Genomic DNA, 144179 nt, shown 5'->3' with positions numbered 1-144179 from the left:
GCCGTTGTCATGGGGGATGCTGGTGTAGAGTGCCGAGACATCCATTGTGACGAGGAATGTTCCTGGTTCAACTGGTCCATGGGTGCTGAGTTTCTGTAGGAAGCCCGTCGTGTCACGACAGAAGCTGGATGTACCTTTACGATGGGTTTCAAGATGCCCTCGATCTGGCTAGAGAGGTTCTCACACAGGGTCCCATTGCCTGAAACAATAGGACGGCCTGGTGTGTTGGCCTTGTGTATTTTCGTACAAGAAAATATTTGTGTATTTTCTCCACATCTTGCCTAACAAGAATCTATCTACCTCTGCCTGAATAATATTCAATGGCCAGCCCTGGAGGCTGTCAGCTGCCATTCGCTGTGCCTGGGCGCAGGTGGCAGAGGCCATGAGCGCCATGGCAACACCATCCGGACCGGCCAACAGTGCTCCTCAGGATGGCTAAGGTTTGTAGGCAGCACTGTGCCCCTGGGACTAAATCCGTGCCACACAGCCGTAACCCTACCCTCCAACCAGGGTGATGGCATAACCCCACCCTTCACCACATGCGGGTATGCATACCAGCTGCCATGGCCGGTTGCCTTGGCCACTGAGGCCAGCACCTATCCTTGTCTAACACTGTCATTTTATGTGACCCCCCCCCCGATGAGGTCTGCGCACAACCTCCAGGAGCAGGAGAAGACAGGAGGGGGCTGTCGGACCTGTGGCCCCTCACCATGGCCAAGTAAAGGGCCCTGGATGTGGTTGGCAGCCTGGAGGAAAGGGAGGTCACCAAGGTGGAGCTCGGCCATGGGCAAGGAAGTGACACCCTGCTGAGTTGCGTTTCCCCGTGACACTTGTGTCAACACCACTCCCAACACCATCCCCACCTCCACACCATTCTCACCCCCAACACCATTCTCAACCCCACCCCATTCTCACCCCCACACCACCATCATACCAACACCACCTCACCCCCACCCACACCACCCCCACACCACTATCCTGACCCACACACCCCTCCAGAATGTGGTCTAATCATGTGTCTAGTCTTGTGTCCTGCTGGAGATTGTGCGGGTCCATCTGGCATGCCCCGCTCCCACCCAGTGCCACAGCCAGAGCCCCCCCCCAATGAGCCAACGAGTGCTGTTGAGAGCTACTCGGACACAAGCCCTCCCCCCAAGACTCAGGACACCTCGGAACTCGAGTCCGGGGATGACACTTAGTATTTTCTTTTCTTTTCTTTTCTTTTCATGTACTTAATGATCTGTTGAGCTGCTCGCAGAAAAATACTTTTCACTCTACTTCGGTACACGTGACAATAAACAAACCCAAATCTCTCAGTTACAGCACTGAGCCCCGCTGAGTGACATTTAAGCACTAGTTAATTAATTTAAAATAAATACTTAAATTATTGTTAAATTATGTTCCAATTAACTATATGGCCCTGGTGCTAGATTTTTACTGTAAAGTTAAATGCTAAATTCTAATCTCTGCCCTCAAGTTTAGTTATTCCTCTTCCTAGTTAATTAATAAGTTTTAATTAGTTTTTTTCAATGTTTTCTTTCCCAAATTAACATTTTTATAAACACACAGCAAGCATTTTTATCAACTATAAACATAAATACCACAGACAGTTACAGTAATCTATGTACAAGCCTTAATTAATCCCCCTTAACTGTTCCAATTTAATAACAAGATTCATGTAAAAAACAGAACCCCCTTTTCAAAGGTGTGGCCCAGCACACGGCACTCTTACTGATATAAGACTTGGTATTGATACTCTTCTTTCTTGTCCAAACAGCAGGTTAGAATTTTTTCCAGAAAGCAATTATCTCTTTAAGTTATCAAGCAGTCTGGAAACAGCTTTTAAAATAAAGATAGAGAAACCCTCTATTTCTTTTCAACCTGTGCAGTACAAAACCAATTCAAACTCAAAGCGAAAGTAAAACTCAGAGTCACAGCTAGCTCCCAACCCAAGGCGAAAGTTAAATCTCACAAAATCACAGCCCAGCTCCACCTACACAATAACATGACTGAAGCCATGTGATAAGACAAAAACATTTCTTAATGGGACAGTCCCATGACAGTCTGTATTAATACAGATAGCATTTTAACTTATCACGTCTGACAAAGTTGACACACTGACTGAGCCGTTTTTAGTGATGGGCTCTATAGAACTGGCGAAGACATCCGAGGATGTAGACGAGCCTGATACTCCAAATGAGTGGGTGAATGCCCTCGGGAGGCAAACTACTACTTTCGCTCCACAGCCCAGAGAGCTGAGAAAACTGAAGCAGGGTCGTTAAATGTGGGGATAATCATACTTTAACCTGATCTAGAAATGTGCCATTAGCTTTTTGAATAAAGGCAGGATACAGACAAATGTGTATTTCACTTATTGTTCCGTTTACCAGATAGAGTTTATTTATTTTTTAATGTAGCTGGTGCTAGGTGATTACATTGCAATCAGCAGAGAATGGTCTTGAATAGCAAACTAGAAACCATTTAAATTGAGATTCCTGGGAATACAGAGCAACACAGAGGCCTGTTCAACCTGGCTGAAGGGAATTTAATCCAAACGACTGCGGCTTGTCAGGTGGCTTGATGAAAGTGTGTGTGCGGGTGAGTGCCGACGGCCATGACGCACTTGCACCCTTCTCACGGATCACCAGTGTGCTGAGGCACAGCGGTTGGAAACCACTGCCCTGGAGCACTGCCACTTCTAACGGCCCTTTCTGCCACATGCTATACAGCGATTTCCTTGGTGCTTGCAGAAGTTCCCACCTTCTACATGTCTTGCTATGTTTGGATATTCCATTCCATGCATCAAGAATTGAAGTTGCACTTTGGACATGTAAGCTTTGTCCTATAAGGAGTGCATTGTACTATAGGGACAAAAGAGTCCCTTTGGAGTCTCAATTAGGCTTGCAGCCATACTCAGAGTGATAATGCCAAATAAAGTGTCAAATCAATAATTTTATTGAATAATAATACTTATAATACGATGATAATTATAATTTATAATATAAAAAGAGAAAGAAGCAATTGAAAGGAGAAAGAAGGAAGACATTATTTTTTAAGCACCTCAGCTCCCCAAATTAGATAACCCCAACCTAGTCTGTTCCATGACAAGACTCTGGGCGGAATTCTCCATTTTGCCGGAGCCTGGCGGTTTCCCTACGGTGTGGGGCTGCCCCACAATGGGAAATCCCATTGACGGGCCGGCGTAAGGGAGAATCCCGCCGTCGGGTTGGGGCAGAAATGTGGCGTGGCGGGGTGGGGAATCCAGCGCCCTAAGTTGGCAAAATATCCCCTTGAAGGATATTGTACAAAGTCTCTGAGTGGTCATATACAGGGACGGACTCTTCAGTCAGTCACTCTTATTGTCCCATCCCCTTCACGGATTGATTATTGCACTGAGGCGGCAGCCCCAAATCCTGCAAGCAGTATCCCTTTCAACCAAATGTCTGGCTCCATTCCAGCCTTTTGAGTCCCTGTTTAGACATTCACAAAACAATTCTGTAAACACACGGGTCCTTATCAATTCACCTCATTGGCACTACAAAGCTTTGCAAACTTTCACAATATTCAAGTTGTTTACGTACGTTTCGATGGTGACTCCTATCTGCCATCAGTTGGGTTGTAAAAACATCAATTAAATTCCATCTCCCGATTCCACACCTTAGTTGACCATCCCACATGTAATGCTACTCATTGCCATAGCTTGTAGTTCAACAAACAGACCCAATACAGTTCCTCTTTTTAAACCTCAGAAAAACAACGCAGATTTTTAGTAACACATCTAGAAAACAAACGTTCAGTCAAAAGAGCAGCTGCGAATACGATGCACAAGAAAAATTATTGGGAAAAAGACCAAGGGCATGTTCTACCGGCTGCATCGTACCCGAACGATCCTCCCATAATGGCCTGTGAGAGGCCAGCCCTGTCCTGAGCCTCGGCCACCACCTGCACAGAATGCCCCAGGCCTTGGGCACGCTAAGCCATAGCCGAAACCGTCGCCACCAATGCCTGCACCTCAGACGCCACCCGTGTAGGGGGACTGGATGTTGCAGAAATCTGAGAGCCACCTGTACGGCAGCCGGTCCCTGGGGCTGGCCTGCCCTCTGACTGTCCGGCCCCTCGGCTGCTCCTACCACCACCTGCTGTACCGGATGCCATGTGTGGAGAGCCACCTGATAGTGTCCCAGGAGCCGCTTCACTAATGTGCCCAACTGAGGTGATAGTCTCTGGGACGGTGGAGGGTGTTGGAGACATCTGGGATGGAAATTCAGTGTCATTCTCCAACCCGAGCTCCATAGTGTCCCGAGTCTCGGTCAGAGGGCTGGTGTCTAGGCTGCTCTCCCCGTCAGTGCTCGGCTATCTGGGAGGGGCACCGGCTCAGAGTCTCGGTCAGAGGGCTGGTGTCCAGGCTGCTCTCCCCGTCAGTGCTCGGCTATCTGGGAGGGGCACCGGCTCCGAGTCTCGGTCAGATGGCTGGTGTCCAGGCTGCTCTCCCCGTCAGTGCTCGGCTATCTGGGAGGGGCACCGGCTCCGAGACCCGGGCAGAGGGCTGGTGTTCTGGCTGCTCTCCCCGTCAGTGCTCGGCTATCTGGGAGGGGCACCGGCTCAGAGTCTTGGGCAGAGGGCTGGTGTTCTGGCTGCTCTCCCTGTCAGTGCTCAGCTATCTGGGGGGGGGGGGGGGGGGGGGGGGGACCGGCTCTGGCACTGGCTCCATGTGGGGGACTCCGGATGGACCGGCCCCATCTCCGGCAGGTTCTGTAAGACACAAGACGGCATGTATAATTAGACCGCAGAGGAGTGGGGGGCGGGGGGGGGGGGCGAGAGGATGAGGAGGGGGTGGGGGAAGTGCCCACATATGTGTCATGGGCAACCGCTACTCAGTGGGGTCTCACATGCTCGCCCGTGACCGCACTCCACCCTGGCAACATCCCTTTCCTCTGAGCCACCGGCAATGTTCAGGGACCTCTGCTTGGGCACGGTGAGGGGCTGGGGGCTAAGGCACCCGGCCACGGGGGATGGCATGGGTGCTGGCATGTGGGACAGGATGGGGGTTCAGTTGTTCCCTGTGCGGGAGGGGCCAGGTTACGGGTGTGTGGAGGGGCGGGGTTAGTGCCAGGGACACGGAGCAACCAACTCACCCTGGCCACCCTGAGAAGGTCGTGAGGTTTCTTCCGGCACTGCATGCCAGTCAGGCGATGTTGCCCACGGCGCTGACCACCTCTCCCACCTGTGCCTTCCTCCCACGCCGGGTACAGGGACATCCTTCTCTCTTCCACGGCGTCCAGGAGGCTGTGCAGCTCAGCGTCTCTGAACCGTGGCGCTGCTCTTCTTCCAGCCATCTTGTTGGCTGGGACGGTGTGTGTGTGTGTGGGGGGGGGGGGGGGGGGGGGAGGGTTGTGTAAGTGCGGCTGCAACGTGTGAGCCTCATGAGTGCCAACCACGGACCTGGCAATTCTGGCAGCGTTTTACATGGAATTGATTGTTGTCTTGTTATGCTCTTGGCCTAGCATAAGCGGCTTCCATGATGTGCACTCTGACAAAGGAAGGTTCAGACATAGAGATAACTTCACGCTTATTACACTGTTTGCAATTCTCCTACTCGGATTCGCCATGACTGTTAATCCTGTTATAGCTACTCAGACTAACGAACCAGCCTGCTACAATCCACGTGGTGGGTGTGATATTGAATCAACCCTGTATCTCTACTCACTGACTGTCTCCACTGGAAAAAGGAAGATCATGTGTGTTGTGTCCTTTATATATGGGTTGGTGTAATGCCCTCCTGTGGTGGTGTCACCTCTGTGTATATCATGAATGCCCATTGGGCGTGTCCTATCTAACTGATCTATTGGTTGAGTGTCTGTGTGTCATGTCTCTGGTGCTCCCTCTAGTGTCTAGCTAGTCTGCATGTATCTGCATTAACTCCTTGTGTATTTACAGTGATGCATATCACCACAATTGTGTCCCACGTAGCGACTGTGCTAGCCCATTTAAAGTAGCTGAATCGGTGCAGCTGTTGCGTCACTTACTCTGTCGTAAAAATGCCACACTGCCTCCGCTGGCGTCAACACTTCTCCTCAGAAACAGAGAACCCAGCACTAGTCTCCCAAATGGAGAACCTTGCCCATTGAGGAAACTTGATGGCGTGGATGCTGGGAAGGTGCTTCCTTGTGTGGGGAAGACACGGGGCGGGATTGTCTGTCCGCACCCACCCAGCGACAGGAAATTCCCACCTGTTGTCAATCAACCTTTATATGGTCTGGGTCCCGACGGTGGCGATCTAGCGGCAGTTGCGGCGGAAGAATCCTGCGCTAGAACTAGATTACACAATTTAAGATGGAGATGAGGAGAATGTTTTTCTCTGAAAGGGTCCTTGGTATGTGGAATTCAGTACCCTGGAAACTAGTCAAGGCTGGAGACATTGGGCGGGTTTCTCCCTGGCACGAAAATCGCGTTTGGCAATCGGCCGGCAAATCCCCGTTTGCGCCTAAATCGGGGGAGGCACCGATGTTGTGACGCTCCGCCCCCTCCATAATGGCATACACGGCCACAGACCCAGCAATTCTCCGGCTGTATCTACAACTTTACTTTGCGTGCCTGCTGGGCCCCCACCAGACGATGTGCCGCTTTTGCAACGTTTTTTCGATGGTAAAACGCCACTGTTCCCACGTCGGTGTCAGCACTTAGTCTTCAAATCGGAGAATCCAGCCCATTGAATTTATTCGAGGCAGTGTTTGATCGGTTTTAGCGAGTCAAGGGTTATGTTGTGCGGGCAGGAAAGTGGAGTTGAGACCATAAGCAAGACCTTAGAGCAGGTTCGAAGAGCTGAATGGCGCATTGCTGATCCTGAATCCACTGTTCCTATGATGCTGGAGATAGTTGGAATACTTGGCAGTGTGCGGTCCTTCGTTGTGTGAGGGAGGTCACTGTGGTAGTCACCATTGTTTGTATAATACTTGTATTAGAGGTAATACAGTAAGGCTCCTCTACTACAGGTATGGGGGTAGATCCCTGCCTGCTGGCTCCGCCCAGTAGGCGGAATATAAATGTGTGTGCACGCCGAGCTGCTCCCATTTCTGGGAGCAGCTGCAGGAGGCAGCACATCTCTGCTTAATAAAGCCTCAATTACTCTCTACTCTCGTCTCGTCGTAATTGATAGTGCATCAATTTATTAACCAGAGATGTTACAGCAATGGAACAACGCTAACCTTTTCAAATTTCTCCACACTGCCAAACCCCTGAACCTCACATACAATAAGGAGAAGTGCTTGTTCCACACCAACCGCTCAGCCACCCTTGGCTATGTTGTGGAAAATGGTGTTCCAGGGCCCGACCCCGACCGCATGCGCCCCTCATGGAACTCCCACTCCCCCACTGCCCCAAGGTCCGGAAATGATGCCTGGGGTTTTTCTCCTATTATGCCCAGTGCATTCCGAACTATGCGGACAAGGCCCGCCCACTCATCAACCACTCCGCAGTTTTCCCCCTGATGGCTGAGGCTCACCAGGCCTTCAACCACATCAAGGCAGACATCGCCAAGGCCACGATGCACGTGGTCGACGAGACCCTCCCCTTTCAGGTCGAGAGCGATGCATCAGACATCGCTCTGGCCGCCACCATCAACCAGGCAGGCAGACCTGTGGCATTTTTTTCACGCACCCTCCATGCCTCCGCAATTCGGCACTCCTCTGTCGAAAAGGAGGCCCAAGTCATCGTAGAAGCTGTGCGGCATTGGAGGCATTACCTGGCCAGCAGGAGATTCACTCTCCTCACTGACCAACGGTCGGTTGCCTTTATGTTTAATAATACACAGCGGGGCAAGATCAAAAATGATAAAATTTTGATGTGGAGGATCGAGCTCTCCACCTACAATTACGAGATTTTGTATCGCCCTGGGAAGCTCAATTCTCACAAACCCCTGTAAATAGTTTTCCACCACCCCCGCTGGACTCCTTTTTTAACAGGGGGGTGAATGTGGTAGACACCACTGTTTGTATAATACTTGCATTAGAGGTAATACGGTAAGGCTCCTGTACTACAGGTACGGGGGTAGATCCCTGCCTGCTGGCTCCGCCCAGTAGACAGAGTATAAATGTGTGTGCTCACCGAGCTGCTCCCATTTCTGGCAGCAGCTCCAGGAGGCAACATATCTCTGCTTAATAAAGCCTCGATTACTCTCCACACTCGTCTTGTCGTGATTGATAGTGCATCAGTCACTGACATCCTCTACTCAAATGGAGATGGCTACATTTAATTCCCCCTTGACAAAGACTAACAGGAGGAGCAGGCACAAGCATTTTCACAGCTCGTTGGCTTTCCCATGGTGCAGCAGCCCACTGTGCCAGCTGTACTTTGTCCATCACAGCAAAATAAACTGATGAGACAAGGTCTACTGGTGAACACACGGCTGATTACTCCAGTTTACAACCCACATTCTCCTCCAGGTTAGGCACCACGTCGGACGTGGAATTATATCGCCATTCCTTCACTATCTGTGGGTCAAAATGCTGGAACTGCCTTCCAAACAGCACTATGGGTGTAACTACACCATATGGACCATCAGATCCGGAAGACAGCTCCCCACCACCTTCTCAAGAGCATTTAGGGATGGGCAACAAATGTTCAGTTTGCTGATGCCACTCACATCACGATGGACCTCAGAGGATGGGGCAGCACAGTAGCATTGTGAATAGCACAATTGCTTCACAGGTCCAGGGTCCCAGGTTCGATTCCCGGCTTGGGTCACTGTCTGTGCGGAGTCTGCACATTCTCCCCGTGTGTGTGTGGGTTTCCTCCAGGTGCTCCGGTTTCCTCCCACAGTCCAAAGATGTGCGGGTTAGGTGGATTGGCCATGCTAAATTGCCCACAGTGTCCAAAATTGCCCTTAGTGTTGGGTGGGGTTACTGGGCTATGGGGATAGGGTGGAGGTGTGGACCTTGGGTAAGGTGCTCTTTTCAAGAGCCGGTGCAGACTCGATGGGCCGAATGGCCTCCTTCTGCACTGTAAATTCTATGAATCTATGATTGTATGATAACCTCTAGACGTTTTGGGCCTAAAAGATCAGGCTTCAGACTGCACCACCTCAGCACAGGGGTGGCAATCTGGACTGGTTAGCTGACACGTAAGAGCAAGGGCATAGTGGCATTGATGTGAGCTTGAATGTTGTCATCTTGTTCCAACTCCACGGAACAACTGTCTCATCTCAGTATGTTGTTGCAAGACAGATTACTTGGCTGCTGTGATGACCTGTTCAACACTGGTACACCCAAGCATGATGGCAACAGATCACTGCCACTGCAGCACTCAGACTTTTGATGGGAGCTGCTGGTGCTACAATGGAAGCTGAGATTTTAGCCATTGGGTGTGGCATCATGCATCATTCTTTCCAGCCCAACTTTGGGCTAGAGAGAATGAGCTCCAAGACCTGCACAAAGCCCTGTGCTAAGTTGGTGCTGAACCGCTCCGCACTGCTTAATATTGAGTGCAGGGGCTTTCTGGCAGGCTTCCCAAAACACCAAGCATTTTACAGCATTTAACACTTAACAGCATTCTCATGTAACCTACTCCATCAAAGTGCTCATCTCAGTCCTCTTCAGAGTTGCATTCTTATACCAATTACTTCATTTTTAATGAATTCAGCCCCAGTTCTGGCGAAGGCTTCAGCAATGATTTTTTAAATAATGAGCACCACTGTCTTCAGCCTGAGCTGGGGGTTGGAGTATGTAGGTGCTCCTCCCCCTCTAGCCTGCACCTTGTAAAAGGGAAGGAAGTGTGCCAGTGACAGTCATTGAATACGTTTGGGTGATGTTGCTGTCATGGCTGAGTAGCTGGTTATGTGTGCAGCTTATGACATGTGGGTATGAGGTTGGCAACAGTGTCAAGTGTGTGAGGATAATGTAAACCATATGAATCTTAGGGATGAGACCTGGAGGTGTGGCAACTTGAGGCTGGTGGTGCAGTTGGGAAGATTGGGCAGGATTCTCCGTCCGCTGACTCCAAAATGGAGAAAGGCAATTGGGCAGAGAATCAGTTTTGACACCAAAATGGTGGCGGACGCCAGGTTCATGCCAAATTGCAATTCTCCTGTGCCTCGAGAGCGGTGTCAATATGTGCCATTCCGCATATACAGTAAATGCCATTTGCATATCATTAGTGGGCCTGACCTGGTATTCTCCGGGGCCAGCGTGATCCTCCACCTCCACCGAGGGGGAATTCCTGACAGCGAGGTTCACTTGTGCTTTCAAAACTCGTGAAACAAGCGCCGTGGCTGCTGAGAGGGGACAGATGGGGTATGGAAAGTGTCCACCATTGCCATAGTGTGCTGACAGTTGTGCCGCTGGCTGGGGAGCTTCTGCCAGGGCCAGGGGTGGGGGGTAGCAGGGGGTGGCCAGGAAGTGGCTGTGATGTTGGTGGACAGGCACAGAACACCATTTCCACAGCCTGCAAAGCAGCCATGCAGTTGCGCACGCCGCTGACTCCACTGTGAACTTAGTGCCGTGGGTCATATGGGGACTCCCAGGCCACCCATCCTAGGTATCCTCATACCCCAGCCGACCCATAACGGGATAGGCGTGCTACAGCGCAACAAACACCATCTTGTTGGCTAGGATGAGTGTGCATGGGGAGTGGAGCGTTAATATGCAGCTGCAGCCTAAGAACCTCTCGAGTATCAATCCCGACCCCGGCGAATCCAACATCATTTTCCATTGGAATCGATTGGGTTCCATGGGTGCTGAATCGGTCCAGGAGCTGCACCAGTTTTGCTGTTGTAAAACTCCATGAATCCTGCCCCAGTGTCAACACTTAGTCTCAGGAACAGAGAATCCAGCCGAGAGCATTTGAAGATGCATTCACTGACCTTGACCACTCATGTGAGGTCGTTGAAGTTTGTATGACACTGCATCCAGGCCATTTGACTATCTGCTCTTACTGCGTCCTGATCAAGGCCTCTGGTGACGTGTCTAAAATATTGGAGTCTGCGCTCCCCATGATCAACCATTCTATCTTTCCCAGGAATTCTAGCCATGACTCAAGCCACAGTGCATGCCCTCTTTAATAGATGCTGCTTAGCTTTAAGTTGAGCAGGCTGGTTTTAAATAATGTCAGCAAATTATGATTTTTGGCCCCCTGCTAATGCGTGTAGCCAATTAACAGTGAGGCTATCACTGGCTGCACGCAGAAATCATGATAATGAACAGGCAGCACGAAGATGCCATATTTCCTGTATTAAATTGAATGGACACAGGCAATCATGCATTGGGATCTCTACAACCATCTTCTGGGGGGCTATTCAATTTAGTCCCCACGTCTTGTTCAGCAGTTCTTATGTTGGATGAAGTGAGATGGTAAATTAAATCCATACTAAAATTATAAGTATTCACAATTCTGTATGTTTTTGTCACAGAACCAAAGTGGCTATTCTGTCAAATCTTCAACATTAATCCCTTAAGCAGTGTATAACCCTTATAACTATCATAAAGTGCACTTGTTTTCGATTAGTTGGCATCTGCAAATGCTTTTTTAAAAAAGTCCACTGCTTTCTAAAGTTAAATAGTTTTTAGTTCTGCTAATTGACATCAGCAGGCTCCAGTCTTATTCGAGTGTCAGGAACAAGCAACACAACAAACATCATTGTCCCTTGGCAGGGATTATTGCTTGGCAAGCAAATGAAGGCTTCCCTTGGTTCTTTAGTTAATTCATCCCAAATGGATAATGAAACAAATATTTACTTCAATTTTCAGACTTTAATTGTTAAATTATTACCCTAAGGTTATAGACATGATTTTCATCTTTCAGTCGGGAAGAAGCAACTCATTCAGATGTTACTTGACTGTTGGTGGGGAAAATTGACAATCAATAATTTGTCCATTCTTACTGTATTCAGTGACTGGTTATTTGCCTTTGCTTATTATAAACTGAATTACATTTGTCCTAATTTTCTTTGAGATAGGACCTTAAAGCACAAAATGACTCTCAATCCTTCGAGCTGAGCTGAACTTCAACCCAGTTTTTTTAGGTGAAAGGGCAAAAGTGTCAAAGTAGCTCTCTTTTCTTTTGTTACCTACATTTTTATTCTCTACTATTGAGTTCACAGAAGCAGCCACAAGGGTAGCGTTAGTACCAAAATGATTATATACAGAGGTACAAAAAGACTATGTACCACAGGTTCCGGATGGGACTACCGCGCTGGCTCACACTCGGGCCGTGTTTATATGCTCTGATATCATATCCGACTGATGAGGGGACTCCGCCCCTTGGTGGGGAAGCTCATACTCCACAAGACTCACAAGGGGCCTAATTGGCCTGGTCCTCTGGCGCCTGTGTGGGTTACAACATTCCTACACCCCCGAAAAGCTCCAAAAACTCGTCCGACAAAGGATGAGGAGGTCTCCACCTGTTAGTCCGCGGCTGTCTCTCGGGCATTAGTAGAGCAGGGCCACAAGGCGTACAGCGAGTTTGCGACCAACACTGCCTTGACAGAAGCACCATCGTCGGCGGTTGGTTGTCGGGAGATGCCCCATCAGAACGCATCAGGGCTGCACGGTAGCGCAGTTGCTTCATAGCTCTAGGGTTCCAGGTTCAATTCCCGGCTTGGATCACTGTCTGTGCGGAGTCTGCATGTTCTCCCCATGTCTTTGTGGGTTTCCTCCGGGTGCTCCGGTTTCCTTCCACAGTCCAAAGATGTTCAGGTTAGGTGGATTGACCATGCTCAATTGCCCTTAGTGTCTAAAAAGGTTGTGTGGGGTTACTGGGTTGCTGGGATGGGGTGGAGGTGTGGGCTTAAGTAGGGTGCTCTTTCCAAGGGCCGGTGCAGACTCAATGGGCCGAATGACCTCCTCCTGCACTGTAAATTCTATGATCTACGAACTGACCCGCAATGTCCATTGCAGAGTCGGAATCTTCAGCATCCTGCAGCTCGGCGTCAAGTCCCCCGTGCGGAGCCGGCACTGCCGCGGCGGCCTGTGGTTGTACCGGTTCCTCCAAAAGGTGATCGTACATCACCGGGCTTCGACCACGGAGATGATCACAGTGCCTCTTCGAATTCCATTCCTGCGCATGAACCCGGTACAACACAAGCCTGTTCTGATGAATGGTAGTGCAAGTAACTCATTTGGCACCGTCTCCGAAGTTGCGTACGTGAACCGTGTCACTAGGTATGAATTGTCCAGGTAGGGCACGCAAGACAGGGCAACGCCCACCTGCTCCTGTCCACAGCGCCTGTCCACCAAGGCAACATCAAGTTGAGGTGAGGTCAAAGTTGACATCCCATGAGAAGTTCCGCCGGTGTCACAGAGTCCGTGCCGTGGAGTTGTAACAGAAAAGGAAGCATGTCAAATGTCTGTCAAGGGACCCCGAGCTCTGCTTCTTCATGCCACGCTCAAACATCTGGATCTCTCTTTTGGCCAACCAATTCAAACTGGTGCGATATGGACCACACCGTATGTGCCGCACTCAGTTCTTCCGAATTAAATTCCCGAACTACGCACGAGTAAATGGTGTTCTGTTGTCAGAGACCATTACTTCCGGTATGGCATGTGTGGTAAAAGAGAGCCTGAGCTTTTCGATCGTCGCTCTCAAAGTCGTTGATGACATCCTCTGCACATCCAACTATTTGGAGTGAACATCGATGCAGAGGAGGAACATAGACCCTGAACAGGGCCAGCAAAATCCTGTGATGTATCTATGATCGAGTCAATGCAGATAGTGCACCTATCTGCAAATGAGCAAAAGCATACTGGAGATGCCTTAGAATGTCTCAGATTGTGGTTGCTTACATCTGGCAATTTCCCCATGGCTACCAACAGCCACATGGAGGCAATCCCAGGCCAGAAACATGAAGGTCACTGCTGGCTTAAACTTCTTTTCCAGTGGCTCCTTCCAGGTCCTCTGGGGACCTGTGTGGCAACTCACAGTCAATGACATACAAGTACAGAAGAGAGTTGTCTGGCAACAGCCAGTCACAAACTTCACTCTTTGAACATGCAGCTGATATGTGATCACAGCAGATAGATCTTGGATGTTTGTGTTTTGTCCCCTGCTGTTTGCACAGTATTCACATTCTGAACCACTTCCAGCTGCAATTAGTTTTTGAGGGACCTTGGCAATTGCAGGGCTGAATCCTTGGGGAAAAGGGATACACCAAAAATACCTTTCTAATGTTCCCAGTTCATTATGTACAAGATGCTCCTAGTTCTTATGTTCTTATGATGCTGAGGAGAGGAATAACAATCCACATGCCTCCAGCAGGTCCCAGATTGAGCAGGTGATAGGCCTCCTGTAGCTGAGGTTCAAATGTTTGGGCTCTTCAGGCAGGCATCTCCAATACTCCCAACAAAGCGTTCTGAATTACTGTCTACTGCATCTTTTTACTGAATTCAAATCATGCCATCTGCAGTGGCGGGATTTGAACCTGGGTCCCCAGAGCATTTCCCTGGGTCTCTGGTTTACTAGTCCAGCGACAATCCCACTATGCCACCGCCTCAGAGAGACATACAGAGGCCATTGCAAGGGTATGACATGGCAGAGAAGCATGTGACAAACTGATAGCTAACAGATTCCAGCCAGAGTAAGCTGCCAAGACATTTCCTTTATGATCTGGTTTTCTGTCCTCTGCTGACTGGAAGGCCCCTTTGCAATAACGTACTTTGAATTATGATTGCTGAATTAAATTGTACTACATAACACCTGCCCTTTTGGTGGTTTGACCCTTTGCATGCACCAAACTTTGCTGATATCTAGAGCCCTGGCAGCGAATAGAACATGGAACATAGAACATACAGTGCAGGAGGCCATTCAGCCCATCGAGTCTGCACCGACCCACTTAAGCCCTCACTTCCACCCTATCCCCATAACCAATAACCAATAACCCTCCTAACCTTTTTTTTGGACACTTAGGGCAATTTAGCATGGCCAATCCACCTAACATGCGCGATTTTGGACTATGGGATTGAAGCGGAGCACCCAGAGGAAACCCACGCAGATACAGGGAGAACGTGCAGACTCAGCACAGACAGTGACCCAGCGGGGAATCGAACCTAGGACCCTGGTGCTGAGAAGCCACAGTGCTAATCACTTGTGCTACCATGCTGCCCACTTTGGAAATTTCAAAGCATTCCATTCTCCTGCAACTGTTTTTCGGGATGGTGGGACCTGTACAAGGTGGACAGTTTGCACCTGAAAATGGGGCCAGTGTCCTTGTAGGGATGGTTGCTGGTGCCATTGGGGAGAGTTTAAACCAACTTGGCAGCTGGCTAGGATCCTGAGAGAAGGTTCAGCAGGGTTAGATGCACAGACAAAATTAGAAGAGACATCAACTGAGTCAGGAAGGCATAGAATGTCTTGACCAGACTTCCAGGTGGTGGCCATGTTGTGAATGGTCACACACAGAGCAGCTCCTGCTTAATGGCACAAAAAAGAGCTCTTTTTAACCAATACTGGGTGGAATTTTGATGAAAAGACGTAGGTGAATGTTGGGGGAGTAGTTTCCCCCGGGAGTGGTATGTCTGCTGGTTATCAGACCCGGCAGAAAACAGTGAGAGATTTGGCTGAAAAGCTGGAACAAGACTGTGCTGCAGCAGCCACAGTAAACATGCAGGTGGGGGAAGAGCTGATGCAAGTTGGAAGGTTTCAATTTGAATTGATGGCCTGTGGTAAACCACTGTTACACCTGTATTAGGTGATGTAAGGTAGGACCTGTACTACAGGTTCACCGGTAGCCCCTGCCTGCTGGCTTCGCCCAGGAAGAGGAGTATAAATATGCGTGTCCTCTATTCAGCTGCCATTTCACCAGCTGCTGTAGGAGGCCACGCATCTTACTGCAATAAAGCCACAGTTGTACCCAATCTGAGCCTTTGTACAATTGATCGTGCATCATGGCCTTTATTAAAGCTGAATTCCAGCAGAAGAAGAATGAAATGCGAGAGGATTGCTCAAAGGCAATCGAATGAGTGGTGGCACCCCTGAAAAGTTTGATGATATGAGTGGAGAGGTGTCGAAGGTACAGGGGGTCACAGATTCAGGAGATCGAAGGAGTGATCTCTGACCACAGCGATCGTGTGGTGACACTGGAGGCGGAGGTGGGGTTACCTTGGAGACCTCTGTAAAATGTTGAAGGCAAAGGTGGAGGAGCCGGAGAATGTCTCAAGAAAGCAGAACCGGCGAATAGTGGGCCTGCCTGACGGTGTAGAAGTTGTGAGTGCCATGAGATATGTTTTGAAGATGCCTGCAGGGCTGGTGGCAGAAAGGGTGCGAGAGATGGCGCCTGAAGTGGACCGATCGCATAGATCCTGAGGCAGAAGCCTAAAGCTGGGAGCCACCATAGGCAGTGATCGTGAGATTCTATAAATTTATGGAGAAAGAGAAGGTTTTGCGATGGGCCAGGGAGAAGTGGACCTGCGACTGGGAGGGTAATATAGTCCTAATTTATCAGGATATTGGAGCCGAGTTGGCAAAGTGACATGCAAGCTTCAACAAGGCCAAGGCAGCGCTGTACCAGTGGCAGATCAGGTTTGGGGTGCAAAATTATGGGTGACATTCGGAGCCCGGGAGCATTATTTCGAGACCCCAGAAGCGGCCGAAGACTTCATTAAGTAGCATAAACTGGGGGAGAACCGAGTGGACAATGCTTGAGAACCGGGGTTTGTGATGGTTGGGAGCATGTTTGAAATGGGAGTAAGGATTGGGGGATTTTTGTCTTTTTTGAGGGGAGAGGTTTGTTGTTTACTGTTGGGATTGTAAGGGGTTGAGGGGGGGAAATGTTTATGTGGGGATAGATGTTCTCATCGCCCCTTCTTATTTTATGGGACTTGTATGTGTTTAACATTTATATGTTTGCTTTGGAGAAGGCTACCTGGAGTTCAGGAGAAGTCTTTGTTTGGGCAGGGAAGGGTAAGGTCAACAGGGAGCCTTCCTCTTTGAGCTGAGGAGTGGGTGGGGGGGGGGGGAAGGGGGGAAGGGGAGGTCATTGGGAGGTGCCTTTGGGCAGGGGCTGCCACGTTAGCAGGTGATGCTGGTGAACGGAAGTGAGGTGGTGGGGAGAAGGCCCGAGAGGGGTGGCTGGGGTGGGAGGGTGGGGGGGGAAGGGGAAAGGGGGAGGAGGGGGTGAGGTTGTTGCGACGTGGCAGGGGATGAGAGATGACCTGGTCAGGGGTGAAGAAAGGGGCCATCTGGGATGGTCTAGGTATAGGGTGGAATTAAGGGGATGGGAGTTAAGTGGGGAAGGTGACGGACAGTAGAGGGGATTGGAGGTATGGTTGGTAACGTGGAACATCCGGGGACTGAATGGGCTGGTTAAAAGGTCCCGGGTGTTGACACACCTCAGGGGCTTGGAAGTGGGGGTGGTCTTTCTGCAGGAGACACAACTCCATGTGAAGGACCAGGTTAGGTTAAGGAAGGGATGGGTCGGGCAGGTTTCTCACTCAGGGTTTGATTTGAAATTGAGGGGAGTGGCAATTTTAATGAACAAAAAAATGGGGGGTGCGATTCTCCCAAAGGGAGGCAAAGTCCCGACGCCGGAGCGAAAACCGGACTGTATCACTCCGGCGTCGGAGCCCGCTCCCAGCCCCCTATTCTCCAGCCCCCGGGGGGCTTGGAGTGGGGTTGTGTCTTTTACGCGCACTGGGCCTTGGTGCCGCGTAAAAAGCAGCGCCGCGTAAATGACGCGGCCAGTGTCGCGTAAATGACGTCACCTGCGCATGCGCGGTTGCCGACCTCCCCGAGGCCGCCCTGCAAGAAGATGGCGGATGGATCTTGCAGGGCGGTGGAGGAAAGGAGGTCCTACTTTCGAGAGGCCGGCCCGCCGATCGGTGGGCCCCGATCGATGGCCAGACCCCATAGGAGGCCCGCCCGGTGAAGGAACTCCCCCCCCCCCCCCCCCACAGGCTGCCCCCCCCCCCCCCCCCAGCGCCTGTGTGGACGGTGCTGGCGGGACTGTCAGGTTTTTCGCCGGCCGCTCAGCCCATCCGGGTCGGAGAATCGCCGCAAACAGCGGGTTCGGGGCAGCATGGCAGATTCACGCGGCTTCCCGGCGATGCTCCCACCCGGCGTGGGGGTGGGAGAACACCGCCCGGGATTTGTGAGTGCGAAGGAGGTGGGAGATATGTGATTGTGAGTGGGATATTGGAAGGGACACCGGTAGTGTTGGTAAATGTGTATGTCCCAAATTAGGATGATGTGGGTTTTATGGGGGGGTTGCTGGCAGCAATCCCGGATTTGGCCACGTACCAGTTGATCATGGGAGGAGATTTTAACTGTGTCCTAGAGCCGAGGGTGGATAGGTTGAGCCCCAGGTCAATGGGTAGGATACAAATGGCAAGGGAGCTGCGGGGGTTTATGGTGTATCAATGGCACTTTCAGAACCCAGGGAAGGGAGTATTCCTTCTTTTCACAAGTCTATAAGATGTATTCGAGGATTTATTACTTTGCAGTGAGTCGGGAGATTTTGGTTGGGGTGGAGGAGGAAAAAGTTGCATGGGCAGTTTGACAGACTGACAATGGGGAGGGTGGTAGGGTAACTGCGTAGGGCAAGAGGGGTGCAATATGAATATGGGGAGAAGGTGATCCGAATGCTGGTGCACCAGCTGCAGAGGCAGGCCGCGTCCAAGGAAATATTGCAATTACGAACGTGAACTGGGGATGTGGTGTTGGAACCAGGGAAGATAAAAAAGTGTTTAGCAAGTACTACCAGGGACTTTACGAGGCGGACCTGTGGCGGAAGAGGAGGGAGTCATGGGGCGGTTTCTGAACGAGGCAGGCGTTGGAGGAGCCCCTGGGGCTGAGGGAGGTGCTGGATAGTATCAGGGGTATGAAGCCGGGAAGGCTCTTGGGACTGATGGGTACTTGGCAGAATTTTATAAGGAATTTACGACGGACCTGGCACCACATCCGTTGGGAGCGTTTAATGAAGCACTGGAGAAATGGGAGTTGCCGGAGACGATGACGCAAGCAGTAATCACATTAATCCCGAAAAAGGGGAAGGACCCAGTAGAATGTTGGTCGTATAAGCCCGTATCACGATTGAACATGGATGTGAAAGTGTTGGCTAAGTTGTTGGCATTGAGGGTGGAGGATTGTATCCTAGAGGTGGTGAAGATCGAACAGGCTTTGTGAAGGGCCAGCAGCTCGCGAGCAATATAAGACGGCTGTTGAATGTGGTGATGAATCCTTTGAGGGCTCTGGTACCGGAGGTGGTGGTGTTCATGGAGAAGGCATTTGATTGAGTGGAGTGGCGGTACTTGTTCAAGGGTCTGGGAAGGTTTGGCTTTGGGCCGAGATTTGGGGCATGAGTACGGTGCTGTCTGTGGCACCAAGGGTGAGGGTGAGGACGAATGATATGAGCTCATAAAACTTAGACTTACACAGGGGAACCGTTACTGTTTGCGCTGGCCATTGAGGCATTGCGATGGCTCTCAGGGGGTTGGTGGATCGGCGGGGGATTATGAGGTGACAGAGGGAGCATCGGGTGATGCTCTATGCCGATAACCTCTTGCTGTATGTTTCGGAACCATTGGAGAGTATGGGAAGAATTATGGGCCTGCTGCGAAGGTTTGGAGGATACTCAGGGTACAAACTGAATGGAGGGAAAAGCGAGGTATTACTAGTGATTAAGTTGGGACAGTGGGCTAATTTATGGGGGAATACCATTTACGGTAGCGAGGGATAGGTTTAGATATTTGGGGATTCAGGTAGCAAGGGAATGGACGGGGCTCCAAAAGAGGAACTTAACAAAGCTGATGGAGGAAGTCAGGGAGGATGTTAAGAGGTGGGATTCACTGCACTTAACGTTGGCGGGGAGGATCCAAGTGAAAATGAATATTCTGCCAAAGTTCTTGTTTATCTTTCCGGTTCATCTGATCTTTATACCAAAGACCTTCTTTCAGAAAGTGAACACGATCATTTTGGACTTTGTATGGATGGGGAAGGTGCCGAGGGTGGGGAGGACCCTGCTAGAGAGGCAGAGGCAGCATGGGGTTTGGAATTGCCAAACTTGCTTCCTTATTATTGAGCGGCGAATGTAGACAAGGTGCAGTGATGATAGGAAGAAGGGGTAGATTGGGTTAGGATGGAGGGGGAATCTTGTAAGGGGTTTTGTTTGAGAGCTATGGTAACAGCAGCATTGCTAATGGCTCCGAGTAAGTATTCAGGGAGCTCGGTGGTGCAGTCCACAGTAGAGATAGGGAATCAGTTGAGGAGGCATTTTAGGGTCGAAGTGATGTTGGTGCTAACGCCACTGTGCATGAATCATGGGTTTGAGCCGGTGGGTGATGGCGGTGGAGGGAGGTGGGGCTGGTCAACATGAGGGATCTGTATTTGGAGGAAGGGTTTGCCAGTCTGGAGGAGCTAAGGGAGAGGGTAGAGCTGTCGAGAGGGAGTGAGTTCAGGTATCTGCATGTTAGGGACTTTGCACAAAAGGCCTGGAGGCTGGAGCAACTGCTGCTTCTGGATGTGGAAGGGGAGGGAAGAATTGGGGATAGATATACCTGGCTGGGGGAGGAGGGAGGCGAGCGAGTGGTGAAGATCAAGGAGAAATGGGAAGTGGAGTTGGGAGGGGAGATCAATTGGGGAGTATGGAATGAGGCACTGCATAGGGTAAACGGGACCTCCTCTTTTGCAAGGATGAGTCGGAGACAGTTTGAGGTGGTGCACAGGGTGCATATCACTCAGGCGAGAATGAGTGGGTTCTTTCAGGGGGTAGCGGATGAATGTGAGAGGTGTGGACGGGGGCCAGTGAATCAAGCGCACATGTTTTGGCTTTGCAAAAAATTGGGACGATTTTGGGTGGGAGTGTTCACGTTCTTATCCAGGATAATGGAGGAGGAGGTGGACCGGACCCTTTGATGCCGATATTTGGGGTTTCAGAGAAGCCGGAGCTCATGGAGAGAAGGAAGGCCGAAGTCGTGGGGCAGGATTCTCCCGTACCCAGTGGGGCGGGGGGTCCCGGTGGAATGGAGTGGCGTGAACCACTCCGGCGTCGGCCCGCACCTTCAGGGGCTTGGCTGGCGCCGGAGTGGTTTGCGCCCCACCGACTGGTGTGGAAGGCCTTTGGCACCACGCCAGCTGGGGCCGAAGGGACTCCGCCGGCCGGCACAAGTCCGCGCATGCGCGGGAGCGTTAGTTGCTGCTGACGCTCATTGCGGAGGCTGACACGGTCGACGCATAGGAAAAGAGTGCCCTCACGGCACAGACCCGCCCGCGGATCGGTGGGCCCCAATCGTTGGCCAGGCCACCGTGGGGGCACCCTCTGGGGCCAGATCGGCCCGCGCCCCCCCCCCAGGACCCCAGAGCCCGCCCGCGCTGCCAGGTCCCGCAAGTAAGGGACCTAGTCTGCTCCACGCCGGCGGGACCGGCAAAAAATCAGCGGGACTTCGGACCATCGCGGGCCTGAGAATTCGGGCAGCCCCGGGGCCCATTGAGTCGCGCCGGTCCCTGCCATTCTCCGGGGTGGACGGCGCGACTCACAGCTCCCCGAAGTTTGCAGGGCCAGAGATTTCGGAGGACGGCGGGGGCGGAATTCACGCCGACCCCCAGCAATTCGCCAACCCGGCGGGGGGTCGGAGAATCCCACCCATGGCCTTCGCCTCCCTGATTGCACAGCAACAAAATTTACTGGAGTAGAGGTCAGCATCGCCACCAGGGGTAGCGGCCTGGTTGGGTGACCTGTATGACTTCCTGCAGTTAGAGAAGATAAAGTATGAGATAAGGGGCTCTGCAGGGGAGTTTGAGAATAGGTGGGGGATATTTGTGACAGTGTTTGAAGAGTTGTTCGTCGCAGTGGGGGAAGGGCAGGTGAGGGGGGAGGGTGAAAATGGGGAAAATCTATACAGACTGTATGGTTGACTGTTGGGAAGTATGTCTCCCGGGGTGTTTATTTGCTGTAACCTGTTTTGATACATGTTTGTAACAAAATACATTTAAAAAAAAGAATGCCTGGACCAGTTAAGTAACAAGAGTGTTTGGCAAGATTGGGTGGTATTTATTTTAATTCAAGGATTCTGACGAACAAGGCAGATGAGTTGAGGACACAAATTAAAAAATGGGGGTATGATGTAATTGCTGACACTGAGACATGGTTAAGAGAGGGTGATGTGACCATCAATTCACTCGGAATACGATTGGAAGTAAACTGTGGTTTTAATAGTCTTACAACTGAGCCTGCCTGCGACCAGAAGAACTGAGGGAAGGCTCACACGGCTGCAGCACATTATACTTCTGGTAGTGGGAGGGGCCATCGGCAGAGCCATGGGCGGAGCCAAGGGTGGAGCCCTGTACAAGCTCCTCATCTCCCCCTATGGGCAGAGCCGCGCAACGGCTCACAGACAGAGCCCACAAGGACATAATACAATACAGTGTGAATTACAATACAGTATGAATTCACCACAGAGGGGCAGGATTGGCAGCACAATATTCCAGGATAGAGGATCTTCAGGTAGATAGAGATCAGGAAGCTGGTGAAAAAGGAGGGGGTGTTGCAATTTTAATCAGGGAATCAATTACAACAGTAAGGAAGGACAAACATCTTAGAAGGCTCTTCAACTGAAGCCAGACGGGTAGAACATGAAAACCAAAAAGGAGCAATCACATTGCTGGGAGTGTTCTACGGGTCTCCTAACAGTCCGAGAGAAATAGAAGAACAGGTATATAGGCACATTTCAGAGAAGTTTAAAAGTAATAGGGTAGTGATAGTGTGGGATTTCAATTACCCCAACATTAACTGGGGTAGCCATAGTGTGAAACGTTTTGAGGGAGTGAAATCTTAAAATGCGTCCAAGGGAACCTTTTAAGCCAGTATCTAGAGGGATCTACAAAAGAGTGGGCAGTCCTGGACTTCATTTTCGGCAACAATTTTGGACAAGTGGTTGAAGTATCAGTGGAGGAGTATTTTTCAGACAGCCATCATAACTCCGTTAGATTCACGATTATTATGGAAACGGACAAGCCTCCCGTACCAGCCTCCCGGACAGGCGCCGGAATGTGGCGACTAGGGGCTTTTCACAGTAACTTCATTGAAGCCTACTCGTGACAATAAGCGATTTTCATTTCATTTTTTATTTCAAGAATGGGCCTGAAATCAAAGTTGTAAACTGGAGCAAGGACAATTTTAATAAGATCAGATATGATTAGGCCAAAATGGACTGGGAGCGGACACTTTTAGGTAAATCTGTGATAGACCTCCAGGACACATTCAAGAAGGAAATAGGGAGAGTATAGAGCCAACATGTTCCAATCAAGAGAAAGGGTATCATCGATAAATCCAGTGAACCCTGGATATCGTGGGGTACAGTATTGGATCAGGGGAAAAAGGGAGGCTTATGGCAGATATTGAGGGCCCAAAGCAGCAGAAGCATATAGAATGTGCAAGAGGAAATCTGAAAGGGAAGTTAGGAGAGCAAAAAGGGGACATGAAAGCATCCTGGCAGGTAAAATAAAGGAAAATCCTAAGTTGTTTTCCAAGTACAGTAAGGGTAAAATGATAACTAGGGAAAGAGTAGGGCCCATCAAGGACCACAGTGGTAATTTTTGTGTGGAGCCGAAAGATATAGACGTGGTTCTAAATGAAGACTTTGTGTAAGTGTTCACCCATGAGAGGAATAGTATGGGAAAAGAAATCAGGAAGGAAGGCTGTAATAAAATTAAAGAGATTAACATAGACCAAGAGGGGGTTCAGAGTGGTCTGACAAGCTTAAAAGTCGACAAATCACGAGGGTCAAATGAAATCTATCCCAGGGTGTTTAGTTAGGCAAGTGAGGAATTAGCAGGGGTGCTGGCAATCATTTTCAATTCCTCTCTGACCACAGGAAAGGTGCCGGAGGACTGGAGGATCACTAATGTGGTACTATTATTGAAGAAGGGAGAAAGGGAAACTACAAGCCAATCAGTCTAACCTCAGTGGTGGGGAAATTATTGAAAGCAGTTCTGAGAGACAGAATTAATCTGTGTTTGGAGAGGCAGAGATTAATCAAGAACAGTCAGCAAGGTTTTGTGAAGGGACGATCATGTCTGACCAACCTGATTGAATTTTTCAAAGAGTTGACAAGTGGTTTGATGAGGGAAATGCTTTTGACATCGTCTACTTGGACTTCAACTACTTGGAAGGCTGATAGCGAAGGTAAGAGCCCATGGGATCCAAGGGAATTTGGCAAATTAGATCCAAAATTCGCTGATTTGCAGGAAGCAGAGGGTGATGGTCGCAGGGTGTTTTCTGACAGGAAGCGTGTGTCCAGTCGGGTCTCACAGGGATCAATGTGAGGGCTCTTGCTATGTGTGGTTTATATAAATCATTTAGATATGATTGTGGGCGGGGGGGGGGGGGGGGGGGGGGGGGTTGATCAGTAAGTTTGAGGATGATCCGAAAATTGGTGGAGTGATAAATAGCCTTAGGTTATAGGAGGATTTAGACGGGTGGGTCAGATGGGCTGATCAGTGGCAAATGGAATTCAATCTGGACAAGTGTGAGATGAAGCACTTGGGCAGAACAAACAAGGCAAGGGGATACATGATAAACAGCAAGACCTGGGAAGCACTGAGGAACCTTGGTATGTATGTACACAGGTCCCTTAAGGTAGCAGAGCAGGTGCATACAGTGGTTAAGAAGACATATGGGGTGGGATTCTCCATCCCCCTGCCGGGGTGAATTAGAGTACATCCCATACCGGCGGGACCTGGCGGCGCGGGCGGGCTCTGGGGTTCCTGGGGGGGTCGCGGCGGGATCTGGCCCAGGGAGGTGCCCCACGGTGGCCTGGCCCGCGATCAGGGCCCACCGATCCGCGGGCAGGCCTGTGCCGCAGGGGCGCTCTATTTCTCTGCATCGGCCGCTGTGGTCCTCCGTGATGGCCGATGCAGAGACTAACCCTCCTGCGAATGTGCGGGGATGACGCCAGCACGCGCTGGCGCTCCCGCGCATGAACCGACTTGCACCAGCCGGCGGAGGCCATTTGGCGCCGGTTGGAGTGGTGCCATCCCCTATCCTACCGGCCGGCGGGGTGCCAACCACTCCGGGGCGGGCCTAGCCTCTGAAGGTGCCGAGGACTCACGTCACTTCGTCACGCCGGGACCTCCCGCCCCGCCGGGTACGCGAGAATCCCGCCCATGGTATTCTTGCCTTTATTAGCCAAGCATTGGGTTTTATAGAAGAGAGATTATGCAGGAACGGTATCAAATGTTGGTTAGGCCACAGCTAGAGTAGGATGTGCAGATCTGGAATTCATATTATCGGAGGGATATGATTGCACTGGAAGTGGTGCAGAGGAGATTTACCAGGATATTTCCTGGGCTGGAGAGTTTTAGTTATGAAGGGAGATTGAATAGTTTGGGCTGTTGGCAGAGGAGACTGAGGGGGCACATGATTGAGATGTTTAAAATTATGAGGAGAATAGATAGAGTTGAAAGAAATAAACTTTTCCCTTCGGTGGAGGGATCAATGACCAGGGGGCATAGATTTAAAATAAAGGGCAGGAGGCTTAGAGGGGATGTGAGGAAAAACGTATTTACCCAGAGGGTGCTGGGAGTTTGGAACTCACTACCTGAAAGGGTGGTAGAGGCAGAGACCCTCATAACATTTAAGAAACATTTAGATGTGCACTTGCAATCCCAAGGCATACAAGGCTACGACCCAAGAGCTGGGAAATGGGATTAGAATAGTTAGGTGGTTGTTTTTGACCGGCACAGGTGCAATGGGCCAAAGGGCCTTTTCTGTGCTGTAAGATTCTATGACTCTAGGATTCTAGGACATCCAAGAGAGAAATAATTTTTTCTTGAATCTGTTAATGCAGTCAAAGCAATCAGAAGTCATTGAGGATCACGGGCAGGATTGGGCAAGGACAAGCGATTGGGCAGAGAATTGGTTCCGATGCTGAAATCGTGGCCGGCGCCCGCTGCACACCAAATCACAATCCTCCGTCACCTTGACAGCTGTTTCAATGCATTCCAGGATGCATGTACAGTGGGTTTCCTCTGGGTGCTCCGGTTTCCTCCCGCAGTCCAAAGATGTGCAGGTTAGGTGGATTGGCTATGCTAAAAATTGCCCCCGTGTCCAAAAAAGGTTAGGTGGGGTTACGGGGTTAGGGTTGAGGTGTGTTGCTCGTAATGCTTTTACTTAATTGCTCTGTTTTAATAACCTTTGCTCTAGAGTTGCCAGGTATCTTTCTGATACCACCACGAGGTTCAAAGCCAAGTGCTGATCAATAACTCAATACACCAGTCCGTAAGTTTCAAATCAATACACATTTATTATACACACAGTCAATCACTACTCATGCATAAACTCTACTTACTAAACTATCACTGCTACTAAAGGCCTATACTTAGCTTTCGAATGGTCCACCAGGTCAGATGAACAATGGCCTTTGTCCGGTTCTGAATCTGCTGGCTTCAAGCTAGCATGGAATAGTAGCTAGGAGCATCTATCTCGTAGCATGCATTGACTGGAGACTTACTTGTTTGATGCAGCTGCTAGGCAGGTCTCTCCTCGCTGAGAGTCACGGTCAAGAGTTCTTTGAGAGCTGCCAAGAGAGCTAACTGAACTTGGGGACTCTACTTTATAGTCCCTAGGGGTTTCGTGCCCTTTTGGGCGGACCCCGGACTTGGTCCCAATTAATTGGACCCTGTCCCAATCGTTTTTATCAATTTATTCAATACTGGAGCTGTTCCCTGATCGTTGGGCGTGCCCTATGTGTCCGTTGGCCTGCCTTTGTCCTAGCTCCCGCTGGCGCCGGGGAGTCTTGTTTGATTCAATGTTTCTGATTGTTTCTGGGGATCGCTCATTAGTATGTAGATGGCTATTGGTTTCAGTTCAGTCTGGGTTCTGCAAATCTTAATACACAGGAAACTTTGCACCTGCTTGTTTTCCTTGTAGCTGGCCAATTTTCCCTGTACTCTTTGCGGGCATCCATTTTGGAATCGGGACGTGGCCACCCTAGGTGGCTACAGGTGTGAAAATAGGTGTGGGTTTAGTTGAGGTGCTCTTTCCAGGGGCCGGTGCAGACTCGATGGGCCAAATGGCCTCCTTCTGCACTGTAAGTTATATGATATGACAACTGAGCTGGGGCCCTCCGGGCCAAGAGCACCCAGAGGCATTGAGGGCCACACAACGCTGATGTGCACCCTGGGGGAAACACCTAGATATAGTGGTAGAGCTTGGAGGGCTAGGCACATTGAGGATCACTGAGTACACCGGGGTAGGGGGCTGGGGGTGTGGTGGGGGCGGCATCACCGCGAGCGTGGCACAATAAACAACTTTTTACACAACCATTAGGATGCCTCTGTCACTTTCTTCCACTATGTGTGTTGACCCCTCGGGCCCTTTGCCCATCTCTCCAGGCATCATCCAACACCCCCCCCTCCCCCCATCCACCAACCCTCTGGCCTTGGAAATGTCCTCGGATCTGTGTTCCCCCTCTGGGTATTCAGCTGTTGCGTGTGTGGTGTTGTCTCCCGCAGTGTTCAAGCACAGTGTCATAGAACATAGAACATTACAGCGCGGTACCGGCCCTTCGGCCCTCGATGTTGCGCCAACCTGTGAAACCACTCTAAAGCCCATCTACGCTATTCCCTTAACATCCATATGTTTATCCAATGACCATTTAAATGCCCTTAATGTTGGCGAGTCCACTACTGTTGCAGGCAGGGCATTCCACGCCCTTACTACTCTCTGAGTAAAGAATCTACCTCTGACATCTGTACTGTATCTATCTCCCCTCAATTTAAAGCTATGTCCTCTCATGCTAGACATCCGAGGAAAAAGACTCTCACTGTCCCTCAGCCTTCCCTCATAAGATCTTCCCTCCATACCAGGCAACATCCTGGTAAATCTCCTCTGCACCCTTTCCAATGATTCCACATCCTTCCTATAATGTGGCGACCAGAATTGCACGCAATACTCTAAATGCGGCCGCACCAGAGTTTTGTAGAGCAGCAACATGACCTTATGGCTCTGAACCTCAATCCCTCTACCAATAAAAGCTAACACACCGTAAGCCTTCTTAACAACCCTCTCAACCTGGGTGGCAATTTTCAGGGATCTATATACATGGACACCAAGATCTCTCTGCTCATCCACACTACCAAGAATCTTACCATTAGCCCAGTACTCTGTCTTCCTGTTATTCCTTCCAAAATGAATCACTTCACACTTATCTGCATTAAACTCCATTTGCCACCTCTCAGCCCAGCTCTGCAGCTTATCTATGTCCCTCTGTAACTTGTAACATCCTTCCGCACTGTCCACAACTCCACCGACTTTAGTGTCATCTGCAAATTTACTCACCCATCCTTCTACGCCCTCCTCTAGGTCATTTATAAAAATGGCAAATGGCAGTGGCCCCAAAACAGATCATTGTGGTACCCCACATGTAACTGGACTCCAGGTTGAACATTTCCCATCAACCAGCTAGCCAATTTCTGATCCAAACTGCTAAATCGCCCTGAATCCCATGCCTCTGTATTTTCTGTAATAGCCTACCGTGGGGAACCTTATCAAACGCTTTACTGAAATCCATATACACCACATCAACTGCTTTACCCTCGTCCACCTGTTTGGTCACCTTTTCAAAGAACTCAATAAGGTTTGTGAGGCATGACCTATCCTTCACAAAACCGTGTTGACTGTCTCTAATCAAATTATTCCTTTCCAGATGATTATACATCCTATCTCTTATAAATCTTTCCAAGACTTTGCCCATAACAGAAGTAAGGCTCACTGGTCTATACTTACCGGGTTTGTCTCTACTCCCCTTCTTGAACAAGGGGACAACATTTGCAACCCTCCAGTCTTCTGGCACTATTCCTGTAGACAATGATGACATATAGATCAAAGCCAAATGCTCAGCAATCTCCTCCCTAGCTTCCCAGAAAATCTTAGGATAAATCCCATCCGGCCCAGGGGACTTATCTATTTTCACACTTTCCAGAATTGCTAACACCTCCTCCTTATGAATCTCAAGCCATCGAGTCTAGTAGCCTGTATCTCAGTATTCTCCTTGACAACATTGTCTTTTTCCTGTGTGAATTCTGAAGGAAAATATTCATTTAGTGTCTGGGCATCAAGCTGTGATTGGAGGGCAGCACAGTGGCACAGTGGGTTAGCCCTGCTGGCTCACGGCGCCGGTCATCCCAGGTTCGAATCCAGGCTCTGGGTCACTGTCCGTGTGGAGTTTGCACATTCTCCCCATGTTTGCATGGGTTTCGCCCCCACAACCCAAAGATGTGCAGGCTAGGTGAATTGGCCATACTAAGTTGCCCCTTAATTGGAAAATCTTAATTGGGTACTCTAAATTTATAAAGAAAAAAAAAGTGTGTTTGGGATACTTGGCAATGACTCCCACATGCTGCATGTCCTGCCCACCCATGGGAATCCACTCGGCATGTGTCAAGTGCTCACAAAGCCACAATTGCCAATTCTTTATCTGCAATAGCCTCGTGGCCAGAGGCCTCAGACGTCGGTGGGGGTTATGGGTGATCGGTGGGACAGACAGGCAGGGACAAGTGTTGCCGCCAGAACCTGACACATGATTAGGGCAGCACGGTAGCATTGTGGATAGCACAATGGCTTCACAGCTCCAGGGTCCCAGGTTCGATTCCGGCTTGGGTCACTGTCTGTGCGGAGTCTGCACATCCTCCCCGTGTGTGCGTGGGTTTCCTCTGGGTCCTCCGGTTTCCTCCCACAGTCCAAAGATGTGCAGGTTAGGTGGATTGGACATGATAAATTGCCCTTAGTGTCCAATATTGCCCTTAGTGTTGGGTGGGGTTACTGGGTTATGGGGATAGGGTGGAGGTGTTAACCTTGGGTAGGGTGCTCTTTCCAGGAGCCGGTGCAGACTCGATGGGCCGAATGGCCTCCTTCTGCACTGTAAATTCTATGATCTATGATGTAGGGACTGGTATCTTGGTGCCGCGAGCGATTCCCCCGGTTGCCCCCACCAGTGCTCCCCCCCCTCCCTCCCCCCTTGGTCGAGGGTCCCTCACACCCACTGAGCACTGGGGTGGCAATTTCCAGCTTCCCAGCTCTTTTCCTGTGAGCCAAGATGGCTACTCACCTCCCCCACAGAAGACTACTCACCTTCCCCACAGAAACGGTTCCGCCAGGTTCATGTTTTTTAAAAGGATTACTAATCAGTGCCAGCATGAGCACTTGCTGAATGCCGCTGAATGACGGGAGGTATTGGATATGGGGTAACTCTCGTTGATGGTGTAGAAATGGGGCTTAAGTGGTGATATTTGGTTTCTCGCTATGCTACAGCGAGATCCCGATTTCACCTATGGGAACAGGCTGGTTGCATCGCTAAATATTTGGCGTCCGGCGCGGATCTCGTTTTTGGCATCTCCTGCTATTCACGCGCCTCGTTATGCTTGAGCGAGCGCGCAAAGAGGCTGGAGAAACGCGCCAATAGTCTCAGGAATGGAGAATCTGACCGTTTATCTTCAAGAATAATTCACAGAGAATAAATGCTTTTTTAAATAAATTTAGAGTACACAATTCTTTTTTTTCCCAATTAAGGGGCAATTTATGATGGCCAATCCATCTACCCCGCACATCTTTTGGGTTGTGGGGGTGAGACACATGCTGACCCGGGGAGAATGTGCAAACTCTACATAGACACTGGCCCATGGTCGGGATTGAACACGGGTCACAGCGCTGTGAGGCAGCAATGATAACCACTGCTCCACCCATGCTGCCCTTGTATAAATGATGATGCGGCTGCAATCAGAATTCAAATGAAAATAGTGTAAAAGGGCAACAGAGACAGTGTAATTAAATATGGTCATCTAAATGCAGTTTTCTATCTTTACAATCGTTATCAACAAAAGCAACAAATATGGAGCTATTTCCCACTTTAATTATTAACATCCTTCACCTTGATAAGAGCAGATACCCAGCTCCCCATGAAATATACCTCCACTCTTGTTTTGTTCCACCATTTTAAAGACATAAACAGAAATATTTAAATCCAAACACATTAACAGGTGCAAGATTATAATAGCATGGAAAAGGCAGGAAGCCAGTAAAATAATTCCCTCTGATTGTTACGATTGTTACTCTTCAGATGAAGCTATACTCCATCAATGCCAGGTATAAGGCAAAATAAATATCCCAAAGATTCGAATAGGCCTATCCCTTTAAGATACTTTCTTGGATGAATACTATTTGACCTTCCCTTGTGTGGCTGAATTGCCCAGTAGGATCTTTCTCTTTACTCATCCTAAGTGGAGTATAACTGAATGAAAAAGAATCATTATTGTTGTGCCTCAAGTGCTGTCAACTGAAATTTGAAAGACTTTTCAGTGACATGGGGATTACACGCTTTTGTGCCATTTCTCACAACTTAACAAAGATGTCTCTGTGCACTTTCAGGGAATTGCTGCTTTAACACTGATACTTGGTGTCAGTATTTCCACTTTACAACGCAAGTTAAGGTACATCATAAAAGCATGCTGGAAGTTTTAATTAAATCACTGCTGTTATATTCACATGGCATCTCTAGCATGTAATTCACACTGGTATAAAATTGAATGTGTGTAATTAGCTTCAACACTAGCATCAGTGTTGATGCAAATTTTGGAAATGAATCTAATTCTCTGTTTCCCAACCTCAGGGGAGTGGTAGCACAACAATTCTTCTTCGTTCAGTTGTGCTCCACATCCAATAGGTACATCAATGCTACTGAGCTATTCAGAGACATAACAAGGGAAGATCATATGACTTGCAGCTGACAGATTCCCTTAAAGGAACAGCTTGTCCTAACATTATATCACTAAAGTTAACTTATTATCATCGAAGCACGTTTTCCCGTCCTATTAAAAAAACACATTAAATGAAATATCATATAAATAGGTTATTTTAAAAAAAGTAATCATTGACAGGGTTAAAGTTTTGCTGACAAGGGAAGAATGCCTTCCCATCCCAATTGCCCTTGAGACCTTGGTGGCAACCCATCTTATTGAATACACCCAAGTGGTTAAGCCATTTCAGAGAGCGGTTAAAAATTAACCACAATCCCCTGGGCGGTATTTTCCGGTCGCATCAACTCCGGACAACCTGGGAAAATGTGGAAAATAGCCCAAAGTAAGTTTCCAGTCTAAGTAAAAATAGTTTGCAATTTCCCGCTCCCGACTTTAATGGCAATTTGGGTAGCCTGCCATGCCATATCAGGAACCGTATTTGCATTGATTTAAATATCTTGAATGCTCATTAAAAAGGTAGCTCCTCAGAATCACAACCCCAATCTTGGTCAAATGGTCGCATTGGTGACCGACGTGATTCGCAACCGGATATAAGTTACATGCACAGGGGACGGCATGGTGGTGCAGTCATTAGCACTGCACCATCACGCTGCCAAGGACCCGGGTCTGATCCCGGCCCCGAGTCATTGTCCATGTGGGGTTTGCACATTCTCCCCATGCTGCGTGGGCGTCACCCCCACAACCCAAAGATGTGTAGAGGAGGTGGATTGGCCACGCTAAATTGCCCCTTAATTTAAAAAAAAGAATTGGGTACTTTAAATTTTTATGAGCACCACTTGACCTGTGACCTTGAGGTATGTATGCCCATCTTTCATTGCACTGCGCTCGAGGCTTCTCTAACTCAATACCAAAGTTGTGAAGGCAAGACCAGCATGGCCATAAGGAGAAAGGTCAGGGCCAAGGTGCACCATGGAAGACCAGTGAGAAGGCAGAGAGGTGGCAGAGCTGGAGAACAAAGGTTTGACTGAGAGTGGAGAGGGAGGAGGTGTTGCTGAGACGCGATGGAGGAAAAGGAAGGGGCTGGAGGGCAAATGCTTACCTGGGGGGAAACTGGGGACGAAATCACAGAGACACATGAGTGTTGGGAGGGGGAGGGGTGTGGGGTGGGCAAAATTACTTGTGCCCAGAAAGCATAGAGGTCCTGGGGATTGGAGTAATGAATGCTCTGGACCAGAAAACATAGAGAATCCTGTGGATCTGAACCACAATTTGTAGGGCGGTGCTTGTCACAGTCCAGGGAGTGACGGGAGGGTGGGGGGGGGGGGGGGGGGGGGACTGTCAGTTCTGTGCCCAGAATGGTGTGCACAACATGGTCAGCCCTTACACACATTGGTCATGTGGATTGATACGGGCTGCAAATGATACAGTTACTGTCAGGGAAGGTAATTGCAACCTGTAGATGGGGAACAGTTAATATGTGGAGTGCTTGCTGGTCTCATGTACAATGGGCCTCAAGATGGGAGGGACCTGGACATCGGGACATCAATATCAAATGGTTCAGGAGGGAAGACAGGGAAAGCAACAATTATAATAATGGGATCAAGGATTAGAGGTGAGGGAAGGGGAGTGAATGGAGGAAGGGGAACCTGCACATCATGTTGCTCCAGCATGAAGGGGCTTGAAGCTGGCCTGGTAATTAAAAACTCCAATTACACAGTTCAAAAAGAAGCTATGAAAAATGTTGCCGAGTGGAGGGGCATCAGGGCTTGTGAGAGGAGTCGACTACAACACTTCTGTGCCGATTGCAGGGTTACCCTACTAATGTTCACCACGGACGGCAGGGTAGCACAGTGGTTAGCACTGTCATTTCACAGCACCAGGGTCCCAGGTTCAATTCATGGCTTGGGTCACTGTGCGGAATCTGCATGTTCTCCCCGTGTCAGCGTGGGTGTCCTCCGGGTGCTCCGGTTTCTTCTCATAAGTTCCGAAAGACGTGCTGTTAGGTAATTCTCTCTCTGTGTACCCAAACTGGCGCTGGGATTGTGCTGATGAGGGATTTCTCACAGTAACTTCATTGCAGTGTTAAGGTAAGACTACTTGTGACAAATAAATTGAGTACACCAATTTTGTTTTAAAAAGTTATTAAAAATTATTATTATTTTCCAAATGGGAGAAAGGGTGGAACTTTCCGTTGCACAGGGCTAAATCGCTGGTTTTTAAAGCAGACCAAGGCAGGCTAGCATCACGGTTCAATTCCTGTACCAGCCTCCCCGAACAGGCGCAGGAATGTGGCGACTAGGGGCTTTTCGCAGTAACTTCATTTGAAGCCTACTCGCGACAATAAGCGGTTTTCATTTCATTTCATTTTCATTTCCTTGTACAGAGTGCCAGCTGAGGCAGGGAAACTGGTGTACAGTTCACGGGCTGCATCGCTGGCTTTTCCTGCCACCTTCTATAGCAGTCTGCACAGAGTAATCTGCTCGGGAACACGGCTGGAAAAAGCCAGCAATGCCAGGAATCCCCAGATTGGGGCGCCGTTTTTAAAGGGCAGCCCAATCTCCAATAAGGAGCAATTAACTCCCGGCCAGGTACAAGAGCCCACATCCCACACGCACAAGGGGAAACATCCCTCAACAAATAAGAGGAGCCCCTGCACCGAATATAGCTCCTCAGAGCATCCCCCAGTGCCGGGAGCAGTGCCAAGGTGCCAGCGGGCAGTGTGAGTGACAAGGGACAGTGTCAGGGTACTGGCCAGACATGTCCCTCTACCCCCAGGGGCTATATTTACCTGTATCCTCCCCCCCCCCGGGGGCTATATTTATCTGTGTCCCTCTCCCCCCGGGGGCTATATTTACCTGTATCCTCCCCCCCACCCCGGGGGCTATATTTACCTGTGTCCCTCTCTCCCCGGGGGCTATATTTACCTGTGTCCCTCTCCCCCCGGGGGCTATATTTACCTGTGTCCCTTTCCCTCCGGGGGCTATATTTACCTGTGTCCCTCTCCCCCCGGGGACTATATTTACCTGTGTCCCTCTCCCTCCAGGGGCTATATTTACCTGTGTCCCTCTCCCTCCGGGGGCTATATTTACCTGTGTCCCTTTCCCTCCGGGGGCTATATTTACCTGTGTCCCTCTCCGCCCGGGGGCTATATTTACCTGTGTCCCTCTCCCTCCGGGGGCTATATTTACCTGTATCCTTCCCCCCTCCCCCCCGGGGGCTATATTTACCTGTGTCCCTCTCCCTCCGGGGCTATATTTACCTGTATCCCTCTCCCCCCCGAGGGCTATATTTACCTGTGTCCTTCTCTCCCCGGGGGCTATATTTACCTGTGTCCTTCCCCCCTCCCCCCCGGGGGCTATATTTATCTGTGTCCCTCTCCGCCCGGGGGCTATATTTACCTGTGTCCTTCTCTCCCCGGGGGCTATATTTACCTGTATCCCTCTCCCCCCCGAGGGCTATATTTACCTGTGTCCTTCTCTCCCCGGGGGCTATATTTACCTGTGTCCCTCTCCGCCCGGGGGCTATATTTACCTGTGTCCTTCTCTCCCCGGGGGCTATATTTACCTGTGTCCTTCTCCCCCCGGGGGCTATATTTACCTGTATCCCTCTCCCCCCGAGGGCTATATTTACCTGTGTCCTTCTCTCCCCGGGGGCTATATTTACCTGTGTCCCTCTCCCTCCGGGGGCTATATTTACCTGTATCCTTCCCCCCTCCCCCCCGGGGGCTATATTTATCTGTGTCCCTCTCCGCCCGGGGGCTATATTTACCTGTGTCCTTCTCTCCCCGGGGGCTATATTTACCTGTGTCCTTCTCTCCCCGGGGGCTATATTTACCTGTGTCCTTCTCTCCCCGGGGGCTATATTTACCTGTATCCCTCTCCCCCCCGAGGGCTATATTTACCTGTGTCCTTCTCTCCCCGGGGGCTATATTTACCTGTGTCCCTCTCCGCCCGGGGGCTATATTTACCTGTGTCCTTCTCTCCCCGGGGGCTATATTTACCTGTGTCCTTCTCCCCCCGGGGGCTATATTTACCTGTGTCCCTCTCCGCCCGGGGGCTATATTTACCTGTGTCCCTTTCCCTCCGGGGGCTATATTTACCTGTGTCCCTCTCCCTCCGGGGACTATATTTACCTGTGTCCCTCTCCCTCCGGGGGCTATATTTACCTGTGTCCCTCTCCCCCGGGGGCTATATTTACCTGTGTCCCTCTCCCCCGGGGGCTATATTTACCTGTGTCCCTCCCCCCCGGGGGCTATATTTACCTGTGTCCTTCTCTCCCCGGGGGCTATATTTACCTGTGTCCCTCTCCCCCGGGGGCTATATTTACCTGTGTCCCTCCCCCCCGGGGGCTATATTTACCTGTGTCCCTCTCCCTCCGGGGACTATATTTACCTGTGTCCCTCTCCCTCCAGGGGCTATATTTACCTGTGTCCTTCTCTCCCCGGGGGCTATATTTACCTGTGTCCCTCTCCCTCCGGGGCTATATTTACCTGTATCCCTCTCCCCCCCCGAGGGCTATATTTACCTGTGTCCCTCTCCCTCCGGGGGCTATATTTACCTGTGTCCCTCTCCCTCCAGGGGCTATATTTACCTGTGTCCTTCTCTCCCCGGGGGCTATATTTACCTGTGTCCCTCTCCCCCGGGGGCTATATTTACCTGTGTCCCTCCCCCCCGGGGGCTATATTTACCTGTGCACACTGGAGTTCCCTTCACCTAATTCACGTTTTGCAAAAGCTTTTTTGTAAACCTTGGCAACTTGACATCACACCAGCGATTCGGGACTCCTAATGTGGGGGAACGATACGATGAGGAAGCACAGTAATGATACGTTAATTTATTGAAATGATGGTCCTTAGCAAGATCCTCATTACCTGACTCTCGCGATATTTTGCACCGATGTCACCGTTTGCACTTATGGCAAAGACAGGCACAAAATCATGGCCAAAGGCACAGCTGAGATTTGTTAGGAACAGTCAAATGGCAATTTAGGGAAGATGCTGGAAGCGCCCATGACTCCTACATCTTGTGTTACTCGTAGGAGCCACAGATGTTTGTGGACCATCAACACATCCAAGTTTACCACCTCGGTGGCAAAGACTATCTGTAGAGGACAGGATTGATGACCCCCCTCTTCAGTGGCCACAAAGTGCCTTAGAGGAGAGGTATAACGTAGCATCTTCTGAAACATGCACCTTCATTAAACAGGTCATAGGCATCTTGAAGATACATCCTTTTATGGCTGGACAGGTCATCTCCCTGTAGTCTGTAACCCTGAGAATGCCTGATGGCCTTGTGAGAGTGCAAGTTGAGAGTGAGGAGAAAGTAAACTTACTCTGGCGGAGCAGATGATATTGTTCATCGCCTTCCTGAACTGCATGGCAGTCATCTACTGAGGAGCATTGGCATGGACCGCCCTGGAGACTGCCTTCCAAGCCAGAGTGGTGAGGTTAGTGGACCTCCTTCTGCAATCACCGGTGTAAAGGATGTCCCAGTGTGCCTCCACAGAATCCAGAAGTGCCCCCAGTGCATTATTGCTGAACTTGAGGTCAGTTGACTTCTTTCCTCTCAGGGCCATAACTTGCCATTGCCAGTCTTGCACTTCAGACAGTGAAGGATGAGGTTTAATTATGGCACCAGAAAGATGATCCAATGAGGTCACGTTAGAGGCAGATGAATTCCAGCTTGCCCCGCCACAAGCTACAATGTCCTCTATGTTCATGCACATATAATGAGCTGAAAGGCAGACAATCCAGCTCGGAAACCCACCATGCCAACATGCCACTTTTCCCGCCCGCCAGCAACACTTGGTGTTCAGAGCAGAAAATTCACTGTAAAAGACAATCTAAACGGTTTAAAGCAAATCCTCAGGAAAACCACCCAAAGAATAGAGCAAGGAGGTTAGAATATTATTGTATAACCCTTACCAGCTATGATATTATTCTCAACTGAAACTTTACATTGTGTTTTAGCGTACAAACACTTATACCTCATAATCTTATTATACCAACTCTTAGACTGTCAGATACTGAATTAACATTTAATGCAGCAATATTGGCTTGGATTTTACTGCCAGTTTCAAAGGAATAGTATTTGTGCTTTACTGTGCTGGCAACTGCTCACAAAGTTTGTGTAGGCTTTTGAATGTAAATTTGGAGTTATTGGGTGACTGATTTTATTATTTTCAATCACCAAAACTAATTAAATTTTGAAGGAATATGACATCACATTTGTTAATTTAATTTCAATGCCAGTTGTTTTTATTGTAGTCAACACTTATCACATCATTGTTAAAGGCAGGGTGAAAGAGAAGTATTGATACCCTTGTTCTCTTCCCTCCTATCCATAATCAGTAAGCTTTTTAAAAGAAGATAGGTGTAATTTTTAACCCACGTGTGTGGATAAATTGAATAACCAGCAGCAAGCTTTCCATGGGTTTAAATAAAGTGGGTTTTTTTTCATGCATTCATCTTAAATCTAATGCTACATCATTCACTCACAGACAAGCTCACAAACATACTCAAAGAGAATAATGCACTTTCACAAGATATAGACAAAAGGAATAGTTAATAGTTCACATAGAACATAGAACATAGAACAGTACAGCACAGAACAGGCCCTTCGGCCCTCGATGTTGTGCCGAGCAATGATAACCCTACTCAAACCCACATATCCACCCTATACCCGTAACCCAACAACTCCCCCCCTTAACCTTACTATTAGGACACTACGGGCAATTTAGCATGGCCAATCCACCTAACCCGCACATCTTTGGACTGTGGGTGGAAACCGGAGCACCCGGAGGAAACCCACGCACACACGGGGAGGACGTGCAGACTCCGCACAGACAGTGACCCAGCCTATACATGATTGTCCTATTCTGGAAAACGGCATTCATGCCTGATTAAAGAAGATCTCTTCATTCCTCAAGTGGAGTTTGACTAAGTGCAACAACCAGAGTCATATGCCACGGTAGCACAAGTGGCTGGCACTGTGGTTTCACAGCGCTAGGGTCCCAGCTTCAATTCCCCGCTGGATCACTGTCTGTGAGGAGTCTGCACGGTTTCTTCCGGGTGCTCCGGTTTCCTCCCACAGTCCAAAGACGTGCAGGTTAGGTGGATTGGCCAAGATAAATTGCCCTTCGTGACCAATAAGGTTAGGTGGGGTTATTAGGTTTCGGAGATAGGGTGGAAGTGAAGGCTTAAGTGGGTTGGTGCAGACTCGATGGGCCGAATGGTCTCCTTCTGCACTGTATGTTCTATGTTCAAAGTGAATTTAAGAATTCTCTCAAAAGGGCAGCACGGTGGCACAGTGGTTAGCATTGCTGCCTACGGCGCTGAGGACCCGGGTTCGAATCCCGGCCCTGGGTCACTGTCCGTGTGGAGTTTGCAAATTCTCCCCGTGTCTGCGTGGGTTTCACCCCCACAACCCAAAAGGATGTGCAGGATAGGTGGATTGGCCATGCTAAATTGCCCCTTAATTGGAAAAAATAATTGGGTACTCTAAAAAAAATTTTTAAAAGAAAAAAAAAGAATTCTCTCAAAGGGATGTGATTTCCACAGGTCATGAAGTTAGTTACTTATAGTCTTATTACCAGGATGTTAGTTGTTGCATTGGTGGACCTGAAATAGAAACAGGTCTGAGAATTTGCGACATTACCCGCTCCAGTTCTTAAGATAGAGATATTACTTCCCTTTATGCTTATGCTGTCTCTTTCTGCAGACAGCACTTAAAAATTATAAGGGAGACCAATATGGCTGCTCTACCATGGGGTTTCTTTCAGTTTCCTTTCCCAAATATGGTGTTGGCCGCAACATTGTTTACTGTTTAAAGACATTTATCCTGAGGGGGCTTGAGATAATCACCATCTCGTGTTTCAGAAAGTCCTATTATATTCCAAAATGTGTTGTGGATGGTGTCAATTGGTGGTTGGCCACTCTTAGTCTGAAGTGTACCCCTTAGTCCTTGTGCGATAGAGTGGCAGATTTTGAATTCACAAATCAGGTCAGGTCAACTTTTTTGCAGCCATATTTTGCAGCATATGTCCATTTTAAAAGAAAAGTCAGTCCCAAATATTCCATATTGAATAAAATTCATATTTTAAAAGTTATGGATATGCCTTTACAGAGCATGACATGGTTAAAAGTTGATTTGCTCCTGAATGCACCAAACCTAACTTTTTAATGTCATATTTAATGGGTAACTAGTGAATAAGCATTGAAAGCTCAGACAGTTACGTTGGCTTAAATGCTCAAACTATTGGCAAAGTATAGTGCAGCCTGTGGAGGGACAGGGTAATTCAGACAGCAGCTTCCAGATTTCTATATTTAACTGTACATGTGCATACTCTGAAAGTTAATTACAGTCTAATAAATGGTGAGCACTGTTAGATTTATCATTATTTTCAATGCAAAATCCAGGCCAATACCGTGCATTATCACGATTTGAAATCTTATTGCGCTGCAACATTATTGTATAAATGCTTAATGTTCTGCATTATCACCATACAAATTCTTATGCTGTGTAATATTTTTGCATGAGCCATATGCCAAACCATATCACTCCCCAGGTACCCCCCACCCCCACTGCCTCAGTTTTGAATACCAATCTCGCTTGCCATCGCCAACATACCAGTCCCAATTTTTTTCATTCGTGAGACCCAGCTCTTGCTTCCTTGTTGCTTTTTCCATTCAACTGTTTCCTTTCCAATTTCTTCTCAAGGCCCTCACACTAGCTGGCATTGTAAAAAGTTCCCTCTTTGAAGGTACTGTCTCTACCTGCTTTCACTCATTCCTCAGTAAACTACGGCAATAACGATTCTGTCTGTCAGGTTTTAGCAGAAATTTCGTGAAAATAGTTTGTGAAAACAATTCTGGAGTGAAGGGTTATGGAACCTTCAATGAGGCAAATTTAAAATGTTCATCCTGGTGTCCACTTAGCTTTATGTGGTCTCACTCATTCCTATCTTTGTAACCTCTGACAGACACACAGACTCTCTCCCAACCGCTGTGATTCTTCATATCCCAGCCACTGTACAACCCCCATTCTTTTGCATTGTCATTGGTAGCCATGACTACATGCTATCATGACTTTCATGACGACAGCTGTGTATGCTCCATGCTCTTAGATTTTGCTTTTAAACCTTTCAATTTCTCCACCTTCTTGGCTTCCTTTAATGCAGTCCTTATAACCAATTTTATTGGTTAAGCTTTTAGCTTTCCCTCCCAATATATCCTTATTTAACTTGAGGTGCTTAACTTCGAAGGAAGCACCTCGTACCTTTTCATATTGTGAGTTAATGATCAGTTGCTATTGTGGTAAAAACCTTTAACATTGTGTGATATTTTGAAATTCACCCCTAATGCTGTGCATAAAGTGATGTTGACTTTCAACATTGAACAACTGATTTCATGATAGGTTCATGCTACACTTTAAATAGGCAAAGGAAATGTATATGAAAGTATTAATCATAGAATAACTATGGGCGCGATTCTCTGCTGCCCACGACGGGTCGGAGAATAGCGAGAGGGCGTCCCCGACTTTTTTCACGCCCTCACGCTATTCTCCTCCCCACGGCCGCCCCACGACACGAATCGCTGCTCGCCATTTTTTACGGCAAACAGCGATTCTCCCCAGGCCGATGGGCCGAGTTCCCAGGCCTTTACGGCCGTTTTTACGGCCGTAACGGACGCACTCTTTCTCCCTCCGCCGCCCCGCAGGATCAGTCCGCGCATGCGCAGGTTGGAGCCGTCCAATCCGCGCATGCGCGGCTGACGTCATCGTGCGCGTCAGCCGGCGTGACGCTTGGCGCGCGGATTTAGCGACGGTCGCTAAGCCCACGATGCCGTGCTTCACGGGGCCCCGCTGCTAGCCCCGCCCGGTGGAGGAGAATCGGGTCCCGGGAGGGGGCGCGGAGGCTGCCGTGAAACACGGCCAGTTTCACGGCAGCCTTTACGACTCGCCGCATTTGCGGAGAATCGCGCCCTATGTATAATCTTTTGCCATCCTCAGATTAGTTTTCTAATGTTTCAAATACCTATATGGTTTTTCAATCGGTACTAATCTCCTGCTCCAAGCGGAAGGTGGTCATTTTATGTGAATACGTACCATAAGAACATAAGAACATAAGAACTAGGAGCAGGAGTAGGCCATCTGGCCCCTCGAGCCTGCTCCGCCATTCAATGAGATCATGGCTGATCTTTTGTGGACTCAGCTCCACTTTCCGGCCCGAACACCATAACCCTTAATCCCTTTATTCTTCAAAAAACTATCTATCTTTATCTTAAAAACATTTAATGAAGGACCCTCTACTGCTTCACTGGGCAAGAAATTCCATAGATTCACAACCCTTTGGGTGAAGACGTTCCTCCTAAACTCAGTCCTAAATCTCCTTCCCCTTATTTTAAGGCTATGCCCCCTAGTTCTGCTTTCACCCGCCAGTGGAAACAACCTGCTCGCATATATCCTATCTATTCCCTTCATAATTTTATATGTTTCTATAAGATCCCCCTCATCCCTCTAAATTCCAATGAGTACAGTCCCAGTCTACTCAACCTCTCCTCGTAATCCAACCCCTTCAGCTCTGGGATTAACCTAGTGAATCTCCTCTGCACACCCTCCAGTGCCAGTACGTCCTTTCTCAAGTAAGGAGACCAAAACTGAACACAATACTCCAGGTGTGGCCTCACTAACACCTTAATTGCAGCATAACCTCCCTAGTCTTAAACTCCATCCCTCTAGCAATGAAGGACAAAATTCCATTTGCCTTCTTAATCACCTGTTGCACCTGTAAACCAACTTACATTAGTAGTGAAATTAAGTCAAACAACAGTATGCCCCATCTCACCCTCCCTTATAATATCATCAACCTTCTAAACATGCTGATTAAAAGAAATGTGAAACTTTATTTGCATCACCAATAGGGTAACCAACAAAGTTTTGCTTCAACTTTTACTTTGTGGCATTCTAGCAAGCACAGTTGAAGACAATGAAAACAAGAATAAATGTTCACAAATTGGATTCTGAGAGCACAGAAAGAATGATTGGAAGAATCTATGTCATTAAACCCAAGCTCAATACTTCAGACCAGAATTCATACCAATATGTCAGTATAATACCCGCTCTCACAGTTGAATGTTTTGACCTTGGACATCTCTCATTGTGACAAATTCTATTTCATGTTAGTCATATGAAGAGGGTGTTATGACAATATTGTCCTCAAGATGCCAACTGGCATTATCATCCAAAACAATCCTGTTCAAATGAAAGAAAGAAGAAAAGCCTTGCTGTCTGATTGTACAGAAATTTTCTTTACAGTTGCAGGACATTGCAGTCCTAACCAGGTCATGCCAAATACAATTTTCTTTTGCGTTATGTTCCAATAAACACACTGCAGTTATCACCAAAGGAATACTGAATGTGGGAATCAGAGCTTGAAACAAGCACCAGCATTGGTGGCTTCATCCAATCTACTTTGTGATTTGAGTCCAGGGATGTTTTGTGCACTTTGTGTACTTTCAGCCTTTGGCAAAATAATGTGGATCCTTTAGAGTCATGAAAGACCTTCACAGTTTTCAAAATACTTCTCCATGCCTCCTATCCACAAAAAGATTCAGTAGAGTAGTAGCGATGATGCTTCTAAAGCAAAGCTGGTGAGCTGCAGGTTACAGGTTTAATAATTCAAAGCATCATTCAAATGATTTGACTGCTACCGAAGCTCTTTGGCTTTTCATTATTAATTTAAAATATATTTCCTTGTCAGTGTCCTGTGAGGTATTGTTATCAGCGGCTAAGAAGTTCAACAACAACACAACTAAACACAGGTTAACATAACAAAGGGAAGCAATGGCCATCAAGCAGATGTCGGACAATTTAGGGGAGGTCAAAGATATTAAAGGTATTTAGGAAGAGAAAGCCAGAGCTTGAGAGCATGATGGTGTTAGATCTGAGTGGCTGGGATTCACAGTCAGAAGAATGGAATGTGAAAGCACAAATAAAGGACAAGAAGAGATTGAAAACAATAACAAAGAGTGACACCTTGGAAGGCTATAAAGACTGGCGCTTTAAAATCGGTACATAATAATAATAAACCAGCCTCCCATCCATTGACTCTATCTATCAGAACGACAACCAGCATAATTAAAGACCCCACGCACCCCGGACATACTCTCTTCCACCTTCTTCCGTCAGGAAAAAGATACCAAACTTTGAGGTCACGTACCAACCGACTCAAGAACAGCTTCTTCCCTACTGCCATCAGACTTTTGAATGGACCTACCTCGTATTAAGTTGATCCTTTCTCTACACTTTGCTATAACTGCAACATTATATTCTGCAGTGTCTCCTTCCGTCCCTATGTACGGTGTGCATTGTTTGTACAGCATGCAAGAAACAATACTTTTCACTGTATACTAATACATGTGACAATAATAAATCAAATCAAATAATAATCTTTATAGTCACAAGTAGGCGTACATTAACACTTCAATGAAGTTAATGTGAAAAGCCCCAAGTCGCCACATTCCGGCACCTGTTCGGGTGCACGGAGAGAGAATTCAGAATGTCCAAATTACCTAACACCTAACAGCACGGGCGGAATTCTCCGCTCCCCAAGTGGCGTTGGAGAATCGTGAGAGGGCCTCCCGACAGTTTTTATGCCCCCCTGGCGCCCCCAGTGATTCTCCCCCCCCCCCCCCCCCCGCCCCGGGCTCGGAACAATCGCCGCTCGCCGTTTTTCACGGCGAACGCCGATTCTCCGAGCCCGATGGGCCGAGCAGCCGGCCCTTCACGCCCGTTTCACCATGGCAGCAACCACACCTGGTCGTTGCATTCGTGAAACGGGTGCCGGATGCCCGTTTGGGGCATCCAGGGGCCCGATTGGGACGGGAGCACAGCGACTGTGCTCCAGAGGGGACAGGCCCGCGATCGGTGCCCACCAATCGTCGGGCCAGCGTCCAAAACGGACGCACTCTTTCCCCTCTGCTGCCCGGCAAGATCAAGCCACCACGTCTTGCCGGGCGGCAGAGGCGAAAGACGGCACAGCACATGCGCGGGTTCGTGCCGTCTACGCGCTGATGTCATCCGCGCACAGACAGTGACCCAAGGTGGGAATCGAACTGGGACCCTGGAGCTATGAAGCAACAGTGCTATTGTGCCGTACATCAGGATACAAGGAGTCAATGAAGATCAATAAAAACAGGGTCAAAGTGAAGAAATTATCATGTAGAATAGGATGAAGTATCATTTTGAACAAGCAGGAACTTATACAGGATAGAACCCAGGAGATAGGGTGGACAGCCTCTCAGGAAGTAATGAAGGTATGGAAAATGGTTTACAAGGTGTAGCATGTGGCAATGAAAAAGATTTTAAAGTTTGAGATCCGATGGTATATGGGAGGACCGGGCTGAGGGGGTTTCAAAAGATTGCGGGAAACCTGGGAGTAAGTCCAGCACATCTGTCAGCAGTTATTGTTTTAAACCCAACGCCTCGTTATGTTTTTACTCCCAGGTTTCCCACTCAAACAGCAGCACTGAATGTGATGTGAGACTGCGTGACGTGACCTCAACTCCAATATTTAAAGGGACACTGAAAGCATGCAAGTTGAAGAAGGTGGAGTTCAAACAGAAAAATGCTGCATTCCATTTCATTGCCACCTTCCTGATGGGCTGCTGGGGGCAGTGAGGTGATAACATATCGTAATTATTAAGTTGCCTTTCCTAAAGGTGTTGGTTGCTAGCAGCCTACAACTCCAGTGAAATGTAGATATCATCAGTTTGGAGCAGGCTTCCTGAGCTACTTTGAATTTAACCGATTTTAACTCCCACACACTCCTAATCCTATCTGCTCCTCCAACCCAAAATTCAGCCAATGTTGCAGAGATTTAAAAGGGTTGTCTTCATGGTAAATAGAATACGGTGTTTAAAAGTAAAACAGAGCACAATCAAACAGAATGGCCAAGCTTTTGCTGTTGTACTCACTATGAGCAAGCAGCCATTGAAGAAGGTCAAGTGCAGGCTGGCTCCCGAGAACGGATTCCAACAGGAAAAAGAGGGCTGATAATATAACGGTCTGAAACTGGTCACGGCGGCTGAAGAAATCTCCCAGTCCCACTCAGTGAGAGATAGAACTGGGAGTGATGACATTAACATTGGGCAGCACGGTAGCATAGTGATTAGTATAATTGCTTCACAGCTCCAGGGTCCCAGGTTCAATTCCCGGCATGGATCACTGTCTGTGCGGAGTCTGCACATTCTCCCCATGTGTGGGTTTCCTCCAGGTGCTCCGGTTTCCTCCCACAGTCCAAAGATGTGCAGGTTAGGTGGATTGGCCATGCTAAATTGCCCTTAGTGACCAAAATTGCCCTTTGTGTTGGATGGGGTTACTGGGTTATGGGGGTAGGGTGGAGGTGTGCAGTTAAGAAGGGTGCTCTTTCCAAGAGCCGGTGCAGACTCGATGAGCCGCGTGGCCTCCTTCTGCACTGTAAACTCTGTGAACTGAGTTTCTGTTGTGAGATTGTTGTGGTCTTGTCAATGGTTCTCATTCTGCGACCTTAATGCGCACACCAAACATTCAGATCAAATACAACACAGAATAGATGCAGGGCCGAGCTTCCTTTAATTTGTCTCGACAATGATCATTAATGAAACCTCTGTGGCAAGTAGAGAATTAAATATTTACAGGGGAGATCAATAGAGTTGAGGAAAAATATATTGCACGAAAAAGAAAGCAGCCAGGAGTGAAATGCAAGACTTAAGCAATACACTCAGGAAATTATACAGTAATCCCACTCATGACATGCACAAAGAAGAGGACAACAAGCTTAAGAAAATAGTTTAAAGAAAAAACACAAAACGAAAAAGGAAAAGGAAAAAAAATGATAAGGAATGAATTGGGAAATATTCTAGATTTGAATAAGTAACATAAGGAGAAATGAGATGGGGAAAGGGCCATTAAAGGATGAACATGATAAACTCAAGAAGATGACACTGAAATTCCACTCACTTAAGAAAGATAAGACTGATCTGGCTTGTGTTTCTCTTGAATGGTGTTTTGCTGTAATACATTATCCAATTCCCATCCCTCTCTCATTTCCATATGAAACAGCAAATGCAAAGATGAGTCCAAGATTGCTTGGGGCTGATCTACAATGTCCCATAAACACCTGAACAAAAAAAAAAGCACAAAACGTATCATGATGCTTTTAAATATAAAACCTAAAAGTTAGATTTACCTGCTCTTTAAAGACAATGAGAAATCTCCTAACTGAAATAAGCTGGACATTCTTCTCACCTCCAGTTTAAAAAAGTTAAGCAAAATTAAGTGTGCTGATGCAGTTGTTCTTGCTTATAATGATTAATTTTGAAAATTTCATATCATTAAATAAACGAGACCATTTTTTTGATGAGTTTCATTCATTCTAATATGCAGATTTTCCAAAAAGTGATCCCGTCCATTGTGGGCGGGATTTACATCACAATGTCTCCCGAAGTTACGCTGGATGGCATGGAGCATGGCGATCCGGGTAGATCAAGTGAGCGGGGTCTCATAGCGACCTTCTTTTCAGGTGCAGAGTGGCAGTTGGATCGTTCCCTATCTCTCACCAATTACCCTGTCAAGTTCCCTCAGAATTTCGTAGATTTTAATGAGATTGTCTCTTATTCTTCTGAACTCCAGAGAATAGAAGCCTAGTTTGCTTAGCCTTTCATCACAACACAAACTCCTCATTCCATGGACCAATCTAGTGAACCCTCACTGTACTGCCTCCAAGGCAAGTCCTTTCTAAAATGTGGAGACCAAAGCTGCACACAGTTCCAGATGGTCTGTCTGAAACCCTCTGCAACACAACTTCTTTATTCTTGCACTCCAATCCACTTGCAACAAGGTTTGACATATCAGTTGTTTCCCTAATTGCTTGCTGCACCTGCATGCTAACTTTCTGCGTTCATTAAACAAGCACACCCAAGTTTCTTTCAACATCAATACTTCCAAGTTTCAGATCTTTTAAAAAATATTTTGATTTTTTTTTAAGAGCACAAAGTTCTGGAGCACAAAGTATTACTGCCACAACGTTGCCAGGATCTTTGCACATTCACCTCCTTCAACTATTTATTGATGTCATACGGAGTGGATTGAATTAGGCATCTGTGATGCTGGTGACCCCAGGAGAAGGGGAAGATGTATCATTCACTTGACACTTCTGGCTGAAGATGGTTGTAAATATTGCAGCCTTGTCTTTTGCACTGGTATGCTGAGAATGGTGAGTACTTCTCCTCAATTGTTTAATTGTCCACCACCATTCACAACTGGATGTGGCAGGACTGCAGAGCTTTGATCTGGCGGGGTTTGTGGGGGGGGGGGGGGGGGGGGGGGGGGGAAGATTCTCCATTGTCCAACATCAGTATTGGAACTCCTGATTTGGCAGGTCACCCGAGAAGTGGATCTACACTGGGCTCCAAACTGTCCCAATGCTCCGTGCCTCAGCAAACTACCCACCCCACAAAAGCAGCTAAATTTCCTTTTTTTCACAGCAAAAAGGACTTAGCTCCTTTTGATGCGATGAGGGTCAATCATAGCAAAAGTGTTTATATACATTGTGGTTAGCATCAAAGCTGGATACTTGAGATGCATTCAAGTGTGAAGGAAAAGATAGATAAACAATCTACCAAGTACCTGCCTCTGGAGTAATAAAACCATCAATCACTGGCTAATTCAATTTCACTCAGTAATAATTGCATTAAAGATCTGTATTTCAAAGGCTGTCAAGGGATTTGAAGCCCTTTGAAGTATTCTTGGCTTTCCAAGAAGCTTCTGACACACCTAACAACTGCTGCTTTGAACCCTTTCAGCTGAGGCAGCAGATGTTAGGGAAGGGTAAGTGAAAATGCGGTGACTTTTCACTCCACTGCCTGGGCTACTCTTCAGCTTTCAGGCAGGGTTGACTAATGGGGTCTCTGATGGGGGTCTGCAATGGGGTTCTGATGGGGAGGGGTCTGATTGGGGTGTAGCCATGTAAAATGGCCACCTGCAAAGGACCATGGGAATTGTGGTCAATTGGGACACAGGCAGGTACACAGCCTCTGTGTATTGTGCAAAGAAACTTGCATCCATTGAGAATCAATTACTATTTTCCCCAAGACAATAGCATTCACATTGAGGACCATCCAACAATAGCAGACTAACCGGTGCCACCCCCCCCCCCCCTTATTTGGAAAAGGCCTACGTGCCTGGGATAATGATAGCTAAGACCCGCCCAGCCATCAAGGTGGCCGCCCCCTAATTGGCTAAGATTGATGAGGGTGATCGAAAACCCTATCGATCCATTGGACCTGGAGTAAGGACCACCCAAAAGGGTGCGAAAGCGACGAAGGATAAAAAGCCCTGCGCACTAGAGGTCGATCTCTTTTGGACCGGCCTGTATGCGACCAATTGCAGCATATTAACGAGCGAAGTTCAAGGTCCCGCGATTGCTACCTGAAGGACGAGCCCAGCTGAGACGAACCTGAAGACTTCCAACCAACCACGTGGACCCGGATAAAGGCCTTATCTCACAGAGTACGCGTCACTCGAAGTTAAGTAAAGGTCATCTTAGTTGTTCGGTGTAGTTTAGTATGGAGCCGCGTGTATTATTGCATAGAGATACAAATCTTGTGTTATTAATAAACTATGTTTTTGAGCTAACAGACTGGTTGTGTGGTCATTTGGTCAATACAAGAAACAGCTTGTGATTCACACAAAGGGTAAAAAGGCAACATTTATTGGCGACTCTGATGGGACTCGATTAGTAGTGACTTTGTTACTCCGAGATCCCACAACTTTGAATTAAATTGGGGAAAGAGAACAAACCACAAGAGTAAGTTTCATAGCGACCAAATAACCCAATTTCAGAAGTGTGCACTAACCGTATGCGAAACTAACAGGGAAGGGTAAGGTAAACTCGTCAGATTTGCATGCCAATCTAGAGGGATTGTGAACCGGAATATAGCCGTAAGCCGTACCCATTGTTCAACTTACTCCTTATTCCCCCCCCGTTCCAAATTTTAAGTAGAGAAGAGATGGCAGTGCAGATGATAGACAGAATGATGAACCCACAGCAGCAATCCGAGGTTACAGTAGTTGATAAATCAGAGCAGTGCCCCATATGGGAGGATGTGTTGAGGAAATATTTAAAGGGGAAAGGATAGTCCCTTTGGTCGAATTTTTGTGCAAACACTGAGACAGGTCCAGGAAAGATAGGACAGACTTGGTAGGAGAATCTTTGTGAGATATATAAGAAAAACGCAGCAAAGTTTAGAGAGCCAATGGCAATAGTGTGCTGCTTGGCACTGTTTCGAGGCACCGAGGAGGTCATCGAGATGCTCTGCAGACAGTTAGTAGAGAAGGAGGAAGAAAATGAGGGAAACAGTAAGGAAAGCAAGAAAATTATTGAGGAATTCCGGGTGACGTTAGCTGCTAAAGACAGGGAAATCGCTGATGTTAAACGCGCCCACCAGTCTTGCATAGTACACCTTCGCAGCTTCCAAACCCAGTACGACAAGGCCCATCAAGATACACAGCGCGCAGACTTGATAAGAGAGGAGACTGAACATCAGGTCACTCAGTTAACAAAGAAATGGTCCAATTTACAGGCAGCTTTAAGAGCGCTCCACCAGTCCACTAAAGAACAAAGTCAGAGTACTGTTGACCACGTTGAATGGCAGCGGAAGATAGATAAGCTCCAGTCGTTACTTTCAGTTCAGAATGGTTTTATGTGTACCTTCGGGACAGACGAGACATGTGAGGAAGAGATGGCAGATTGGGAAGAGTTAACTGAAAGCGCGCAAATGTATGTTAAAGGAACGGAAAACGCAGCCACCACACGTCCCAAAAAGAAAGGCACCAGCAGCACCGGCTGCACAGGTCACACCAACACCCACAGCTGCCCCGACACCCATGAATCAGATAACCACAGAGAGAAGAATTAGAGACCAAGCAGATCCAGACATCACCTACACCACCCCACTTTCGGTAACCCAGTTAAGGGACGCTTGCGCTAAAATTGAAAATTGCTCCATTTCAGCCCATCGCAGACCCAAATAGCTTCTTCGAGAAGGTGCGCCAGCAAAAGGTCATGTATGGATTAGATGAGAGGGAGGAAGTAAAATTGATTGGAATGAGTCTCAGCCAGTCGGTACGATCAGCTTTGCCAGAAACCTCAAAACGTAGGAGGAGGAACCCAAACGAAATGAAGGCCGCCATACTAGCCACTATCAGATACAGTAAAGGGGATCCTGTGGAGGGCTTGAAAAAATGTAGACAGCGGAAAGGGTCGCCTCTGGATACATTTGAAGGCAGTATTTGGGGATTTAAACCGCGCAAACCTAGATGCTGAAGACACTACCAAATGGACCCGCTCTTTAGTCTCCCACACCACAGAAGCAGGTAAAAAGGCTTGCGTAAACTTCGATCACACAGAACAGACACACAATGAAGCATGGATGCTGAGACATTTATCTCAAGCATGGGAACAGTCACTGCAGGAACAGATAAAACAATATGGCCAGGAAGCCACTATGCATCCAGTTAGGACTAGTTGGGGACCCGCATGGATAAACAAGGGTAGAGGAGAAGTCCAATATCCCAGGGAACCATACCCAAGGGAGCAATACACCAGAGAGCCAGCTCCACCTTACGTGCCCCGGGGGTCATGTTAAACTGTGGGCAGTCAGGACACTTCGCCCAAGATTGCAGAAGACCCCCACCACCAGCTGGACAGCCCCCAGATATGAAAGAGAACTCCACCCACAGCAGCTACAAGGTCCCAGCTGCCCCATGCACACTGTGAGTGCTTACCAGCCATGGCAGGGACACCTCAGCAATGCCACTCCATTTTTGTTTCGCTCCTCCTTCCTCTCTTCTTTGGTCACACTATACCGACTCCATACGCTAGTTACGCCCCAGGCTAAATGTGATTGCGGCTAACAAATATATAAAACTGGCTGCCTTACAATTCGCCTGGTTAAGCAAAGCCTCAACCTCCCATGGTTGCTAGTAAAGATGGAGAATGGTCGAAGAAAGCATCCGCCAACTCCTCACATCGACCACAGATGCTGTGAGACACTTGAATACTTGAATTGAGACATTGGATTAGTATCTCTCCAAATTTTGTTTAAAACAAAGTTGGGGAGTCACACATGATGACAATCGTAAAAGGAAATTGGAACTAAGAGAGAGAGATGAACACACACAGATATTAACCAATGATACGGACATGATACTATGCCTGATTCCCTAGGATTACACGGAAACCAGACACCGCAGGATGAACCCAGCTCCCCATGATCGCCGTCTGGATAATTGCCGCACTTACCGAACTCCGAGCACAAGATAGCCAAGTCTTTCCACAGCCCGGCGGTCTGTGGTACCGTTCCCTACAGATACAGGGGAATGTGAGAGTGGTACCCTATGGGTGCGTAAGTACACAAGCGTCATATTTGGGTGCAATAACAAACGGACACTTTACAGAAAGCCCAATGGGTTCACATCAGAATGTTACATTAGCACAACCGGAACAGAAGATTGGTGGGAACTTACTAATGAAGGGTGCCCTGAAATTGGATGTTTAAAGAGAAGTGCACGGAATATATTTGGAATTTAGACAAAATTGCCCCGGGACACCCACTCAAGGTAATTTGGCAATACGCATAATTAGAGCAGGACCTAAACCAGCCCCAAGGGACACCACCTCACAGACCACCTCCAGTCAGGATACCACACAACAACTGTTAGAGATAGAGACCAAAACCCCCAGCTGGTAGGAAGGCATTGCAAAATGGAACTCACTCTCATACATAACAGCCAGACCCTCCTCCTGATTGCACTAATCTATAGTGTAGTCCTCACATTCAGGGGCTGGTTTAACTCACTCAGCTAAATCGCTGGCTTTTAAAGCAGACCAAGCAGGCCAGCAGCACGGTTCGATTTCCGTACCAGCCTCCCCCGACAGGCGCCGGAATGTGGCGACTAGGGGCTTTTCACAGTAACTTCATTGAAGCCTCCTCATGACAATAAGCGATTTTCATTTCATTTTTCATTTCAAACTCTGTAAATGGAAGGCAAAAGCCTCCCAGCCCCCTATATACACAGTTCAAGCCCCCCTCTTTGGAATCCAATAGAACTCTACTAAGAATGTACAACTTTAAAAAAACTGTGATAACCGCTGCTAAATAGACCGTTTGTGCCTCTGTACCGATGAAGCCTCTGTACGGATGAAATGTGATAAGAAGGAAGAATGTGGTTCTGCTGTTTAAGTTTTGTAGATTTTGTGTTGTAGATAAGTTCTTTATGTAAAAACAGCAGCATCGGTGTAGCATAGAAAGTTTAATTAGCATGAATTTAAGTTTAATTACTTTATGTGAATTTAATTTGATATAAAATAGCCATTTGCAGTGAATTGTTTCAATGAATGTATGTGATAAGGTGTTAGGTAAAATTGTAAAATGAAGTCTAGGACAGAGTAGAGTAGGACCTGAACTGACTGACCAGCGGCTGGCTTGATAAGGTAGACTACGATATCAAGACTGTGATCCACCACGGTTTGCGTTCAGGATCAAGAGGATGGAATGTAGCCATGTAAAATGGCCACCTGCAAAGGTCCATGGGAATTGTGGTCAATTTGGGATACAGACAGGTACATAGCTTCTGTGTATTGTGCAAAAAAATCAGACTTGGCTGAAACTTGCATCCATTGAGAATCAATTACCATTTTCCCCAAGACAATAGCATTCACACTAAGGACGATCAATGACAGCAGACTAACCGGCGCCACCCCCCCTTATTTGGAAAGGCCTACGTTCCTGGGACAATGATAGCTGGGACCCACCCAGCCATCGAGGTATCTGCCCCCTAATTGGCTGAGATCGATGAGGGTGATCAAAAACCCTATCGAATCCATTGTACCCGGAGTAAGGACCGCCCAAAAGGGCGTGAAAGAGACGAAGGATAAAAAGCCCTGTGCACAAGAGATTGGTCTCTTTTGGACTGGACTGTGTGCGACCAATTGCAGCATATCAACTAGCCAAGTTCAAGGACACGCGATCGCTACCTGAAGGACGAGCCCAGCCGAGACGAACCTTAAGACTTCCAACCGACCACATGGACCCGGATAAAGGCCTTATCTCGCACAATCCTGGTCACTCAAAATTAAGTAAAGGTCATCTTAGTTATTAAGTGTGGTTTAGTACGGAGCCGCGTGTATTATTGCATAGAGATACAAGTCGTGTGTTATTAATAAACTATGTTATTTGAGCTAACATACTGGTTGTGCGGTAATTTGGTCAATCTAAGAAACAGCTTGTGGTTCACATAAAGGGTAAAAAGGCAACAGGGTGTATGATGGGGGAGCTGGGCCACCCTCAAGCACGTGTACTGTGGGGTGAGACCTGTTATTCCAATGTGGGCAGGCTAGAGAATGGCCCTACTTGTCGGTGAGGGAGGCAGGATTTGCATTGTGGGGGGGGGGGGGGGGGGGCGCTGTCGGACCTCGGTATTGGGCCGTCCCCATATATAAATGAACATGACAAAGGAGAGAGACTCACATACTAGGCACCGCTCCCCAAGCCAACAGAGACCAGTAGTGATTCTCCACTGGTGGGAGCACATAGGGTCCAAAATATAGAATCACTGCCTTGATCTGTTCATTGTTTTTTTTACATATAAATTTAAATTACCCAATTCTTTTTTTCCAATTAAAAGGCAATTTAGCATGGCCAGACAACCTACCTTGCACATCTTTGGATTTGTGGGGGTGAGACCCACGCAGACACCGGGAGAATGTGCAAACTCCACATAGACAATGACGCAGGGCCAGGATCAAACCCAGGTCGTCGGGGCCAAGAGGCAGCATTGCTAATCGCTGCGCCACCATGACGCCCTTGATCTGTTTATTGTTGAATTGCTTTGATCTACCTATTGCATACTGCTTCTGCTGTTTAGTATGCATTGAGTCCTATGTTGTAGCTTCACCAGATTCTTACAGATATTGTTGCAACTGTTTGAAAAATTCACCTTCACGATAGTTTAAAAGTATACAGAATGATCTTAAGCTAAAAAATGTGGTCAAGTGTTTAAAACACCAAATAGCTGAGCCATTAAGACCAGCAAGGTCTCAAAATTTAATCTCTCGTTGGCTTAACCGTCTGTTCTAAACTGAGGCAACAGACGAATGCTGTATTCAGGTTAAACAGCCGAGGTTAAAGATGGAAAACTGTGCCAGGCCATCCATTTTGACCATTACCCTGTAATCCCTGCCGGACACATAGTGCAAGGACAGAATCAGGTTTGCCTAGGATTCCCTTTGAGGTTAAGTAATAACCTACCTACACTCCTTGCTGTGGTTCATTCACAATTAACGATGATTAGAAATAGACACCGATAGACGGCTAGCCTTGCAGCTGGAGTTATGTCAGACCCCCACAAGGGTTAGTTGTAAAGAAAAACAGGGGGGCACTCTCATAAAGAGGAAAAAATATCTGACTGGGGTGCAACCATGGAGTGGTAAATTTCAAAGCTCAGTGAATGCCATTTTCTTTTTATCTTCAGAGCCTTTAACCTTTATAAAGATGAAACAGTTCCTTATGAAAATGTTCGTCATTCATGAAGGGAACGTTGATGTTAACAGGACATCTGCATCTTAGTTGGTTCATGCCTGCCCATCATTGAATAAAAATCAACAGGTCATGATTTTTTAAGTTTTGACTTGTACAGAACAGCACCACCTAGTGGTCCAAATGATAATGGATACATTTCATTAATAGCTTTAAGTTTCATTTAGTCCCAAATATTTTAAACTTAAGTTATGAACTAAAAAGCTTGACAACTGTCCGACGACTTTGAAAGAATATGTTTGAAGATTTGTTTAAATTTGCTGCGGAAATGAGTTGCCAATCCATGGAACATGCTACACACTGTAGCTTAAACAACAAGGGACTGCCAATCAAGTGCCTCAGAGGATTGAGCATGAGAGCAGTCGCCATGCAGCCAAAGTATGAAATCAGACTAAAATCCCTCATCGAAGCATGCCATCGGGAGTGAGAGCACCAACAAGAGAAATCCCACTGGACAGGTTGCTACTTCTATGTAACATTAAGCCCTGTCTTATTGAGTTTTTCCCTAATGGCAGACGGTACATGCAATCTTCAGTTCTGCATGTGAGTTGAATCTCTTTTATGAACTGGATGAAGCTAATCTCTTTATTGCTAGTCTTCTGAAATTGATTCTTATTCCATTTTCTATTAAGTGTGGTTGAGAGACTAATTGTGCAATTTCAGATACATTAGAGTTGAGGAAGGCTAAGAACAGATTCATGGAGAGAATTTAAAAGTCTTCACTTTGTCAGCAGTTTCTCACTGGAATTTTGTATGTGTTACATGAATGGAGTAATTGTTTGGGGAATTTAATTCAAAGACAACGTAGATTAGAGAATCAGGATTTTGATGCTGTTGCCCCATCTCCCGGCCATGAAATGTAGAACTGACAAATTACCCATAATACTTCCTGGATTTACAACAATCATTTATGTCAATCCAGATTTAAAGATTGATTTCCATCTAAGATATTAACCTATCAATTATTTGTGGTCCTCATGCGAATGTCCAGTTACGATTCAGATTTTCAGCATTTGCATTTTTAGTGAGTATCATGTCCATTACTATTCCTGCCAATGGTCACTTTAACTAAAGGTCACTTTAAGTCAGATTCCCAAGACCTGAACCAAATGAAAGTTCCTGAAAACTGTCAAACCAACATTGGGAAAAAGAAAAAGAATAAAGAAAAATACATCTTGCGTTGCCCTCAATATTTGTCAGTATGTGCATAAACATTGGACGGGATTCTTCAATAATGGGGCTATGACTCCAACCACTCCAGTGTCAACCGTTCCTGATAATGAGAAATGCTCCCCTTCCGAGGGAGCTAGGTTGGCGCCAGAGTGGTCCCCTCAGTTCTAGCCGGCGCGGAGCGGCCCGCGTGAGTTTGTGCATGCGTGGAGCGGCAGGCGTATTTCCACGCATTCGCGGGGGTTCCCTTCTACGCGCCGGCCCCCTGGCAATATGGCGGAGCCCTATAGGGGCAGGGTGCAGAGTAAAATAGGTCCCCAAGGAACCAGCGCGCCCACAGATCGGTAGGGCCTGATCGCGTCGGAGAATCCCAGCCATTGTTGTTGCTGAATACAATGGCTCCTCAAGGTTTTCATGTCATGATAGCATGCAAATTAATCTGTACTGGACTGAACTGGTTACTTTCACACATTTCAGCATCAGTATCGGGGTATAGTCTGCCATAATATGAGCAATTTGATTTCTGCTACAGCTAGAATGAAAAGGGGAAATTCATATATTCAAATGCTGAAAAGCAAAGCATGTTTGATGTGAATTTGATGTGGATTGATCACCCAAAATCTACAGTAATATGAGTATATTTTAATGAAACTCAATAAGACACCGGCGTAATGTTACACAGAAGTAGTAACACTTCCAGTGGCTCGCCACGCCTCACGAGATCTAACGGTATCTTGCAAGGCATTGTGATCTGAATCCCACCCATTATGGGCAGGATCAGCATTTGACAAATCTGTATATTAGAGTGAAGCAGCTAGTCTGACTCCACTATGCGCTCGCCTGATCTACCGAGGCCCTGGGATCTAACCCTTTGGCCTTGGTGCTCTTAGGCGAGTGCCATTCAGTGCTGGTCCCCACCAACAGGAATCTCCCTGGAGATCGGAGACTCCAGGTAGTTGACCTCTGGGCAGGGTGGCACCATGGCACTGCCAGCCTGGCATGCCACAGAAGTCATAGAATTTACAGTGCAGAAGGAGGCCATTCGGCCTGTCAAGTCCACACCGGGCCCTGAAAGAACACCCTACCTAAGCCCATACCTCCACCCCAACCCCGCAACCCAGCAACCTTACCTAACTTTTGGATACTACGGGGCAATTTAGCGTAACCAATTGACCTAACCCGCACATTTTTGGACTGTGGGTGGAAACCGGAGCACCCGGAGGAAACCCACGCAGATACGGGGAGAATGTGCAGACTCTGCACAGTGATGCAAGCTGGGAATCGAACCTGGGTCCCTGATGCTGTGAAGCGACAGTGCTAACCATTGTGCTACTGCGCCAAGGCACCCAGGTGGCACTATCAGGGTGCCCGGCTCGCAGTGCAAAAATGACAGACTGGCGGTCTCTCTCCCCCCCCCCCCTCCCCCCCCCCCCCCCCCCCGCAGTCGATCGGGCCCAGGGGTGCTCTGTCCATGTGAGTAGGGTGCAGGTGGCCCAAGGACCCCCATATATGTGAGTTAGGGGTGTTTAGGGGGTCCGGAGACCCCGTCAGAATGGGGGCGGTGGTGGTTAAATGGTGTCCCAACCTCCTCTTGTGCTGAGACGTTCTGATGAGCAGACCTCTTCAGTGCAGGAAATGGGATTAAGTGCGGCCTCGGTGGGGCGTTCCCTCCTGAGGCCCTGGATTGCAACCAAATTCCTTTAGATAGCGTGGACTCTCTCGGCGCTGCGAGTGCCAGGAAACACCCAGCTAAACGTGCTCCACATGGGACTCTGTTGCAATCCGATTAGATCACGTCCTCAAACTCTTCCTGCTACTTTTCCAAATGACACATTTATCTGTGACAGATAAATTGGTGAGGACATAGACCACAAAGCTAATTAAAATAGAAAAAATATATAGATTCTGATTGCTGCAAATCTGAAATAAACCAAGAGCTTGCTGGAAAATACAGTGCAGGATCAACAACATTTAAAAGTGTAAAAATGTTTTTGGGGGTTAGGCAGCCTTTATCCGGTGTGAAGGATATTTTCAGCATTTCTTATACATCAGAGCCCTTCCAAAATCTGAGCACTGGAAATTGTTTACATTCAATGGCAGATAAAAATGAAAACATCACAGGAAAGGTGACAGAAAAGGTTATGCTCTGAACGTACTTCAATTACTCAACAGGATTATTAAAATTTGAATTGTATTTGCATAAACCCTTCCATACAGGAAATGAGAACAGCAATAAATATGTCCCACAAACGGTTCTGAAATTCTCCATAGGACGTTTCATTAAAATATGCTCGTATTACGGTAGATTTTGGGGTGAAACCCGCAACAAGCATGCTTTGCGTTTCAGAATTTAAACAATCATACAATCTCGACAGTGCAGAAAGAGGCCATTGGGCCCATCCAGTCTGCACTAACCCTCCGAAAGAGAACCTTACCTGGCTCCAATCTCTTGCTCTTTCCCCAGAAACCCATAACCACACCCAACCTTTTTGGACACTAAGGGGCAATTTAGCATGGCCAATTCACATAACCTGCACATCTTTGGATAATATATAAATGTCCCATATATGGATTCCATACCTGCTTTCATCTGTTGATTTAATTCAATATAAGTATAGAAACTGAATGAAAACAGCCAAATTAAATTAACTGTTTATTCTATCATTGGCTAATCCCATTTTCTTTAAATTAGCATTCCTTCCCTTAAAAAGGATGCTGCAATCAATAGTAATTTGAATCTCAATAACTGTGTTAAACGACTGATTGTAATCACTTATATTGACACCAGAAGTCGTGGTGCACATTGGTACCAACGACGTAGGTAGGAAAAGGGGTCTGGAGGTAATAAACAAGTTTAGGGAGTTAGACTGGAAGTTAAAGGTCAGGACAGACAGAGTTGCCATCTCTGGTTTGTTGCCGGTGCCACGTGATAGCGAGGCTAGGAATAGGGAGAGAGTGCAGTTGAACACGTGGCTGCAGGAATGGTGTAGGAGGGAGGGCTTCAAGTATTTGGATAAGTGTAGCGCATTCTGGGGAAGGTGGGACCTGTACAAGCAGGACGGGTTGCATCTGAACCAGAGGGGCACCAATATCCTGGGCGGGAGGTTTTCTAGTACTCTTCGGGAGGGTTAAAACTAATTTGGCTGGGGAATGGGAACCGGATTTGTAGTCCAGCAACTAAGGAAGCCGATATTCAAGACGCCAAAGCATGTAGTGATGCAGTGGGGAAGGTAACACTGACAAAGGAGAGGCAAGGAGATGGGTTGAAGTGTGTATACTTCAATGCAAGAAGCATCAGGAATAAGGTGGGTGAACTTAAGGCATGGATCGGTACTTGGGACTACGATGTGGTGGCCATCACGGAAACTTGGATAGAAGAGGGGCAGAAATGGTTGTTGGAGGTCCCTGGTTATAAATGTTTAAACAAGATTAGGGAGGATGGTAAAAGAGGTGGGGGGGGGGGGGTGGCATTGTTAATTAGAGATAGTATAACAGCTGCAGAAAGGCAGTTCGAGGGGGATCTGCCTACTGAGATAATATGGGTTGAAGTCAGAAATAGGAAAGGAGCAGTCACCTTGTTGGGAGTTTTCTATAGGCCCCCCAATAGCAGCAGAGATGTGGAGGAACAGATTGGGAAACAGATTTTGGAAAGGTGCAGAAGTCACAGGGTAGTAGTCATGGGTGACTTCAACTTCCCAAACATTGAGTGGAAACTCTTTAGATCAAATAGTTTGGATGGGGTAGTGTTTGTGCAGTGTGTCCAGGAAGCTTTTCTAACACAGTATGTAGATTGTCCGACCAGAGGGGAGGCCATATTGGATTTGGTACTTGGTAATGAACCAGGGCAGGTGATAGATTTGTTAGTGGGGGAGCATTTTGGTGGTAGTGACCACAATTCTGTAACTTTCACTTTAGTAATGGAGAGGGATAGGTTTGTGCAACAGGGCAAGGTTTACAATTGGGGGAAGGGTAAATACAATGCTGTCAGACAAGAATTGAAGTGCATAAGTTGGGAACATAGGCTGTCAGGGAAGGGCACAAGTGAAATGTGGAACTTGTTCAAGGAACAGGTACTGCGTGTTTTTGATATGTATGTCCCTGTCAGGCAGGAAAGAGATGGTCGAGTGAAGGAACCATGGTTGACAAGAGAGGTTGAATGTCTTGTTAAGAGGAAGAAGGAGACTTATGTAAGGCTGAGGAAACAAGGTTCAGACAGGGCACTGGAGGGATACAAGATAGCCAGGAGGGAACTGAAGAAAGGGATTAGGAGAGCTGAGAGAGGGCATGAAAAATCTTTGGCGGGTAGGATGAAGGAAAACCCCAAGGCCTTTTACACATATGTGAGAAATATGAGAATGACTAGAGCGAGGGTAGGTCCGATCAAGGACAGTAGCGGGAGATTGTGTATTGAGTCTGAAGAGATAGGAGAGGTCTTGAACAAGTATTTTTCTTCAGTATTTACAAATGAGAGGGGCCATATTGTTGGAGAGGACAGTGTGAAACAGTCTGGTAAGCTCGAGGAGATACTTGTTAGGAAGGAAGATGTGTTGGGTGTTTTAAAAAACTTGAGGATAGACAAGTCCCGCGGGCCTGACGGGATATATCCAAGGTTTCTATGGGAAGCAAGAAATGAAATTGGAGAGCCGTTGGCAATGATCTTTGCGTCCTCGCTGTCAAACAGGGGTGGTACCAGAGGATTGGAGAGTGGCGAATGTCGTGCCCCTGTTTAAAAAAGAGAATAGGGATAACCCTGGGAATTACAGGCCAGTTAGTCTTACTTCGGTGGTAGGCAAAGTAATGGAAAGGGTACTGAGGGATAGAATTTGTGAGCATCTGGAAAGACACTGCTTGATTAGGGATAGTCAGCACGGATTTGTGAGGGGTAGGTCTTGCCTTACAAGTCTTATTGACTTCTTTGAGGAGATGACTAAGCTTGTGGTTGAAGGTAAAGCAGTGGATGTAGCGTACATGGATTTCAGTAAGGCATTTGATAAGGTTCCCCATGGTAGGCTTATGCAGAAAGTAAGGACAGTAAGAAGTCTTACAACACCAGGTTAAAGTCCAACAGGTTGTTGCGTGTCCTGAAGACCGCCTTGGAGAACGCTTACCCGGAGATCAGAGGCTGAATGCCCTTGACTGTTGAAGTGTTCCCCAACTGGAAGGGAACATTCCTGCCTGGTGATTGTCGCACGATGCCCGTTCATTCGTTGTCGCAGTGTCTGCATGGTCTCGCCAATGTACCACGCTTCGGGACATCCTTTCCTGCAGCGTAAGAGGTAGACTACATTGGTCGAGTCGCACGAGTATGTGCCGCGTACCTGGTGGGTGGTGTTACCACGTGTAATGGTGGTATCCAAGTCGATGATCTGGCATGTCCTGCAGAGATTGCCCTGGCAGGGTTGTGTGGTGTTGTGGTCGCTGTTCTGAAGGCTGGGTAATTTGCTGCAAACAATGGTTTGTTTGAGGTTGCGCGGTTGTTTGAAGGCCAGTAGTGGGGGTGTGGGGATGACCTTGGCAAGATGTTCATCTTCATTGATGATGTGTTGAAGGCTGCGAAGAAGATGTCGTAGTTTCTCCGCCCCAGGAAAGTACTGGACGACGAAGGGTACTCTGTCATGTGTCCCATGTTTGTCTTCTGAGGAGGTCGGTGCGGTTTTTTGCTCTGGCACGTTGGAACTGTCGATCGATGAGTCGAGCGCCATATCCCGTTCGTACAAAAGTAAAGAGACATGGGATAGTGGGAAATTTGGCCAGTTGGATTACGAACTGGCTAACCGATAGAAGACAGAGAGTGGTGGTGGATGGCAAATATTCAGTCTGGAGCCCAGTTATCAGTGGCGTACCGCAGGGATCAGTTCTGGGTCCTCTGCTGTTTGTGATTTTCATTAACGACTTGGATGAGTGAGTTGAAGGGTGGGTCAGTAAATTTGCAGATGGTACGAAGATTGGTGGAGTTGTGGATAGTGAGGAGGGCTGTTGTCGGCTTCAAAGAGACATAGATAGGATGCAGAACTGGGCTGAGAAGTGGCAGATTGAGTTTAACCCTGAAAAGTGAGAGGTTGTCCATTTTGGAACGACAAATATGAATGCAGAATACAGGGTTAATGGTAGGGTTCTTGGCAATGTAGAGGAGCAGAGAGATCTTGGGGTCTATGTTCATAGATCTTTGAAAGTTGCCACTCAAGTGGATAGAGCTGTGAAGAAGGCCTATGGTGTGCTAGCGTTCATTAGCAGAGGGATTGAATTTAAGAGCCGTGAGGTGATGATGCAGCTGTACAAAACCTTGGTCAGGCCACATTTGGAGTACTGTGTGCAGTTCTGGTCACCTCATTTTAGGAAGGATGTGGAAGCTTTGGAAAAGGTGCAAAGGAGATTTACCAGGATGTTGCCTGGAATGGAGAGTAGGTCTTACGAGGAAAGGTTAAGGGTGCTAGGCCTTTTCTCATTAGAACGGAGAAGGATGAGGGGCGACTTGATAGAGGTTTATAAGATGATCAGGGGAATAGATAGAGTAGACAGTCAGAGACTTTTTCCCCTGGTGGAACAAACCATTACAAGGGGACATAAATTTAAGGTAAATGGTGGAAGATATAGGGGGATGTCAGAGGTAGGTTCTTCACCCAGAGAGTAGTGGGGGCATGGAATGCACTGCCTGTGGAAGTAGTTGAGTCGGAAACGTTAGGAATCTTCAAGCGGCTATTGGATAGGTACATGGATTAGGGTAGAATAATGGAGTGTAGATTAATTTCTTCTTAAGGGCAGCACGGTGGCATTGTGGATAGCACAATTGCTTCACAGCTCCAGGGCCCCAGGTTCGATTTCGACTTGGGTCACTGTCTGTGTGGAGTCTGTACATCCTCCCCATGTGTGTGTGGGTTTTCTCTGGGTACTCCGGTTTCCTCCCACAGTCTAAAGATATGCAGGTTGGGTGGATTGGCCATGATAAATTTCCCTTAGTGTCCAAAATTCTATGATTAACCTAGGACAAAAGTTCGGGACAACATCATGGGCCGAAGGGCCTGTTCTGTGCTGTATTTCTCTATTTCTATTTCTATTTTACAGAAATTTTCTCCCTCAAATTTCAGTATGAAAAAATATCTTCATTGATGAAAGGATTTTCATTGCTAGTAACTTTTCTTATCTGAAGTATAATTAATTAGTTTTAATGCATATTATTCAATAAGATACCTGGCAATACAATTACATCATCTTCACATGCAGGCACATGTCCTCTGCAACCGTGTGAAAATCCCTCCCAGGGCAAGAGAGAAGACCACATGGAAATGCTCACAGGAAAGACCTATTAAATAAACAGGTGAGAAACTATGAGAAGTGTAATGTGTCAATTTCTAAGCAGTTATGACAATCCATGCAGGGAAGTAGCACAGTGGTTAGCACTGTTGCTTCACAGCACCAGGGTCCTAGGTTCGATTCCCGCTTGGGTCACTAACTGTGCGGAGTCTGCACCTTCTCCCTCTGGCTGCGTGGGTTTCATCCAGGTGCTCCGGTTTCCTACCACAAGTCCTGAAAGACATGCTGTTAGGAGAATTGGACATTCTGAATTCTCCCTGTGTACCCGAGCAGGCGCAGGAATGTGGCAACAAGAGGCTTTTCACAGTAACTTCATTGTAGTGTTAATATAAGCCTTCATGTGACAATAATAATGTTAATTATAAAAAGAATGACTCTTGTGCTGATGATATCAAGGAAATGTTGCCTGTGCAAAATAATGCCTATTGTCAAGTAGGGCAGATGTGGAGACAGATAAATAATCCAGAATTTTCTCCAACGCCAACTGGAACCAGAAAGAAATTATATAAACCTTACCCTCAGGGGATTAAATGATTGGTTAATGTTATTAATGTTAATGCTTGGTCTGTTGAGGAACAGGGGTGATAAAGTAAATAGCTTTCTCTTTATTTTTATAATGTACAATAGTCCAGATACAACAGGCTCAGTGAATCTTGCCAACTGACAAGAAAGGCTGGTGCCCCATAGAATCACAGAAGTTTCCAGCATACTAGAAAGTCATTCAGCACTTTGCTAAAGTAATGCATAACTAATCTCATTGGCCTACTATTCTCTGCATCTTCCTTTGTTTCACTTATCTATTCCTCACTTAAAAAACGTCCACCTCAACTACTCCCGCTGGCAAAGCTTTCCCCAATTACCCCACATTCGTAAAGGTATTACTCCTAACTCCTCTGTTCACTTTCTTGGTGACAATTTTCAATTAGGTCTCAAATCATGAATTCTAAGGGCGGGATTCTCTTTTCCGGGGACGAAGTCCCCACGCCGGCGGGAAAACCGGCGCAAACCACTCCGGGGTCAACACCAAAAGTGCGGAATTCTCCGCACTTCTGGGGGCTAGGTGGACTGCGGAGGGGTTGGCGCCCTGCCAGCCGGCGCCGAAGGGTCTGCGCGAGTCCGCGCATGCGGCAAAGGGTTGGCGTGATCCCGCAGATACGCAGAACTGCCGACATGTTTTGGCGCATGCGGGGGGTGGGGTGGGGGGGTGGTTATCTTCTCTGTGCTGGCCATGGCGGAGCCCTACCGGGGCCGGTGCAGAAGGAAGGAGTGTCCCCACGGCACAGGCCCGCCCGCAGATTGGTGGGCCCTGATCGTGGGCCAGGCCACCGTGGGGGCCTCCCCGGGGTCGGAATCCCCGCACATCCCCCCCCCCCACCGAGGACTGCCCCCGCCGACCTACCTGCCAGGTCCTGCCGTGTGGGACCATGTCTAACCCACACCGGCGGGGCTGGCCATAAACGGACGGGCGCTCGGCCCATCGGGGCCCGGAGAATTGCGGGTGGGGGGGGGGGAGGGGGGGGTGGCCGCAGCCAAAGGCCCCCGACCAGCATGGCATGAACCCTGCCCCCACCCGAAAACCGGCGCCGACGTCGGGGCAGCGGGGCGGGATTCGCGCCGCCCCCGGGGATACTCCGACCTGCTGGAGGGATTGGAGAATGTTGCTGTACAAGTTTGCCCTCCACCTTGAATTGAATGAAATGGATTATACTTACTTAGTTTGTCCTTCTCGCTCATTTGAGCAGAGGTGTTTACCGTGAATGCCCTATAATCTCTCATCACAGTCTGCACAGTAAAGGAACGTTTGCATGCCTAATGAACCCAACTACATTAGAACCCTGCAGATGATATCATTATGCTAGAAATGTGTATATTGACCTGGTCAGATTATACCATGTATCAGATAGCCTGAAGAACTCCCCGTGTGTTGAGTGCCTTGGGACATCTTTTACTACAATGAAATTGCCATATCAATGCATGTTATTATTGGCTGCTCTAGGAATTATGATAAATCAAGCCAAAATGATCATTTTTAAAACATGCATTTATTCTTGAGATGTGGGGGATACTGGTGAAGTCACATTTTTGACCACCTTCGTTGCTTACAAAAGTGGTAGCGGGACTTTAAATAGTGGTGGCGACGGTATTCCAACAATCATAAGCCTTTCAAACTATCATTGCTTTGATCTCATTCAGTGAGATTAGTGAATTGGTATGTGGTTATGTATTGGGACTGTTGGTTTTGAGTTTTGAGTGAGGCATAGCGAGCCACTGGAAGTGCTACTACTTCTGTGTAACGTTACGCTTGTGCCTTATAGAGTTTCATTAAAATATGCTCATATTACTGTAAATTTTGGGTGAGCAATCCACATCAAATCCACATCAAACATGCATTGCTTTTCAGAATTTGAATATATGAACTCCCCTTTTTGTTCTAACAGCAGCAGAAATAGCATTGCTCACACTACTATACACCATACCCCGATATTGATGCTGAAATGTGTGAAAGTAACCATACTTGGGACTGTTGGTTTTGCTCGGTTGGTTCCAGAATTCTTTTTGCCCTAAAAGCCACATCGATTCTTCCGACTCCTGCAATTGAAAAAAAGTCATTGTGATATCTTGAGTCCAGATACAAGCAAAAAATGGAAGATATCTGAACACTAATCAGTCCCCATGGGACCAATGTTTTGATTTTGGAGGGATATATAGCAACAGGAGAATGCTGAGACCAATTCAAGATTAATCTACCCCAGCAAATTGGTTGACGAATTCTGTTCTTGCTAGTTCTAATTCCACTTTAACAAGTTAAATTTGAATGTTTACTTGGTTTGAGGAGAGTGGAACATGAAACCATAGTGAGGGAAAGTGGTAACACAAAACGCTAGCACACAGCCGGTATTGTGCACTAAGAAAACCCTCGTGGTTATTTCAGGACAGGAATGAACAGCTTCTACTAAAACCACCACCAGTGCTACATGCAACTTCTGTACTCACCTTCTTTGGTGAGCTTCAAACTTAGGCACAAGCTAGGCTTGACATTTTAAGAAATGATTTCAATTGTGTGACAAAAAACACAAGTTTAGACTTTGCAGCATTTAGTCGGTGCTTAACTCTGCTCCTTAATCCTCTGTTGCCTAAACTGGAGAGTCGACACTTCTGCTTTTTGTAAGTATTGTGCAGTGTCATTGGAAGTGCTTCCTCAGTAGGATGGGACTAAGGAAGTAAAATAAAGAAAGAATTATAAATGGAAAAATCATAAATTATTTTCTCTAAAGAAATCTGCTCATCATAGAGATGGAATAATCATCACTGCTCTGGAAGGTATTCCCAGTAATCAAAGAAAACAACTACTCTTGAGCAAAAAATTCAAATACCAAATATTTATATGTCGTAAAAGTAAGTATTTGAATGATAATAATATTTCTATCCGGTGTAAAACTGCACTTTTTGTGCATTAGTCAGTGTATATCGCCACAATATAGCTTTACAGAATAATTCGTAGAAAATCAGGACAAACTTATAACAGAGCTGGACGTTTTGCAGAAAGCAGTAACTAATATGAATTTATTGCAATTAATTAAGAATCAATGCCTTTCTATTGACTTCCTTCCACACACCACAGTTGTCCACAAATCTTCTGTAATCATAAAGTAAAAGGTCAAAAGTAAAATGACCTCCGTCAGAATGTACAATCTGAACATCCTCTGAGCACAAGCAGCTGCTGGACCCCTGCCGCCAGCTGAAAGTGTTAAAAACCTGCTTATGAATAAAAAAAAACTGAATCTGTCAGTGTGGGGAGCCCACTCCCATTCCCCATACAAAATTATTGCTCTCAGTGCAGCTGCAATTTTGTGTTTCCATTGTAAGTGGGTTCCTCCCCTTAGCCAGCCCCCTACAAGTGTTCTTTGTTACGATGGAGTCAAGCGATTATACGGTTTCCCGCTAGAGTAACGTACCCAGCTGCCTAACTCCTGACACACGAACAACAGGGCCTGCGTCTGCAAGACGGGAGTTTAACATGCCAAACCTTTTGCATAAGTCAAGTGGGAACAAATGATGCTTTATGAGGCTGCTGACAAGGCAGTCCACCCTCCCTTTGAAGTGGCGACTGCTTGCTGTCTTTAACAGCTTTTCTTTTCAGCCTTAATACTCATCCCTTTTTTGATATGCTCCATGCTCATTATCCTTGCCCCATTTCAGGTCTTTTGATTGAAAGCTGGCTCAACAGTTACCAGGAGGCCAATAAGAAAAAGTGGCTCCATGTCGTCAGGCCTACAAGAAAGGCCTTTCTTGTGTGGTGGCCTAAATCTGGACTAAAGTCAACAGAGATGCCTTGTTCTTTGAGGCAGATAGGGGCCTAAGCGTGAAATTATCAATTTGGCTCTAACTAAGGACTGTGAAGTCAGCAGATGAAGGCTGGATCCACAGCTATAATCACATGGTTCTCCAAACTCTCAATGGCACTTCTGTGAGAGACATTACTCAAAGATAAATGTCTAGTTTATTTTTAAAATCTTATTCAAAATGGAATGATCTAACCCTAATGTCAAGTGGAAGTACATTCCTTGTTTAAAGAAGTATGGCACAGTGTAAAAATTATGACACACACACGGGTGAATGCTTCTGAACTAGAAATATGTTGTAGTAATTTATCCCTTGTCTAATTGTTGGCCAATATTTCAGATGCAAATTCCATATTTATTTTTCTAGCTTCATTTTCTCATTTATGTCATTTCTGTATCAAAATTGCAATGTACATAAATGCAAAGGAGATTAATCTTTTTTATCTATAAACCTCTTTGATTGTCCATTTTGTAATTATGTCACTTGCGAATTGTCTGGTAGTTCTTTCAGATAATAAGGGATGTAAAAGTGATAAAAGGTTAAATTTCAGGCATATGCTACATACTAGTAAACTTCGAAAAATGGAGAGGTGGATAACCTGGGGATTAAAGCATGGCACTAATTTTATAACTGATACTTGTTCCAACCGCGCCGTTTTATTACAATGTGTATTTACCTTGGAACAGTTTATTCGGCAGAATTATTCCATTGACTCATGCATGCTATGAAAAGTGTAAATCACAGTGATTGATAGTTTCCCAAAGAATTCATCTCTGTGAATAACACACCCAAGGCCAGTTTAATTTTAAAATATCTTCTGGACTAAAGCTATCCCAATTTATTTTTCTGTTCCAGCATCTATTTATATACGTTTTGATATATTAGTTACTGTAAACTACTCTTTCTGTAGTGTTGCGGGATCGTGGCCTTTCAATGGACCGAGTCGCGGCTTAGTCATTTACAGGCTTTAGATCGACAGTTCCCCCCCAATGTAAGTCCCTGAAACAACCTAAACATGCCTGGATGACAAAAGAGCAGGGCAGGCCACCAGAGGTCATCATATCTCTTTTCCTTCCAAGAAATGTTATCTCACACATGAACTTAAAAAGGGAGAAAATAATTAAAGGTACTTTATTGGCAGCTGTGGCCTTTCATCGTGCAAATGATGGTGCCATAATACGGCTTGCAAAACGTGAGAACAAACAGCCTGAGAAAAGGTGAAAGCAGTAGATAGCAAAGCTTTGTTCAGATGTGCATTTTCCTAAACAGTTTTAGAATAAATTCTATACTTTTCAGTTTACGGCAAAATGCATTTTGCCATAATTTGCCATACTATGCAAATGCAAGTAAGTAAACAGCGCCCTTTCCCTCCAATTCTACTGCTGCATGATCCAAGAAGGCAAGAGATGAAGAAAAAAAGAGCACATTTATGAATAAATTTTAAAATGAGAAATTTATGAATACATTTTTAAAATGAGAAATAGCACAAAGGCCATCCTGAATCCCTGTCCACTAAAACAATGGGAAAATTCTTAGATTTTTTCGATTTATCCCAGAGTGGCCATGTACTGAATTAATCTTCAAGGCATCTATACTTACAATAAAAGTGTGTTGCAATAATGGGACTTAAGCATGAGTTATAGGGGCCTCACGGTAGCATAGGGGCCTCACGGTAGCATCAATGCTTCACAGCTCCAGGGTCCCAGGTTCGATTCCCGGCTGGGTCACTGTCTGTGTGGAGTCTGCACGTCCTCCCTGTGTGTGCGTGGGTTTCCTCCGGGTGCTCCGGTTTCCTCCCACAGTCCAAAGATGTGCGGGTTAGGTGGATTGGCCATGCTAAATTGCCCGTAGTGTAAGGTTAATGGGGGGATTGTTGGGTTACGGGTATACGGGTTACGTGGGTTTAAGTAGGGTGATCATTGCTCGGCACAACATCGAGGGCTGAAGGGCCTGTTCTGTGCTGTACTGTTCTATGTTCTATGTTCTATAGTAATCTGTGATTCATTGGCTGATCAAACATTATCTGAACTGTTTAAAAATAACTTTTTAAAGGCAAGAAAAGCCACTGACTAAAGGTGGCTGCCACAAGTCACCTGGCAACTAGTGTTGCAAGTTAACAAGCTTATGGAAAGTTCCATATGCGAGCTACAATTCAGACACCCCATAGAATTCCACACCTGCGGATGTAAAGAACTACTTTTTTACAGTCCAAAGACATGCAGGTTAGGTGGATTGGCCATGCCAAATTGCCCTTAGTGTCCAAAAAAAAGGTTAGGAGGGGTTATTGGGTTACGGGGATAGGGTGGAAGTGAGGGCTTAAGTCGGTAGGTGCAGACTCGATGGGCCGAATGGCCTCCTTCTGCACTGTATGTTCTATGTTCTATGTACTTCAAAGGGATTTATTGAAAAATATACTGGACCTAACATTTACATTTCTATAACACTACCTCTACAGGGAAGACAGAGGGTTTGCTTGAATAATGGTTATATGGAGATTTGTCATCCTAACTCATCAATATGAATTATGACTCATTCTAGGGGTTAATGGCTGGGAGATTACCAAATCTATTGACCCCCTGCCATGAAGCAAAAGCAACCATTGGTTCAGATATTAGATGTACTAAACAGTTATGAAATGATTATGGGCAGAGTGACCATGTGACTGATGGAACCAATTTAAAAAAATGCTGCTAGAGTCAAAAGCAGCGAGTAGTCTAGAAAAGCTGCCAATGAAACAGTAAGATGCTCCCTTCTCTTCTCTCCCAAGTTAAAGCCCCATCTCTGTTAGTTTAAAAATCCAGCACAGAGATAGTGAATTTCCGTCGAAAGGCACCTCAGATGTAAAACTTATTAACTTCTGAAAGGAACGAGTACAGATTAAAAATGACTTGTCTCCAGAAATTACAGTTACATGGGCTTCAGTTCATCTCCAGGAATCTAAAGGAAGTTGGAAATATTTCTGGTATAGCCACAGTAATCAGCCAAGGACTCATCAACAATGAACTCTCAATTTTCTTAACTTTCAGAATTGAACTTTAATTTGGCTAAGAAAGTAACAACCAACAGAAAAACCTGTAAATTTTGCATGCTTGTTTCTGAATATGGGTCACAAGGACTCAAGAAGTTGAGGTTTACCTTTTTATAATACTATGCTATCATTACCTGGATGGGTTTTTAATTCAATAAATCTTACCCTTTTTGTTTCAATCCTCATGAAAGCCTGTCAGAATTGTTTCCTTGTAACTAGCTTGTAAATGTTTGAATGCAGTCATTGGCCGGGATTATCCGACCCCTTTTGCGGTGGGATTTCCCACAGCAAATGTGACGATCCATTGTCTGGCGGCACAATCTTCTAGTCCCGCCAATGTCTACAGGTTTTTGCATGGCTTGCCCACTCTGCTGCCACTGCAGGCAGGGGGGGCGGGGGGGAGGGGTGTTGACGTCAGTGAGACTGGAAGACCCTGCCATCGGAAAGGCCAGAATACTCTGGCAATTGAGTAAATACCGTCTAAATTCATAACAAACCCTGTCATGGTCAGATTTGGAGTGATAAATGAGGGGGGTCACCCCTTCCTCACGGGCCCCTAACATCTTTTATTGTCATCCTCTATGCAGAAATGTTTTTTTTTAGGAGGATTTAAAACAAACCGCATGTCCATGTCGCTTGCAGCTGCAAATTAACTGTATTAAAATGAATTAAGTTGTGTGACATGCTGTGCAATACTACAGCTATTTAGTAACACTGTCAAAATAATATCTAACCTATATCTCCAGCATCATGTGCCACAGAGCCCTGCCATCCCCAAGGTCTGAGCACGTATTTATCCCTGTGCAACGAGCACAATTCAATGACCAGTGTGCATTTTCTGCCAAGCTGCATAGTCCCTGTTGCTGTTGTTTCTAAAAACACCACTTGGACAATGTGCAGGTGCTACACCACAGCTTTTGGCCGGAATTATCCACCCATTGGGATTCTCTTTTCCCGCCGGCAGCGCACCCCGCCCGTGGATTTCCTGGATGGCAGGGCACCCTGCCCATGTGTTTCCCAGCGGCATGGGGTGACATCACTGATCCCACTGATAAACAGCGGGAATAGAGAATCCCGGCGACAGCGAATGGCGCAGTGCTGAGCAACACGCGACTAGGGGACTGGAGAGTGCCGCTCTTTATCATGTACGTAAAATCAACCTAAAACTGACCAGGGAAGTGAGGATCCTGATGAGCACTATCCTACTTTATCTGTTCTTAGTTTCTTAATTTCATAAAATGAAGCAGGCGGCAGGAAGAGGAAATAACATGCCTCCTTTAACTTCCTCTTCCTTTTAGCTGTATTTCTTTATGCGTCAGAGCCATACCCTTCAGGTGTAAAAGCACACAGAAGTATTTTTAAATGCCGATATCAAGATTTGCCTGCAAGCACATAAATCTGCATCCCATCAATGAATAACATATACTGATAGTGACCTTGGGCTAAGATTAGCTCACAGTGTAAGGTTTACTGCTGCACAATACCTGCAAATGGGAAAAAAATAACTAAAACTAGCAAAGGAATAGAGTTATTCTAACTCTTAATTATGGAGTGGAATTTATAATGTGGATTTCCAGGAGTTTCCTGCAACATATTGAGAACTTAGAAGTGTGGTTCTGGGAGATTTTAAGTCTACAAACTCTAGTTCAAAATGCATTAATCCAATCATCTCTTCAACAAATTAACTGCAACTTATCAGGGAAAGTATGCTTTAAATGGGGCATTGATGGCATATGCAAATGTGACGTTATCCATATAATCACAATTAGCATTTGCGGTATACCATCCAAATATAACATAATTAGATGCAAAGTGAGTGTAAGATTAAAATTAAATTTAAATCATTTATGAAAATAAAAGCAGTTTACATTGATACATTTTTATTCCTCCTGCCCCTGAATTGTTAACTTGATTTACAGGCAAAAGACAATTCAATAGACAGCAGAGACCTGTCATGTAAACTCTCCATTCATTTCCATTTTTGCATTAGTGACATTGTTGGAGCAGTCAATATGGAACTTTGCGAAAACACCGGAACATTGTTTACGTAATTCTGTGGGATGGTGTCACACTGCATTTGATTTCCCAAGCAAGGATACAGGGACTGGAGGAAATCAGATTCATTCTCCGCATACTGAGTTACTAATCTTAATTTCCTGTCAGAAGGAGGAACGAGCAAAAACTGGATACTTCCTAACAGGGAGAGAGAATTGTAGGGAGAAGACACCTCCTGCAGGCCTTTTCAAGAGCAGAATTGGCAATTGTCTAATGGCACGTTCTCTGGCTGTCTGCCCTCCGAACTGATATGATATGGTATGACAGAGACACCGAGAAAAGGAAAATAATTTACAAAAAAATATTTTAAATAATAAAACAAGAATAATAGATTAAATATTTAACTTCAATAGACATGAGCAACATATTTTACCAGTTAGAATAATTGGGCAGTGTGAGGCCACAGAATGCTTCATGACTAAAGTCAATATCAATAGGAAGTGAATTTTTATATGGTTCCTTTCCGAAACATGCTCAGAGAGGAAAAGGACTGTTACTTTAATGTTCTACTGCTGGAACTTAAAATCACGCACAATTTATGGCTTTTAGCCAGTAAACAACCAATCAGGATATCCGTTATTTTTGATATCATTATGTTTCCCACACAATGAAGAGTAAGAATTCATAATACTTCAAAAACTGTATTCATACTTCACTTACCCAGATATGTTACTGCCATTCTACTGCTGCTGAAGAACCAATCACAAGCGCCAGCATTGTCTCGTGAAGGAAAAGACTGAAGTGATTGTGCTCCAATTTTGCCACAATCCACTGTCACACTGAGAGAAAGGGGAAGGTTTTGGAGATTGTTTCCAGAACTGGAAATGTTGCCGAATACTGAAATGTGTTTAGTAAAATACAGACTACAAGTAAATAAAAACATGCATATAGTGGCATGGTCATTTAAAATTTGAACAGTATTGTCATAATTTGCAGAATAATCATTAGATTAATAAGCATTGAGGTTTTTTACTGAATATGAGAAAACAACTTTGGGGATACCCAGCCACGATTGTTTTCCTCAGTAAAGAATCTTAGGGCAGAAATTTCCGTGCCTGCCAGCAACAGTTTTCATTATGGTCAGGAGCAGAAAATTCAGAGAGAGGCCCAGAATCGGAATACAACCAGCGGGAAATCAGTTTAGAATTTTCTCCTCACCACTTTCATAGTGGGTTGATGGCAGATTGGGCTTCCCGTTGATCCATGTCGAGAACACTATTTGTATACATTACCGTGTTATGAATACTCATTAAAAACACTACTTGCCAAAATCATGCTCCCCTTCCCAATTCTGTGCCTCATCCGCAGGGAATTAGGCTGGTCTAAATCCCAATTGGTAATTTCAACATTCAAAACCTACCCTCAACAGCTCTCCTCTAGTTTCTAAACTATACCAGTGTGATCACCATATTGGTGATGAGGAAGGGTCTGCTCATGGTGGATGCCTTTGTAGTCCTGGAGAACAGCACACGATAGACTGATTCCCCTCCGCCTGCAAAAGATTACAGAGGGGGTGATCTGACCAAATCGGAACAGAGTCCCAGGACGACCACATTTAGCCAGGTCTTTCATGGTGCTCGCAGCAGCGAGAAACACCATGCTGTCTACTGGGACTATGGTTCAATTCGGTGCCTCAGCAGGGAAATCCCCGATGAGGTCTAACTTAGTCCCATTTCCTGCACCAAGGAGCTCCGCTTGCCATAACTCCTGGGTGTAGAGAGAGATCGGGATGCCATTTTCACATGGTGTCCCGATCTCCTGATACACCGATGCGACTCCCGAACCCTCCCAAAGCACCCACGTGGGAGTCTTCATGCCCCCAAACCCCACTGTACTCAGGCAGGGCACTCCCAGGCACAATCTCTGGCGTGGGAAAATGCCAGCCAGGCACCTTGGCTCAGCCAGCCTGGCAGTGCCACCTGGGCACCGTGACACTGCCAAGTTGGCACACAAGTGGCACTTCCAAGATGTCAGGCTGGGAGTGCCAGGGCACCACATTGGCAGTGCCAAGGTGGCCAAGTGGCACTAGCAGTGCCAGGGTGCCACCCTGCCAGAGGGGAAGCACCTGGAGACTCCCAATCCCCAGGGGACCCTTACGAATGCCATTCTTTATGGTCTCCATTTGAGTAGTGCTTGCCCGAGGTCTCTGAGGCGAAGAGGTTGGATCCCAACACCTTGGGTACCTCAGGGATATGCGTTTGAGAGTGAGACTGGCTGTCTCACTCTAATATGCAAATTTGCTGGATCTTGTGAGGCATGGTGAGCCAGGCATATCTCAGAAGAAGGATTTCCTGGCATCTACCGGCAGAACTGCGCTACCTTTCAGGTGCAACACAGCCTCTAGTTGGCAGCCAGAGTTCCCAATGCCACGGAGAATCTAGTATCAGCCAATAAACAGGATCAGAACTCTAATACTCCAGTCCCCTGCTGGTGGCGGCATCAAGGTTCACACCCCACACCAGCGGGAAGATGCAAATGGGTTACATTGACTCATTTACAGCTTATTAACGGACTGGATTCTCAAAGACCGCATGAATCACTGGTCCTCTGGGCCAGGATTCACATGAGCGAGAATTGGTGCAGGTTTTTCCTAGCGTGGCCCTGGCGCGGTGGAAACTCTTTCAGGGACTTGCCTCCAAAGTCCATCAGAGGGCCATCCTTCGCCAATCCACTTAACCTGCACTATGCTTTGGACTATGGAAGGAAACCGGATGACTTAAACATGGGAGACAATTGGGGAAAGAGGGTGGGGAAATGACAGGTAGAAGGGAAGCAAGAGCGGGAAGCTGGAGCCCGAGATGGAAGACTAAAATGTGGATACAGAAGGAGATGGATGGGAACCAAACACAATGAATGGGAGGAGATGGGTGCAGACTCTGGAATACTGGTGGGGGGTGGAAGGGTTGTCGTGTGTTAGTGTAGCACAAAAGAGACGAGTTGCACAGAGACTCATTGTGCGGAGATCAGTCATGGCAGTACGGGAGAGCTCACTGAAAGGCAGTCAGTCCCTGGTCTGACAGGGGGAGGGCCGGAGCAGGTGTCAAAATAAAAATGCAGCATCCATCTTGAAGCCCCAAAGTTAATGTGCCATTTAAAATTAAAACTAGAAAATAATTTGCACAGGAGAGGTCTAAGGCAGTGTGCGAGGCGCCCACAACTCTTCCACGGGGTCCTTTCAGGAGGCACATGCAAAATTCTTTGAGTCACAACATTGAAATAGAGCCAGAACTGAGAGAAAAGAGGAAGAATGCCTTGAAAAGGTGCAATTGGAGGCACTGCCTTTTGATATGCTTTAACAAGAGACTACAAGTGCCATTGGCTCCACAATATAGTTGTTCCATTTGAACTTTAACAGGGAGCTTTGTGAGAATGGAAAATGCTGGTGACTGTAAAGGAAGACATGCATGTCTGACAAAGCACCAACAAAAGCCTCAAATGTGCTTTCTACAATTGGCAGGGAAATAGGCCGAAGGACAGCCAGTCATTGCTGAAGTGCAAGTTGAGCTGATCAGCATACCACATCAGAGATTGCAGGAGTGCCTTTGGTAAAGTGGCACATTTCATAAATCATCCAAACCTCTTCCAAACTCTGTGGGACTGAGATGTAAGGTATCAGGGTTGCAATCTAGGTCACCCAGATCTTGAGTTTGCACCTCAGCTACAATTTGTGTCAGTGCAAACACATCTCTAGGACTTGACAGCACCTTTCTGTCAGCGAGTGGGAGGTCCAGTATTCATTAATCTGTGGCACTTATTGGTCCACATGGAGAAGAAGGATTGAGTAATGTATCCTATGCACAGTATTGCCTTCGTGATGGTAGTAATCTGATTGAAGAGGAGGAGAAGGGCCCACTGTCACCTAGCCCAAGTTTGAGAGGATTTCCAGCCTGAGGCCCATAGTTGAAAGGATCCCCAGGAAGACCAAGAGGATGAGGAGGTTAGACTCTTCTAATGGAGGTGTATTGAATGGCCAGGGGTCTACATAAGCCGCCTTTCCTTTCTAGAGGTTCTGAAAGACAATGCTATGCATGTCTGTGCTTGTTAGGAGGTGTGGTGGATCACATCTGCCGCATTCTGCAGAGGATCTAACGCCCCATGGACTGGGAGTGCCCCTGAAGATCACCATAATATTCATCCTTCTTCTTGCCTCTGGATGGTTCCAAGGATCCACGAGGGGCCTATGGGGCATCTCACAGTCCTCAAGGCATTAATGTATCTGAGAGGTACCAGATAACCTCTACAGTAAGGTTCATAATTATGTGAAGTTCACACTCGATGAAGCTAGCCAGGCTGCTAGCATTCTGGGGTTAGCAACTATCTCAGGCTTTGTTAGAGCTCAGGGTGCAATTTATTGCATGTATGTGGTTTTGAGAGCTCCATGGCAACATCCATAAAAAAAAGCTAGAACCAGAGGACACAACCTCAGAATAAAGGGACGATCCTTTAAAACAGAGGTGAAGAGGACTTTCTTCAGGCAGAGGGTGGTGAATCTGTGGAATTATTTGCCGTAGAAGGCTGTGGAAGCCAAATCGCTGAGTGTCTTTAAGGTTCTTGTTACTAAGGGGATCAGGCTTATGGGAAGAATGCAGGAGAATGGGGGTAAGAAAAATATCAGCCATGATTGGCGGAGCAGACTCGATGGGCCGAGTGGCCTAATTCTGCTCCTACGTCTTATGGTCTTATGGTCTTATCCCCTGACGTTCATTAACAGGAAAGGATTCCATTCCCTGAACATTCAACTTTGGGACCATTGTCAAAGGCACATCATGCATGTTAGTCATAGAGGTTTACAGCCTGGAAAGAGGTCCTTCGTCCCATCAAGTCCACACTGACCATCAGCACGTAGCAATTCTCATCCCATTTTACAGCACTTGGTCCGTAACCGTGTATGCAATGGCACTTCAAGTGCTCATTTAAATACTTCTCCGAAGTTGTAAGGGTTCCTGCCTCTGCCACCCTTTCAGGCAGCGAGTTCCAGTTTCCAACCACCCTCTGGGTGAAAAAGGTTTCCCACACATCTCCTTTAAACCTCCTATCAATTACCGTAAATCTATGCCCCCTGGTTATTGACCCTTCCATTAAAGGGAAAAGTACCTTCTTACTTAACCTATCTCTGTCCCTCATAATTTTATACATCTCAATCAGGGTCCCCCTCAGCCTTCTCTGCTCCAAGGAAAACAACCTGCCTATCTAATCTCTCTTGATAACTGAAATGAAATGAAAATCACTTATTGTCATAAGTAGGCTTCAATGAAGTTACTGTGAAAAGGCCCTAGTCGCCACATTCCGGCGCCTGTTCGGGAAGGCTGGTACGGGAATTGAACCGTGCTGCTGGCCTGCCTGGGCCTGCTTTAAAAGCCAGTGATTTAGTCCAGTGTGCTAAACCAGCCCAGCTCCAGCTCAGGCAGCATCCTGGTAAATCTCCTCTGCACTCTCTCCAGTGCAGTCACTTCCTCTTTATGGTGTGGTGACCAGAACTACACACAGTACTCCAGCTGGGGTCTAACCAGTATTTGATACAGCTCCAGCATAACGTCCCTGTTCTTATATTCAATGTCTTGTTTAATAAAGGCAAGAATCCCATAGGCCTTCTTAATCAACTTATCTACCTGTTCTGCTGTCTTCAGGGATCTATGAACCTGCACACCTAGGTGCCTTTAATCCTTTGACATTCCTAGGGTCCGACCATTCATTGTTTATTCCCTTGCCTTGTTGGTCCTCCCACAATTCATTTCTTGGCTTGTGCCAGGTCCTTTGAGAGTTCCCATGACCTAAACATCTCAAGTCAATCTCAGGCACGTCAAATATTCAAAGGGCCTCAGTGATTACAAAGCAGATTTCTTGAGGGTAAGAGATGCCCACTGAAACGATGACTCATGGCACCCGTGTTTCATTTCTCTGAGGAGAGATACAACGTGACACATAGCCCGACACGATCCATCATCAAGTAGACGATCGACATCCTGAAAATGTGCTTCCGATGTTTTGACCACTCGGGGCGCTCCACAGAGGGTGTCCTGCATCATTGTGGTGTGTCGTGCTTTTTACAACCTAACACTTGAAAGGGGGGATCCCCTGCCAGAGGGAGACACAGAGGAGGCTTAGAGCTCTTCATGGGATGCAGATGCTCAAACCTTAAGGCACTCAACTCTTGCAATCGTCTACTAATAGAATTCCTATGTTGCAGAACGAGGCCATTCAGACCATCAAGTCTCCACCAACCTCCAAAAGAGCTCCCTACCTAGGCTCAATCCCTCATCCTATCCCCGTAACCCTTTCTAATCTTTGGACGCTAAGGGGCAATTTAGCATGGCCAATCCACCTAACCCATACATCTTTGGACTCTGGGAGGAAACCAGAATATCCGGAGAATACGTGAGTTTTCCCCACTATTGACGTCAGGCTCACTGGTTCCCAGTTTTCGCTCTACCTCCCTTTTTAAAGAGTGAAGTTACATTAGCCACCCTCCAATCTGCAAGAACTGTTTCAGAGTCTATAGAATCCTGGAAGATGACCACCAATGCATCCCTTCTTTCCAGAACCATTTCTTCAAGTATTCTGGGATGTAGATTATCAGGCCCTGGGGATTTATCAGCCTTCAGTCCCATCAATTTCTCTAACACCATTTCTCTGCTAATATTGATCTCCTTCAGTACCTCCCCCTCACCAAACCCTACGTTCCCAAACGTTTCTGGTTTCTGATATGTGTCTTCATTTGTGAAGACTGACCCAAAGTACGTGTTTAGTTGCTCAGCCATTTCTTTGTCCCCTATTATATATTCCCCTGTTTCTGACTGTAAAGGACCTACATTTGTCTTCACCAATCTTTTTCTCTTCACGTTCCAACAGAAACTTTTACAGTAAGGTTTTATGCTCCCTGTAACCTTACTCTTGTACTCTATTTTCTGCTTCTTAATCAATTTCTTGGTCCTTCTTTGCTGAATTCTAAACTGCTCCCAATCCTCAGGCCTGTTGGTTTTCTTGGCAAATTTGTATGCTACTTCCTTGGATCGAATAGTATCTCTAATTTCCCTTGTAAGCCATGGATTGGCCACCTTTCCCGTTTTACTTTTGTGCCAGACAAACAGGAATAAACAATTGTTGCAGCAGTTCCCCCATGTGCTCCTTGAATGTTTGCCATTGCCGATCCACTGTCATCACTTTAAGTAACGTTCCTCAATCAATCAAAGCCAACTCATGCCTCATATCATCATAGATTTCTTTATTCAGATTCAGGATCCTAGTCTCAGAATCAATGACTTCACTCTCCATCATATTATTGTCGCTCTCCCCAAGGGGTCTCGCACAACCAGATTGCCAATGATTTCCATTCTCATTAAACAGTAGCCAGTCTAGGATGACCCGGTCTCTCGTTGGTTCCTCAATGTATTGAGAAAATCATACCATATACACTCCAGGAATTCCTCCTCGACTGTATTGTGGCTAATATGATTTGCCTAATCTATATTCAGATTAAAATCACCCATAATTTCACATGTTTCTTCATCACATGTGACTCGAATTTCATGGTTTAATGCCATTCTGAATATCACCACTGCAGTTTTGGGGTCTATATCTGATGCCTACTAATGTTTTTGCCCTTGGTGTTTCTCAGGTCTACCCATACAGATTCCACATTGTCAGAATTATTATTCTTCCTCACCATTGCATTAATTTCCTCTTTAACCAGCACTACCACTCCATTGCCTTTCCCTTTTTGTCTTTCCTCCCTAAATACTGAATACCCTTGGGCATTCAGTTTCCATCCCTGGTCACCCTGCATCGGTGCCTCCATAATCCCGATTATACCATACCAGTTTATGTCTATTTGCACAATTAGTTCATCCGCTTTATTGTGAATGCTCCACACAATAAGCCTTTAAGCTTGCCTTTATTTGACATGCTCCCAATATTTTTCACTGTGGCCTTGTTTGAATCTAGTCCTCGGTTTCTCTGCACATCAATTTTCTTATTCCCCTTTCTATCTTTTGTTTTTGTCCTTGTTTCCAACTCCTCGGACTCCTTGCATAGGTTCCCACGCCTCTGCCATTTTAGCTTAAACCCTCCCCAGCCACTCTAGCAAATACCCCCTCTATGACATCAGTCCCGGTCCTGACCAGGTGTAACCTGTCCAGTTTGTACTAGGCCAGTAAGGGTTGAGGATGAAGTTTTTGCAGGTGCTCGATGAGATGTCAGTGACACTAAAGTGTCTATGAGACAATCAATGGTGATGTTTCCCCGATTAATATTATATAGATCCCTAAGGAATGTGACGCTTTCAATGCATGATGCCATTCGAGTGCAGGAGTGTGAGACTGGTTTATAGAAAGTTGACTTACCCTGGCATCGCAGATGAGATATTTCATCCCTTTCCTGCACTTGATTGTGTTTCAAGGGAGGTTCCCCAATGTGCTCACCACATTCGCAATGGATTCCCAGGCCAGTGAAATGAGGTGTGTGGACTTCCTGGAGCTAAGGTCAGGGTAGAGGGTGTCCCTGCGTTGTTGCATGGCAGTTAATAGAGCCTGCAGGGGGTCATTGTACAATCTAAGTGTGGCTTTCTTCTTTGCAATCGGCATTTCCACATTATTATTCTGAAAGCTGGGCTGGATATAGTGAGGGTGGCGTATAACAATGGCAGCCAGACCTTTAAGCCCATGACGTGACAGAAGGATGGATGTTTCAGTTCCCGACCACATGATTCAGAGAGAAAAGCACTTATGCATAATTAATGAGCTTCCTAGCACAAAATCGGGCGGGATTTCCCAGCACGCCACCCAGAAACGTACCGCAGAAGCCACCCACCAGATTTAGGAACAATCCCACCCAATTGTGTTTGTCAGTTGGATTTGGATTTCATTCATTGCCACATGTTCCGAGGTACAGTGCAAAGTATTGTTCTGCGTACAGTCCAGATAACTCGGTCCATACGTGGAAAAACATAAATACAAAATGTAAATGCAAAGGCGCAGGCATCGGTTGAGCAGTACTACTCAGTAGAGAAGATGTGTGAAGAGATCAGATCAGTCTGTAAAAGGATCATTCAGGAGTCTGCTAACAATGGGGAAGAAGCTGTTTTTGAACCTGTTGTTGCGTGTTCTCAGTCTTTTGTATCTCCTGCTCAATGGAAGAGGTTGGAAGAGAGAATAACCCGGGTGGGAGAGGTCTTTAATTATGCTGCCCACTTTCCCAAGGCAGCGGGAGGTCAATGGATGGGAGACAGGTTCGCGAGATGGACTGAGCTATGTAGTTTCATACGGTCTTGGGCCGAGCAGTTGCCATATCAGGCTGTGATGCAGCCAGATAGGATGCTTTCTATGGTGCATCTGTAAAATTGGTAAGAGTCGATGTGGACATGCCAAATTTTCTTAGTTCCCTGAGGAAGTATAGGTTCTGTTGTGCTTTCTTGGTCATAGCATTGACATGGTTGGACCAGACAGGTTGGTGATGTGTTCACCTAGGAATTTGAAACTGTTAACCATCTCCACCTCAGCACCATTAATACAGACAGGGATGTGTACAGTACTTTGCTTCCTGAAGTCAATGACCAGCTCCTTAGTTTTGCTGACATTGAGGGAGAGATTGGCACCAAAAACATTAAAAGTCGTTTTGCTTTGTATTTGAACTTCTCTCTTAGGTTTTGTGCTTACAGGGACTTTTTTTTACCCAAACGCCATTTCTATCAAAGACACTGAGATCCACTTCAAAGAAATAATCATTTTAAAAATGAAATCAAAATTAGGATGAATGCATCGAGACAAAAGCTTTGTGGATTGTAATTCATTCCAGTAAACGTGAATATTGTGAGATTAAACAGCTTTAACAAAGTAACTTTTGCTTTCATTCTACACATACAGAAGGAGTACTACTTAATTTGGCCAATGTCCAGTCTTCGGTTCCTAAAATAGCAGGGTTTTCTTTAAAGCCAACACTTTAAACTGATCCTCAAATCATGTGTCCCATGTGCACATAACTCATGACAACATTTTCAAACAAATATTGACATGCTTTCATCGGGGACCAAACAACTCTGAGTTCCTTTCAACTTCTGCAGCCTGAAGACTTTGAAAACATTGACTATCTGAAATACAGTATGTTTCTATTCTGGGCAACTTGGCCCTTTGAGGGCAAAAGCTTGTCTTTCTCAACTTGATTAATTTCTCATGCTTACCTGGGATTTAACTGAAAATCAGGATCTATGGAACGCTGCTTTATGACATGGACTATTCTGTCCCTTCATTAGAAGAAATTATAGTCAGCGAAAAATAAAATGACACAAGTCCAAAAACATCTTCCCCATTTAAATTTATTTAACAGAGCACATGCAGCCACTTCACTTGAAAGAAGCAAAACTTTAGCCATCACATCCCAGGACGTCAATTGACTGTGGGATTGACAACATGAGGAAAATCTTCTTCTGCCACATTCCTTAGTGATTGTAATTGTATAATAGTAAAGTACAATGTAGGAAAATTGTCAGGGTTGCTCTAAGTTGGCATAGATTCTGACCAAAAGAAAAGGAGTCATACCAGAACCCTATTCATCAGTTTTTTACTGAATGTTTCCTTTTGCACAAGGTTATGTCAACCTTCATAGAATGCATTGCAAGATATGAAAATAGTTCACATGATTCTGCCAAATACAAAGGGCACGATACCCCATATGACTTCAGGACCCTGATGTTGAGTTCAAATGGGGATCCAAACTCTGTACTTGGAGGAAACAATTACCCAGGATTCCCAAAATTGTCCAATTAGTGGCCAGAGGGCTGGCTCACTGTCCAGTTAAATATAGTGGGTGGGCTTTAAAACTGGAACGTTAATATGAGCCCCTCCAGCACAAAGAAGTAATCCTTCTCAAAATGGAAGCCACCCTCTCTTCAACATTTTTAACTTCAAAATAAAAATCCCCTCAGCAACCAGGTGCTCCACAGGGTGGTGTGGCTGCAGCTATGATCAGTGAGGTGGGGAGGGCCTCAAAACCTGTTTGGAGTGTTTCATGCATCCCACACCGCACACTCCTAGTCTGCTGCCTGGAGACTGCTGGCCTATTCTTTGACTTCCCCAGGGCCCTGCAGGCCAACTCAAGAATTTCAGTCGGCGTCTGACAAAAGGCCTTACATTGGCTAACCTTAACCTTAATTGGCTATCTGCCCAAAGTATAAAATTGAACAGAATATTTGTGGTTGGGGAACAGCAATCATTTATCTTCTTATTTTCTTGAGATCAAGTTAAGCTCAGAAAGCACTGAGGGAAAACAGTTAAAGCTTAACCATGGCTATACGTTGAAACTCATAATTAAGGAACATCACTGTAGTGGTATAAGGTTCTGCCATATATCGTGTTAATATGGGACTGAGTATCGTACCGCCAACACAGTGATGTAAGAGATCCTGCACCCAGGTGTAAGTGTGGTGTTGGACAGAGTCGCTTGCCAACCTCAGCATGGAGACAGCTCTGAGCTTGTACCTGTTATATTGCAAGCAATCCCTGAGGCAGTGTTCAATCACAACAGTGATTTAATTAATAAGATGTGGAGATGTCGGCGTTGGACTGGGGTGGGCACAGTAAGAAGTCTTACAACACCAAGTTAAAGTCCAACAGGTTTGTTTTGAATCACTAGCTTTCGGAGCACAGCTCCTTCATCGGGTGAGTGGCCTAATTAACTAAGAACTATGTATGCAAGACAGCACAACTACTCCAGAGGTCTTATTTCCACGACTCCCAGGCTAACTCTGACCAAACCCCAACAACCAGGTCCGTTCCTAAACACCTGATTAGGCTAACGTTGATGCACTGCCCTCCCATAGGCTCAGGGCTGGTCATGTGGCCTACAAAATATCACCCCTTAAAGAGACCACACTACACAGTGCCCTTTACTGTATATTTCTAGTAGTTCAGTATATTTCTACTAGAACTAAAGTGTACGAAGAATACATCAAACCTACCAACACCCACACAAAAAACAATTTCATCACCTGGGCTATAATCTGGTAGAGCTAATCATGGGCATGACAATCATGCAGGGTCGATAAAGGGAGCCACTCTGTCAGATTGCAGCCAAGGTGGTGAAGAGGAAAATCCACCCACGTCTCATTCACAGTATTAGAAGTAAAGATCTTTGCTAAAGAAAGAAACAAGTCCTACTATCATGCTCTTGCCTACAGTTTACTGGTGTAGTCATCCAAAAACAATGCCATCCAGCCATACAAATTGGGCAATATATCATCAACATCATTCGCTATTGTTCTCGCTATTAGTTAATGTCAACTTAAATTGGTGTTTGGATGACTTTTCTATTTTTAAATGTAAAGAAAAAGTATTTTGTTCCAGGCTCCCCACCCACACAAATTATTATTACTTTTTAATCATATATTATTTCCATGCTTTATAAAATCCTTTGAAATACAATTAGGCTTTTTATTTCCTGTGCTTCTGGCCTTTCACATTTAGTCTGGAGCTGGTCCCGCAAAATCGCAATCTGACTGTCTGACTGTCAAGGAGTTTTTATTTCAAGCCAATCGAAACACAGGACATTTTATTTTGTCACATCATTGAAGCAATCAGGTCAAACTTATGCGTCCTTAAAAATATGCTACACCAGCCACTCGGATCATTTGTTGAACTATTTTATCTGGGATTCTGAAAATAATTAAATTGAGACCATTTATTTTGAATTCATTGCTTTGGCATTGCAGGGCAGCTATCACTTATCGCTCATACCTAGGTGCCCCTAGGTTTCTTCTTGAACCAGTCTGTGTGAGGTGAAATGGTTCCAGAGAAGTGAATGGCCACTTGGGGGAGCAGCTGATATCAGACTGGAGTCATTTTAGCCAGGTCACTCTGGTAATGATGGCAGATTTTTTTCCCCAAAAGGAGGTGTTGAGTTGGTATAACAATTCAACAGCTGCAGGGGCACTTTCACTAGATTTTTTAAAACCAAACTCACATTTTCAAAATGTGATAGTGAGCTTTGAACTCATATTCTCTTGAATATTCATCCAGGTGTCAGGATTTGAGGTCAGTAAAATAACTGCCACACAACTGTACCATGCCATGGAATTTGGTAAAGCTACAAAATCTAGGGCAGCACGGTGGCGCAGTGGGTTAGCACTGCTGCCTTATGGCGCCGAGGTCCCAGGTTCGATCCCGGCTCACGGTCACTATCCGTGTGAGTTTGCACATTCTCCCTGTGTTTGCGTGGGTTTCGCCCCCACAATCCAAAGATGTGCAGGGTAGGTGGATTGGCCATGCTAAATTGCCCCTTAATTTATGTTAATATGTGGCCAACTATTGTAGCAGGTTCAAGAATGACATCGGTCACCCATTGTAACTTCTTAATCAGTAAATTAAGTGTAAAAGAGAGGAAACTAAACTATGCTTGCCACTAGCTGGAAAAGAAAATGTTGGATTTGAGAGTCAATCACTCCTTGGATCATAGAATCCCTACAGTGCAGAAGGAGGCCATTCAGCCCATCAAGTCTGCGCCGACTCCCTGAAAGAGCACCCTACATAGGCCCACTACCCTGCCCTATCCCCATAACCACATAACCCCACCTAACTTGCACTATTCAACTCCAAGATAAAAGCCTGGATTTTCAATCAGGGTCAGGTGAGTGGAGCTGAACATCTTGGAAGACGAGTGTCCCAGGCAGGGGATAGGGAGAGGGGACAGGGAGAAATCCCAAAAGAAGAGTCCCGGAGAGGGGACAAGGACAGGAATAGATCCCGGTACCATTAAAAACAGGGAGCTGAAACAGACTCCAAACAGGAAAAGGGCTGCGGGGTATTGTAACAAAGCTACCCATTTGGAACAACAGTGTTCTGCTCAGCACAGCTGATGATCTGAAGTTGTGCTCGCGAGTTGGCACATACTCAGGGATCAAGGGGAACTGAATCTCGGGAGATGAGATTGAAACCCTGCAAGGTTGAGACCATCCGAGTTGGAGTGAGGTCCCAGGTTAGATCTTCGAAGGTGAAAACTGGAATCCCTCGTGAAAGAGACAGAGTTTCAGTGAGATTCGTTCACTCACAGTGTTACTGACATCCAAGTGGGTTGTTGAGAAATCCATTGTCTTGATTGGTGCATTTATTGTGTCACATGGTGTGTGATTACATAAGAACATAAGAACTAGGAGCAGGAGTAGGCCATCTGGCCCCTCAAGCCTGCTCCGCCATTCAATGAGATCATGGCTGATCTTTTGTGGACTCAGCTCCACTTTCAGGCCCGAACACCATAACCCTTAATCCCTTTATTCTTCAAAAAACTATCTATCTCTATCTTAAAAACATTTAATGAAAGAGCCTCAACTGCTTCACTGGGAAAGGAATTCCATAGATTCACAACCCTTTGGGTGAAGAAGTTGCTCCTAAATTTGACCATATTGACCATAGTTGGCCTGTTAATTCATATGTACCTCATACTTGAATGTTAGATTACAAAATAGATATTGTAAATTGTCTCATCTTTCTGACCTTATATATTATAGTTTATTTTTGTTTGCTCAAAACCTGTGGAATCTTGTGACTTTATTCATTGAGCAAATAACTTGAATCTCAAACTTTGGGTGAAATTGACAAAATCTGATTTCAGGCGGGAAAAGCGGCGTTTGACACACCAAGGTAAATGTCATAATATCCACTCATGTATATAATAAGATGCAGATAGGCAGTGATTGACACACAGGATGACCAATGAACACACAACAGAGAACAACCAATCACCAGACAGGACACCACCACTATAAAGCCCACAGGGCATTAAGACTCTCCCTCTCTTAGGACCCAGCTACTGAGACAGTCAGAGTGCACAAGCTAGTGAGCACTATTACCATGCGGTAACTAGTAAGTCTGGTCAAGCCAGTAAGAGGTCATCAGTTGGATTAGTAGAGTGTCAACCCACAGCTGAACATGTACAGCAGTCCACTAGTTAAATAAAACAGTGTTGGATCATCTCCAATGTCAGACATTTGTTTCTAGCTTCCCTGCATCCAGTTGTGGTCAACATCGAACCAACCTGCCTAACACATCATGGTACCAGAGTGCTATTAATCCTGCTGAACCTATCTCGAGTGAATCTGCAATGACCAGCAAGCGGCCATCCAGCGAAATGGAAAACATCCAGCGTCCTCCGCAGCTCCGCATCTCCGGCAACCTCGCCGCCAATTGGAAAATCTTCAAGCAAAAGTTCCTCCTGTATATCGAGGCCTCCGACCTCGAGGCAGCATTGGATGCCAGGAAGATCGCTTTATTCCTCTCGACTGCGGGGGATCATGCCATCCATATCTACAACTCACTTACGTTTGCCGATGGCGAAGACAAGACGAAGTTCAAGGCAGTTCTGCTAAAATTCGACAGCCACTGTGACATTGAGGTGAATGAGAGCTTTGAACGGTACATCTTCCAACAGAGGCTTCAGGGTAAGGATGAACCTTTTCAGTCCTTCCTGACCCATCTTCGCATCCTGGTGTAGTCATGTAATTATGGCTCGACGGCTGATTCCATGATCCGGGATCAGATCGTTTTTGGGGGCCACTCCGACTCCATGCGGCAGCAGCTCCTCAAAATCAAACAGCTGACCCTGCCCGTCGGTATCAAGAGACGTGCGTAGTCCATGAGCATGCCAAGAATCGTTACTCCCACATCAGGGCGGCAGAAACTGTAAAACTGGCCTCCCATGAGGCAGAACGGGTACAGGCCATTGCAAAAATGCAAGGCCTGAGCATCGAGGAGAGTGGCTATTTCGCGCGCTTTTCCCATGTCCCGACGCATGCGCGCTACGACCGGGTGGACAACGAGGCCAAAAACCCTAATGCACAGGTGCGCACATCGGCCGACCGCACTGCTCATGCGCGATGGCGCACGGAACGTGCTGACGTCAGCGTTATGATGTGTCCGAATTGTGGCTCTGCCCATTTAAAGCAGCAATGTCCAGCCAAAGGACGGCGATGTCTACAGTGTGGGAAGCCTGGGCATTACGCGGCCTTCTGCAGGTCCGCTCCACCGATTATCAGCCAACGATCCCAGATACGGCGCAGAAGTGTCCGCTCGGTACAAGACATGCAGGATTCTGATCCCGACAGCCCAACGGACCCCGATGCTGACTGCCTCGAGTCTCCATATCGGGTGGGCATCGTAACCACACGTGAGCTGGTCTCCACTGCACCTGCAACCCGCCTTTCGATCCTCAGTGTGGACCCTGACGACGAGTGGTGTGCTATCCTCACAGTCAACCAGGCTCGCATCCGATTTGAACTGGACACCGGCGCGTCTGCGTACCTCATCACAGTCAGATCTTGACAGCATCCGTGACCAAGCAAGCATTCTTCCACCAGCCTACCAACTCCTTGACTACAATGGCAATGCCATAGCTGCCAGTGGATCGTGTCGGCTAGGGGTATCTCACAAGGCAATCAAGGCAACATTACGATTCGAGATCGTCCGGCCTGACAGGGCGTCCCTGCTCGGTGCTCGCGCCTGCAAGCTCCTGAATCTGGTCCAACGAGTCCACACCATATCCTCGATACTGGTGACTGCCTCGCCCAATGTGAATCTCCAGGCTGAGATAGACGACATTCTCACACAATACCACAACGTGTTTGATGGAATGGGCATGCTCCCATATCACTACAAAATATTGCTCAAGCTGAACGCCACCCCATGATCCATGCACCACGCCGGGTGCCGGCTCCTCTCAAAGATCGTCTGAAAAAGCAGCTACAAGACCTCCAAGACCAGGGCATCATCTCAAAGGTCACGGAACCAACAGACTGGGCCAGCTCCATGGTCTGCATAAAAAAACCCTCTGGTGAACTCCGCATTTACATTGATCCCAAAGACCTGCATCGCAACATCATGCGAGAGCACTACCCGACCCGAGCGTGAAGAGTTAACCAGTGAGATGGCTCCTGCCAAATTCTTCACCAAGCTGGATGCATCCTGTGGCTTCTGGCAGATACAGCTGGATGAGTCCAGTCAAAAGCTGTGCACGTTTAACACTCCGTTCGGCCGCTATTGCTACAACCGCATGCCTTTTGGTATCATATCAGCTTCCGAAGTATTTCATCGCATTATGGAGCAAATGATGGAGGGCATCGAGGGGGTGCGAGTCTGTGCAGATGACGTGATCATCTGGTCCACTACGCCCGAGGATCATATTGCCCACCTCAAATAGGTCTTCCAGCGGATTCATGAAAATGGCCTCCAGCTCAACAGGACCAAATGCTCATTTGGTCAATCCGCTTTCAAGTTTCTGGGTGACCACATTTCACAGCAGGGTGTGCAACCTGACACCGACAAGGTGCTGGCGATCAACGCCATGAAGACCCCGGAGGACAAGAAGGCAGTCCTCCGCTTCCTCGGGATGATAAATTTCCTCGGGAAATTCATTCCCAATTTGGCAGCCCACACCACAGCCCTCCGGCATCTCGTAAAGAAGTCAACGGTGTTCCAGTGGCTGCCCGCACATGAAAAGGAGTGGCTCAAGCTAAAGGTGAAGCTCACCACAGCCGCAGTACTGGCATTGTTTGACCCAACCAGGGACACCAAGATATCTACCAACGCAAGCCAGGACGGCATTGGGGCAGTGCTCCTCCAGCGAGACGACACCTCGTCCTGGGCTCCAGTGGCATATGCCTCCAGGGCCATGACCCGACCGAGCGACAGTATGCCCAGATCGAAAAGGAGTGCTTGGGTCTCCTGACAGGAATAATCAAGTTTCATGACTACGAATACGGCTTGCCGAAGTTCACGGTGGATCAGAGCACAGGCCTTTAGTCCACATAATCCAGAAGGATTTAAATTACGTGACGCCTCGGCTACAGCGAATTCTTCTTCGTCTCCGCTGATATGATTTCGAACTCATTTACACATCGGGTAAGGAGCTGATCATCGCGGATGCCCTAACCCGATCCATCACCCCGCCGTGTGAACAGGGCGACTTCATCTGTCACATAGAAGCACAGGTGCAGTTGTGTGCCAGCAACCTCCCAGCAACTGATGAACGAGTGGTCCAAATACGTGAAGAAACTACCAAGGATCCTCTACTGCAGCGCATAATGAAGCACCTCGCCCATGGCTGGCAAAAGGGGCAATGTCCCCAGTTCTTTAATGTTGAGGACGAGTTAACGGTCATTGAGGGAATCCTTCTTAAACTGGATAGGATTGTCATTCCTCAAAGCATACGTGCTACGGTGCTTGGACAAATCCTTGAGGGTCACCTTGGGGTCGAAAAATGTCGATGCAGAGCTCGGGAGGCAGTTTATTGGCCGGGCATCAAGCAGGACATTGCCGACACAGTCCTCAACTGCCCAACCTGCCAGAAGTTTCAACCGGCTCAGCCCAAGGAAACACTGCAACAGCACAAGATTGTGACCTCTTCGTGGTCTAAAGTGGGGTAGACCTCTTTCACGTCGATGGGCGTGATTACATTCTCTTGGTCGACTACTTCTCCAGCTACCCGGAAGTGGTGAAACTGTCGGACCTCACGTCAAAGTCCGTCATCAAAGCCTGCAAAGAAACGTTACCAGGCATGGATACCACTCACAGTAATGAGTGACAACGGTCCATGTTTCTACAGCCAGGAGTTGTCCGATTTTGCACAATCCTACAACTTCAGACACCTCACCTCCAGTCCCTATTACCCGCAATCAAACGGGAAAGCCGAGAAAGGGTTCCATATTGTCAAGCGGTTGTTGTGCAAGGCTGCAGACTCAGCCTCCGATTTCAACTTGCCGCTGCTGGCTTACAGGGCAACCCCTCTGTCAACTGGTTTGTCTCCGGCACAGATTCTCATGAACCGCAACCTGAGGACGACTGTTCCAGCCATCCATATTCCAGACCTTGACCACCTCACGGTGCTGCAAAAAGTGCAGCGATCCAGGGACCAGCAGAAGATCACGTATGATGCTCATGCCACATATCTGCCGGTGCTGACTTCAGCAGATGTTGTTTGCGTCCAGTTGCCTGAGGGAGGTTGTCCAGCCCCAGCTGTTGTTGGCAGGAAGGCCGCCCCCAAGGTCTTTCATTGTTCAAATGGCTGACGGCTCCATTCTCCGGCGCAACAGGATGGCGCTGCGGAGAGTTCCCCGCCCACCACCTAACCCCATTGCTCCGCCGGTTATCATGCCTCCTCCGGACGTCTCCTGCCATGAGGCCACCGATCTGCCAGCGATCCCGCCTGTCCACGATGTCATAATATACACACAGGTATATGATGGTGCACAGACAGGCAGTGATTGACACACAGGATGACCAATGAACACACAGAACACAGCAGCCAATCACCAGACAGGACACGACCACTATAAAGCCAGAGGGCACTAGTTTTCCCGCTCTCTTGGGATCCAGCCTCTGAGATAGTCAGAGCCCTTAAGCAACAACTAGAACATATACCATGTGGTAGTAAGATAGTCTGGTCAGGTTAGCCTCAGTTCCCCAGTCAAGTCAGAATAGTGTCAACCCACAGTTAAAGTATGTATGATAGTTAAGATTCAATAAAATCGAGTTGCATTTATTCAAGTGTTGGAAGCCTGTCTCTCTCACTGCTGCTGTAAACGCAGTCCTCGCAGACCCAGCATACCCAACACATCATGGTACCAGTGAGTCATGATCGAGTTTGACGGACACTACCTTGAGATAGTCTGCCTTTGACCAGCGATCAGCCATCCGGTAACATGGACGGCGTCCGCCCTCCCCCGCCGCTCCGCATCACCGGCAACCTCGGTGCTAACTGGAAGATTTTTAAGCAAAAGTTCCAGCTGTATCTTGAAGCAGAGAAGACCACAGGTAAGGAATCCACAGTCATCGACATTATCGCCCAGTCACAGCACTTACACACACCCTCCATCAGTCCACAGACACACCACGGTGAGGCCTAGTTGAGAGTGACCTTGGGTCACAATGTGGTGAGCACATCTTACAATATGATCCACAACAGGCAGAGGTAGGAACATCCCACTGTTCTGGCGTTCAGAGGATTGCTGGCAGCCAGGAATCTGTTATGTCTGATTCGAATGAGGAGCCACTGGACTTGGTCAGGCCTCAGTTACTGGAGCTGTAAAAACAAGCTCGGGAACTTCGGGAAGGGATGTTACTGCACTCCTCAGATAGCAAGGCATGATGGAGGGATCTGTCAGGCTTCAGACCATCATGATACTGTTGGCATGCCAAAATGCATCTCAGGTTCATACCAACTGCTTCTCCCTCTCAAGGTGTCAGTCACGCACCCATAAGGAGGAGGAGGATCAGCAGATTAATCCTTGGCGCCTTCCAACCAGGTCACTCTGGGAGTGTGCATCCTATCTGAATCTCCTCTTCCTGTGAAACCATTAGCTCCAGGAGCCACACAGCAGGACCCTTAAATCAGACTGGACTCCACAAGTCTCAGCCCTCCAGAGGAAGCCTGCCAAAGTCAACATAGACAACAGGGTGTAGCAGACAGTGGGCCACCACCATCTCTGCTGTGGATCATTTGGCTGGACAGCTGGAGTGTGATGCAGAACAAGGCCAGCAGCGCAGGTTCAATTCCCGTACCAGCTTTCCCGTACAGGCACCGGAATGTGGCGACTAGGTGCTTTTCACAGTAACTTCATACTTGTGACAATAAAAGGTTATTATTATTATTATTATTATTATTCTATGTAATCTTGACCATTGTAAATACACTCTCAAGAATGTCTTCTTGCCTCTGACTCATTGCTATGATGAGCAGTGCTTGTGTCAATCAGAGGTAGTGTAGCCATCTCAGATGGCCACCTGCAAAGGACCATCGGAATTATGGCCAACCCAGGTCTCAGAGACACTCAGAGCTTGTGTGTGCATTTGCAACCCAGATAGCTAGACGCGATCGAAACCCCCGCTCGTTTTCATTCTAATGGCCCATTTCCCCAGAACAAAAAGACTGTACTCAGGTAAACGATACAGATGCAGACTAACCGGCGCCACTCCCTTTGTTATGAAAGCCCAAACAGCCAAGGTCAATGACCGCTCAGGACACGCCCAGCCATCAATGCACCCGCCCCTTCATTTGCCAAAATCGAAGGCAGTGATCAAAGCCTGTTGAATTATTGGGTCTAAAGATAATGACTGCCCCAAAGAGCACGAAATCTCAGAGGGATAAAAAGAGTCACAGCCATGTGTTTGGTCTCTCTTGGCCCCGGCCTACGCCTAAAACTAAGTGTAGCATTACGACCAGAAGACAAGTTCAAGACCAACGATCGCCACAAAACGGATGAACCCAGCAGAAACAGCCACTTCTTCTACCCAGCCAGGCAAGATCCAAACAAAGGCCTTGTTCATCTGCAAAGAGCCGGTTGCCCTGAAGTTAAGTATAGGTTATTGTAGTTGTTAGGTGTAGTTTAACTTGTAGTGTTTTATATTGCATGTCAAAGTAATCCTTGTATGTAAATAAACTATCTTTGACTTGAACTGACTAACTGGTTGTTTGGTCTTTGATTGATATCCGGTAAAGCCTTGTGATGGTATCATTTGATACCTGGCGACTCTAAAAAGCAATATTATCATTAATAACTGGCATATCTAGTTAATTTGGCAACAGTACGACCTTGGGTCCTGCACAAAATTAAGGCAAGTGTCACAGTCCAGGGGCTCTCTCCTGTGCAGTGTGTAACCTTTATTTTTATTTGTTCATGGGCTGTGGCGTCGCAGCCTGTGCCAGCATTTATTGCCCGTCCCTAATTGCCCTTGGGGGAGGGGCAGTTAAGAGTGAACCACATTGCTGTGGATCTGGAGTCACATGTCGGCCAGACCAGGTAAGGACGGCAGATTTCCTTCCTTAAAGGACATTAGTGAACCAGATGGTTGTTTGCGCCAATTGACAATGGTTTCATAGTCATCATTAGACATTTTTAAAATAAATTTAGAGTACCCAATTCTTTTTTTTTCCAATTAAGGTGCAATTTAGCTTGGCCAATTTATCTACCTTGGATTGTGGGGTGAGACCCATGCAGAGACGGGGAGAATCTGAAAACTCCACATGGACAGTCACCCCAGGCCAGAATCGAACCAGGGTTCTCGGCGCCATGAGGCAGCAGTGCTAACCACTGCGGCACTGTGCCACCCAATCATTCAGCTTTTAATTCCAGATTTTTCTTAAATTCAAATTTCACCATCTGCAGTGGCGGGTTTTGAACCTGGGTCCCCAGCGCATTACTCAGAGTCTCTGGTTTACTAGTCCAGTGACAATAACACTATTCCACTACCTCCCCATACAGTGATTGTACGGCTTTGCAGTGACTCTACTGCAGTGACTCTACTGATGATTGATGTCTGCACCTTGATGTGTCTTGTGTTTGCTGCAAGAATGTCAGACCAAATCTCATTGGGCTCCTTGATGTTCTCTGTGTACTTTCCACACCTTAGAGACTAGGTTGCCCCTCCCTCATATCATCATCATTCTTGACAGGTGAAGGTGTGGTGCTGAAGGGAACAGGTTATGAAGCCTGCCTAAGGATTAAGTTCTGTGTGTCCACTATACCACACTCTAATCAATGTCTGAGCTCTCAGCCAAGAATACACAATAGGCTTGGTTGAGAGTCCAGAAATCTATTAGAATACTGAAACATCTGAGCCCCAGTGGAAACACTGCTTGATTGATAGCTCTGGCTCTTTGATCACTTCTGTAAATTTATTAACACAAGTTAAAGCGGTTTCAAGTGCTTGCAGTTTCTTATATTGATACTTTCTATGGTGATTATTGACTCTTTTATTGGCCTGCAGTAAAAGGATTTTTTAACTGAAAATTTATCAATAATTGACGGTTGTTTTTAAAAGCCTTTTCAACAGATCCTTTTGTCACTTTAGGGTTCCTTGATTCTATGGTGAAAAGGCATGCACGTGCCATAGCTTGGTATGGGGAACATGTTGAACCAAAAGGGGTGGGTCAATGGCAAACCGTGGTATGGAGGAGGACCCTTTGAACAAACTTTTCAAAAGTGCCCTCTTGCTGACAATGGTTTGTGACACCTCAGAGGTGCTATGAACCATGAGTCTTTGAAAAGCTGGCCCGACTCCATGAAAATTGCAGAGGACTAAGTCCATGCCTATCCTTGCAATAGAGCCAGGAAGCTTGGGAATGCTGTGTGAGGGCTCTTATTCTGACCCAGCCCACACTCTTAAAAGGCATTGTTACAAATTGGAAACATGGGAATGTTGTAGGAATCCTGGAATTGGGTCCCAGCCATCATTTTTAGTGGTCGGTGGAATCCAGCCCACGGTGTTTGAAACATAGAAGTCCGAACGTTTGAATGGGCCATTCAAACTTTCTCACACTCTGTAATGTTTTACATCTGCTGGTGTTTTATAAATGACATGATCAAAAAAAACAATTGCCTTTCAGCAGAGTGTAACACCAGTCATGCTAAATCAGACTACATCTCACATTGCAACATACTTAGCTGTTAACTACTGATGGAATAAACTCTTACAAGCTTTGAATTAAAATCCAGCCACAATCACCATGTTGGTCCAAATAACTTGGGTACTGGCTCGCTACACAGAAGCATCCAAATCAGTTAATGCTGCAGATTTCATGCTTCATTTTACAATGAAATTTATATAACACTATTCTGGCATTATGCTGTTATGAAAGAAAATGCATGTGTGGTGCACAGCTACTCGGTGTCTTTGAAGAACTAAAAGTGTTTTTTTTAATTGCTCATCTATTCTATGGTTTGTTAAGAGGATGACATTTTTGATTTATTTCACCTGATCATTCCCTTAACATTGTTCCTCACTGCCTTCTGAATTACGTTACACTTGGATGGGAGTGGCATGAGTGAAATCTTAGATCCTCAGATATCCGCTGGGTGTCATGGCGATGTCTATAATAAACCTGAAGACTTGAACCAAAATTTAACAGCAACCAGATTACATGGAGGCGTGGTGCATGGGTTGCCAATCAAGTGGACTGTTTTATCCTGAATGCTGTCAAGCTCCTTCAATATTGTTGGAACTGGATTCATCCAGGCAAATGGAGTGTATTCCAGCACACTCCTAACTTGTGCCATGTAGATGGTCGACATAGGAACATAGGAGTTGGTCATTTTGCCCATCTCGTCTGCTCCACAATTTAATGTTTAAAAAGCTTTGGGGGTCAGGAGGTGAATTACTTACTGCACAATTCCCAGCTTTTGACCTGTATTTGTAGATACGGTGACATGGTAATACAGTGGTTAGTACTGTTGCTTCACAGCGGCAGAGTCCCAGGTTCAATTCGGGGCTTGGGTCTCTGTCTGTGTCTGCATGGATTTCCTCCGGGTGCTCCGGTTTCCTCCGACAAATCCCAAAATACGTGCTTTTAGGTCATTTGGACATTCTGAATTCTCCCTCCATGTGCCTAGAATGTGGCGACTAGGAAATTTTCACAGTAACTTCATTGCAATGTTAATGTAAGCCTACTTGTGACGATAAAGATTATTCATATGGCTTGTCCAGTTACGTCACCGGTGAATGGTGACCCCCCCCCCCCCCAAAGATGTTAATATTTGGGGATTTAGTGATGGTAATGCTATTGGACAGCAAAGGGAGATGGTTAAATTTTTTCTAGTTGGAAATGGACATTGTCTAGCAATTGTGTGGTGTGAATCACTATTCCTATTAATAGGGGAAAAGTACCAGGTAAGCATATGGCCTCATTGAACATATGCAGCAGAGATAGTGGAAGTATTGGTTGTGATGTTTCAAAATTCTCTAGAATCTGGCATGCTCCCAATGGACTGGAAAGCCACAAATGTTTATCCATCTACTTAAACAAGGGAGGAGACAGAAATCAGAAAACTAATGGCCAGTTAGCCTAAAATCCATCATTTGGAAAATGCTGGAATCCATTCTTAAGGAAGTAGGAGCAGGACATTTAGAAAATAATTTTACAGTCAAGCAGAGTCAAAATGATTTTATAAAAGAGACAGGGTGGATGGAATGGAACCAGGAGATATAGTGGGCAGGATTCTCCGGACCCCAGCCGACTGTTTCTTGACGGCACGCCGTTCGCATGGTGCCGGGATTCCCTCTACCTGTGGATTTCCCATTGAAGCCGCCCCATGCTGCCGTGAAACCCGCAGGCTAGGGTAGGCTGCCTGCGGGAAAAGAGAATCCCAACAGCCGGAGAATTCCGGTCAGTGTATTTGGATTTCCAAAAGGTATTCAATAAGATGCCACATAAAAGGTTACGGTACAAGATCTGAACTCATGGTGCTGAGGGCAATATTTTCATGCATAGAGGATCTGCTAACTAACAAGAAACAAACAGTCGGGGTAAAGAATCATTTTCAGGTTTACAAAGTATCTCGGAGGTGCTACAGGGATCGGTGCTGGGCCCAATTTAAAAAATAAATAAATTTAGAGTACCCAATTCATTTTTTCCAATTAAGGGGCAATTTAGCGTGGCCAATCCCCCTACCCTGCACACCTTGGGGTTGTGGGTGTGAAACCCACGCAAACACGGGGAGAATGTGCAAACTCCACACGGACAGTGACCCAGAGCCGGGATCAAACTGGGACCTCGGCGCCCTGAGGCAACAGTGCTAACCTACTGCACCACCGTGCTGGGCCCAATTATTCACAATCTATATTAATGATTTGGATGAAGGGACTGAGTGTATTGTCGCCAAATTTGCTGACAATACAAAAATAGGTGGGAAAGCAAATGGTGAGGAATATAAAAAGTCTTTAAAAAAGAGGTAGGTTAAGTGAGTGGGAAAACAATTGGCAGCTGAGAAATAATGCGGTGAAAATGTGGCTGTCCATTTTGGTAGGAAGAATAGAAAGACAGAATATTATTTAAATGGAGAAACAGTACAGAATGATGTGGTACAGACAGATCTGGGTGTCCTCATTTATGAATCACAAAATGTTAACATGTTGGTGAGGCAAGGCAAATGGAATGTGTGGCCTTTATTGCAAGGGGTGAAAAATAAAAGTAGGTAATTGGTGAGACTGCACCTACAGTACTAAGTACAATTTGGTCTCCGTATTTAAGAAGGGATATACTTGCATTGAAAGCAGTTCAGAGAAGGTTCCCTAGGTTGACGAGCTTGTCTTATGTGTAGAATTTGGCCCCCATTCAATGCAATTTAGAGATAATCTTATTGAAACATATATGATCCTGAGGAAGCTTGTCTGGGTGGATGCTGAGAGGATGTTTGCCCCTATGGGAGTATCTAGAACTGGGAGAGTATTTCAAAATAAGGGGTCTTCCATTGAAGACAGAGGTGAGAAGGAAGTTCTTCTCCCAGATAATCTTTGGAATTCACAACCCAAAGCAGTGCAGGTTGGATCATTGAATATATTCAAGGTTAAGGTCAACAGATTTTTGATTTACAAGGGAGTTAATGGTTATAGGAACATGGGAACAGGAGGAGGCCATTCAGCTCCTTTCGCCTGCTCCGCCATTCAATGAGATAATGGCTGATTTGTGGCCTAACTCCATATACCTGCCTTTGGCCCATATCCTTTAATACCTTTTCTGAACAAAAACGTATCTATCTCAGAATTGAAATTAACAACTGATCGAGCATCAATTGCCGTTTGTAGAAGAGAATTCCAAACCTCTACCACCCCTGTATTTAGAAGTTCTTCCGAACATCTCTCCTCAAGGTCTGGCCCTAACTTTTAGACCATGCCTCCTAGTTCTAAAATCTCTAACTGGTGAAAACAATTGATCTTTATCTACCCTCTCTTTTCCTGTTAATATCTTGAAGACTTTGATCAGATCACCCCTTAACCTTCTAAATAATAGAATCCCTATTTGTATAATCTCTCCTCATTAATTATGGAGGAGGGTGTGCCATGCAGGAAAGTGAAATTAAAGCCGCAATCCCATTGAATGGCAGGCCAGACTGAAGGGCCGACTGTACTTTTATGTTCTTATACATGTCATTGCCAATTTTCACCCAAGCCAGGTCTTGCTACCCGCAAGCACAGACTGCTTCCGTATCTGAGACGTTGCAAATGGTACTAAACACTGTGCAACATTCCAACTTCTGACCTTACGACGGAGAGGATAGCATTGATGAAGCAGCTAAAGACGGTTAGGTCTGTACCTGCATTAACTGCAGACTGCCAGTCAGGGAAGCCTGTGGGAAAAGACCACAGCTGGGCCCCATTGACGACATTCACCGGGAACCAGGAAATATTACAAGTTTGTACGTGTGAGGTAGGGGTGGCTGGACCAGCAATTAGGGAGGACAATATGCTTCTTTGGCTGTTCCCTCCTCCCTTTAGCTGTCAGATTTCCTGAGCCAAGGGAAACATATCAACCAGCATTAAATTTAAATGAGAACGGTGATGAAAAATATCAGAAATTCTGCGAAAGTGATATGATGTAAATTGCTAGTATGTCAATATTCAGATATAAATCCAATCCCTTTTTAAAAATAGGTAACACTTGCATTATTCAAGTGATGGTGTAAGATAATAAATCCTTCAACTTGGAGATGGGGTTTCAATCCCAGCTCAGGCTAATTAAATAAATGTTTCTTTTCTAGTGGTGTGGAAGTGTGGTCCATTTCAGACATGATGGACCCTAAGTTGCTAAAAGTGAAGCAAGGGTGTAAATTCTGGAGGTTCCTGCCAAAATCTTTCAATCCTCCTTGAAGATAATAATAATAATCGCTTATTGTCACAAGTAGACTTCAAGATGGGATGGTGCCAGAGGGAAAGAAAGTTCCAAATGTTGAATTGATTGAATTTGATTTATTGTCACATGTACTGAGGTACAGTGAAAAGTATTGTTCAGCATTGGTCCAGACATGCATAAATATACAACGTAAATACATAGACATAGACATCAGGTGAAGCTCACAGAGTGTAGTACCGAACAGGCGTCGGAGTGTGGCGACTAGGGGTAACTTCATTGCAGTGCTAATGTAAGCCTACTTGGGACAATAAAATTATTAAAAATTAATGACTCATTAGAGAAGATGCATGGAGAAATCAGTTCAGTCTATAAGAGGGTCATTCAGGAGTCTGGTAAGAGCAGGGAAGAAGCTGTTTTTGAACCTGTTAATGCATGTTCTCAGGCTTTTGAATCTCCTGCCCAATGGAAAAGGTTGGAAGAGAGAATAACCCTGGTGGGAAGGGTCTTTGATTATGCAGCCCGCTTTCCCAAGGCGGTGGGAGGTGTAAACCAGTGTTCTTCAAAGTCAGGGGCGCGACCCGCGGGTGGGTGGTGGGCAGGTGTCGGGAGGGTCGCAGACTGTTGTCCCGATTGCGCAAATCCCCGCGCAGCAGCCAGCTTTTCATAACGCCGGCTGCAAGCGGCCACAGAAATGGTAAAAAAAATATTTGCCCGCGTTCAGACTCCATACTTTCCGATACTGGAAGGCTTCACCTTCATCCAACAGGTTCCATTGGAGGAGCTTGTACGAGGGCCAAAGGGACCCAAAACCATTTCCTCCAGTTTTGTCAGCAGCAAACAAGGTAAAAAAAAATGGTGGGTTGCTCAGGTCGGCCGGCGTGGGTGCCAAAGGTTGGCCGGTTGGTAAAATGGGTCCCCGGTAGACAGAGTCAATGGATGGGTGTAGACAGAGTCAATGGATGGGAGGTGGGTTTGCATGATGGATTGGGCTGTATTCACGACTCTCTTAGTTTATTGCGATCTTGGGCCGAGCAGTTGCCATACCAGGCTGTGCTGCAGCCAAATCGGATGCTTTCTATGGTGCACCTGTAAAAGTTGGTAAGAGTCAATGTAGACATACCAAATGTCCTTCGTTTCCTGAGAAAGTAGTGGCGCTGTTGTGCTTTCTTGGTCGGAGCATCGACATAGGTGGACCAGGACAAATAGTTGGTGATGTGCACACCTAGGAATTTGAAGTTGTCAACCATCTCCACGTTGGCACAATTGATGCAGACGGGATGAGTACGCTACTTAGCTTCCTGAAGTCAATGACCAGCCCTTTAGTTTGGCCAGCGCCGGCTCTAGGGTTGCTGGCGCCCCGGGCAAGCTGAACTTCGGCGCCCTTGGGGAGGGGGGGCGGGGCCGAGGGGGGGGCCGAGGGGGGGGCGGGGCCGAGGGGAGGGGGGGGCGGGGCCGGGGGGGGCGGGGCGAGGGGGGGCGGGGCCGAGGGGGGGCGGACCCGAGGGGGGGGCGGACCCGAGGGCGGGGGGGGCGGACCCGAGGGGGGGGCGGACCTGAGGGTGGGGGGGGCGGGGCCGAGGGGGGGGGGGGGCGGGGCCAAGGGGGGGGCGGGGCCGACCCGAGGGCGGGGGGGCGGACCCGAGGGGGGGGCGGACCCGATGGCCGGGGGGGGGGGGGGGGCGGGGCGAGGGGGGGGCGGGGCCGAGGCCGAGGGGGGGGCGGGGCCAAGGGGGGGCGGACACGAAGGGGGGGCGGACGCGGGGGGCGGACCCGAAGGGGGGGCGGACCCGAGGGCGGGGCGGGGGGGGCGGACCCGAGGGCGGGGTGGGGGGGCGGACCCGAGGGCGGGGCGGGGGGGCGGACCCGAGGGCGGGGCGGGGGGGCGGACCCGAGGGTGGGGCGGGGGGGCGGACCAGAGAGTGGGGAGGACACGCGGGGGGGCGGACGCGGGGGGCGGACCCGAGGGGGGGCAGACCCGAGGGCGGGGCGGGGGGGCGGACCCGAGGGCGGGGCGGGGGGGCGGACCCGAGGGGGGGGGCGGACCCGAGGGCGGGGCGGGGGGGCGGACCCGAGGGGGGGCGGGGGGGGACTGAGCGGGGGGGCGGACCGAGCCGGGGGGCCGCCCTGGGGGCGGGCGGCCACCGCGCATGCGCTGGTTGGCACCGGCCCAACTGCGCATGCGCGGGTCCCGAGTCTCTGGCGCCCCCGAGCACATGGCGCCCCGGGCAACTGCCCGAGTTGCCGGTGCCTTGAGCCGGCCCTGAGTTTGGCTGAAGTTGAGGGAGAGATTGTTATTGTTACACCACACCACTAGGTTCTCTATCTCCCTCCCCTACTCCGACTCATCGTTGTTCAAGGTCCGACCTACTATGGTCGTTCCATCAGCAAACCTGTAGATAGAGTTTTTGCCACACAGTAATGTGCATATAGAGAATATAGTAGGGGACTAAGTACTTGCGGGCCCCCACCATCCTGGACGAAGTGTCATTGTTTATTCTTACTGATTGTGGTCTATGGGTCAGGAAGTTGAGGACCCAGTTGCAGAGGGAGGAGCCAAGTCCTAGGTTTTAGAGCTTTTATATGAGCTTGTCTGGGATTATGGTGTTGAAGGCGGAGCTTTAGTCAATGAACAGGAGTCTTACATAGGAGCCCATGTTGTCGAGATGCTCCAGGGATGAGTGTAGGGCCAGGGAGATGGTGCCTGCTGTGGACCGGTCTTTGCAGTATGAGAATTGCAGTGAATCAAGGCACTCTGGGTGTATGGAGTTGATATGTCTCATGACCAATCTCTCAAAGCACTTATTAATGATAGATGTTTGGTGATAGATAGGGGCTGTTTAGCACACCGGGCTAAATCGCTGGCTTTGAAAGCAGACCAAGGCAGACAGCAGCACGGTTCGATTCCTGTAACAGCCTCCCCGAACAGGCGCAGGAATGTGGTGACTAGGGGCTTTTCACAGTAACTTCATTGAAGCCTACTCATGACAATAAGTGATTTTCATTTTTTTTTTCATTAGATGTCAAGGTCACGGGACGGTAGTCATTGAGGCACGTTGCCTGGTTCTTCTTTGGCACTGGTATGATGGTGGTCTTTTTGAAGAAGATGGAAACTTCAGCGAGGTTGACGATGTCTGTGAACACACCTGCCAGTTGCTCCATGCAGGAACTGAGTGCACGAACAGGGATTCCATCAGGACCCGGCGTTTTCTGAGGGTTCACTTTCAAGAAGGCCGATCTGAGTTCGGATGCTGTGACGGTAGGTTACAGTGTGTCCAAAGCTGCTGGGATAGTTGACAGCCGTTTGATGGTTTCCTGCTCGAACTATGCATAGAATGCATTGAGTTGATCTGAGGGGGCTGCGCTCCTAGTGGAGATTCTAGTCGGCTTTGCCTTGTTGTTTAAACTTTGCCACAACTGACAAGAGTCCGTGACGTTAGTCTGTGACTCTAGCTTAGTCTTGTATTGTCTCTTAGCATCCCTGATCGCTTTGCGGAGGTCATACCTAGATTTCTTGCATAGGTCAGGGTCCCCTGTCTTGAACGCCTCAGACCTGGCTTTCAGCAGGGAGTGAATCTCCCAATTAAACCATGGTTTCCAGTTGGGGAACGTATGTACTACCTTCTTTAGCACGCAGTCTTCCACACACTTACTGATGAAGTCTGTGACAGTGTTGACATACTCGTTTAGGTTGGAGCTGAGTTCTTGAATATGAACCAATCCACTGACTCCAAGCAGTCATGTAGAAGCTCATCTGTTGCTCAGACCAGCACTGCACGACCTTCTTAGCCGGATTCTCCTGCTTAAGTTTCTGCTTGTATACCGAGAGAAGGAGCACTGTCTTATGGTCCAATTTTCCGAAGTGCAGTTGAGGGATTGATCGGTAGGCGCCCTTGATGTTTGTGTGGCAGTGGTCGACGTGGTGGAGGATTTTAGGGCTCCTGGTGGGACAGGAGATGTGTTGGTGGAATTTTGGCAGCACACTCTTGAGCTTAGCCTGGTTGAAGATCCCGGCCACAATGGACAAGGCCTCCGGGTGTTCTGTTTCAGTTATTTACGTTATACCTGTATTCAAAAAGGGGGAAGGGGATTAAACGCAGTAACTAGAGGCCAATGTTACTGCTGGGAAATCTTTCAGAAATGGTAATACAGCACAAAGTGATTTTGGCAATTGGACAGATGTCAGTTGATCAATGCAAGTCAGCATGGATTTGTTAAAAGTAAATCATGTCCGACACAATAGCATAAGAAACGGGAGCAGGAGTAGACCATATGGTCCATCGATCCAGTTACACCATTCAGTACCATCATGTTTGATCTTGGGCTTCAACTCATTTTCCCGACCATTCCCCATATTCCTTAATTCCCTGAGAGAGCCCAACAAACTGTATATCCCAGTCCTAAATGTATTCAATGGTGGAGTATCCAAAACCCTCTGGGATAGAAAATTCCACAGATTCATAACCTTGATAACCTTGATGAGGTTTTTACTGAAGTAATGGGGAAGGTAGGTAAGATGAGTGTAGTTAATGGCTTTATACTAAAGGCGACACTGCCAAGGTGTCTGGCAGTAGTGCCAAGGTGCCACGCTGGCAGTCCCAATGTGCCCGATGGCAGCAGGAGTGCCAGGGTACCACCCTGTTTGGAGCCCGACCACCTAGGGGCGCAGATGGCCTGGGAGACTCCTCCAGGTGCCATTACCCATGGTCCACGTTTGTGTGGACCAGAGCTAAATAACATTGTTGCAAGGTCTCCCAGCTGCTGGTGTTCGTTTCTCGGGAGACTCGGACACCGACAGGATAAACATGTAAATCTGGAACTCGCCCAGCGAGGGCAAGATTCAAACTGCAAAGTCTCCCGAGATCACGTTAGATCCTGCGAGGCGTTCTGAATGTCGCAAATCTCGCTAGAGGCCTCTCAGGCGGGTTATCGGCCTCGTTACCGAGTCAGGCGCGAGGTGGCCGTTCGATCGCGCCCATGCTAATCTTTCAGAAATCAATGATGATGCCTTAGTGAGAATATTGTGTTCAATTCTGGGCACACCATTATAGAATGGATGTCAAAATCTTTGATTGGGTAAAAAGGAAATTTGTTAGAATTCTTCCATGGAAGAGACTCTCATGGGAAGAATGGAGAAGCTCGGATTGATCTCTTTTGAACACAGGGGATATGGAGAGTTTTAATAGCCATGTTAAAAATCTTTGATGCGTTTTGATAGAGTTCATAGGGAGAGAATGTTTGAACTGGCAGGAGGTTTGGTAACCAGAGGATACAAATAAGGTAAGTGGCAAAAGAACCAGAGGTGAGATAAAGAGATTTTTTAAATGTAAAAAGTTGTTGTGATCTCAAATGCATTGCGTGAAAGTGTGGTGAAAGCAGGTCTAATGGTGACTTTCAAAAGGGAATTGGATGAATAATTGAGAAGAAAATGTGTACAGCTGAGTGAAATGAATGGGGAAGTGGGACCAATTAGATAGTTCTTTCAAAGAACTGGCTTAGACTCAATGGGCTGAATGGCCACCTTCTGCGCTGGTGTGGTTCAAAAGTAATGTTCAAATTGAAAACAATTTGGGCCAATTTGAGCGAAGGGCTTTGCTGATGAGAATACCCAGTTTAAAACTGCCGAGCTATAGCATTGAATTTCTGTTTAAATGTGTCACGGATAAAGCCAGAAAGGGCTATTCTTCTTTTCAGTCCAGCTACTTTGCAATTGCCTGCTTCAAGGTATAACTGAATGAGTGTGGCTGAGGATGGGATAAGATATGGGTAAGGTTTTGCGTTTGATGAGCATAGAGATTAGAAGCCTGTTGAGTTTGAGGTAATGAAAGTTGGCTTCCACCTCAACCTGACCCGCAATCACCTTAAAGAGTGGTTGTGGATTGTCAGCAGATTATCAACCTTGAATTTATGCAATTCTTCCAGCAGCCCAACATTTCAGACATTAAATATAAGCTCTCAATATTATGCTTTTTAAACTTTCTTTTATACACAATACTGCATGTGGGACCAATTGGGAGTTATTCTTCCACTCATGAGACTTGTTTAATTTACTCGTGGATTTATCACGTATGAAGTCAGCCACACTACTAAAAAGGACCACATCAAATTGCTTTGACATTTATTTCTAAATGATTTAAGCCAAGTTGTCACAAAATATCGAAACTGGTGAAATGAATTTAGAATTATTGGAATATTTGAACGTGTTTAGCAGCACTGATAATCTTATTCATTTCACTTTATAATATTCCTTACAAAGCCTTTGGATGCAAAGCATAAAAATCAAAGGTAGCCATCGGCAACAACAACTTACAGTTATGTTGGTTCTTTTTTATGCCTGATGCGAATGGGAGCGCAAAAAATCACGAGAACCGCAAAGTCGTGTTTTACGTCAACGTAAACCGTGATGGGAATGTCCCCTCTCCCTGTAGGTGCTGGGACGCATTTCAGGAACATCATTAGAATAAATTACTGTTATTATCAGGCCTTTGGCAGAATCATTCCCCTGCCAGCCCCACCTGCTGTCACAAAATCCATCCATAACGGCGTGACAGCAGAATGGCGCGAATCACAACATGTCTCTGAAGGTTCTCTCAGCGAGCAGAACTCCCAGAAGATCTAAGGTAAGTGTAGCATTCAGGGGGAGAGGGTCACGCCCGGGCACTACCTGAGTAGTACCATAGCAACCCAGCACTGCCCGGGCATTACCCCCTGCCCTGTTTCTCAGGGCAAAATTGGAGAATGGAGAGTTTGAGACAAAGGGCGGGATTCACTGACCCCCTGCCAGGTCGCAGAATCGCCGGAGACCGGTGTCAAACCCGCCCCTGCCGTGTCCCGAATTCTCCGGCACTGGAGATTCGGCGGGGGTGGAAATCGCTCCGCGCAGGTCAGCGGGCCCCCCCCCCGGTGATTCTCCGGCCCGCAATGGGGCGAAGTCCCGCCGCTGTCAAGCCTCTCCCGCCGGCGTGGATCGAACCACCTACCTTACTGGCGGGAGCAGGCGGCGCGGGTGGGCTCCGGGGTCCTGGGGGGAGTCTTCACCATGGCGGAGGCGGAAGTGACCCCCTCCCCTGCGCATGCACGGGGATGATGTCAGCAGCCACTGACGCTCTGGCGCATGCGCGGACGTCCGCCGGCCAAGTCCCTTCGGCCCCGGCTGGCATGGCGCCAAAAGGCCTTCCACGCCAACCGGCGGAGCGCCAACCACTCCGGCGCGGGCCTAGCCCCTCAATATTAGGGCTTGACCCCTAAAGGTACGGAGACTTCCGCACCTTTGGAGTGGCCTGACGCCGGAGTGGTTCATGCCACTCCATCACGCCGGGACCCCCCGCCCCGCCGGGTAGGGGGGAATCCCGGCCAAAGGGTTAGACTTTCAAATGGTAGGACAGGAGTTGAATAGAAAAACAGCTGTGAGAGCGGCAAATCCCATCATAGCAACAAAATCGCACGAGGCCAAAAACAGGATTTCCACCAGTGAGATTTCAGACCGCGATGTTCCCAGGCCCTGTCTGATAATGCAATTAGGTTCACACCAAGAAAGGGCGAGAACCTGATTTGAATGCATTTCAATATCATTAGCAAGCTTAAGACAAATCTTCAAACCTCATCCCGGTCACCAGCATGATGTCACGCAGGTGTAAATTATTTTGGTTTTGAAAAATCGGAACCAGGCGCCATGACTCCAAGAGGGAGGAAGGAGGTGAGCACCACACTCCACCTTGTCCAAGAGTGTACAAGGGGGCATTTGCCAATGCCCAGCTCCAGAGGGGATATAGTTAACGGTGGATTTGGGGATGTGTGGGGTGGTTCGGGGGAGAGGGGGAAGAGGGGTTGGAGTGGTTGGGAACTTCCTCCTGGATAGGGGTTGCAGCTGGTATGTGTTGTCCTGAAGCCTGCAGTAAGAAGTCTTACAACACCAGGTTAAAGTCCAACAGGTCTATTTCTGAGGCTAAGTGCCGGCCAACGAAGAATCCGTCGTGTTTCACGATGGGAAAATCGGTGCAAAGTCCTCACCAATTCCGGTACCAGTGAGGGGCTAGCTCCAGCGCCGCTTGAAACACCTGCGGAACGCGTGGAAAATAAACGGAGAATCGCCGGGTCCTGGCCGCACATGCGCAGGGCTGACAAGCTTCAGCTGTGCACGCCTACACCCACACCAGTCCCACCGGAAAACATGGCACCGGCCATGCTGGACCGTGTACCCGCCCACCCTGACCCCACCAGCTGGTCACCCCCCACCACTCCCCCCCAGCCATAGCAGAAACCCCCGGCCAGCGGCATGGATCTCGGCTGAGTGTGGCGGCGCTGGACACTGTCCACAGCCGGCCCATTGGAGGTGGAGCATCGCAGGTGGGCCGCTGATGGCAGGTTGCGACCGCAGGTGGCATGCATCGCGATGATGCAAATTTGGAAGGGCGGAGGATTGCCAAACGCCGCCAAACCACTGCCTGTTCTGTTTGACAGAAATCTTTGGATCCTCACTGTCTTCAGGTGATGTACCGGAGGACTGGAGATTAGCCCATGTTGTTCCTTTGTTTAAAAAGGGTAGCAAGGATAATCCAGGGAACTACAGGCCAGTGAATCTTACATCAGTGGTAGGGAAATTACTGGAGAGAATCCTTCGAGACAGGATCTACTCCCATTTGGAGCAAGTGGTCGTATTAGCGAGAGGCAGCACGGTTTTGTGAAGGGGAGGTCATGTCTCACTAACTTGATAGAGTTTTTCGAGGAGGTCACAAAGATGATTGATGCAGGTACGGCAGTGGATGTTGTCTATATGGACTTCAGTAGGCCTCTGACAAGGTCCCTCAGGCAGACTGGTACAAAAGATGAAGTCACACGGGATCAGAGGTGAGCTGGCAAGGTGGATACAGAACTGGCTAGGTCACATAAGGCAGAGAGTAGCAATGGAAGGATGCTTTTCTGATTGGAGGGCTGTGGCTAGTGGTGTTCTGCAAGGATCAGTGCTGGGACCGTTGCTGCTCGTAGTACATATAAATGATTTGGAGGAAAATGTAACTGGTCTGATTAGTAAGTTTGCGGACGACACAAAGGTTGGTGGAATTGCAGATAGCGATGAGGACTGTCAGAGGATACAGCAGGATTTAGATCATTTGGAGACTTTGGCAGCGAGATGGCAGATGGAGTATAATCCGGACAAATGTGAGGTAATGCATTTTGGATGGTCTAATACAGGTAGGGAATATACAGTGAATGGTAGAACCCTTAAGAGTATTGACAATCAGAGAAATCTTGGTGTACAGATCCACAGGTCACTGAAAGAGGCAACACAGGTGGAGAAGGTAGTCAAGAAGGCATACGCATGCTTGCCTTCATTGGCCGGGGCATTCAGTATAAAAATTGGCAAGTCATGTTGCAGCTGTATAGAACCTTAGTTAGGCCACACTTGGAGTATAGTGTTCAATTCTGGTCGCCACACTACCAGAAGGATGTGGAGGCTTTAGAGAGGGCACAAAAGAGATTTACCATGATGTTGCCTGGTATGGAGGGCATTAGCTATGAGGAGAGGTTGAATAAACTTGGTTTGTTCTCACTGGAACGAAGGAGGTTGAGGGGCGACCTGATAGAGGTCTACAAAATTATGAGGGGCATAGACAGAGTGGATAGTCAGAGACTTTTCCCCAGGATAGACGGGTCAATTGCAGAGGGCATGGTTTAAGGTATGAAGGGCAAGGTTTAGAGGAGATGTACGAGGCACGTTTTTTACACAGAGGGTAGTGGGTACCTGGAACTCGCTGCCGGAGGAGGTGGTGGAAGCAGGGATGATAGTGAAATTTAAGGGGCATCTTGACAAAGACATGAATAGGATGGGAATAGAGGGATACGGACCCCGGAAGTGTAGAAGGTGCCTAACAGCACTGTGGGTGTACCTACATCACATGGACTGCAGCGGTGAAGAATCTTTTTCAGTCAACTTTATTACTGCGTTTTTGTTTGAAAACCTATTGAACCAGATGTGAACAACAAAAAAAGGCTCAATTTTCCAGCATAGAGCATCAACTGTATAAATGAATTTAGGGACACCAACACATAGCTACAAGTAACAGAACATGCGTGAAATATACAGTATGATGATTAGTATTTTAAAATCTATAAATATGGGAAAGGGAATGTTATGATTCATTTGTGTTTTATTTGTATTTTAAATATAAATATAGAACATAGAACATAGAACAGTACAGCACAGGCTTCAGCCCTCAATGTTGTGCCGAGCCATGATCACCCTACTCAAACCCACGTATCCACCCTATACCCGTAACCCAACAACCCCCCCTTAACCTTACTTTTATTAGGACACTACGGGCAATTTATCATGGCCAATCCACCTAACCCGCACATCTTTGGACTGTGGGAGGAAACCGGAGCACCCGGAGGAAACCCATACACACACGGGGAGGACGTGCAGACTCCACACAGACAGTGACCCAGCCGGGAATCGAACCTGGGACCCTGGAGCTGTGAAGCATTTATGCTAACCACCATGCTACCCTGCTGCCCCTGTGCCCAACATAAATATACATTATGTTGATTAGTGTTTTTAATATCGGAAAAGGCACCCCTGACCCGATCGCACCCGCACAAAATATGCCAGTTTGACACCTTGGCAGTGCCAACCTGGCACCCTGGTGCTGTGCCCCTGCCAGCTGGCAATGCCACCTTGGAAGTTCCAGGCTGGCAGCCAGGTGGCACTGCCAGTCTGGAAACCTGGCAGGGTGCCCAGGTAGAATCAGCCGTGCCAGGGTACCACCCTGCCCAAAGGGCATGCACCTCAGAGCTTCCAATCGCCTGGGAGACCCCCATGAGTTCCATTCCATTTGGTCCCAATTTATGGAGACCAGTGCTGAATGGCACTTGCCCAAGGTCTCCGAGGCAAAGGGGATAGATCCCAATGCCTCGGGTATCTCAGGAAAGTGCATATTAGAGTGAGGCTAGCTGCCTCGATCTAATGTGTGGATTTGCTAAAAAGCGATTGACATTGCAACATCCCGCGAGATAGCGTTGGATCTTGCGAGGCATTGTGAGCCAAGTAGATCCCGGGAGCAGAGTCTCTCGGCTTTAATCCGCTGCGCTGCGGTGAACTGGTTTTCGGGTGCAGCATGGCCGTTGGATCGCGTCTGTTGTCTTTACATAAGGTAGATTCCGCAAATGGTATAACATTTTTTCGCTTTGCAGCTTGATTGGCCTATTTTTCTTTCCATCATTTTTCGTTTATATCTCAGATTTTCAGCATTCCCCTTTCGTAAATCCATGCTGACTTTGTCTGATTACACAACTGCTTTCCAAATGCTGCGCTATGAAATCCCTGATAATGGACACCAGCAACTTCCCTAATACTGACGTTAGGCTCAGTGGTCTATAGTTCCCTGTTTTCTCTCTACCTCCCTTTTTGAATAGCGGGGTTACATTAGCTCCTTTCAATCTGTAGGAACCATTCCAGAGTCCAAAGAATTTTGGAAAATGACCACCAATGGATCTACTATTTCTAGGGCCACTTCCTTGAGTACTCTGGAATGCAGATTATCAAGCCTCAGATAAGTGTCCTTATCTGGATACAGTTCTTCAGTGAGGAGGAAGGAGAAATATATTTCAAGAAGACTTTGGCTGTTATCCATACTTTCTTCAGTTTGGGTGGAGATCACAGGATTAAGAATGACAGGGCATTGCAAAGAACTTTTATTGGTTAGACTGAATTATCCACAATTTATTTGAAAAACTGTCATTGTTTTTTCACAAGTGAATACTGGACAAAGAAATCATCACAGTGGATAATAAGGGCCACCGATTATGAAAAAGCTATAATTAAATTTAAGAGTTTGTGTACTTGAAATTGGGTTCCATAGTGCCACTGGAGCCTGTGCTCTGAATGTTGGCAGCCCTCCAAGTAAGATGTACAGGGTAGCACGGTAGCACGGTGGTTAGCATAAATGCTTCACAGCTCCAGGGTCCCAGGTTCGATTCCCGGCTGGGTCACTGTCTGTGTGGAGTCTGCACGTCCTCCCCATGTGTGCGTGGGTTTCCTCCGGGTGCTCCGGTTTCCTCCCACAGTCCAAAGATGTGCGGGTTAGGTGGATTGGCCATGCTAAATTGCCCGTAGTGTCCTAAAAAGTAAGGTTAAGTGGGGGGTTGTTGGGTTACGGGTATAGGGTGGATACGTGGGTTTGAGTAGGGTGATCATGGCTCGGCACAACATCGAGGGCCGAAGGGCTTGTTCTGTGCTGTACTGTTCTATGTTCTATGTTCCGGCTGCTCCCCGCACAATGGTGGGAAGGACATTCGTACAGATGTTCCGTGCTTGTGCAGGAACCTTCCCAATTGGTTAGGCTGTGACATCAAACAAACATGACTGCCAATTTTAAGTGAAAATAACAAACTAAGAACATGCAGGTACGCTCAACAGAATTGCTTGTCACTCATCAAAAAACATGCAAGCAGCTCTTGGAGTGCCCGACTAGTTGTCATATTTAAAGGACCAGGCTTTCAACTTGAAGGTGAAGCAATTTGGACTAAGGCTGGAATTTTCCAGTCCTTTCGCGGCGGGACCCGCCGGGGGAGATCCAGCAAGCCGGCCAAACATTTATTGACTTTCAGCAGGACCAGACGTTCTTGGCGGGAGTGTTGAGCCAGAAAATCCCCCCTTAAATTATCCTACTGCTAAATTTGTGAAATTACTGTGGAGTGCTATTTGAGGTGTGTTATTTATTTGATTTGCCAGGCAGTGCTGTCACATCCTCATAGGAAAGGCAAAGGATTTATTGACTCCTCCACACAAAGGCTGAACCAGGATTAGGAGTTGAAGTTGCAATGTCCCTGAGTCTGCAGTATGAAAAGGACTTTTTAAAAATTCATTCAGGGGATGTGAGGGTCATTGGCTGGGCCAGCATTTATTGCCCATCCATGAGGGCATTTAAGAGTCAACCACGTTGCTGTGGATCTGGAGTCACATGTAGGCCAGACCAGGAAAGGACAACAGAATTGATTCCCTAAAGGACATTGGGGGCCTAATGGCACAGTGGTTAGCACTGCTGCCTGACAGCACCAGGGACCCAGGTGCTGCCTTACAGGTTCAATTCTGACCTTCGGTCTCTGTGTGGAGTCTGCACATTCTCCCTGTGTCTGCGTGGGTTTCCTCCGGTTGCTCCGGTTTCCTCCCACAGTCCAAATATATGCACGTTAGGTGGACTGACCCTGCTAAATTGCCCTTTAGTGTCCAAAAGGTTAGATGGGCTAATAGGGATAGGGTGGGGGATTGGGCCTATGTAGAGTGTTCTATCAGAGGGTCAATGCAGACTCGATGGGTCAATAGGCCTCCTTCTGCACTGTAGAAGTTCTATGATTCTATGACATTAAGGAACCAGCTTGGTTTTTACAACATTCTACAATGGTTACAAGGTCATCATAGACTCTTAATTCCATATTTTAAAAATTGAATTCAAAGTTCACCACCTGCTGTGGTCAGATTCAAACTTGGGTCCCCAGGTATCTGCCACCCTTACCTAGTCTGGCCTACATGTGACTCCAGATCCATAACAATGTGGTTGAATCTCAAATGTCTTCCGAAATGACCGAACCAGCCACTCAGTTCATGGGCAGTTAGAGATGGGCAATAAATGCTGGTCTAGCCATCGACGCACACATCCCCTGAATTAATTTTAAAAAGGTAAATGAGGAGGCAACACCAAATTTGCCATAGTGTTGTAAAAAAAAGCAGTTTTGAGCTAATTGTAAATTATTATTTCTGTCTTTTCCCCTCATCAACAGAGAAAAATAACTGACTGTGCAGATGAGGAAAAAGAATGGAACAACATAGGAACAAAAAAGTGTACAGTTATCTGCACTGAAGTCCTGAAATTCTTAGCAAACAGAGATCTTGGGCGCAATTCTCCGCCCCCCATGCCGGGTGAGAGAATCGCGGGGGAGCCGGGCGAGTACCGCCACGCTGCCCCGGCAGCCGCACGCGATTCTCCCATCCCCCCAAAACGGCGCGCCGAGTTTTACGACAGGCCACTCGGAGAATGGCCGCTCGCCATTTGTAAAGGACGAGCAGCGATTCTCCAGCCCGGATGGGCCGAGCGGCCTGACCAATACGACGGGTTCACGCCGGCGCCAACCACACTTGGTCGCTGCCAGCATGAACAGCGCGTGAATGCTGCGTGGGCAGCCTGTTGGGGGGGTGGGGGGGGGAGGGAGGATCGAGCACCAGGGAGGCGCTCAGAAGGGGTCTGGCCAGCGATCGGTTCCCACCGATCGGCGGCCAGCGTCTCTAAAAGATACACTCTTTTACACCACCGCCCCGCAGTCTTGTCTTGTGGGGCGCCAGCGGGGAGGACGGCAACCGGGCATGCACGGGTTGGCGCCGGCCAACATGCGCATGCGCGGGTGACGTCATTTACGCGGCACCGCTTTCACACAGCGCCAAGGCCTGGCGCGAGTAAATTACACGGTGCCACTCCTAGCCCCCAGGGGGGGGGAGAATAGGGGGCGAGGAGCGGCCTCCGACGCCGGAGTGAAACACTCCGGTTTTCACTCTGGCGTTGGCACTTAGGGCGCGATTCTCCGCACTCACGACGGGGGGGAGAATAGCGGGCAGCGCAAATTTTTACGGCGACGCTGGTCCGACGCCCTCCCCCAATCCCCCCCCCCCCCCCCAACGCCCGCCCCCTGACACGAATTGCTGCTCGCCGTTTTTTTACGGGGCATTACCGACCGCGCATGCGCGGGTCTAACGCATATGCGCGGATGACGTCATCCGCGCATGCACGGGTTGGAGTCGTCCAATCCGCGCATGCGCGGCTGATGTCATCAATGCGTCAGCCATCGCTAACTTTGGCGCACGGGCTTAACGAAATTCATTACGCCCGCGATGTTGTAGTTCACGGGGCCGCGATGCTAGCCCCGACCGGGGAGCAGAATCGGGTCCCAGGCAGGGGCTCGGAGGCTGCCATGAAACACGGCCGTATTCGTGGCAGCCTTCACGACCCACCGCCTTTGCGGAGAATCGCGCCCTTATTCTCCCGTTGGGAGAATCCCGCCCCTTGTTCCATGATGTTCATGATTGTTTGTTCCGTCTTTTAAAATAAATAACAGGCAGCACACAAATAGCATTCTTCACTCTTGCAAAGGGGACCATAACAGAGAATGGCACCAAAACAACAATAAATAATGGTGTTGGTTGTTTTGATGACAGCTTCACATTCCACCCACCCCCCTTCTTATGAATTGACACAACCAGCATACATAACTGCAAATGGGAGGGGATGTGATGTGAAAGTAGAGAAGTGGTTACGAATAAACACCAGCACTGTTGGGCCGAATGACAAATTTCGGTATCTGAAATATTTTGTAATTGTGCGACATTTAGACAACAGAGGTTCAATTCTCAATATTACACTTGAGCAGCTCCTCTCAGTGATAAAGTTTACCTGTACGTTTGGAGTTCCTCCATTATTCTTCCAAGCTGTATAAGTTTGGAATATTGCTGGAAAAAGAGAGCAGCCATCCTGAGGATCGTATGCTGGATACAACAATTAACTATACCCAGTAAAATAAATCATCATGCCTTTACTGTGCCAGCTGATTCACATCCACCTTGCAGAAGGAGGCCATTCGGCCCATTGAGTTTGTGCCAAACCTCTGAAAGAGCACCCTAACTAGGCCCACTCCCTGCCCTATCCCTGTAACCCCACCTAACTTGCACATTTTGGACACTAAGGGGCAATTAAGCATGGCCAACCCACCTAACCCACACATCTCTAGGACTGTAGGAGGAAACCGGAGTACGCGGAGGAAACCCACACAGATACAGGGAGAACGTACAAATTCCACACAGACAGTTGCCCAAGGCCGGAATTAAATTCAGGCACCTGGCACTGTAAGGTAACAGTGCTAAGCCACGCAGAAATTGTAGAAATTTATATTCATTGATATATGTTGATGTATTCATTGATATATTATTGATATACATTATAATTGATATACATAGATAATATTTTATATTTGTGGCAGTATGGTTTTTTAAAAATAAAACTGGTTTAAAATACATACAGGCAATGCGTCTGCGAAAGGGAGTCATAAAATAGGGAGGACATGATTAATTCCAACCATTTATTTGGTTACAGCTCGGCTAATAGGATATTGTTATGCTGGAGATTCCCTGGAGGGTAAATCATTTATTAGGCATTGTATTTAATCCTAGCTAAACATGTTGTGTGACAACTTAGTGGGATACAAATTATGTAACTAATTGGAGGAGCCAGGTCTGTCTGTACTTTTTCAGTTTGCCCAGGATTTGATTCTGACAACACAGAAGGATTTCAAGTTGAGCAGCAATTTTGCTATTCGGTTGAGCAAAAGAGTACTGGATCTTCTGTTGAAAGGAACTCTCTCCAAAGGTCTTCACAGCTGAGCAAATACATCTGTTTTGTTAACTTCATTTGTAAGTGGCATTTCAACTGAATTGGGTTGCCTAATTGGATTTAAGATGGTAAGTTGAAGTTTTTCCTTGTGTTTAAGAATTGTTTAACTGTTGATTGTAAAGCTATTTCTTTGATGTTAGAGTGATTAATTCTGTTGAAATTAAAGTTTGGTTTAACATAAAACTATTGGTCAGAGTTATCACTTCTGGGGTCAAGTATCCTTTCCTCTTGGTTCTACAAATTAAAAAAATTGTTTGGAGTTCTTGTCTGGCATCTGTATGTTGGGGGTCTGGTCCGGTATCCTAACAAGCAATAAATATTGACAAGCTATTGATTCTGGCCTCGTAGTGACACTAATATCCCAATAATTATTTTGTTCCCTAAATTTCCAGAACTGTAATATATTATTGCAGCCCCTTGCTTTACCACAAAAATCTAGGAAAACATATGAAATAATGTTCTGCCTGTGGCAGATTTTCCACTGCAATTCCACTGAAAAGCAGATGGAACAATAGCAAAAAACATGCACTGATGGGGTGTCACAGTGGCGCTGACATAAGCACTGCTGCCTCACGGCGCCGGTGACCCGGGTTTGATCTTGGCCCCAGGTCACTGTCCGTGTGGAGTTTGCACATTCTCCCAGTGTCTGCGTGGTTCTCACCTCCACAACCCAAAGATGTGCAGGAAGGTGGATTGGCCATGGCCGTGGCCCCTTAATGAAAAAAAACATACACTGAGGTCTCTCTGCCTGCCCCTAAGTTGCGAATACCCAGAATGTCGTGACTACCACAGATTACCCCTTCCACATCTGCTGGGCGTAAAAGATGCCTAGGAGGCAGAACCCACTCTCTGGTGAATCTTTTTTCTGGGCAATCCTGTTAACTCTGTGTCCTGTGACTACCTCAAGAAACCAGGACAGGAAAGCCTGAAAATAGAAAGATAAAAAGATAAAATAGGAGCAGCAGGATGCCATTTGCCCTTCAAGCCTGCTCTGCCATTAATTATGATCAGGGCAGATCATCCCACTCAATAGCCTAATCCCCCTTCCCCCATATCATTTGATCCCCTTCACCCCAAGTACTATATCTAACTGCTTCTTGAAACCATACAATGTTTTGGATCCAACTACTTGCTGTGGTAACGAATTTCACAGGCTCACCATTCTCTGGGTGAAGAAATTTCCCTTCATCTCTGTCCTAAATGGTCTATCCTGTCTCCTCAGATTGTGACCCCTGGATGGACAGGGTAGTTCAGAAGAATGAAGGTGGAATCTCTTAGAAACCTATAGAATTCTAAAAGGACTGGACAGGGTAGATGCAGGAAGGATGGTGGGAGAAGATGGTAGAATGGCCGTCAATTTGGCTCCAGAGATTAACCTCTGTGGGCCTCAGCCTTACTGGGACTCAAAACAATCAACAGAATCCTTCCTTGGGCCTCTTTGATCTCTTTGAACATTCTTTCATCTTTGTTTGCTTAATTCAGCTAAATTGCAACGAGCATTTTCCTTGATTTGCACAGATTCTGCTGTAACACCAGAAGGAGTAATTTTATGAAGCCATAACCTCATTCACCCACAAGGAGCACATAACAGAGGTAAAGGCACCTTCTCCTCAATCACCCATGCATTAACAGTGGGTACATCTTGAAAAACACATGTCCAAATGTGCAAAGTACTAAAAGGTAACAGGTTAAGAGCCGGGAATGCCCCTCAAAAGATGTTATTATCTGAATGTGCACTTCCTGCAGAATTTACTACTTAGCTTTGGGTTGGGAGACCAAAGAATCGACTTTGTATCTGGAATCAATTTTAAATTGGAGAAAATGTGTGACTTATTTGCACATGATGGGGATTTGATTAGTTGATCTAATTAGACCAATCAGAAGCCAAATGCTTACTTTTTCAGGATAAGTGTAAGGAACTCTCAACTATTCAACAATTTTTATTGTGGACCGGGAATTACCCTTCATTTATGGCATCTGGTAAATAATGAAAATGATTTGATAAATAGCACCACATGCATTGTTGAAAGGCCCACAATGGTTGTAATGCAGTCCTGAAAAGATCCTCCTCCTGAATAGGAATCGTCAAGTACTTTAAATAACTTGATAATGGCTTCACATTTCCTGACTATTTTTGCTCGGTATCCGTAGCAATCAAAAGCTTCTGGTGTGGCTTTAGAAGATTGGTTCCATTATTTGTTGCGTGCGAAGTTCCCATTTGTCATTCCTGCTGAAGGCAGAGACCTGCAGGTGTTTAGGGTGACATGCTCCCTCACTTTCCGTCACAGTGTTTCCACTCTCTCTCTCCACGTCGCAAACCACTACCACCCAACAGAAAAAGGAAAGGTCAGTTTTAATCGACCAGGCGCGATTCAACGGAAAGATTTTGAAGTGTCACTTTGTGTGTGTTTGACGGGGTGTTTCTCGGTGGCCACGTTGGTGAGATCACGGCCCGCATTCAAAGGCACCTAGTACCAAAAATGAACCCACATGTGATTCTCACCATTACTGGCTCCCTCTCCATCTCATTCGCCGGATTTGCCCCTCAGCTTCTTGCTGATAACAAGAGGGGCGTGCTTTTAAACACTCCCTCACCACTCACTCCCAGTCAACACATAAGCATGGTAATGCACAGACCTGCTTCTCGCTTTGGCGATGCCGATCTGGCCAGGCTTCTCGATGATAGATGACCACCCTGTTCCCTCCGAGGTGGTCGGAGGACCAGCAGCCAGGTCAGCAATGCTGCCGAGAAGTGGCTGCCACTGCTGGCAGCATAACCTGGAGGTTCGGTGTCCATTGTACACTGAGGGGCAATTTGGCATGGCCAATCCACTAACCTGTACATCTTTGGACTGTGGGAGGAAACTGGAGCACATGGAGGAAACCCACACAGACACAGAGAGATAGTGCAAACTCCACACAGTCACCCAAACTGGAATTGAACCCGGGCTCCTGGCACTGTGAGGCAGCAGTACTAGCTACCGTACCGCCCTAAGAACGCATCTCTCTCACCTTGGTACAATGGGCCAGCTCTTACTGCAGGTGCAAACCAGGGGCTGGATTCTCGGACCCCCCCGCCGGGACGGAGAATCGCTGGGGGCCGGCGTGAATCCCGCTCCCGCCGGCCGCCGAATTCTCCGGCACCGGATATTCAGCGGGGGCGGGAATCGCGCCGTGCCTATCGGCGGGTCCCCCCCCCCCCCCACCCTCCCCCAGTGATTCTCCGGCCCGCAATGTACCGAAGTCCCGCTGCTGTTATGCCGGTCCCGCCAGTGTAAATTAAACAAGGTATTTACCGGCGGGACCAGGTGGCGCGGGCAGGCTCCGGGGTATTGGGGAAGGGGGGGGGGGATGAACTGGCTCCGGGGGGTGCCCCCACAGTAGCCTGGCCCGCAATTGGGCCCCACCGATCCGTGGGCGGGCCTGTGCCGTGGGGGCGCGCTTTTCCTTCCGCGTCGGGGCATCAGCCACCGCAATGGCTGACGCGGAGGTGACCCCCGCGCATGGGCGGGGATGACGTCAGCAGCCGCTGACGCTCCCACGCATGCGTGGACTTCTGCCAGCCAGCGGAGTCCCTTCGGCCCCGGCTGCCGTGAAGCCAAAGGCCTTTCCCACCGGCCGGCGGCACGCCAACCACTCCGACGTTGGTTTAGCGCCTAAAGGTGAGGACTTGGCCGCTAAAGGTGCAGACTGGGCACTGAATAGTAAGACTAATAATAACACATTTACAAATTGCACCTCCTTTACAATGCATTTAAAAGTTGGTTTCAAGTGTGGCAGTGATATCCTGTTACCGATGGTTCTTTACATCAGTTCTGTATTAGCGCTTATCGTTCTTTTGTTTGAAGAAGCATAAATCATCTTCTTACATTTCTGATATCGGTTCAATAATATATTTAGGAAAAATATAGCCAATCGGTCTTCAACAGGGTTTGGGCTGGATAGGGACGCAATATTTGAACGAACCGTACAATGCCAATATCAGAACACCTATCATTCACATGCTGTGTCAGAGGAAAACCACACAGCTAAATTCACAGAATGATACACCGCAGGATGTAGCCATTTGGCCTGTCATACCTTGAAAAATGTATCCAATATGTCCATTTTGATAACTCATTCAAATGGAATAACTCACAAGCTGAACATACCTCAATGTAATTGGTAGGTGTTTTAATACAAAATTCAGCTGGTGACTGATCACAATCACTGTGCTATGCACTGTTTTAACCCCTTTCTCCTCACTGCCAACTGGAACAACACAACACAAATACAACATCATTGCAGAATCAATCAATGTTCGGGCAAACTAATCTTTGCTCATTACAATTCTTTAAACAAACATGAATTACCGATTGTTTAGGCCTCGTTATTAACTGCACCACTCTACCCTAAAACTACACTCCATGAAGGGTAGGAGAGGGATTCCCAAAGAACATGTAGGGGTGTAACTTCCGGGCTCCCCAGCGTCGGATTTGGGGGAACCCAAGATGTGTTGAGGAATCCCTCTCGGAACTTCCCAGGTAAGCAATTCCACGGCAATTGTCCAGAAGGACTAATTTTCCCTGGACAATTGTGCTGCACTGGGAACCATCTGACAAAGCCATTTAAATCGCTAACTTTAGATGGTTCTCCCAGGTTTATGCTTATTGTTACTGAGCAAGTTTAAAAAAAATTAATTTAGAGTATCCAAATATTTTTTTCCAATTAAGGGGCAATTTAGCGTGGCCAATCCACCTAACCAGCACATCTTTGGGTTGTGGGGGTAAGACCCACGCAGACATGGGGAGAATGTGCAAACTCCTCACGGACAGTGACCCAGGGCCGGGATCGAACCCAAGTCCACAGCGCCATAGGCAGCAGTACTAACTGCTGTGCCACCTTGCTACCTGACTAAGAAAAAAGTTAAAATATATAACCCCAACCATTGCACTTGCATGAAAAAACAAAAATCATGGACAAAATCAGACAGGAGTCAAGTTTATACTTACAGAGCCACAAAAGTGCCCAACCCACATTTTGCTAGCTCAGTATGAAAATCCAGACAGTGTCTTGAAGATCACATACCATTTACAATATTGCTGCTGCGATTTTAAAAATCTACAACTAAGAACTATCTCTGGCTTTAAGACAGAGATAGATAAGTTCTTGATTAATAAGGGGGTCAGGGGTGATGGCGAGAAGGCAGGAGAATGGGGATGAGAAAAATATCAGCCCTGATTGAATGGCGGAGAAGACTCGATGGGCCGAGTGGCCTAATCCTGCTGCTTTGTCTTATGGTCTTCTGGTCTTATAATTATTTATCTCTGGTAAGTGTTTGTTGATGGACTATTTCTTGAGACTGTGAGATTTGGTGTAAAGCTTGTCCATCTCCCATCATTGGATCAAATTTCACAGCCCTGGCAAAATCTGAGAAGCAAATCTCTGGTTTCGGGCATTTTCCAAAGTGCTATAAAAGTACTGATCACACTGTTGTAGAATGGACACATTGCGAACGGAACTTTTCCTTTCTCACTCAACTGTGTCTCTGCCAGATAATGCTTCTGCAAATAACTAGAAATACTAAATTATAAATGGGAGCAACTAAATATAATAAAAAGAAAACAGGAAATTAATTTAAACTAAAAAACTAAACAGGTACTTTGGGCACAATTCACCAAAAATCACTCTGTTGGGTTTCGGGCGCATTTGGCAAGGTGATTACCAGCGCCAAGAAAGACTCCACTAAAGACCCCGCTATTTGGCTTCGGCGATGAATGTCCCATCGATGATGTACTTTAGTCACTTTCTGCACTGGCGAGCTGAGCAGGAAAATGACTCGTAGATTAGGGAGCCATTTTTAATGTTAGCCCCGAACTTTCACCCCACTTAGCGCAGCCCTGGGCCTCTCCACTTCACCCAACTTACCTCCTCAAGCCCTCAAGCCCCCCCCCCCCCCCCCCACATCTTGTGGGTACAGCAACCATTTGCTCAATCCATGTAACAGGCAACTTGGCACCTGTGCACCTTGGTACTGCCAGCCTGACACCATAGCAGTGCTGCTGCCAGCTTGGATGTGCCACAATGGAACCTTGGCAGTTCCAGGGTGCCCAGGGTGACAGTTCCAGGGTGCCCAGGGTGGCAATTCCAAGGTGCCCAGGTAGCAGTGCCAAGCTGACAGTGGCAGTACCCAGTTGTCAGTGGGAGTGGAATCCTGCCCTGCCCCTGACCACCTGGGGGTCTCCAATGGCCTTGCAGACCTCCCCCCCCCCCCCCAACACCCCGCCCCCCAGTGCCATTATGCCTGTTCCACGTTTGTGTGGACCAGTACTAAACAGCACCCTGGTGAGGTCTCCCAGACGTGGCCAGTGAATCCCGGGCCCCGGAATAATCTGGAGAGCGCATATTTAAATGGGTTTACTGGCTTATTTAAATATGCTGATCTGGATCTCGCCCACGCTGGGTGATATCCATATCGTGATGTCTCGGGGGGTTCGCTTGAATCTCGTGACGTGCCTAAAGTGACACAAATCTCGCGAGAGGCCTCTCATGAGATTCAATGGCCTCTTTGCGATACCAAGGGCATGATGAGGTTGTTAAATCACGCCCTCTATGTCCTTCCATCAGTAATCTCCCCCTTTAATGTTATTGGATCAAGTACCCACATCGGAAATCCAGATTGTGTTTTTTTTTTAATAGCTACAAAGTAGTGTTAAAATAATAAATTGTAAAGGTGGTTTATTAACTAAGAAGAGGCACTGTTTATGTATCATATGTATTGCAAAACATAACTGTAAACCCCTTCAACTTAGACTTGTGTTTGTTAAGGAGGTGTGCATTGTTCATGTGACGTATGTGCAACACTAAAGTACCACCCAGTCAGCTCTCAATGTTGCAGCGAGATTATTTATAAAGTTTCACGGAAGTGATTTATTTTGCATGAAGAATGAGTCCAGCACTAGCTATCATTTTGCTCAAGCTGTGTAACTTGTGCACATACATTTCACTTATCCCATTGTTTTCCCATGTAGAGTCTATATAATACTATTAGAGAAACTGTAAAATGTATATATTTCTGCAAAGGCCTCTCACTTTACAACAATCAAGCAGTACCCTTGTATCCTGAGTATTAGATATACGAAATTCATACCATCTTCCCGATTCAGAGATCACCTTGTACAAAAGTAAGCATGGTCGAAAAATAATCAGGACCACAATGATCTACTGGACTGGATTTGACCACTTAGGAACAATCAGAGTGGAATTTTCCAGATTGTTTTGTCCCTAATTGACCAGTATTTTTAAAATGTATTCCCTTAGATCAGAGGTGAAATTCAGCAGACTTGAAACCAGGTCTGGTTTTGGGCAGGTTTGGCAGGATGTTTCTCAGCAGCTGCAAAGCCAAGATTCACCCTGCTATTCACCTACACTTTGCTGTTTTTATGCGCTCAGAGTTTCCCCCCTGCCGAGGCCACGATTTAGTTGATTTCCTGCTGGCGAGCTGAACTCGGCAGCTACTCGGCAGCAGGAATGGCTCCTCGCAGATCGGTCCATCATTTTGACCAGCCTCGATCTCTGCATCCAACGTTTTCAGGCCCTCCTCTCCCAGTTTCTGGACGCCCACCCCTCGTTCACACTCCTAATCTTCTTATCGTCCCTGATCCATTTTGGTAGGAGATAGTTTCAAGGCATCTCAGAGGAATCATGAACAATGGGACACCCCAATCTGGAGTCTGGAACCTTTTGACAAGTAAATTCAAAAGGTTATGACAACTTCACATGTCATAATGCAATGTGTATATGTTAAATGTAATACAGCAATTATTGATAGGGCTTTGTTCTGAAAAGATAGGTGACCAGCATTTAGAAAGTGTTCAGGTTTGTTCGAGTGTTCTATCTGCTTGATGAGGTGCTCGTCTATCATAGAATTTACATGATGTGGAGATGCCGGCGTTGGACTGGGGTGAGCACAGTAAGAAGTCTTACAACACCAGGTTAAAGTCCAACAGGTTTGTTTCAAACACGAGCTTTCGGAGCACGGCTCCTTCTTCAGGTGAACCTTCACCTGAAGAAGGAGCCGTGCTCCGAAAGCTCGTGTTTGAAACAAACCTGTTGGACTTTAACATAGAATTTACAGTGCAGGAGGAGGCCATTCGGCCCATCGAGTCTGCACCGGCTCTTGGAAAGAGCACCCTACCCAAGGTCAACACCTCCACCCTATCCCCATAACCCAGTAACCCCACCCAACACTAAGGACAATTTTGGACACTGAGGGCAATTTAGCATGGCCAATCCACCTAACCTGCACATCTTTGGACTGTGGGAGGAAGCCGGAGCACCCAGAGGAAACCCACTCACACACGGGGAGGATGTGCAGACTCCGCACAGGCAGTGACCCAAGCCAGAATCGAATCTGGGACCCTGGAGCTGTGAAGCATTTGTGCTATCCACAATGCTACCATGCTGCCCAAAAGCCTACTGCACCTGGTATTCCCAGGTGGTCTCCCATCCAAGTACTAACCAGGCCTGAATCTGCTTACCTTCCGAGAGCGGGCGTTTTCAGACTAGTATGGCCGTAGGTCTACATCCACCAGTATTGAGATTTATTTTAATGCGCCAATTTCCTCTGCGGCTTAATATTTTTTTGATTGACAGTCAAGTCACCTGTTAAACCTTTGAAACAGTTGAACAGCTGGCTATCTCACCAGATGTTCAGGTTACTTAAAAGGCTTTAATGCATTCAGCCCAGCCATAGAACATAGAACAGTACAGCACAGAACAGGCCCTTAGGCCTTCGATGTTGTGCCGAGCAATGATCACCCTACTCAAACCCACGTATCCACCCTATACCCGTAACCCAACAACCCCCCCCCCCCCCCCCCCCCCCGCCCGCCCCGCCCGCCCGCCCCTCCCCCTTAACCTTACTTTTAAGGACACTACGGGCAATTTATCATGGCCAATCCACCTAACCCGCACATCTTTGGACTGTGGGAAGAAACCGGAGAGCCCGGAGGAAACCCACGCAGACACGGGGAGGACGTGCAGACTCCGCACAGACAGTGACCCAAGCCGGAATCGAACCTGGGACCCTGGACCGCATAAGCGATTGTGCTATCCACAATGCTACCGTGCTGCCCCATCTTTTCAGACTTTAAAGTAGTGGAGCAGGTGGCCATTTGGGTGAGTGGGCAAAGGAGCTATGAAGGGGGCATTGGGGTGGGTAGGGTATGAGGGGGGTGAGGGTTGTGGGTTGAGGTGCTTAACCCTGATATGTACACAACTGGGCTCCTGTCCTAATAAATAGAGGTGGGCCTTCTAACCTGTTTGCCTCGGTATCTGCTAGCTTCCATTCCCATCTCAGGCCTGCTTCTCGAGGCAGCTGCCCCAACTCCATCCCCTCCTAACCACCCAACCATGACAATAGCATGAGCGGGTACTGCGGGGCTGGATGCAAGGATCAAAATCCAGACTTAATTCTCTCCCCAGAAATTATATTTTGGGGTGGGATCAGGAGGGCACAAGATATGACAATTATGTGGGACAGGCTGGATAGACCAAAGGGCCGTTTCCTGTATTATCAGATGGGCCAAACCACTTCCAATCTTTCCGTACAAATTATCACTTGTACAGTTTAAAAGCTATACGTTTACAACGACTTGTATACAAGCTTTAAAATGACTGATCGTCAGCCACACCCTGCCAACTGTACATGCACACAGAATGATACGGTCTAGTACTTTCATCATACACTTTCAAATAGAGCTCAACTACAAGCTTCAATCCAGAGCTTGAATGACAATGTAGGCTAACACACATTTTTTTCCTGGTTCTAAGCCTTGCTTAACAGAGTAAGAAGTCTTACAACACCAGGTTAAAGTCCAACAGGTTTGTTTCAAACACGAGCTTTCGGAGCACGGCTCCTTCTTCATTCACCTGAAGAAGGAGCCGTGCTCCGAAAGCTCGTGTTTGAAACAAACCTGTTGGACTTTAACCTGGTGTTGTAAGACTTCTTACTGTGCTCACCCCAGTCCAACGCCGGCATCTCCACATCATTGCTTAACAGAAGCATCGATTGGAGATGACCCAATTCAACACATCTTCTCACATGAATTAATCGTTAGAGAATCGGAATCATCGCCATGTGAGTGATCCAAGAATCCCACCCTTTTTCTCACTGGTACTGTAAATACATGACGCTCCAAACCCAGAGCACAGTTTTGTGGAAGTTCAGTGTGTCATTTTGGCAGCAAAGGCCACAAAATGATTTACCCTCATATCTAGCTTATACCTAACATGTTAAACACCAGGGGCTCCTGGAGGGCAATAATGCCATCCCATTTTCTGTAACAGAAGAAAAAATTTACACAGGTCACCACAATTTAAATGCCATAAGGAGTTTATACATACCTTAACTACACAGCATCTGGGATAGATAACTGTTGTGTTAATCACCCTGGGGTTACCAGGGATCGGGTAGTGTTCCTTCATTATGTTCCGGTTAAGATCTTTGGAATCCATGCATATCTGCAACTCTCCTGAGGGCTTCTTTACACAGACCATCGAGCTGACCCAGTCAGTTGGTTCCGTCACTTTGGAGATGATGCCCTGGTCTTGGAGCTCCTGTATCTGTGCCTTTAAACGTTCCTTCAGAGGAGCCGGCCCCCGGCATGCTGCATGGATTACAGGTGTGGCATCAGGCCTCAGTAGGATCTTGTAGCAGTATGGCAGCGTACCCATTCCATCAAACACATCCGGATATTGAGCAAGGGTGTCATCAATGTCAGCCTGAAGATCCACATTGGAAGAAGACATGGCATAGACTCGCTGTACGAGATTGAGTAGCTTGCATACCGAGCAGGGATGCCTTATCAGGCTTGATGATATCAAATCGCAGCGTGACATTGATGGTCTTGTTGGAGACGAATAGATGACAAGATCCTAGTGCAGTTATGGCATTGCCATTATAATCGAGGAGCTGGCAGGCTGGTGGAAGAATTTTGGGTTGCTTTTTAATGAGGTCAAAATCAGCTTGTGAGATGAGATTGGCAGAAGCACCAGTGTTCAGCTTGAACTGGATGCTGCATTGATTTACTTGTATGACTGCACGCCATTCGTCCGCGGAATCCACATTGAGGATAGATAGGCGACTTGCTGAATTTGAGGAGGCATACTTACATGTAGTGATGATGCCCTCACGATAGGGGGGAACTCCAGGCAGCCGTCCTCTGGATCTGTAGTGCTACCAGGATCAGAAACCAGTAAACCTTGCTGTACATGTCGAACGCGCTTGCGTTAGAATTGGAATCGCTGGCCCTTGACCGGTGGTGCAGACCTGCACAAGGCTGCATAATATCCAGGCTTCCCACAATTTAAACATTGCCTGCCTTTTGCAGGGCATTGCCACTTTAAGTGGGCGGTGCCGCAGTTCGGGTGCATCATGACGTTGACGTCGTTACTCACCGTGCGCGTCGCACATGCGCAGTGCGGTCAACCGACGTTCGCACCTGCGCAGTTTTGTTTTCGCCCGCTTTGTTCTCCCGTTCGTGTTGCACATGCGTGGGGCCCCGGGAAAAGCGTGCAAAATGGCTGCTTTCATCAATACTGAGGCGCTGTATCCAGGCGATGGCCTGTACACTCTCTACCTCGTGGGAGGCAAGTTTTTTGTATTCTGCCGATTTGAAACGGGAGGACCGATTTCACGTATGCTCATGAACTATTCACGTCTCGATTGCGATTGGCAGGGTCATGTGCTTAATTTTGAGGAGTTGCTCCCGTAAGGAATCGGAGTGCACCCCAAACACGATCTGATCCCTGATGATGGAATCAGCGGTTGCACCATAATTGCAGGACTGCGCTAATATACGGAGATGAGTTAGAAAGGAATGGAAAGGTTCATCCTTCCCTTGAAGGCGTTGCTGGAAGATATAGCGCTCAAAGGTCTCATCTGTTTTGACTTCACAATGACTGTCGAACTTCTCCAAAACAGTCTTGAATTTGGTCTTGTCCTGGTCATCGGTAAAATTAAGTGAGTTGAAAATCTGGATGGCTTGGTCCCCCGCAGTTGATAGGAGCAGCACGTTTTTTCTGGCATCGGATGCATCCTCGAGGTCTGAGGCCTCAATGTAGAGAAAGAACCTTTGCTTTAAGACCCGGCAATTGGCGCCGAGATTGCCGAAGATACGTAGCTGTGGAGCAGCTACTTCTCCATGCCGCTGGAAGGCACTTGCTGGTCGTCACGGAATCACTTGAGGTAAACCACTTAGAGATAGTAGACTACTGGTACCATGTCGTGTTAATCACCCTGGGATAACACGGACTGCAACTGGATGCAGTTGTATTTGAAAGTAGACTCCAAACTTGATGTTAGTTCAATACGCTTCATTGAACTTGTTAAGCAGTGCACACATTTCACTGTGGGTTTGACACTCTACTACTCTAAGCGTGCTTACTATTTTTTTTTCTTTTTTTAAATAAATTTAGTGTACCCAATTAATTTTTTTTCCAATTAAGGGGAAATTTAGCGTGTTCAATCCACCTATCCTGCACATCTTTGGGTTGTGGGGGCGAAACCCACACAAACACGGGGAGAATGTGCAAACTCCACACGAACAGTGACCCAGAGCCGGGATTGAACCTGGGACCTCGGCGCCGTGAGGCAGCAGGGCTAACCCACTGCGCCACCGTGCTGCCCTTAAGCGTGCTTACTATAACTAACTAGACCAGACTAGCTCTGAGCCACGTGTAGTAGGTGCAAACTGATATATACACCCTGACTGTCACTAGTTGTCACCAGTGGAAAGAGGCAGCGTGTTGATGCCTCGTGTGTTTTAAAGTGGGAGACCATCTTCTAGTGTTCTGCCTGGTGATTGGTTGTATTCTGTCCTGTGTGTTTATTGGCTGTACTGGGTGTCTGTCACTGCCTGTCTGTATCTCATTATGTGCATGAGTGCATTTCATGACAATAACCTGACACAGATCTGGTTCATATGTGATAGTGCAGAAGAGTCTTCTGTTCCCCACTCCCCCGCCCCCATCCAGCTATTAACTATTGGATGCAGGCCTACAGTGGCTGGTAAAATGTGCATGGACAAATGATCAGCAGCAGGAAAATTGCACAGCTCCAAACAATGACGTTCCTTTCTAAATCGGCATTACGCAGTCAGTTCCCTGGCTTCACTGTAGGATTGGCCCTTTAGCCTGTCACCTGAGAAAGAAATGCTGGTTGCCATGGTGGCACTGTGCACAGATCCCACAGATTGCAGAGTTAGCAGTGGTGGAATGTATTGAACTATTCTTTGAGGTACCTTCAAAACATTGAAGTCACTCTCTATATATACATACAGACAAACAACACAGAGGGGAAAGGGTGGTGGAAAGGTTAAAACAAATTAATAAAATAATAGGATAAATATCTTTGGTGCAATTGGATGATTTCCGGTTCATGTCTTCCCAAAGTTTGGCTTTCATTTTGATACTTCATACTTCTAGGCTTGAGCTGGTTTTCTCAGGCAAGGTTGTCTATCTTCTCTGCAGACTCAATATCATTCCAAGTTCACAGCATAGAATGGGCCGGGTCTTCACCTGCTTTCAGAACAATAAAGCAGTTCTTTCAGTTTCACTTCAGTGAGCAAGAGAGAGACAGACTGTTCCTTTCACTTCTGAGGTCTAAACACCTCTGCCCAGTTCTCTCAGAAAGCATCACACAGGAGCCAATCACTGACTGTTATCAGACAGAACACTCTCCCTGGCCAACCCACTGGTTGTCAGTAAATCGATTGATCTGACTCCCTCCAAAACTGGTTCCTAAATCCAATTGATGCCAAGGAGTCTCGATTCTCTTTTCAAAAAACAAAACCTGGGAACACAGCGTCCTGATAAGCAGGCTGCTCCAACTTTGAGTCTTCTACTTAAAGTCACATTCCAATTATGGGTCCAAGCACCAAAATAATAAGGTAACAAAAAGAAATGGGGACAAAGAAAATAAATAGGGAGGACTCGTACAATACGGCAAAGGTAGAGCTCCAACTTTGTCCTGAAATAGAGTCTGAATTGGAAGTGGAGATAAATTTAAAATACAGACAAGTAAGTTCCCTTCTGGTAATTTGGGCCAAATGTATCTGCTCAGCTGAAATTCCTGCCCGGATTAATTACAGCATAGCACTGCCTATTAGTGCTTAGATTTCTTGAATTTGCCAGTTAATGGCAATTAAAATTGACAATAATAAATGCTACAAGTACATGTAATTACTTCTAACAGTAATCCATACCACCAGTTGAGCAAAAGTAGCAGAATGAAGTAATTGAGTCACAAGACTGCCCTATTTCCAGCTAAGAAGTGCCCTTTCTGCTGATGCATCAGCATACACATCTGGTGTACAAAAAGTTAACAAAATGGCTAATGCAATGGCCTTTAACTCAAGAGGTATCACATAAAGGCTAGAAATTGACATTTCAGTTGGACAGAGCCTCACTCAAACCCCAACGGAGTACTGCATTACAATTTGGGCAGCTAAACTTTAGGAAAGTTATACTGGCCTTGGAGTGTTACAGAGCAGATGCATCAAACTGATACCAAGACTTAAAGGCTTAAATTAATAAGGATAGGTTGATGAAAGTTGGTTTGTAGTTCCCTGAGTTTAGATGGCTGAATGCTGATCACTGAGTGCTGATTCAATTAAGGTGTTTCAAATATTATAAAGGATTTAATACAGATAAATTATTTCCTCTTGGTGGGGGACAAGACATCAGGCTCTCTCCCAGCTTCCACAACACACACCTGACTTATTACTGATGTTCCCCAGGATTTATGCTGATTCACACAGGGTTCGTGTTTTGAATTGCAGTTTGCCAGCCCCAATGGAGTGCGGAAGGACTGCAGGTGTGGAGGTGGACTGGTTAGAAGGTCAGCTTCAATTCTCAGAAACAGCGGTCCATCCCCAAACATTGTTCACAGGCCCGCTGAACCGCACACTCCTCCCCCACACCCACCCATTACCCGAGGCCAATTGATGCCAGCTCCACTTCCCTTCAGATTCCCTCTGATCTCCCATACCACTCCATGCCCCATCAGCACCCCCTCCCCATTTATCCTTTATAGCCACTCTTCCAGTATCCACTGTGTACCGTGATTACAGGCCATCCAATAGCAATGTGAATTATTTTACATCCAAGCATAAAAAACTCTGATAATCTAATTAAACTCTGATATTGCAAAAGAATCCTAAAGCAAAAAACTTGATGAACATACAGAAGAAGAAATTAGGAGCGGAAATGGGCCATTCGGCCCCTTCAGCCTGCTCCGCTATTCAATTAGGTCATGGCTGAACTGTTGGTGTTTCGAATTCCACACTCCCTCTACCTCTGATAACCTTTTCTTCCCTTGCCTGACAGTAATATATTTACCCCTGCCTTAAAAATATTCAATGGCCCCACCTCCACCACTTTCTGAGGTAGAGAGTTCCAAAGTCACAGAGCCCTCTGGGAGAAACAAATTCTCCTAATCTCTGTCCTAAAAGGGTCATCACTAATTTTTTTAAAGTGCCCCTAGTTCTGGTCTCAGTCACAAGAGGAAACATCCTTTCCATTTCCATCTTGTCAAGACCATTCAGTATCTTATTCCCTTTAACTGCCATTATATTATGGAACCAAAACGGAGGACACAGAAAACACATTACCAGATTACTACCACAGATTACAAACTTCTTAAACTCTCAATCATTCCCCTGAGCATCTGTATCAATAGAACAACTGCTAAGCTTAGGCCATTCATTTATTTCAGAAATCACCCAAAAATTCATAATAGCCACAGCTATTGAAACAAACCATTACAGCTACAAGACGCTGAAATTAAAAGAACTGACGGTGTTGCATTTCTATTTCAAACCAAATTGCCCGCTAATCAATGGAGGGGAGCAGGAACATAGATTTTCTTATCACTTTCAAAGCAGGGCAAGTATTTTTCAAAATCATGGCTGTCTATACATTTAAAACACTGTTCCAAATATGACAGGAGGGTTTACTATTTTTGAATGCATTATTACGCTTTCTCCATGGTTGAAGAAAGTGTCTGTCAACATTTACAGAATGCTGGTCAAAATAATGGTCAACTTACCTTTGCAGGACAGAGTTCCAGGATGAATCACTTCATTAATAACATATCTAAATTACAATATAGCTGACCTAATATTCCCCCCAATGCCAATCAGTGTCCTTTAGTGCCTTTGAAGTGCCTTTGGGAGTTTCATTTACCTTAAAGGCACTATATAGATTTAAGTTATAATTGTTGTGTGGGCATATTCATCAACTCACTAACATCAAGATTCAGACATCTGGTGCTGCACCGTGGCATCAAATCTTTCCAACAACTTGAGTCAGAAAAGATTCTAAGGAAAATATCACTGATGAGTGGAGTCAGGAAAAACGTCACTGAATATAAAGGAAAAAAAGACACAGAGAATGCTCACTGAGATTTATTGATAATGTGTCATACCACTTATACTTGCATCCCCAACTAAGTTCAAAGCATAGACATGTTTTCAAAATGCTTGTCCAACATGTTGGAACTCTATGCCTCCTAGGCGAATTACTGTCTGCTCTAATTGAAAGGCGAATATAATGCTTGTAGCTCCCAGCTCCAGAGCACCCAAATATGCTGACCCCTCGATACAGATGGCATCATCAACTGAAAGAAAGATATTTTTTCATATACACTTTAAAAGCTGAGTTATTGTGAAAGCACAGAGTTGATCACTGTAAGTAAGAAACTGAAGTAAGAATAAAAAACAGGGGTTCCCAAAGCTAATGGCATTATGAGAATGAGAGGTGAACTTATTGAGACATGCAAGATCCTGAGGGGACTTGACAGGTCGATGCTGAAAGGACGGTTCCCCTTCAGCAAGAGATGAGAACTAGGAGACAGTTAAAAGATAAGTTGTCCCCCATTGAGATTTATATTTAGATTTAGATTTATTGTCACATGTACCAAGGTACAGTGAAAAGTATTATTCTGTGTGCAGTCCATGCAGATCGCTCCATACATGAAAAACATAAGACATACAATAAATACACAATGGAAATATAGAACATAGAACAGTACAGCACAGAACAGGCCCTTCGGCCCTCGATGTTGTGCCGAGCAATGATCACCCTACTCAAACCCACGTATCCACCCTATACCCGTAACCCAACAACCCCCCCTTAACCTTACTTTTTAGGAAACTACGGGCAATTTAGCATGGCCAATCCACCTAACCCGCACATCTTTGGACTGTGGGAGGAAACCGGAGCACCCGGAGGAAACCCACGCACACACGGGGAGGACATGCAGACTCCACACAGACAGTGACCCAGCCGGGAATCGAACCTGGGACCCTGGAGCTGTGAAGCATTTATGCTAACCACCATGCTACCGTGCTGCCCTATAGACATAGACATCAGGTGAAGCATACAGACTATTTGCTACAATGATAGAGAAAATGCGGAGAGAGATCAGTTCAATCCATGAGAGGTAACAGCGGGGAAAATGCTGTTTTTGAATCTGCTATCACGTGGTCTCAGATTTTTGTATCTTCCAGAGAATAAGCCGGATGGGAGGGGCATCAGGAGGTGTAGACAGAGTCAATGAATGGGAGGCGGGTTCGCGTGTTGCACTGGGCTGTGTTGACGACCCTCTGTAGTTTCTTATGGTCTTGGGCTGAGCAGTTGACATCACAAGCATTTTAGATGGAAATTAGGAGAATTTCTTTCTCCTAGTTGAAACGTTCTTCCCCAGAGTGTGTTAGAGTAACAATCAAAGGTCATCAAGGGTAGGCAGCATGTGAAGGAGAGGCCACAATGAGATCAGCCGTGACCATGACAAAGAAGGCTTGAGTGTCCAACTAGTCTACTCCTCGTATGATGATCTTCTGCTGGAACTGTACAACAGCGGATAGCAGATAAGGAAAGCATCAAGATTGACTGCAATGCCTCCATAGTTGAATAGCCTCCTGACACTAATAGGACTATTTTAACACAGTGTGAATGGCAGGAAAGGAGAAGGATGAATAATTAGAACAGAGAGGCTTAATTTGTTGCTCTGAAAAACTGTCAAGGAGTCAGCAAAGCCAATGAGAGCAAAGTGAAGGAAAATTCATCCTGGACCCGGAGAAGCAACAGTGCTACTTCAAGTCTCTCAATAAAATCATACCTCTAATGCCCCCAGCCTCGCCCTCAGTCCCACCTCCAGTTACCTCCATCCCCAGCCATGCACTCTCCTTGCCACGGGGGTGCGTGTGGCTCACTTGGTAGCCTCTGGTTCAGAAAGTTCTGGGTTCAAGTCTCACTTCAGGACTTGAGCATATAAATGAAGGATGACACTCGAGTGCTGTCGTGCTATTGGATGAGATGTTAAATCAAGGGCCCTGTATGTTCTCTCAGGTGAATTTTAAAGATCCCATGGCACTATTTTGAAGAAGAACAGTGAACTTGTCCCCAATGGGCAGCACGGTAGCATTGTGGCTAGCACAATTGTTCCACAGCTCCTGGGTCCCAGGTTCTATTCCGGCTTGGGTTACTGTCTGTGCGGAGTCTGCACATCCTCCCCGTGTGTGCGTGGGTTTCCTCCGGGTGCTCTGGTTTCCTCCCACAGTCCAAAGATGTGCAGGTTAGCTGGATTGGCCATGCTAAATTGCCCTGAATGCCCAAAATTGCCCTTAGTGTTGGGTGGGGTTACTGGGTTATGGGGATAGGGTGGAGGTGTTGATCTTGGGTAGGGTGCTCTTTCCAGGAGCCGGTGCAGACTCGATGGGCTGAATGGCCTCCTTCTGTACTGTAAATTCTATGTCCTGGCCAGTATTTTTTCCTTTGTCAACATCACTAATAGGCAGGTAATGTGGTCATTATTACATTGCTCTCTGTGGGAGCTTGCTTTGTGCATATTGGCTGCTACATCACCTACATTACAACAGTGGCTACACTTCAAATGTATGTAATTGGCTATGAAGCACTTTGTGGTGTCCGGCGGACGTGAAAGGTGCCACATAAATGGAAGTCTTTTTTTTAACACCATCCCCACCCACCGGGCATACCTTTTATCACCAGCTTTGTCTTTGTGCCTTCAAAAACCAGCTGAAGTAGCCACTCTTAACGTGTAAGTCCATGGGTTAGGATAACTCCAGTTGATCATTGAACCCCTTCCACCAACCAGCTGATGCTTTCCACTGATAATAGCCAAGCAGCTGGCCAGAAGTATCCAAATGAAAGCAGGCAGCTAAAATCAACAGACCTTCAACTCCATCTCCATTGGCTTCTACCCCCACTGGCTTCCCACCAGGACTTGAAATCAACCCTTGATTGTCAGACTTACAGAGCAAGGTGGAACCCTGGGACTGTATCCCTGGAAGGAGTCAATGTTACAGGAGAGGAATGGCAAACACAAACAGGAAATACTAGCATATAAAATAAATTAAGAGCACAAATTCACAATTGCGAGCAAGACAATCCACCTATATATCAGTTGTCTCTTCTGACCTGCTCCTGGGCAATGCAAACACACTCCAGTCCCCCTCAACCCTGTACCAGTAACAACGATCGATTAGGAAGATGAAAAAAAAGTACACTGAAGCCCTTTTGACCCTCAATTAACTCGTCAAAGCACTGATGGTGACAACCTTGGCTGCAGTTTCTATTTCTACAGCAAGGTAAGGATTAAGGTCAGCTGCAATTTGAAAGCAAAAATGTTGATTGGAGCTAGATGTTATCTTTTTCTTTTTTTTGCGTGGCTATAGTAATCCAGGAGACCTGACAGGGCGAGGTATGACAACAGCAATATTAAGGCATCTGAGCTCTGATTAGAATCAGACCCAATTTCATCATGTATTGTGCACGGTGTCATCTGGCACAACACAACTTGCAAACTGCTCACGAGTAATGTAAATACTGTACTGACATCTAGTGGTGGACATTAGGGACTGTATCACATTCATTTTCACTGCAACCTGTTCAGTTGATTAAAGTCTTTGATAGTTGCAAGGCAGAATTGCAGAATTCTCCAATCTGGGACAAAGTGAGCACAAGTGAAACTACATTTGGAATACCGTGTACAATATTGGTCACCTCATTTAAGGAAGGATGCAACTGTGTTTGGGAGGATTTCAGAGAAGATTTACCAGACTAATAGATGGAACGGGTGGGTTGTCTCATGAGGAAAGGTTGGACAGGTTCAGCTTGTGTCCGCTGGAACTTAGAAGAATAAGAGGTGACTTGATTGAATGCTGAGGGGTAGATGCAGAGAGGGTGTTTCCTCTTGGGGGAGAATCTAGAGGTAGGGGTCACTTTAAAAATAAGGGGTTGTCTATTTAAAACGGAGATGAGGCAAAGTTTTTAAATTCAGAGGATCGTGAGTTATTGGAGCTCTCTTCCTGAAATGTTCGTGGAAGCAGAGGACGGGATCTTCAGGCTGTTCACACTGGCAGGATCTTCTGGTCCTGACAACGGCGCACCCCTGCCATTTGTTTGATGGATTCTTGGTAAGCAAGGTGGTGATAGGTTATCGGGGGCTGGCAGGATGCAGACTTGAGGTTACTATCAGATCAGCATGATTTTAATTCATGGCAGAGCAGACTTGAGGGGCTGAACGTTCCACAAATCGGTTTCATGCCAACTTCAAGTGGGATTCATGATCCGCATGACAGGCAGCATCGGAAGATCCCACTGTAATTACATGCCAGGGTGAAACCGATTTTTGGGCCTCCTGCCGAATTTCCCCCCTCACCCGGCATTGATCCCTTTGACAAAGGGATGGGAGAACACTGCCCCCCCATTCCAAACTCCACCCTACGTAAACCTACCAATGGAGGAACAGCACTGACCTGTGTAGTCTGCAAATAAGTTGAACCAATCAAAGCTAGCAGTCTGACTCACGTAACAAATGTGATGATATGGAAAGAGCTGTGCTCCGAAAGCTCGTGTTTGAAACAAACCTGTTGGACTTTAACCTGGTGTTGTAAGACTTCTTACTGTAACAAATGTGAACAGAGGACTGCGGCCCTTTCTCTGGTCCAACCCTGACATTGTCATCAAACTGGATGCCAAGGGGGGTGGAACACTTGTTGTCCGTGGAACTGGACTCTGCCTCGAGATGTCAAATATTCTCGGCGCAATTCAATGAATGAACTTCAGAGTCTGGTTTTGGCCATCTTTAGGAAGGTGTTTCTCGGCACTAAAGACTCCGCTATTCAACAGCACTTTGCTTTTTTTTGGCCTCGGCTCGCCAGTGAAGATGACTACTCATGGATCGTGTCACCATTTTTAAAGATAGCCCCTCAGCACCCACCGGGGCCTCCAGAGTTCCCAACGGCACCCAACACACCTCTTGCAAGGTCCTTGAGTCCCCCCCCCCTCCCCCTCACCTCTCATGGGTAAGGCACCCCGAGGCCAGGTCCTTGGCAGGGTCAACCTGGCACCCAGGAACTAAGGCAATGCCACCCAGCACCCTAGCCGTGCCAGGGTAACACTTACTGGGTGCCCATGTGCCAGCAGGAGTACCACGGTACCACTCTGCACTATCTCCATCCACCCAGGACTAGATGAGAAAGATCATAAGATGTTGCATCACTTCCTGTGATTATGCACCTTGCCACACAGTTACAATTAACTCCTTGTACAACCTCCCCTACCCGCCCACCCCCACCAAGCTCTCTGATTCTCCCCAATATACTATGCATATCCAATATTGTTCCCAGGACAGTCGTTGACCTCAACTCCTCCAGAGATCTTCCCTCCACAGCCTCCAACCTCATAGTCCTCCAAACTGTTTCATTAGCTTCAGAGTTATGTTAGGTTGGAGATTGGTGAATTCCTACTGTACGTATTATATTGTGCAGAAGGAGGCCATTCGGCCCATCAAATCTGCACCGACCCTTCAAACGGGCACTCTACCATATCCATTCACCCAATGACCCCTCCCTACCTCCGTAACCCCATAGCCTAACCCTCACATCCCTGGGCACAAAGGAGCAAGTTAGCACAGCCAATCCACCTAACTCGTATATCTTTGAACTGTGGGAGGAAACTGGAGCACCCTACCCGGAGGAAACCCATGCAGACTCAGGGAGAATGTACAAACTCCAAATAGACAGTGACCTAAGCCGGAATTGAACCCAGGTCCCTGGCACTGTGAGACAGCAGTTCTAACCACTAACCCATATTTTTCCACTATCTGACAGATTTTAAACTGAAAGTTTGTGCCAATCTGAAATCTGCCTTTTTTCTGCCAAAGAAAGATTGAAGAACACTGCTTAAGCTCAAACACAAAAAGGCACGTCTACACAATGATTAAACCTGCAATTTAGAAAATTGGCATTGATGAAAAAAACATTTGGCGTAGATGCTTGCATTGGTAAGCAACTCAACCATATGAACAGAAAGGTCCCACATCTGATTCATATTCCCATTTCCAGGGTGATGAAGGAAACACTTTCACTTGCCTCAGAATCCTGGTTTTGCGAGGGGAAAATTAACCAGCATTCTCCTTCTGATTACTGACTGGCAATCAATACTGGAAGTGTAGAAGCATAGACTTAGGACGAGGACAGAAACTTGCTGGACTTGATACACCAGCTTTCCCGCAGTCACTGCCGAGAGTTGTGCATGAAGAAGGCCTCTTGGAAAGGTAGCAAAGGATGACTGGTGCCTGTATTCCAGTCCCGAGTGTAATGTTCTTATCGGATGGCCTGATTTATATTGCAACAACACTTGTAGCTAAAGCTATAAACAATTTATTAACATTAACTGTGGGTCAAATATATACAAAACAACAGATGAACAACAGTATTAACATGCACAAGCAACCTCTCGCTTCCAGCCCCCTTGTCAGTCTGACTCTAACATTCACTTATATACTACTGAGACACCTAGTGGCGAGTCGGTGAATTACAACACAACCATGATATCACTACATCCCCTTTCCTTTGAAGGAATAAATTAATACATTATCATCACTATACTTACATGTGAAATCATGAGCCAAAAAGCAACTGGGAAAAGGAAAATGAGCAGATAAAGGAGGAAAGTTGACCTTTGAATGGTATTTATCTGGGGAGGGATTCTCCTTCCCATCGCACCCATGGATACAATCAGCAAGCAGTCAAATAATAGTAGCAGGGCCGTTGTGGGCAACATGGTAGCACAATGGTTAACACAGTTGCTTCACAGCTCCAGGGTCCCACGTTCGATTCCCGGCTTGGGTCACAGTCTGTGTGGAGTCTGCACGTTCTCCCCGTGTCTGCGTGGGTTTCCTCCGGGGGCTCCGGTTTCCTCCCACAAGTCCCAAAAGACGTGCTGTTAGGTGAATTGGACATTCTGAATTATCCCCCTGTGTACCCGAACAGGTGCCAGAGTGTAGCGACTAGGGGCTTTTCACAGTAACTTGATGTACGCCTACTTGTGACAATAATAAAGATTATTATTATTAGGATCCTCCATCCCGCCAGCCAGCCAATGGGGTTTCCCATTGTGGGCACCCCACGCCGTCGGGAAATCCACGGGCGTGAGTGCACTGTCGGTGAACCAGAGGATGCCGCTGAAGGAGAATCCAGCCTCTGGTGTTTATGATTCAGTTGTAACCATATCCTTTTAACGTTTCTATACAGTTTATTAAAAACAACTTGCTTTGATAGTGCAGTCACCGGGAATGGGGGTGCTCCCATACCCCCGTGGTACCAGGTGTGCAATGATCTGGCAGCTATGTTGCACTGTCTCCCTGCTCAACCGGTGTCTTCAATGGCATGCCCAGTCCGGCAGGTCCTCAAATGACAGGCGCTGCCGGTACACCTAAGGCCTTATGCGGTGCCTCCTTTGCTCCTCCTCTTCCTTGGGCTGTTGGGCAGCCACCTCTCCATCCTGTGCGGCTGCCTCCTATTCCTCTGGAGCAGCCTCTGCTGCTGCACGCTCCACTGCTCCACAATTAAACAGTGCCATTGGGAATTCGGCCCATCAGAAGTGGAGAATTGCAGAGGCCCTGAGGAATACCGGGTCAGGCCCCTTCATGGTATGCAAAAGGTATTTACCGTACGTGCATTTTGGAACACATTGGCGCCCTTGTCGATGCAACAGAGAATTGTGAATTTGGTATCAAATTGGTGCCCGCCGTGATTTTGGCATCAGAACCAATTCTCCGCCCAATCGCGTTTCTCTAGCAGACGGAGAATCCCGCCCAGTGTCGCAAACTTTATGAAAATCCCAGTTTTTCTTTTGTCAATACTCAACTGCGTTTTTCTGATTAGAAGTGAGATGGATGTCACTTAGTGGTGTCACACTATGGGTAGAATGAACATCAGCAGCAATATGGTAATGGGCATGTTTTCATTGGCCAACATCTGTTAAGGCCTCTTGGTGGCTTTGCCTCATCAAAGAAAGTGTAATACAAGAAGGTTTTGCATGACTGTCATGAGGACTGCCTCCAGTATTCCATGGAAAAAGTGTCCAGAACTCTGGAACATTCATTGGTGTCTCTCTGATGAGGGATAGGGAAAATACAGAGCAATGAACATCTAACCTGGAAACCACATTCTGTACAGTTTGGGGCATCAATGGGTACTTTTGACAGTTGATTATCTAAATATTTATTACCCATTACTGTATCAACATTAGCACCATGCCAGAGTTAAACTAGATTCACAATTTCACTGACTGAATCATCACATATGTTAATACTTTAAAGAGCAATGGATACTATTCAATGGAATGCACTGGCAGTCACATGGTTCTTAAAAATTCAATGTCTATTTAAAGGAAAATATTTCATCTGAATAAAAGGAATGCATTTCAAATTGATGGAAAATGCACTGATTTACAAAAACATATAATAACGCCTTGTTGATGGAACAAATCTTATATTCAGAAAATGCAGAATTTGATTTATTGAGGTAAATTTCATAAATCGCCACATTCTGAATCACTGTCCACCAATTACTTGAAAGACAGGCAAGTGACATTCAATGGCTGCAAATGCCAGTAGAGACAAAAGGGGGAACATTTCCTCAACTCTTTTTTGTGAGAATTGTTCCATCAGAATTACAACCACCGTACAGCTTTGCGCATCCACCTCAGTGACGTGACGAGGCCAGTAAAGCTCGTGAGATTTATGATGCTTGGGATGCCTGGCGAGATCTCGCTAGATCTCACAAGACAACACGATCTGAATCTCACCCTCAATGGGCAGGATCCAAATATGTATATTTAAGCGTGGAGTTAAGCTGACTTAAATATGTTCGCGCTGGAGTCTCCCAAAGTCCAGGAATGAAGCCCGCACCCTGGAGACCTTGCCGTGGCACCATTTAGCAGTGGTCCACACAAATGTAGCCATGATGTGGAGATGCTGTCGTTGGACTGGGGTGGGCACAGTAAGAAGTCTTACACCACCAGGTTAAAGACCACACAGGACCTGATGGAGCTGTGATCCGAAAGCTAGTGATTCGAAACAAGCCTGTTTGACCATAACCTGGTGCTGTAAGACTTCTTACTGTGCCCACAAATGTGGACCAGGCATAATGACACCTGGGGACGTCCGCCAGGAGATCAGAGGCTGCCAGGTGATCACGTACTGGGCAGGGCCGTGCCATTGCATGCCTGATGCCACCCCGGTACCATGGCACTGCCACTCTGGCAGTGCCACCCAGGCCGGTGCCAGGTTGCCCATGCCAGGGGTCGGGCCCGGGGGTGCCCTGCACTTATGAAGTGGGGTGAAGGAGGCTAAAGGACCCTCAAATAGGTAGGTTGGGCAGTGGAGGGATCCAGAGGCTGCGGTGGGGGGGTTGAAAGATTGGGGCAGAATTAAAAAATGGTGCTTCAATCTCCTCCGTGCAGGAAATTAATGTAAGTGGGGCCTCGGCGGGGCTTTTGTCGTTGAGGCCCAAAAGAAGTCATGTTTAATAGCAGGGTGGTTTTCGGAGCTGCAGACGCCAAGAAGCATCCCGCTAAACGTTCCCAAACCGGGACTCTTTTTTTCCCCATTAAATTGCACCCCAAGACTCTCAATGACAAGAGATTGATATGATACAAGCCTAATATGAAGAAAACAAACAAAGGAGAGAAAAGGGGAACAAAAGAAAAACAAGCAAAAGTTAAATTCCTTTTGTTGTCTTTGGTCGTTATCACCTGATGAAGGAGCTGCGCTCCAAAAGCTAGTCATTGCAAACAAACCTGTTGGACTTTAACCTGGTGTTGTAAGACTTCTAACTGTGCTCACCCCAGTCCAACACTGGCATCTCCACATCATGGTTAGAAAAGGGGTATTGCTCCTAACATTGAAACTATTTTTGGTTTGTGATTTTCATGTATATTTGTGGTCACGGTGCATAAACTGGAACCTTACAAAAGTTCAGGAAGACAGATTTCTGTAGACTTAAAGGATAATAAATGCCAAAGAAATTTGGTAAAACTTTAAAAATAGCACAAAGAAGTGAATACAGGAATGAAAGGTTTATGGAGATGCAGAAATAAAAATTGCTGCAGACAATTGCCATGATAATTTAGCATATGCTCAATCTTTTTATATTCCAACCAATGTCACTAGCTCACATTGAAATGAGTGGGAAACATGCTCCTGACTAATTTTTTTGAATTCTTAATCAGATAATAATAATCTTTATTGTTACAAGTAGGCTTACATTGACACTGCAATGAATTTACTGTGAAACGCCCCTAGTCGACACAATCCGGCACCTGTTCGGGTACACAGAGGGAGAATTCAGAATGCCCAAATTACCTAACAGCACGTCTTTTGGGACTTGTGGGAGGAAAACAGAGCACCCAGAGGAAACCCACCCAAGGAGAACAAGCAGACTCCACACAGACAGTGACCCAAGCCGGGAATCGAACCTGGGACCTTGGAGCTGTGAAGCAACAGTGCTAACCACTGTGCTGCCGTGCTGCCCTCAACGGCCCTGCTATTATTAATTGACTGCTTGCTGATTGTATCCACTTTAAACCC

At 46.9% G+C, this 144179-nt stretch overlaps 1 pseudogene; it reads right to left on the bottom strand.

The window, feature by feature from the left end:
• Positions 1-125683: 125683 nt before the first annotated feature.
• On the bottom strand, positions 125684-125792 carry LOC119968090 (annotated as a pseudogene).
• Positions 125793-144179: the final 18387 nt, after the last annotated feature.

This window comes from Scyliorhinus canicula, chromosome 6 (assembly GCF_902713615.1).
Source record: "Scyliorhinus canicula chromosome 6, sScyCan1.1, whole genome shotgun sequence".
Lineage (NCBI taxonomy): Eukaryota > Metazoa > Chordata > Chondrichthyes > Carcharhiniformes > Scyliorhinidae > Scyliorhinus > Scyliorhinus canicula.
The sequence above is the reverse complement of the archived record's forward strand: the minus strand, read 5'-3'. Positions and strand labels throughout refer to the sequence as shown.